At 45.7% G+C, this 144179-nt stretch overlaps 3 protein-coding genes and 1 pseudogene across 4 annotated transcripts in view; 1 reads left to right on the top strand and 3 right to left on the bottom strand.

The window, feature by feature from the left end:
• Window positions 1–19766: 19766 nt before the first annotated feature.
• Window positions 19767–20214, bottom strand: LOC120919176 (annotated as a pseudogene). The gene has a single exon (XR_005744525.1). The product of XR_005744525.1 is annotated as a 60S ribosomal protein L21-like (transcript).
• Window positions 20215–43457: 23243 nt separating this feature from the next.
• Window positions 43458–80266, bottom strand: P3H4 (prolyl 3-hydroxylase family member 4 (inactive)). The gene is made up of 7 exons (XM_040331797.1): window positions 79401–80266; window positions 67240–67389; window positions 63436–63607; window positions 59798–59926; window positions 57119–57264; window positions 55733–55819; window positions 43458–44245 (listed from the first exon to the last, which is right to left on the bottom strand). The coding sequence occupies exons 1-7, from the start codon at window positions 79875–79877 to the stop codon at window positions 44096–44098; spliced, it is 1311 nt and encodes a 436-aa protein (XP_040187731.1). The 5' UTR covers window positions 79878–80266; the 3' UTR covers window positions 43458–44095.
• A 14043-nt stretch (window positions 80267–94309) lies between these two features.
• Window positions 94310–128262, top strand: FKBP10 (FKBP prolyl isomerase 10). The gene is made up of 10 exons (XM_040331251.1): window positions 94310–94645; window positions 101640–101785; window positions 104909–105098; window positions 107503–107648; window positions 108350–108539; window positions 116037–116182; window positions 117631–117820; window positions 117918–118060; window positions 123242–123405; window positions 127539–128262. Exons 1-10 carry the CDS (start codon window positions 94452–94454, stop codon window positions 127716–127718), a joined length of 1689 nt encoding a protein of 562 aa, XP_040187185.1. The 5' UTR covers window positions 94310–94451; the 3' UTR covers window positions 127719–128262.
• An 8147-nt stretch (window positions 128263–136409) lies between these two features.
• Window positions 136410–144179, bottom strand: part of NT5C3B (5'-nucleotidase, cytosolic IIIB) — a 25219-nt gene continuing 17449 nt past the window's right edge. Inside the window, exons 6-9 of the mRNA XM_040329769.1 lie at window positions 143836–143925; window positions 143374–143536; window positions 140891–141091; window positions 136410–136890 (exon numbers count right to left, since the gene is read on the bottom strand). Coding sequence (XP_040185703.1) covers window positions 136780–136890; window positions 140891–141091; window positions 143374–143536; window positions 143836–143925 — 565 coding nt within the window. The 3' untranslated portion in view covers window positions 136410–136779. The remainder of the gene's footprint in view (window positions 136891–140890; window positions 141092–143373; window positions 143537–143835; window positions 143926–144179) is intronic.

The following is a 144179-nucleotide window of genomic DNA, read 5'->3' as shown; positions in this document are numbered from 1 at the left end:
ACGTGAAATGTATTTTTTCGGCAGAAGGGACACATGTGAATAAGTGTACTTATACTTAGTTAGCCAAGGATTGTAATTTCCGACACACAGAAGTGAAATGTCTCTGCAGTCCCTATCTAAAGACATGCATACAATGCAGAAGGTGCAGCCCCTGGTCTCCAGTGCTGTCCCCCCCACAGAAGAATACCAAAGACAGATAAAACCACAAAGTCTTCCAATACAGCTGTGATTATTGTGGCGCGCTCAGCAAATTTCAGGCCAGCAGAGCCTTGACGCTTTGCATGCGTTAGCTTTGCGCGTCAGAGCTCTACCAGGATGAAATTGGATGAGAGTGTCACAATAAACACAGCTGCAGTAGAAGATTGTATAGCTTTACATTTCTATTGTATTTGATTGTGGAGTTTTTTCTAGACCTCTTCCGATACCGGGGTTGGGGCTATCTTTTCAAACCAACAGATAATCGCTTGGATATCAAATAACCACACAACTGCTACACAATACCGATGTACAAACCTGTGTGAATTTGTTAACGATCAGGAAAACAGAAGAGTGTCCTGATCCAGATATATATGATCATCTTAAAGCAGAACTTCAGTCAAAAATAACCAGATAAAATGAACAGCCCAATAAAAGAGAAAATAACAAAAACTGATTTCAGCTTTGATATAGAAATTTCACTGCAATTTCTTCTGAGCTCAGGTTATCCTAGACCAGGCATGTCCAAAGTCCGGCCCGGGGGCCAAATGCGGCCCCCCTGTTGATTTAATATGGCCCCCCTGGGGATTTGGAAATATATATTGTTTGTGGCCCCCAGGGCCACAAAAGATATATACTGTATTTATTGGCGCAGCTTTGGAGGGGACAGGACAAGCGCCATCAGATTACATGAAGAGAATCTCCTGTTTACTCAGCAGCATCTCTATTGGAAGTCCCGTCTCCTGGGATGCCATTGGACAACTGTTCTGTCTATCATAGGAGGCCACAGGGTAAACAAGAGATTCTCCTGTTTGTAATCTGTCGGCACTCGTCCTGCCCCCCTCCCTCTGCTCTCCGAGGCTGCAGATGGGCATCGTTCAGGCTGCACTGATGGCAATGGTAAGGCTGCATTCATGGCACACATGTGAGGCTGCATTCATGGCACACATGTGAGGCTGCATTCATGGCACACATGTGAGGCTGCATTCATGGCACACATGTGAGGCTGCATTTATGGCACATGTGAGGCTGCATTTATGGCACATGTGAGGCTGCATTGGTTGCAATGGTGAGGTTGCAATGGTAAGGCTGCATTCGTTGCAATGGTAAGGCTGCATTTATGGCAATGGTAAGGCTGCATTTATGGCAATGGTAAGGCTGCATTTATGGCAATGGTAAGGCTGCATTCATGGCAATGGTAAGGCTGCATTCATGTCAATGGTGAGGATGCATTCATGGCAATGGTAAGCCTGTGCGTGTTATATGCCAATAAATATGGTATATCCAAATAACACGCCCAAGCTCATCCTTAGTCCTAAGCAGCGCTCTGGGATTCGTTGGGGCCACAAAAGAAATATATACAGTATATCCAAATAACACGCCCAAGCTCATCTCTTCACCACACACAGCCACAAAGGCAAGAGAATTCTTGTTGGGTAGTGTATTAGTGCTCAGACGAACACACTTGGACCGATTTTAATGGTTCAAAGAATGTCAGACAAAATAGTCGGCCCCTTATGCATGTTCACTTAATCAAATCTGGCCCTCTTTGAAAAAAGTTTGGACACCCCTGTCCTAGACCCACCCCAGACTGTGATTGGACAGTGAAAATAAAAGCAGCACAGTGATAAGCTCTTCTCTCTGTCACCTCCCTTTAGCATGATCCAAATCTCTCCAGTAGGAGAAAAAAATCCTTCCTGATTGACCAGGAGGCAATGGGATATTCCCTGGATCAGCTACCCCATGGATTTATCACCCTCTAAAAATTATATCCAGACCTATTTTGTGCATTTAGGAATGCATCCAGATCCTTTTTCTTGTGCAGTAATTTTTATTTAATTAAAAAGTAACATTAAACACATTAAATCTGCCCACGCAGGGGCTATAACTGACAGCATGGGTATAGTAAAGCTTATGCAGTGCAAATAAAGAGGGGGGAAAATAATTCAAACATAATGAACACCAAGAAAGGGAGTTCAAGCAAAGCTCCATGTAACCAGGGCTCAAGTCCTGCGGGAACACGTGGGAACGGAGTTCCTGCACTTTTTTCACAGCAGGAACTCAGTTCCCTTTGCAGGACTAGAGCAGCCAAGCCGCCCGAGGCAATCCTTCACTAAGCGGCGATGCCCAGCTCGAGGTCTGCCGCGAGTTATCGTGGGATTTAGAAAGAACATGCTTCTTTCTAAATCCTGCGATAACTCGTGGCAGACCTCCGCAATGTCTCCTGTGAACAATGACAAAAGCTCCAAGGAGACCTTGCGGCATCAAGGAAGTGACGGAATACCCGCACACTACCCGATGAATCCATATAAAGGACGTGGCCAGTAACATAAAGGATTACTAAGGTACAGTAGATCCGAAAAACAAAAATGCGGTTTAGTAATTATGCATATGAGCGTATAATTATTTTTTTTTTTGGTGGGGGAGTGGATCTTGGGTGGGAGTTCCCACACTTTTTTCCCCAGGACTTGACCCCTGCACGTAACTAGTAATCATAAACCAGGACATACTAAGTAGCAGACAACTATGCAATGAGCAATAGACCCATGTAAAAACAAAGAGACGGGAGCGCAGTTCCCTTGAGAAAAAAATTAGAGCAAAGACAGAAGGAAGCAAAAGAAATAATAAGAGGCAAGACCAAGAGGGGAAAGGAGAGACATGGGCTTGAGATCTTTAGGGGTGTCAATAATAGACATCCCACGCGAACGGGAGGGAGAGTAGAAAAGGCGTACGCCAACCATGGTTCCCAAATCTTTAAAAACTTGGTGTGGGATTCTTTAAGGATACCAGACATTTGTTCATTGTGCATTGAGGCCATCATACGGTCTCTCACTCCCTCAAAAAGGAACTGTAGGGTTGTTGCAGGCCAGAGTAATCGTTCTTTTGGATAATAAAAATGAATACAATGCCAGTTTTGCTGGTGGGCAAGCAAGCCCAGGATAGGACAATGCAACAGAGCGAGTTTGGCATCCTTTCGAATGTTTAGGTGGAATAAAGTGTGCAATATAGGCCAAAGACTCAAGACCAGAAGCCTACTAGTCACGGACACATCCGCCAAGTGTGCACAACATCTCCACGATCACCACAACCCCGAAAACAGCAGTGAATGGAGGTTGGGTTTTCATTGGTGATTTGGAACCCACATTACCAAAAAAAAAAAAAACTTAAGTTTCCTGCATCCAGCTCTTTTTTTAAAACAATTTATTGAGCTGGCCAGAACCAGTTATTGAGGCAGTCTAATCCAAATTTTGACAGCATTTGGAGTGAAGAAGCCCCCTAGTGTCAGGTTGTTTATCCATTCTCTCCTCTTGAGCCCTGGTTCACATTGATGCTACTTGGAAATCATGCTACTTCACTTGAAGTAGTACAATTTCTAAGTAGCAAGGTCAGCGCGATTTCAGCTGCTACTTGAAAGTCATCTGAGTGGCTTCATGCACAGATGTCTATTGAAGTGGCACCTGAAACCAGCAAAAGTAGTGCAGGAGCTACTTTTGCAAAACGGTGCGGTGCCGCAAAATCGGTACCGCACCGATTGGAACAATGCCATTGCCGCCAATAGGCTGCAACTTGTCATGCCAGAGATCAAATTGCATGACAAGTGGCAGCCTATTGGAGGATGTCTATCAAGTTGAAATCCCGCTGACCTTGCTACTTTGAAAATTTCAAAGTAGCACCAAGGCTCGAGGTCTATTTGAAATAGTTACATTGAAGGAGGTTAGAAACCTTGTCATGGGGCTAATGCTATTGCTTTACAACTGTAGGGGACTTCTGATCTTGTGGTGGCTGGTTAGGTCCATCAGGGACTGAACACTGACAAATGCTTACCACCTTCTTGCACCTTCAGCTCAATGACCGATAGTCCATATTACCATATAGAGAAGGTACACATACCAAAATAGGTCCCTATCTATATATATATATATATATATATATATATATATATATATATATATATATATATATATAATATTGTGACAGGAAGTCAGGTAAATCTGTGGGTGTTGAAAAACTTCAGCTGTGCAGAATGAGGCAATTAAGGCCTCTATAAGTAGTCCAGAGGATTACCACTGATTTGCTGCATCATCCTGAGGCTTTGTGAGTAAGGAGAGCAGCGTACTGAAAGTCTTCTGAGAAGGTGAGGAGAGGATTGATCTTTCTTTTTGTTTTTTCTGCTGTATGACCAGCAGTGTCTGCCCAGCACTAGGCTGGGCCAGACCCCATAGATAGGTTCCTGTGTGGTGAAGATAGACGCCCCAAGTGGCCAGGGTTTATTTTATGTTTGATTTTGTTTATGCTGTTTGGATGCTTGCACTTGTTTCCAGCAAGATGGAAGAATAAACCAAAATCTTTGTTTTCAACCGTCTTCGACTGCCTGTCTGTATAAATTCAGTGTGTAGTGAACCCATCCAAGGGGTTACACACCCCGCTACCGAGCTAACCCCTTACAATATATATATATATATATATATATATATACACCATGACCATTCCGACCTTGAGGAGCCAGAGATCCCTGCCACCAGTACCTGAAACAGCAAAAACACAACAGAAACAAAAAACAAAAACACACCCCCTTCCAAACAGCTGTCTATAGGGAGGGAGAGAAAAACCTGCAGCTTGCGTGTTACCTCTTCCACGTTCTTGCCTGAATGGTAAGCTCCGCCCCCGGCCTTGCCTAATAGACTAAAAGACTCCTGGCACCGCCCAGAGTTTCCCAGTATATACCTCACCACTTCCTGCCCCCACTACTTCCTGGTGCATCTAAACAGCTACCCCCCAGTCATGCGGCCCCTCCACCAAAGTTCCTTCTGCTCCGGGGCTGATCTAGAACTCCCGCAAGGGCCTAGATTCCTTCCCTCTACAATGCTCTGCTTCTCTGTCTCCCAACTGGCTTTCTGACTTCCAGGGCTCTACCCATTCCTCTTAGGCCACGTACACACGGTCGAACATGTCCGCTGAAACTGGTCCGCGGACCAGTTTCCGCGGACATGTCCGACCGTGTGTACGGCCTAGCGGACAGGTTTCCAGCGGACAAAAGTTTCTTAGCAAGCTAAGAAACTTGTCCGCTGGAAACATGTCCGTTCGGACATGTCCGATGATTAGTACACCTAAGGCCGGGTACACACGGACAAACATGTATGGTGAAAGCGGTCCGTCGGACCGTTTTCACCATACATGTCTGCCAGAGGGCTTCTGTACGATGGTTGTACACACCATCGTACACAAGTCCGCGCGTAAACAATACGCGGGGCGTGTCCGCGGTGTCGCCGCGTCGATGACGCGGTGTCGCCGCGACAATGACGCGGCGACGTGGGCGGCCCGCCTTTAAAATGCTTCCACGCATGCGTCGAAGTCATTCGACGCATGCGAGGGACGGCGGGCGCCTGGACATGTACGGTAGGTCTGTACTGACGACCGTACATGTCCGAGCGGGCTGAATTCCAGCGGGCTGTTTTAAAACAAGTCCAGGAATATTTGTCTGCTGGGAAAAGGCCCGGCGGGCAAATGTTTGCTGGAATTCGGCCCGCTCGCGCCCACACACGACCAAACATGTCTGCTGAAACTGGCCTGCGGGCCAGTTTCAGCAGACATGTTTGGTCGTGAGTATGGGGCCTAATCGGACATGTCCGCTGGTTATGACGTGTAACCAGCGTCACGAAATCCCACGCATGCGTCGAATTGATTTGACGCATGCGTGGAAGCATTGCACTTCCGTGTTTGAGAACGTCGGTGTCTTCTACGTCACCGTGTTCTCTGTCCGCAGGGATTTTGGTCTGATGGTGTGTACACACATCAGACCAAAAGCTCCCAGGAGACATGTCCGAAGAAAATGGTCCGCAGACCGTTTTCATCGGACATGTCTCCTCGTGTGTACGGGGCCTTACTAATACCTACACTATGATGACGATGGGAACCCCTAGAAAGAACAAATACACAACCCTGACCCATCATGGCTAGCAAAAGACTGCGTTCATTTATGTTATTACAGACACTCATAGGCGTGCGCACAGGGTGTGCCCATGTGCATTAGCATTATCCAGGCGCAGCACCAGCTTAGTGGTCGGGGGTGCCAGTGGCCAGAGTAAATGCCCCCATTATAATAAAGGCTAGGTTCAACCTTAAGGAACACGTTACACCCGTTTGACCTATGGGCTGCACACCCTAATGCAATAGGTTGTGCACACCTATGCAGACACTAGACATGGAAGCATAATTTCCATGTTCAACTTTCTGCTGTCAGCCTCATTTAAAATGTAATAGGAGGAATGTTAAAAAAATATTTTTAAACATTTATTGTTTTGTATGGTATAAGTTAACTATACTGCTAATGAGGGAAAAAAAAGGAAGGATTAGCAATGTCGTACATAATTGAATACAGAGCCATGTGCCCATTACAGGACAGCACTGTAATTACATTTCGATGTAAACAGATAAATCAAGTAAGATGGAAATGATTCCCCTGAGGGTAGCGCCAAGCCAGCTATAGATAAAACAACTGAAGAATGTTTGAATAAGCATGGCTTCCGGACTGGGTACCAATGTGCAAAGGATTCTGGGAGAATCGTATGACCTTTACATTAAGCTCGCAGCAATTTATTTTTGAAAGGCCAGAATGCCTCTGCGGTGAATTATACGGCAAACATCTGCTTCTAAATGACAGTGCTAGGCAGATATAATGTGATGGAAGCCGTGAAATATTAGACGTCCTCACATTATGTGCAGTTGTGTTTATAATAAATATCAAATTGATCTTTCTAAGCATTTAGAAATGCATTTCAGCCAAAACAATACATTAGTCCTTGAAACGCGTAGAGAGCAGAAAGTAGCAGGACTGTCCTGTGCAGCTCTTGCGTCATCCCGGCAAAGGTCTTCTGGCACCCAAGGCGAAGATTCGGATGTGGACTCGCTTAGAGAAAAGTTGAGCTTGCGCATTTTCACATAGAGTGGTTGGACCAGCTCTGGTTGCAGATTTGACAACTGCTGTCCATCGAGAGTTACCAAAATTGAGCGGAATGAAGGGAGGTATCAGGACCCGATGACACAGTTGGGATTTAAACATAACGAATATGGATCCAGGTTTTCATTAAACCCCAAATGAACCTTCAGGTTAAATCAGCTACTAGTATATTCTAGACCAGGGGTAGGCTACCTTGGCCCTCCAGCTGTTTTAAAACTACAATTCCATGAGACATTGCAAGACTATGACAATTGCAGGCATGACTCCTAGAGGCATGATGGGATTTGTAGTTTTGCCACAGCTGGAGTGCCGAGGTTTCCTACCCTTGTTCTAGGTGCATCAAAATGTTTTCTTTTGTTTACAAAAGTTTATTGAGTAGTAAATTGTATCACAAGCACAGGTAAAAATATAAAAGGTACAAAATCTCTTCAAAGGTATACAAATATTAAAGCAGTATGTGAACAATCTTGCATTGAGTATTGAGTATTCTTTGAGTGAGTTCAAAAAAAATTATCAAGATAATAAAGTATAATGCAATATTGGGAGCAACCTCAGGGTTTCACCAGTATGACCACTTGTCTTCAAAAATGTGGATGTTATCGTTTATTGTGTGATATATTCTCTCTGAGAGTTTCAATAGCTCCATTCTTTCAAGAACCTGTGACCATATCAGGTTTCGAGATCTCCAGTTGAGTGCTATCATCCATTGCACCGAGCTACAGAGAGAGTGAAGGAGTTTGGTGCAAGGGGGTGGGATGTTTGGTGCATTACCGTATAGGAGGCAGATTTGTGGTGTGAGGGCAATCTTGTGTTTGGATGAGGTTTCAAGTCTATGGGCTACTTCTTGCCAGATTCCTGAAAGATGTGGGCAGCTCCAGAATATGTGGAGTAAAGTACCATCTGTCTGGCAGCCCCTGAAACAATCAGGGGGGACTGATGGGTAGAAGGAGTGGATTTTGGATGGTGATAAATACCACCTTGTGAATAGTTTTGTAGGTGTTTCTCTAAAGGATACCGCTTTATTGCTTTTACGGAGGTTTTCCGACATGGAGTACCATGTATCAGGAGAGAGGGTGATATTTAATTCTGTTTCCCATTGAATCATGGGGTGTGATTTTTCTGGGGTAGAGAAGTCGTTAAGAAGGTTATAGAGTTTAGAGACCATGCCCTTATCTCTGGATGTGGATTTGCATATTCTTTCGAATATTGTGATATTCAAATTTGTGGAAAGCGAGAAGTGCGTGCTAAAAAAAGATTTGATCAGGAGATATCTTTCAAGTTCTGTAGAGGGGAAGTTATAAGTCTTTTGGAGGGAGTCAAAAGATCTGAAGGTCCACTTGGATTGCAGTGAACCAAGAGATGTTAGTCCCCGATCAATCCAGGTGGAGAACATATGACTGTCAGTATATGCCAGGGGTAATCTAGGGTCACCTAGAAATGATGTGAGTGGGGAGATTTCCGAAGCCAGAGAAAAATTGTCTCTGGAGGTTTGCCAGAGCCTAAAGGCATGAGCAACTATAATGTTTCGTTTAATGAGGTCTCGGTATAGAACATATTTGGACCAAAGAATCCCTTGTAGGTGCAACGGTTGTATGGATGAGGTCTCAAAGATCAACCAAGGGATATTTTTATTTGGGGAGAACCATTGGGATATTTGGGATAGACGTGCAGCTAGGAAATATTTCCATAGATTGGGAAGACCCAGACCTCCCATGGATTGAGATCTATATTGCAATGCGTAGCTGTATCTTGGTTTCTTGTCTGCCCATATAAATTTGTTGATGGTCCTTTGTAATGTCTCAAGTTTAGATTTAGGGATATTAATTGGTATGGTACGAAAGTAATATAATAACTTGGGGAGAATGTTCATCTTAATTCAACAAACTCTGCCCAAAAATGAAATATGATATTTGGACCAGGCGTTCAAGAGGGTGGTAATGTGTGCAAATAGGGGGATGTAGTTGGCTTTAAAAAGACCATTATGAAGTGGGGTGATGTTGACTCCTAAATATTTAATTGAGGATGATATCCATGTGAAAGGGAAGTTAGTTTGAAGAAGAGAGAGTGTGTCTGGGGGGATGTTTATAGGAAGTGCGGAGCATTTGCTTAGATTAATTTTGAGTCCGGAGACCTTGTGGAAGAGTTCTAGGACTTTAAGAAGCACGGGTAAGGAGGTATGGGGATTTGTAATGTATAGCAGTGCATCGTCAGCATATAGACTGATTTTATATTCATGATGTTCTTTAGCATAGCCCTTTATGTCTGGGTTGGCTCTAATGGCTTGTGCAAGGGGCTCCATAGCTAGGGCGAATAGGAGTGGGGATAATGGGCAACCCTGTCTGGTTCCTCTGCCCAGGGGGAAGAAGTCAGAGTTGATACCAGGTAAACGGATGCGTGTTTGTGGGGAGTTATACAAAGCGTTAAACCCCTGTAAAAATGCTCCAGAAATTCCGAATCTGGGTAGTAAATAATTTAGATATGTCCAACTGACGCTGTCAAACGCCTTGTGGATATCAAGGCTAAGAAGACATGTTTGACGTGTATGGGTATTTGCATCCTGGATGATGTTGGTAACAAGCCTGATGTTGTCTGTGATCTGCCTATTGGGGATGAATCCCGACTGGTCTATGTGCACCAATGGGGAAATTACTCTAGCAAGTCTGTCCGCCAGGATCCTGCCGAAAATCTTTAGGTCATTGTTTAGGACCGAGATCGGTCGGAAATTTTGGGGGAGTGAGTGGTCTTTATTGGGTTTGGGGATAAGGGAAAGATTGGCTAAAAGCATCTCCCTTGGGAGAGAGTTGCCTTCTAGTATGTGGTTAAATAGGTTTTTTAAATGAGGTGCGAGAAGGGGGGCGTATTTTTTGTAGTATAGGGAGGTGTAACCATCAGGACCTGGTGCTGTAGAGGATTTAAGTGATTTGATGACGGATGTGACCTCCTCAACGGTGCAGGGGGAGTTAAGAGAGTCTAGGCTTTCTTGTTTTAGGGAAGGGAGATTAATACTGTCTAGCCAGGTCCTGGCGGCCAAACCCGGGGGGGTGTTGGGATCAGACATAAGGTCCTTATAGAAGGAGGTAAATATTTCCATAACTTTTTGTGGGTGGGAGATTAAATTACCATTACTGTTTCTGAGTTTATATGTATGGGTGGGGTTACTGTCTTGTTTGAGTTTCCTTGCGAACATTGCTGAGTGAGAGTTACAATGTAGCATGTATTTAGCCTTGGAAAACCTAAGTGATTTTTCAACGTTGGCAGAAAGGAGTAGGTCTAGAGATTTCCGTTTATCTTGTATTTGTTGGGTGAGAGTAGGGTTAACATTGTGATGTAGTTTAATATATAGATGGTGAAGTTCATTAGTAAGGCGTTTAATGTCTGTCTGTCTTTCTTTGTTTCTTGATGCTGCCAAACTAATAATATGGCCTCTCATGACCGCTTTATGAGCGACCCATATTGAGGTGGGCAGGGTTTCTTCATTGATATTGTCTGTAAAATAGTTTTCTATGTGTGTGGAGATAGTAGACTTGCAAGAGGGGTTTGTTAGAAGGGAGTCATTAAGGCGCCAGTTGAATGGGGAGGGGGCTAGACCAATATATGAGGTGGTGAAGGTACAGATGTTATGATCTGACCATGGGCAGGGGTGGATTTGAGCCTGTGTAGAATTAGCTAGTAGAATGGGAGTAGAGAATAGATAGTCAAGCCTGGCATAACAGTCGTGTGGGTGTGAGTAGTGTGTATAGGCCCTGATACCCGTGTTATGGGCTCTCCAGGTGTCTAGTAATTGTGTTTTATTGATCAGACGGTTAATGGTTTTGGAAAAAGATTTTGTGTGGGGGGATACAATACTTCTGTCAAGGATTGGGTGAGCAGCCAGATTAAAGTCTCCACCTATCAATATATGGGGTGAATGGTATTTATCTAGAATCTCAAAAAATTTGAGAAAGAAGGAAGTGTGTGTATCATTTGGAGCGTAGACAGATGCTATGGTGATCTCCCTGTTGTTTATGATTCCTTTTAGGATGATAAATCTACTCTCAGGATCCCTAAACACGTGCTGTACATCAAAAATTATTGAGTTGCGAATAAGAATGGCGACGCCCCTAGTTTTGTTGTTGTATGTGGTAAAATACGTTTGGTTGAAGGATTTATGAAAATATTTGGGGTGATTAGAGGATGCGAAATGAGTCTCCTGGAGAAGAATAATGTCAGCCCCTAGTTTTTTATATTGTTGGAAAGCTTTTTTGCGTTTATTGGGAGAATTGAACCCATTCGTGTTGTGCGACAAAAAACTAAGACCCATGACTATGTTTATAGTATGCTATCAGCAGAATATCAGATATGAAAAAAAAAAAAAAAACTGTCTATATAGAGGTGTTTCGGAATGAGTTGAGTGGGCATATATTGAATCCGTCTTACTATTGTCGTGTTGTAGGTGAGATAAGCCCAGGAGGTATCTATATATAGTAAGTGCAGTTGTCACATACATTGATTTGAAAAAGGTCCTAGTATATAAAACATGTTGGTTGCGTATACCTGTAGAAGAGGAGGAATAAAAGAACTTATACTCTATGCATGTAAGAATCAAAGCACTCTTTTTAGATAGAGAATAAAAGAAAATAGCACACGTGGTGCCATCCAGGAATATTATGACAGGTGGGGACCCATCTAACCTGGAAGTATGGTATATCAATGAAAAAAAAGTAATAAACAAGCAAAACAAAATAAAGGACAACGAGAAAAAAAGGTCCTTATCCCGCGTCAGGCCTAGCCAGACCATCAGTGAAGGTAGCCTAGACTAGGACAGAGGCAGGGGTGGGGTCAATCCAGCGGCGGTGGACGCACCCGGTCGAAGAAGACAATTTAAACTATAAAAAATCAACATATTAGTGCATGGCATTAGTGCATGGCATTTAGTACAGTAGAATAACTTCATATAACATTTTTGAGGTTAACAAACAGGGCCTGTATGGCTAGCTGTATCATCATGTTAATTGGATGAGAGCAAATGGTATGTATGAGCCTGTGGGCAGTATCACAGACTGACCAGCAGAGGGGGAGAATCACATATGAGATGTATGGGAATTCAATACAGAGACTGGGCGTCATTATAGAAAAGTCCAGGAAGTCCATCTTTGTTCAGTGAAATCTGAAAGTGGCTCACAAATCTGATCAGCTTGTGTGCTGGAGTATAGTACATAGACTTTCTGAATGAGTAAGCCCCTGAAGTGCTGTGAAGATTATTGTACTAACAATATAGTGACTTGAAGTGACCACACATCGCACATAGGGGCTGGTAGTGTATTTCAGTAGGTTGTGTGAGTGATCTCACGGTCTAGATGTTAAGAGGTTTCTGGTATATAAAATAAGTATAATACAGATAGTATATTATTATGAGGTGGATCTTTACCACATCCAGGGGCTGGTAGTGTGCATCAATGAACTTCAGTAATCTCTGTGAGAGGCTTTTAAGACTGTAAGTTGAGATATAATTGGGTAATGCCCCAATCCAGCATTATCACGTGGGGTTAACATAAGAAAGTTAATGATGTCTCTCCCATCTTCTCATAGAGCATACAGATCTATTATATTAAAGGTGACTGCACCTTGGGCTGTGCATGGTCTATTTCCAGGGGTAAACATATAGAAACAAAAAGTCATACCTTCAAAACAGATGGTATAATAACTTGAAGCAACCGTTATACGTTAACATAGGTTAGTTCTGATGAGGATTAAATAGTCTCCTTTGATCTCTCTGGCTGCGTCTGTTGGAAGGGGTAGACCAAATAGGTGAGGGCCTTGGTGTAGTAGGGAGCCGTGGGTGAGGTTCAGGAGGCAAGAGACCCAGTTTAATCAGGAGTTCCTTTCCTTCTATCACATTATAAACTGTGTACGTGGATCCGTTGTGGGGGACAGTTAGTTTGAAGGGGAATCCCCATCTGTACTTTATCCTGGCAGATTGCAGGACTGAGGTGACTTCTTTCATCCTGCGTCTTCTGTCTAAAGTAGCGGGGGAGATGTCTGGGTATATTTGTATGCGTTTTCCTTCATAGGAGATGTTGGGGGTGTTCCTGGAAGCACGCATGATGTCTTCTTTTACAAGGAAATCCTTCATGCACATAATAATGTCCCTAGGGGGACTTTCAGGAGGGGGTTTGGGACGGAGGGCCCTGTGAATCCTATCGCAAGCAAATGCTGAAAGCTGCTTTTCTGGTAGGAGATCATGAAATACCTTGGATACCGCTGGCAACAGGTCTGTAGTGGATTCTGGAATACCGCGTATTCTAATGTTTTGGCGGCGATTGCGATTGTCCAAATCTTCAACCTGAGCCTGCATGAATGCAAAGTTGTCAGCTAGGTTTTCATAGTCCTTTCTCAGGTCATTATGGGCCAGGGAGAGTTCGTCATGTTTAGTCTCTAAGAGATCCGTGCGGCCTCCTATGCTGGCTATCTCATGAGACAGTGCAGCGGTGGATTTGTGTACCTCTCTCTCTATTTTTTCAACCAGTTTGTTAAAAATATGTGAGAGACTCTCATCTAGGTCAGCCTTAGAGAGAGGGGAGTTGTACTCACGATTTTCCAAGGTTTTGGGAGGTTGTGAGACCAGTTCATCTTCTCCCCACACGCTGCTGCCGGCGCCATTTTGGGATTTCTTCCCTGCTCTCTGCTCCATGTCCAGGAGGAAGTTTGTCAGCGAATGCTGTTGGTTACGATTTTTTTTCTTTTGGTTGCCAGGCATGCACCCCGTTTTCCCGCAGGGGTGCTGATGTTTTTTTTTCCAAAAACGAGGGTTATAGCCCTGGGGAAACGGCTTCTGAACGACCGGGTGTGGCGGAGCTGTGACTAGGCACGTCCCATCAGCGTCGCGCCGCGCATGCGCCCCCTCGCATCAAAATGTTTTCAATATCTTACAGTTGGTTCACCTTCCATAGCAGCCACAGCATGCTTCAGAGAAGGGCAGGAAGCTTTTTCAAAGACTAAAGTTGAACAATTCCATTGCTGGCAATGAGGTGCAACTTGTCGTGCTATTTGGAACTGTCAAATCGAATGACAAATCACGCCGGTGTGAACCAGGGCCTATGCCAAGTACCAACTGTCCACAAAACGCATATAAAAAAATGACAGTTGGTAAAGACTATGGCCCGGATTCACAAAGCACTTACGCCGACGTATCTCGAGATACGCCGCGTAAGTGTAACTATGCACCGTCGTATCTATGCTCCGTGCCCACAATCTGAGATACGCCTAAAAATAGGCTTCCTGCGACCGACGTAACTTGCCTATGCCGTCGTATCGTGGGCGCATATTTACGCTGGGCGCATTTGCCGCTCCTATTGATTTTCTATGCACATATGCAAATGAGGGAGATACGCCGATTTACGAACGTACTTGCGCCCGGCGCATAATATACGCGGTTTGCGTAAGTCGTACGTCCGGCGTAAAGTTATTCCCCATATATGAGGCGCAACCCATGCAAAGGTATGGACCAGGGATCTCAAGCCGTCGTATTTTACGTTGTACGTGAATATGGCTGGGCGTAGGTTAGTTCACGCCGTAGGCAGTGATCCGTCGTATCTTAGGCATTCGTTCCAACGTGATTCTGAGCATGCGCACTGGGATGCGTCCACGGGACGGCGCATGCGCCGTTCATTATTCGTATCTGTCTGGCGCTCGGCCCATCAAATTTCTGATACTGAATAGCGTTAAGTCGCTAAAATTGTTTTAAACATTTTTTAAACCAACACAAATAAAAGCAAATTTAAAAAATGTGCGATCAAATTTTTTTTTTAAAAAGTAAAGAAGGGAATGAAGGAATTATTAAAACAATTTAGGGTGAACTAAGAGTTCATAACCTTTCTTTAACCACTTGCTGTCCATAGGCCATTTATAAATGACATAGGCTTAAAGGGGTTAATATAAGCTTCTGAATAAAGCTGACACATTGCAGTACTGTTATTTTTATTTATTTTTTCAGCCAGTGACCAGCTTTTCAGTATATGTGATCCAGGCGACTGTAAAACCTGTAAAAGTCAAGGGTCGCCTCTCCCCGATGTCGCCAGACCCTTGGGGTCAGATTCAGAGAGAATTGCCCTGGCGCAGCGTATCAGAGATACGCTACGCCGCCGTATCTTACCTGGCGGAATTACGAATCTGGGAAGATTTTGCGCCGTAAGTTACCGCGGCGTAGTGTATTTCTCGGCGCGTCCCCGCACCGATTGAAATGCGCATGCTCCGTTTTGAAATTTCCAGCCGTGCTTTGCGCAAAATGACGTCGCACCGTCGCACCCAAAAATGTGTCAAACTTGTTGTGATGTGTCCGCCATAATGTCGCAGTAACAAAAAAAAATCGCTGATCGCCGCCATTAGTAGTAAAAAAAAAATAATGAATACAAATGCAATAAAACTATCTCCTATTTTGTAAACGCTATAAATTTTGCGCAAACCAATCGATAAATGCTTATTGCGATTTTTTTTTTTTACCAAAAACAGGTAGAAGAATACGTATCGGCCTAAACTGAGGAAAAAAAAGTTTTTTTATATCTTTTTGGGGGATATTTATTATAGCAAAAAGTAAAAAATATTGAATTATTTTCAAAATTGTCGCTCTATTTTTGTTTATAGTGCAAAAAATAAAAACCATAGAGGTGATCAAATACCACCAAAAGAAAGCCCTATTTGTGGGGAAAAAAGGACGCCAATTTTGTTTGTTTGCACGACCGCGCAATTGTCAGTTAAAGCGACGCAGTGCCGAATCGCAAAAACTAGCCAGGTCCTTTACCTGCATAAAGGTCCGGGTCTTAAGTGGTTAAAGGACAGTTGTGGGTATCATAGTTTTGTACAATTTCAACATGTGAAAGCTTGACGTGTTCGATATCTAATTATTTGATGCAACCACTTTTTATTTCACCAAAAATTGTGTATTATATTGTGTTTTTTTTGTGTGAGCTTAAATTCATTTTAGTATATTGTTTCCTAAACATTTGCCCAAATATTGTGCAACATAAAAAATTGAAATTGCCACCAATCTATTCTATAGGGTTTCTGCTTTCAGAAAATAATGATAATGAAAATTATAATATTCTTGCAAGAAATGCAGATTTTGTGTTTGTCTTTTTTTTTTTTTTGCTTTTTGCATCCTGTTGGGGAGATTTCATAGAAACATAAAAACAGGATGGCAGAAAAAGTAAATTTGCCTGTTTTGTTTTTTAATTATACATGAATTTGTGTGGTTTTTTTTTCCGTTTTTTTTTACAGATCTATGTTTGTCCTAAGCATGTTTGATGCCACTTACTGTTGACTACCTTTGCAGGGACTCTATTCCAAGCATCAACTACTCTTTTAGTAAAATAATACTTTCTAAAATTAGCTTTAAAATTTCATCCAGTTAGTTTATGTTCATGTCCTCATGTTCTTGATCTTGGTTTCATATTGGAAATACTGCCCTCGTGAACTGGATTTGTTTCACAAAGTAATTTATTAGGTTTTGAAGTTTTATACAGCAAACTGTTGCACAGTAATACATGAGGTATAACAGAGGCGGAGATGTGTAAAAATGAATCCACCAATTACATAGTAACAGCAGAACAAATTACATAAGAAACAGTAATAAAGCATGGATGATTATACATGCTCATCGAGGACCGGCAGTGGTGTTCTGTGCCGGCAGAGGCACATGTAGGGCTGCCACCTCATCCCTTTAAACCCGAATACATTTTAATTACACAGGTTCTGTGGCTGATTAAGGTGGTAATTAAACTCACTTAGTGCCTTATCTGCCTTTTATTAGCCCCAGAACCTGTGTAATTCAAAGGTGTTCGGGTTTAACCACTTCCTTACTGGGCACTTAAACCCCCTTCCTGCCCAGAGGACTTTTTGCAATTCGGCACTGCGTCGCTTTAACTGACAATTGCGCGCTCGTGCGACGTGGCTCCCAAACAAAATTGACGTCCTTTTTTTCCCACAAATAGAGCTTTCTTTTGGTGGTATTTGATCACCTCTGCGGTTTTTATTTTTTGCGCTATAAACAAAAATAGAGCGACAATTTTGGAAAAAAAAATAATTTTTTTTACTTGCTGCTATAATAAATAGCTCACTTTTTTTTTGACATTTTTTTTTTATCCTCAGTCCAGGCCGATACGTATTCTACATATTTTTAGTAAAAAAAAAAAAATCGCAATAAGCGACTGGTTTGCGCAAAAGTTATAGCGCCTACAAAAAAAGGGACAGAATTATTATTATTATTTTTTTTTTTTACTAGTAATGGCGGCGATCTGCGATTTTTATTGCGACTGCGACATTATGGCAGACACATCGGACACTTTTGACACATTTTGGGCACCATTCACATTTATACTGCAATCAGTGCTATAAACAGGGCGCCCCTTTAAGACCCTTCTACTGTTTGTGAAATCTGAACGGGGTCGTGGTTGAGTTCCTGCACCTATTTTCTGAGAAAAAAAGCTCTGGCTATAAATATGCACTGATTACTGTATAAATGTGACTGGCAGAGAAGGGGTTAACACTAGGGGGTGAGGAAGGGGTTAAATGTATTCCCTATATAGTGTTCTAACTGTGGGGGAAGGGGGGTGACTGGGGAAGGTGACCGATCTGTGTCTCTATGTACAAGAGACACAGATCGGTCTCCTCTCTCCCTGACAGCACCGCTGTCTGCGAGAGCCGGCAATGAGAAATTATCTCATATGTAAACATATGAGATCATCTCTCATTGGCCGCACAGATCGCCTACGAAACGGCCACTCCGATTGGCCGTTCACGGCGATCTGTGATTGGCTGTGTTCAAGGGACACGGCCAGCACAGAATTTCCCCGCTGCGCGCTCGGGAGCGTGCGCGGGGAACGCGGAAAGGGGCGGACGTCAAATGACGGCGCCCCAGAGAAGTAGAACCACCCTGCGGCCGTATATAGTCGTACGGCCGTCGGGAAGTGGTTAAAGGGATGAGGTGGCAACCCTAGGCACACGTCTCCGTGAAAGCGGTGGGAGAGAAAGGTTTCAAACTCAGAATCTACGGAAGGGAGATAGAAGGTTGGGTTCCCGTGGGGTCCAGTAGCAGTAGTGATCTGTGCAAGTAACCATATGAAGAGTAGAGTGCAGTCCAAACTTTTTTTTCTTAATTTTATTACATTTTCACAGAAATAGTACAAAACCAAAAAGAAAAAAAAAAGCCCATCCAATACAACCACAGTGCACGTAGGGGAGGACATAGCCCACTGAGGGAGCACCAGTCAGTATACAATAATTATTTTGGCAAGTAAAATGATGGTGCGGTCCCAGGAGGACTTAGCTCCAGTTACAAATTAAAAGCCCAATAACAAAACCCAACCACAAAAAAAGAAACAGTCAGTCGATTCCTTAAAAGGCGTGTTGTGTGCACAGATCACAATCAATCAGGAGGATTTTTTAACGTAAATGAGACCTGCATATCTCGGTGGTCAGCCAGTGCCGAGTGTGACCCAAGTTTAGGTGATCGTCACAGGTTAACCATGGGCCCCAAGTCTTCAGAAATTTTGGTGTAGGTTTCAGTGAGTATAGAGGTGAGTTTTTCATGAACTATAGTACCCATGAGCCTCTGCTTGACCTCAGAAAACTTAAAAGGGTTGTAAAGGTTCATGTTTTTTCACCTTAATGCATTCTATGCATGTAGTCCCGCGTCGTGAACGAGCAGGCTTCTCGACCGGGCTTTATGGCTCTGCTCGGTTCATTCATTGGATGCTTGATAGGAGTGCAGTCATTGGCTCCCGCTGCTGTCAATCAAACCAATGATGCGGCGCGCCGGAGGGCGGGGCCGAGTGATACAGTCGGCGACTACAGCGGCCGGCTGTATCACGGGAGCGCGCCCGCAAGCTAACCCCCTTGGGAGAGAGCTTCCCATGAAGGGGGTTAGATGATGCGGGGAGGAGCCAAGACAGTTGCCAAGGGACCCCAGAAGACCAGGATCGGGGCCACTCTGTGCAAAACGAGCTGCACAGTGGAGGTAAGTAAAACATGTTTGTTATTTAAAAAAAAAAATATTGATCCTTTACAATCCCTTTAAGAAACAGTTGTCATCAGGCTCTGCCAATGTCTGTCAGAACACCAGGAAAACAAATCCCACCAGCTTCTTTTGGGCTTTAGAAAGGGACAGGATTGGCTTATGTAGTAAGGCTTTCCAGGGATTATGTGTAAGGGAGATGTTTAGGGCAGATCTGATCAATGTATAGAATTATGACCAAAATCGCATTATAATCAGGCAGGACCACCAGATGTGAAAAAGAGTGCCGTGCTCTCTGCAGCCCCCGGAAGTACAAAGGGGATGCAGAGAGGACAAATTTGGCCACACAAACTGGGCTCATGTACCAATGTGAAAGCAATTTGAATGCATTCTCTTGAGCCGTGAGCATTTAGAGGAGTCTAGCCAAAATTGGTTCCAGGTAGCTTGGTTCAGAGTTTTGCTTAGGTCAGTTTCCCATTTTGTGATATGGGGGATATTGTAAGGGCCCATCAAATCAGTGATTGAGGCTAACAGGTCCGGGACAAGACCCATTAGGTAGGGATCTTTCCCCTTGATGGATTTATTTATTTATTTATTTTGAGAAAAGGATGTTTTAATAGCAGTACTTTATGCCAGGAACTCATATGGAATTGGCTCATTGGTTCCTTTCCAAATGTTCGGACAAAGTGAGCTTCACTCTCCTTGGCTTCCTTCACACGTTGCAGGAAACTGTCTATGCTCTTTGAGTGGCAGATGTGCTCTACATTGATTCTCTTGGCAAGAATCTTACCTTTGACTTGTTTGTTGACAATTATTCCAACAGCATGCTGTGTGACATTATAGGTTCGGCCAGTCTTGCCATGGTAGCACTTGTGTGGCATACCTTTCTGGATTGTGCCTGTACCCTTGATGTCCACAATATCACCCTTCTTGTAGATGCGCATATAGGTTGACATTGGAACCGGACCATGCTTGCGGAAGGGTCTAGAGAACATATAACGGGTTTCTCGCCTTTTGCCTCTTGTGTTCGTCATTTTTCAGTTACAATTGCCCCTACTGCAAGATGGCGGATCCAGTGGAAAAAGCCCCTTGATGTATTTTAAAGTTTCAGTCATGTCTCCCCTCTCCCTTTTTTTTCCTTCCATACTGTACGTATTAAGTTCCTATGTTTTATCAGATTTTTCACAATTTTTGTTACCCGTCTCTGGACTTGGTACCCTTCACTTCCTCTCCTGGAAGCACAACAGGAAATCTCTCACATTTTTCCCCATTGAAAGATTTTCTGCAGAACTAAGCTGACGGACCCATAGGCAGGCCCGTCGCTACAAGGCAAGCAAACCAAGCAATTGCTTGGGGCCCTGAGCTGGCCTGGGGCCCCAAGCAGGGCCCTTGCCGTGCTAAGCTTCCTATATGCTGCAGTCGCCTGAGCGCTCTATAGAGAGCCTGCAGCACTGCTGCCTCGAGTTGTCACTTCCCCTTCTCCGTAGCGTGGCCGGGCTCCTCTTCCTTCCTCCTGTCAGTCCAGACTCTGGCGGGTACCGCGCGGTACAGGAGATTCAGTTTCCTGTTCCTGGCCGGACTGACAGGAGGTGCACACAGGGAGGGGGGGGGAGTAAAGAGAACATGGGGGGAGTAAAAAAAACATGGGGAGGGGGGAATAAAAAGAACATAGGGAGAGGGGAGTAAGTTCCTGGTTCCTGTAGGCTTTGCGTGGGGGGGGCCCCCAAATTCCTTCAAACGGCCCTGCCCATAGGCAGAAGACACATGGGCAGGAGAGGCACCCCATTACCACAGCGCCCCAGGCAGGAGCCTCCCCTGCATCTGCCTTGGCCCTGGTCTAGCCTTATGCAATACAAGAGCATGTGAACCTCTTTCCTAAACTTTTGGCAGGTAAGAATTCCTAAATACGTGTTTCAACTTCCCTAATCTCAGCACCTATATGAGAATCTGTAGTGGAATTACATGTTCTGACTCATCCAGTTATTTAACTGAAAACAACTCCTCATAATTCCAGACAATAACTCTCACATAACTTTTCTACTCACCAACCTGCTCATTCAGGAATATGCCCTCATCATCATTTCCAACAGCTTTTCCATAACCCTGTAAGACAGGGGAGGTTCACCTCAGCTCATGGTATGTCACCAGCACCTCAGCCCAATCCCCACCCTGAACAGACTCATGTTATAATACTATAAAAACTCATTGGCTTGTTAAATATTTCAGAAGTGAATAATTTAGTAGCGTTTGACATGACAACACCATGTGAGATGCTTCTACTGGGTACCACAAGGCTAGCCTTAAAGGTACACTCCAGTCAAAACTAGTCCTTAGTTGACCATATGTAAATGATTCCTCAGCTGACCATATGTAAATGATTCACCAGAATGGGGCCATATGACGTAAAATTCTTGTGTATTTCCTGGAGCTGCAGCCACATTAATGTTGCATATAGAAAGTGAAGGCATACGTACAGATTTATGACCTTAGATGCATACCTGTCTTGCACGGACCTACGAGCACAGTGCGCATGCATACAAGCACAATGCCCGCGCATACAAGCACAATGCCCGCGCATACGAGCACAAGGCGCATGCGCGCGCATATGGGCAACAACAACATAGATACATTGTTCTTTACTGCGCACGCAATGCGGGCGGGACTCCTGGCGTCAGTGCCTTATTTAAAGCTTGCTGCAGCAGTCACCAACTGCTGCATGATCTTCAGCCCTTGGTGTGATCCTGAATCCTTGTTCCTGTTCTCCTTGTATTCCTGTTGACAACCCGGCTTGCCTGACCAGACTTCTCCGTGTATGACCCCTGGCTTGTCTCTCGGCTTATCCTTGTCCTGTTCCTATCTGCTGGATCCAGTGTATGACCTCGGCTTGCCTTCTGACCTGTTCCAGTCACTTCCTGCTTCCTGTGTATGACTACCGCTCGGCTCCTGACTCCGCCCCTGGGTTTCCTGCCAGTCCACCTCATCTACTACTTCCGTGGTACCCCTGCCTGACTGCGTATCCTGGTCTACAGCTGATCTCCAACATCTACTCAGCAAGTCACAGCTGGCAACTCCTGCATCTCTGGGCATAGCTCCCCCTGTGTCACCTCCAGGGGGCGTTCTGCACTTAGTCGCAAGGGAAGCCCTCTCAGCACTTCGGCCTCTGGTAAGGTACATGATAGTGTGTTTACGCATGTACTGCCATATAGCCATGTACGGACATTGATTTCTAAGGGCAACTGCACTCAGCACTTGTAGCCCCCAGACCGGGAAATACTCCCCAAGTGTCCATGTGCACAAGGCCTATGGTTGATCCCCACCTATATAACCAGCATTAGCACAATTTTGGCTGTTTTCTAATATTTTTATTTTGTGCCTGGTGCTAGTCTTTAAATCTTAAAATGTACACAAGGAACATTGCCTGCCTGCCCCGGTTCTTCGGTTTTCAGGAGCTACTCAAAGTTGTGATAAAACGTTTCTGATGCAACACAGCTGGTGAAATCAAGAGTTTTTGGAACGCAGTAAAGGCACCACAGTAGTAGTAGTAGAATCCAAAGATATAATTTGGATGATTAGTTGTAGAAAAAACAACACGTTTCAGGGCTTATACACACTCCCTTCCTCAAGGCTGTCAACTCTGGCTCCTTACCTCTGTTCATGCTTCTCTTTATTTTTTTGATGGTATTATCTGGTAATGCAGCAAAACTAGAGAGATACCATGGTTAATGGTCAGTTTTTAATTTGTCAAACACTGCATTTAAGAGACTATGGGGCTCACAGGCTGATATTCACATACAGCCACCCATTCAGTGGCTCTAACTAATAATAGATCCACCCCTTTATTTGAGAGCATGTGGTCAATGCCACAGAATACTGGTGCAGGTAGTTGAAATTCAAACCTTGAGATGCTTACTCCTCAATGGCCCTCAGCAGTCATGTGCTTGATTGGACTCCTGATATAACACCATTTCCTCCCCTGTTATTTCTAAAATGCCCCCCCTCCCCGGTTACTGACCTCCAGGCACTTTCCCCTACCCTGTTCTAACCCTACTTGTTTCCTGCTGCTTTATCCTTCCCACTCTTTTAGAAACGTCCACACTTTCACAGTTACATAGTCTGGTTGAAAATAGACACAAATCCATCTAGTTCAACCAATCAATAACAAACTTTCCTACTAATCCTTCTGCCTATACGGCCCACGCTAGCCAACTATCAGGTGTCCTTACCTCGCCTATATGAATGCTGTAGGTACAAACAACTGTATGTAGATAAACTGTGCTATAAAAACAACTAAAAAAAATTAAAATGCTTGAGTGAAGTGTCGCCCGCATGCTCCACCATTTATCTTTTCAACCAGTCATTGCTGCAATGCAACAGTCCATCCCAGTCCATGCTTTGTCCATGTGGGGTAGAGCATTACTTTGCTTTATCCTTCATACTCTCCTTTGCTGCCTTGCTGGAAAAGAGGAAAGCATCCTATATATGCTCTGAGTCATTTTAATTGACGCTTATAAAGGGCTGCGGACTCTCTTACTCCCATGACCCACATGGCACTGGGACAATGACCAAGCAGCAGTAATATGGTGTGGAAGGAAGGGAGTCATAAGTCACGTGTTTCTTCATACCGAGAAGTACCGGGTACTTTCTTCACACCTGGTAGCTGAAAAGAGTAGTTGGGGACAAAGGTGAGCATGTACTGCTGGGGAGGTGGTGGTGGTGGTAGATGGGGGTTAAAAGTGAATGATGCTTTGATGAAGGCCTAAGGCCGAAACACGTCAGATTTTTGGATGATGTTACTGCTGTAATGCTTTATTAAATATTTTGTATGGAAAAGCTGTTGAGTTGCGGTCTGTACTTTCTATGGATCACTTGTGAGCTTAATTAGCCAGAGCACCGACTACTCTACAAACCAAGTATACTATATAGCGGTAGAGCTTGGGTGAGTTTTCCTCTTAAAAGTGAACCTGTTGCTTCTGTCGTTCTAAAAAAGTAAAGTTTGTGTTATGTTCTTCACATCAACTTCCCAGCTCCTCAAAAGCCCTCAAGCTTTCAATACAATCACCAACTTATTGATGATGGAAATCCATTGCCACGTGCCTGAGTGGCTTATTTAGAGACCCAATCATTGCAGTACGGGATGTGGAGTTGCATCTTCTCCAACTTGCAAAAAGTTAGTATTTGCTTTCAAAGTTTTAGTGGTTTCCGAGGTTATCTGGAGACCTTAAAATATATAACTAGATTCAATTAAAATATTGAGTAAGTTACTTACTCAAATATTTAAATTGAATCTAGTTATATATTTTTCTACTGTGCCCAGCGCTTCTCCTTAAGGGGGGGTCTCTAAGGATTGACTATTAATGTGATCCTAACAAACATTTGTATGTATTTTTTATATACGTATCTATACATACACACTAATAAACAATTTTCCAAAATAATTTGCCGCAGGTGTCTAAGCCTCCCCTTGGTCCACCATCTCGTTGGGTGCCGCCCTTACCTGTTGACCTCCTGTATAGTTACATAGGATCACTCTGCTTTCCTTTGGGGTACCTGCATCGGAGCGCAGAGTGGTCGGGACGTCATTCGGGGAGATCTCTTGGGCCGCCTCTATTTTGACGAAGGAGTTTGGTTTAGACTGTTCCATACCTATACTTATCAATTTGGTAACTTTGTTAATCTCTTGTGTAACTCTTGTGTGTGTTTTTTCCCTTTTCCCCTTCCCTTCTTTTCTCTGTCCCCGCTATACAAATGCGGGGCGAGAGAAGGGGATAGTTGACAAAACATATAATAATTTTTTGTAAATCTCTTTTCAGCTACAACAAATCCTCTGAAGAAGACCCTTAGGGTCGAAACGCGTTGGTTATGCTATATGCTTGTACCTACTTATGCCAAGCTGTATACCAATTTGTCGTGTCTTGTTACATGTATCACCGCAACTCATATCTTAACCATCCTCTCATCCTTTTTTTTTGTATGTGTCATATAATAAAAACCTTCCTTTTTTTACATTGTTTCCTAACTCATTAATTGAGCTGCCCAAAAACCCCACTGGGTAAAATACCCTTGATATCATTTTTGGGGTGAGCAGCATCATCTCTCTACAGATGTGTTTTGTTCTTTTTCTAAACTATATACTTCATCCCTTTGGCCGTGTACCTCTGCCTGCAACTTTTTTTGCAGGTGTTTACTCCAATGACTATGGCTATTCAGCCAGCTGGGCAACATTTTGCTAGTTAAAGATAAAGAAGAAATGTGATGTTCCAGAAACGAGAGAGGCTGATAAGTGTCTGTCACTTGTAATTCCATAGTGGACCGTCACACAAGGTGAATTCACCAGCAATGTCTCCTTTCATTATGTAATCGGAAATTAAATACATTCTTCATATAATAAATGACCTTCACTGAGTTTATAACTAGTTCAATCCTGTCTTTCATAATTGTTGGATTTGGCCAGTGCTGATTTGTCTTAATGTGTATGTAAAGGTATTCACCCCTTTGTTTGTCTTGGTGACCATTTTCACTGAGACAGAAAGTGAATTGAAATCCAACATGTTTGAGTTTTCCCCAGAGCAGAAGTGAAGGTGAACATCCAATGAGGACAAGTGTTTTAGTGTCTTAGGCTGGCCATAGACGTTGAATTTTTTTTCCCTGCAACCCGTGGCCATAGACAGTGCTGACTGGGGAGTCCCTCCTGCCGAGACATTTTTCCGGGCAGGGACGGCTTCCCCACCAAGAGAAGACATTGATTATTGCTAGCAGCTATAGAAACCGCTAGCGATAATCAGAAGTAGCAATAATCACAATTTGGTACACTCAAGTACCTGCCCATACATGGTTCAAGATTCGAGTCTGTAGCGGGCCTTAGATGAGTTTCCCTAACTAGATGGAGATTTCTTTATTTCCATTTGCATCTCTATCTGGAACATCCTCTGCAGTGCTTTAAGTGGGCCAAAAGAGGTGCCGGTACTCTATTAGGCGCCGGTGCTCCCCCCCCCCCCCAATACTGAACATATATATATAATGAGCTCTCATGGAGGTAACATGGAGGGAGGGAGCTAACAGAAATGAAAATTGTCCATCACCACCAATAAAATGGTATTTCAAATTGCCATCAAATTACGTTTTTTCCTGACCTACCTTGTGGCAGCAGAGCGAGGCAGGCACTGAAGTTGGCGGGCAAATGGGAGGTCTGGTCTAGCACGTGGCCTGGCTCCGCTGCTCTCACAGTAACTGACTGACTCGTCTCCACCCCCTGGGAGCAGGCTGAGCTTGACTCAAGCACGTAGCCGACGCCGCCCGCACGGCCGCGGAGACTACAACTCCCATGATAATTAGCGGCACTGTGGCGACGTCACATGACAATAACAGTCATGATTCCGTCATTCATCGCCGCAGACGGATCGCGGACAGCCGCGGCGGCTATTGTTTCGCGGTCTGTCTGCAATACAAACAGACAACATTACATGGGGGGGCACACAGTAAAATTGGGGGGGACGTGGCCCGCTCAGGCCCCACCCTGGAGACGCCCCTGACTACAATGCTGTAGCTAGCTCTCCGCTGCATTCCGGTACCGGAAACCCACGTACTGGGCGCACGGAGAGGTGCTGGTACTCTCCAGGGCCATTTTTGGAAGTGGCGGTACTGAGTACCGCCGCGTTCCGGCCCACTTAAAGCACTGATCCTCTGTGCTTCTTTCCTCCTTTTCTTTCCTTCTTTCCTCCTTTCCTCCTCGGTTGTCCTTTTTTTGTATGCGCCCTGCTACTTTCATAGCTGGTGCTGCCTTAAATTTAGAGGGTGGTCAGAGATTTAGTTGCCTCTGACTGTGTTAGTTTTGACAAATTTGGGCCTCTGTTCCAGCCATGACTGTACTGTGAGTGACCACTATTGTTGCCTGGGGTGCCTGTACCACCCCAGGCCAAGGGTGACAGCAGTCAAGTCAAGGTGCATTGGGTGTTTTTCCTCAAGCAGCCAATCAGCTGTGCATGCTGGGGGAGAGTACTTAAGGGACAGATGTCATTGGTTCGTGGTCATCGATCGCTGGTCTGTCTTCCCACCACCCCCGGTGGTGTGGCCCTCATGGCCGGTGGTGCGTGTTCAAGTGTTACAGGCTTTGGGACCACGTTGGTCTGGGGTTCTGATCTACCAAGTAGGCCTGGTAGTCAGACTGGGTCTACAGTTGCAGAGTGGTCCTGTGCTGTCCATCCTGAGGGAGGAAGCCGCCCAATGAAGAACCTGTCTGGGGGAATACCGGGCACGAGGCTGGTATCTCAGGAGAGGCCTTGAACTTCAAAGAAGGACACACTATTAATTTAAAGGCTGAATGATGGTCCCCTGTCAGTTTTGAATTACCAAAGTCTATTCAAGAGAGATCCGGGTGCTTAATCCTGTGTTGAGAAGGATTCTGGACCGAATACATCCATCTTTGGGAAGGTCTGTGGCAGAGACTTTGCTAAAGTCCCGTATGACACTTTGGCTGCTAAGCTGGTGAGAGAGGCCTATCCAGGTGCACAATACCCGCTCTGGCTAGAGTGACATCGAAAGTTTATTCCTGGAAGCAGATTGTTTCCGATTAAAGTTATACACCTGAACCTACTTCTTACTAGTGGCAGAGACTGTTGAGCGAGCTTCGCATCGGCTGCTAGGCCAGTGAGAGAGGCCTATGCGGTGGTCGCCGAATCCAGTGTGAGACAGTTGCCCTCTGGATCCAAGATTATACCCGCAATCCGCAAAGCAAGGTACCTGAATTTTCCCTAACCCTCTGTCCCTCTAAAGGAACGTGTTAATAAAATGTTTGAAGCAAAGGAAACCTGGGGCCAGATTCACAAAAGAGATACGACGGCGTATCTCCTGATACGCCGTCGTATCTCTGAGGTACGATTGTCGTATCTATGCGACTGATTCATAGAATCAGTTACGCATAGATAGCCCTAAGATCCGACAGGTGTAAGTGTGTTACACCGTCGGATCTTAGGCTGCAATTCTAGGCCGGCCGCTAAGTGGCGATTCCATTGCGGTCGGCGTAGAATATGCAAATGACTAGTTACGGCGATTCACGAACGTCCGCTTTGCCCGTCGATCTAAATTTACTTTGTGTCCGTAGCGATACGCGTCGTAAAGTTAAGGCTGCCCTCTAGGTGGTCTAGCCAATGTTAAGCATGGCCGTCGTTCCCGCGTCGAAATTTGAAATTTCACGTCGTTTGCGTAAGTCGTCCGTGAATGGCGCTGGACGCCATTTACGTTAACGTCGAAACCAATGACGTCCTTGCGACGTCATTTAGCGCAATGCACGTCGGGTAATTTGACGGACGGATCATGCGCAGTACGCTCGGCGCGGGAACGCGCCTAATTTAAATGGTGCCCGCCCCATTTGAATTAGGCAGGCTTGCGCCGAGCGGATTTACGTTACACCGCCGCAAGTTTACAGGTAAGAGCTTTGTGAATCAGGCACTTACGCTGTAAACCTGCGGCGATGTAACGTAAATGGGATACGTTACGCCGCCGCAGCGTAACGTATTTGTACCTGAATCTGGCCCTAAGTGTTGGTGTGGACATTTGTAATTCTTCAAGAAGGACCCCTAGGACAAACATGGTGAACAGTAAGGTAACAGCAGGCCCAAATCTAAACCAGCAGCTCCTTCGGGGGTAGTGCTACATCTTTACTTGTATTTAGGGAAACAAATATCACAAGAGGTAAAGTACACCTGATAAAACCCAGCTATGTCCCCCTATTGTCCAAATCTATATTGTGTCTTTTTTGTCTCACTGTGAGGATTTTGAAAAGGATCAGAAATGCTTGTTGCTTCAGCAAATGTTGAATTGATTAAAAATTGAGGTCAGACAATTTGCATTTTCCCCCCTCTTCTCATAATGTGGAAATAATTGTGATCATAGCCACAAAAATGTAAAGAAAAAAATCTAGCAATGAGAGCAAAGATCTGAAAGCAATTTTTACATTCCCTAAAAAGCTTCTCCTGAAAATTTCTTCCAGGCTGTAAGATTGGGCCGTCTTAATAGCATCATGGGCCCCTGGGCAAAGTAATGCTCTGGGGCCCCTACAATGACGACAGTGCAGGTAAACGGACATTAAGTAGGTAGGAGGTAGACCTGTATAACTCTCAGTGCCATCATGGGGCCCCCAATTTCAGGACAGTGTGGGCTCAAGGACCAGCTGCTTTGGGGAAAGTGCAGGGGCCCCCCCATGCAGCTGGGGCCCCTGGGCAGTGCCCAGGTGTGCCCTCTCATTAAGACAGCCCTGCCTGCAGCCTCTTCCTCACTATGCTCTGACGGTTGTATGCCGTTTCATCATCAATTGTAAGCAGAGCCTATAGGCCAGCATTGGACATAAGGACGCTGAGGGTCAGTCCTCCAGGGGGAGCGAAGGATCGGGTAAGTAAAACTTAGCTTTTCTGCCCCGTAGGCCTAAATTACATAAAACCCTTGCAATGCAGAAGCAACCCAACTGAAGAGGATATTTTTTCCTTCCCTGGAGATAGGCTTTAACCTTTCATCCATCCTTTAACCGCTTGCTGACCGCCGCATGACTATGTACGTCGGCAGAATGGCATGGCTGCGCAAAGGGACGTACCTGTACATGCCTTTAAACCGCGGCATAGTGGACGCGCGCCCGCAGTGTGCTCCGTGAGCGTGCTCGTGGGTCTCGCAGACTCGATGTCTGCCGAGTGCCTGCGATCGTGTCACGGAGCGGTGGAACAGGGGAGATGCCTATGTAAACAAGGCATTTCCCTGTTCTGCCTAGTGACAGGACACTGATCTTCTGCTGCCTGTCATCGGGAGCAGTGATCACTGTCATGTCACTTGTAGCCCATCCCCCCCCACAGTTAGAATCACTCCTTAGGACACACTCCCCTTCATCGCCCCCTGGTGTTTAACCCCTTCCCTGCCAGTGTCATTTATACGGTAATCTGTGCATTTTTATAGCATTGATCGCTGTATAAATGACACTGGTTCTAAAATAGTGTCAAAACTGTCAGTTGTGTCCGCCATAATGTTGCAGTCACGATAAAAATCTCAGATTGCTGCCATTACTAATGAAAAAATATTATAAAAAAAAATGCCATAAATCTATCCCCTATTTTGTAGACGTTATATTTTTTTTGCGCAAACCAATCAATAAACGCTTATTCCTTTTTTTTGTTTGTTTTTACCAAAAATATCGTTTATTCCTTTTTTTTTTTTTTTACCAAAAATATGTAGAATACATATCGGCCTCTTTTTTGGGGATATTTATTATAGCAAAAAGTAAAAAATATTGCTTTTTTTTCAAAATTGTGGCCCTTTTTTTGTTTATAGCGCAAAAAATCAAAAACGAAGAGGTGATCAAATACCATAAAAAAAAAAGCTCTATTTGTGGGAAAAAAAGGACGAATTTTGTTTGGGTGCCACGTCACATGACCACGCAATTGTCAGTTAAATCGACGCAGTGCCGAATCACAAAAAGTGCTCTGGTCAGGAAGGAGGTAAATTCTTCCAGGGCTGAAGTGGTTAAATGATTATGTTTGTTATTTTGAAAAGCCAGCATAAAGGAAAAGTCGTTAAAAGCATATATGGGTTAAACCAATCATTTTTAGCATATTAGTCTTTCCTGATCTACGTAACTGGGGGTGCGGCCTTTGACTACATATTTCAAACTAAAAAGTGACCCTCTTTTTTTTATTTTCTGAAAGTTGGGCGCTATGGCCGCAGATAAGCAGATAACTTCTCAAGCATGGGAGGCGAGATATCCCGTCGTCTTTATACAACGTGCATGAAAGTTGGACTTGCACAGAAGTGACAGTAGTGCACATGCGATACTTTGAAAAGGGATTTTCAAGTAATGTCTCGTACACATGACCAGTTTTCCCGGCCAAAACTGCCATGACAGCTTTTGGCCGGGAAAACTGGTCGTGTGTATGCTCCATGGCAGTTTTCCCGACAGGAAAACCGCTAGGAATTGTGGCAGGAAAAATGAGAACATGGGGCCAGATCCACAAAAGGGATACGACGGCGTATCTACTGATACGCCGTCGTATCCCTGTTTCTATCTTGGGAACTGATCCACAGAATCAGTTTTCCATAGTTAGGCAGAAGATCAGGCAGTGTAAGGGACTTACACTGCTGGATCTTAGGATGCAGTACCGCAGCCGCCGCTGGGGGCATTTCTCGTCGAAATGCTGCTTCGGGTATGCAAATTAGCACTTACGGAGATCCACAAAGCTTTTACGCTTCGTTTTTTCTCCGTAAGTATTAAGTTGCATGTGTAAAATTAGGGCTGCTTTTACAAAGTGTAAACTGTTTACACCTTGTAAAAGTAGACCCTTCTTACTCGCGACGCTGTTTTTTTTTTTTTGCCCGCCGTATCTTTTTTTCGACGCAACTTTTTTTACCCGGCGCGATTCACAAAACTCGGCGTAACGTAAAACCGCGCAAAGCACGTCGGGAAAATGATGTCGGGAGCATGCGCAGTACGTCTGGCCAGGGAGCGCGCCTAATTTAAATGGGACTCGCCCCATGAAATTAGGAACGCCTTGCGCCGGACGATTTTAAGTTACACCTCCCAAAATTTCTAGGTAAGTGCTTTGTGGATCGGGCACTTAGGTAGAGATTTTGCGGCGGTGTAACTTAAATGGAAAAAAATACGTTGCGCCGGGTTTTTGTGGATCTGGCCCATGATTCCCGGCGGTCTTTTTCCCGGCAGTTTCCCTATGGGAAACACTGCAGTGGAGCATACACACGGATGTTTTTTCACCCTAATGCATAGATTGCATTAAGGTGAAAAAAAAATTCCTTTACAACCCCTTTAATAGCAATGTAAAGTATTTTCATAGTCCTGTAAAACATTTACAACGACTGATACATAAAAGAGGAACATGGACCCACAGAAAGGACTGTCACCCCAAGTGAGGGGTTGCTGGGAGGTAGGTATATGGTGTTTGGACACATTGATCACTGGCTTTTTGAGAAGTCACGCCTGTTTGGGCCCAGCTACGATGAGGGAATTATTAGACGTTTTGTGTTCCATTGAGTCCCAACGTTGCCTCGTCAGCACACGCACGGGCCCGGAAGGCAGGGAGCTGTCTCTACTCACCCAGGTGTGTCTCACATGCTAAGAGTCAGTTAGTAAAAGGGAGGAGGCCTAAATTCAAATGTAGCTGTGAAACTTCTCTAATAACACACAAGAGTCTGTCAATGTGTAACCAGACAGAGGTATGACTGACAAGGAGGAATACTCGGCAACTTAAATATTTCTCATACTTACACCGTGGGCGGGTTTCACTTACATTGCCTCTCTGTGAAGAAAGGGAATACTGAGGAATGCATGGTTTGAAACTAACGTCTGCCTAGAGCAAACACCAGAAGATCCACCAGCTATTACCTTGATTTATACCAGTGTTTATCAACTGGGCTGCTGCGGTACCCTGGGGTGCTGTCTGTGTTCCCCCATAGTGCCATGAGCACAAGACCCAGTTCATCCTCAATCAATGCCATGAGTTGCCATAGTGTGGGTGAGGCAGCTGCTAGCACCATAACAGCCAATGATGCTCTATGGCAGGATGCACAGCATCCATCATTGCTGTGGCATTAGTGGCCCGCCCGGCCAGGGAAGGCGACATGCAGGGACACTCCCAGCATTCAGGAGACTACAGAAGTCCACACCTACCTCACTTCTTACCCTCATACTTGCTTGCTGCTGGAGCCAAAAGCTAGGGCTCTGATATGAAGAGGGGACTGTGTGATTGGGGGGCTCTGCAATGGGGGACCGTGTAATTAGGGGGGGCTCTGTGATGGGATGGAGGGACTTTAATGCAAGGAGGGTATTCTTTAATGGTGGTACTCTGATGAGATGGAAGGCTGTCATGCGTAGTGGGCCTCTGATGTATAGGGGGCTCTGATGTGATGGGGGAAACTCTGATGTGAAGGGGGCTTTAATTCATTAAGCTGGATCCTCTTAAAGCGAAGCTCCGCCGATTTCAAGGGGCATGAATACTTTTTCAAGGCACTGTAATTGGGAGCTCCCAATTGTATACTATGAATATGAGCTGTCCTTGACAGCTCAGTCACGGTCATGGGAGCACACAGTGAGCATACTCTAAGTACAGAATGGCAGTTTCCCGTGGATGTATATGTTTAGCAGCTGCCCATTACAGCCATTACATTACTCCGCCATGGGCACCTTGCTGCATAGGCTAGTTATAGGTTGGGGTGGTTGCAGTGCCGATCCTGACCTTCCTGGGGTCCTAAGCAAAATGACATGTCACATTAAAGTTGAGAAGGGGGGGGGGGGGCTGCCGACAGTGACATGTCACATTAAAGATTAAAGTTGAGAAGCGGGGGGAGGGGGTGTTCTGCTGTCGGAAATGACATCTTACATTAAATTGAGAAGCGGGGGATGCTGACTTCTTACCTCTTCTCCCATGCAGCCAACAAGTTGAGAAGCGGAGTGAGGGGTCGAAAATGACTTCTCACCAGGCGGGGCCTCTAGTAATTTGGGGGGCCCTCTGCAACTTTGCGGGGCCCTAAGCGGCTTGCATAGTGAGCCTATAGGGCGGATCGGCCCTGGGTGGTTGCCATTTTTTTGTACATTACGTCCCATAGATCTGGCGTCTGACCAATAGGAACAGGTTGAAAAAAAAAATGAAAAGTCAGCAGCTACAAATACTGCAGCTGCTGACTTTTAAAACAAGGACACTTACCTCTCCAGGGCGCCCGCGATGTCGGCAACCGAAGCTGATCTATCCCTCGACTCTCAAATTCCTGCCGCCTCCATCTTTGGTAAGGGAATCAGCAAGTGAAGCCTTGAGTCTTCACTTTCTGGTTCCCTACTGCACATGCGCGACTCACACTGCGCGTTCCCACTGGTCCCTGCTGTCTTCTGGGTCCTGTGGGCCAGATCCTCAAAAGGGATACGCCGGCGTAACTGCTGTTACGCCGTCGTATCCCTGTTTCTAACTATGGAACTGATCCACAGAATCAGTTTCCATAGTTAGGCAGAAGATCCGACATGTGTAAGGGACTTACACTGCCGGATCTTAGGATGCAGTACCGCATCCGCCGCTGGGGGCATTTCGTGTCGAAATGCCGCCTCGGGTATGCAAATTAGCACTTACGGAGATCCACAAAGCTTTTCAGCTTCGTTTTTTCTCCGTAAGTTTTAGTTTGCAAACGCAAAATTAGGGCTGCTTTTACAAAGTGTAAAGTTAGTACACCATGTAAAAGCAGACCCTTCTGTCCAGCGACGCGATTTTTTTTTTGTTTTGAATTTTTTTTTTTCCGCCGTATCTTTTTTTTTCCCGACGCAACTTTATTGACCCGTCGCGATCCACAAAGCTCGGCGTAACGTAATTTCGCGCTATGCACGTCAGGAAAATTACGTCACGAGCATGCCAAGTAAGGCCGGCGCGGGAGCGCGCCTAATTTAAATGGGAATCGCCCCATGAAAATAGGAACGCCTTGCGCCGGACGGATTTAAGTTACACAGCCGAAAATTTCTAGGTAAGTGCTTTGTGGATCGGGCACTTAGGTAGAAATTTTAAGGCAGTGTAACTTAAATGGGAAAATTTACGTTACGCCGGATCTTTGTGGATTACCCCCTGTGTGTCTCCCAGAAAACAGCAGGGTGATCGAGAATGCACCAGAAGCGGCGTAGATACCCACGGGTGGGTTGGGTATCTATGCCCGGAAGTGGGAGCAGAATACCTGTATTAGACAGGTATCTGCTCCCCCCTGAAAGGTGCCAAATGTGACACCGGAGGGGGGAGGAACTGGAAAAGCGGAAGTTCAATTTTTGGGTGGAACTCCGCTTTAAGTCTGCAAATACTGATGACCAAACACAGGACCCCGCCGGGAACCTTCTGTGCAAAGCACTGGAAAGCCCTTTTCTTCAAGGTCGGTTAACTCTGAGGAAGAGGACTTGCAGCCGAAACATGTCAGTACTTTGTACAGTTTTCGATAGAGGCAGGAAGCCCGGCTAGTGAAGTGATGTTGTGGTCCGCTTGTTGGTGCCAAACTCCCCCCTGATCTTCTGATTTCACCAACAGAGAGGAGCTGATGAAAGTACTGCATTGCCAGGATCTGGAACACTTTAGAGGCCGAATTCTAACAAGTACTTACTTGTAGTTATATTATAGCTATTTGCTTAATTGCATGTCTGAAGTGTAGGGTTGCCACTCAACAGCTTCAGCAGTGCCACTCCTCCCAAGGTAGAAAAGGTGCCATGGTTGGTGCTCAGAACATTCTGTGGGAAAGTGGGTTTGGTTTAAAGTGAGCATTAGTTGTGTAGAAATCGTTAAAATTGTGTAATTTAGTCTTAAAGGACATCTTAACATAGGAGATACATGCTTATGTATTGGAATGAACCTGGGGCAGAAATTCAGCTCATAAGAGCTTTTACACATTTATCATGACACTCCCAATAAGCTCTACAGTGAGCCACACATGTTACTATATCATTGTGCTTAACCACAAAGTGAGAAATATAAATGTAAGACCCCTTTCACACTGGGGCGTTTTTCAGGCGCTTTGGCGCAAAAAAAACCACCCGTAAAGCGCCTGAAAGAAGCCTCATCTGCAATCCCAATGTGAAATCCTGAGTGCTTTCAGAGCCCTTTCACACTGCCAGTGCCCGAAAAACGCTGGTGAAGCTCCGCTAAGACCCCTTTCACACTGGGCCTTTTTCAGGCGCTTTGGCGTTAAAAAAAGCTCCTCAATGGGAATGGGGCTTTAGGAGCGGTGTATTCAACGCTCCTAAAGCTCTGCAAAGAAGCTGCTTGCAGGACTTTTTTTGACGCCCTGCCAGCGCAGTGCCTCAGTGTGAAAGCACTCAGGTTTTCACATTGGGATTGCAGATGAGGCTTCTTTCAGGCGCTTTACAGGCGCTGTTTTTTAACGCTAAGACCCCTTTCACACTGGGGCATTTTTCAGGCGCCTTAGTGTGAAAGCACTCGGGTTTTCACATTGGGATTGCAGATGCAGCTTCTTTCAGGTGCTTTACAGGCCCTTTTTTTTAGCGCCAAAGTGCCTGAAAAACGCCCCAGTGTAAAGGGGTCTAAGTTAAAAGAAAATTTATTTGTGTAGTGCCACCTCCATGTCACCTGTGCTCATCAATCGCAGCCACTGTGCTCATCAATCGCAGCCACTGTGCCCATCAATCGCAGCCACTGTGCCCATCAATCGCAGCCACTGTGCCATAAAATTGTCACCACTGTGCTATAAAATTGTCACCACTGTGCCATGCCATCAAACGCAGCCACTGTTCCATGCCATCAAACGCAGCCACTGTGCCCATCAATTGTCGCCACTGTGCCATGCCATCAAACGCAACCACCGTGCCATCAATTGTCGCCACTGTGCCCATAAATTGTTGCCACTGTGCCATGCCATCAATTGTCGCCACTGTGCCATGCCATTGTCACCACTGTGCCCATCAATTGTCGCCACTGTACCATGCCAAACGCAGCCACTGTGCCATCAATTGTCAACACTGTGCCATGCCAAACGCAGCCACTGTGCCATGCCATTGTCGCCACTGTGCCCATCAATTGTCGCCACTGTGCCATGCCAAACGCAGCCACTGTGCCATCAATTGTCAACACTGTGCCATGCCAAACGCAGCCACTGTGCCATGCCATTGTCGCCACTGTGCCCATCAATTGTCGCCACTGTGCCATGCCAAACACAGCCACTGTGCCATGCCATTGTCGGCCACGGTGCCCATCAATCAGGCCCGGACTGGGACAAAAAATAGGCCTGGGTATTTTAGACTGAGCAGCGCGGTGTGGGGAGGTGGCCGCGACAGCAGTGATGCAGGAGCGAGAGGGGGCGGCGCTCCTGCGCCCTCTACGGACACACCGCCACTGGGTTACATCATATATGCCTTTTTTTTAACAGTTGTATATAAGCCTTTTTAAAATGTTGCCCATAGCTCCACTTCATTGAAGAAGGTTGAAAAAAAAAAATTTTGCACTAGGGTCAGAGGTGGCCACCCGGGGCTGTGGGCTGGGTTCTCGTGTTGCTATTGCACTGGTTGTTTTTCCCGTGAACCTGTTTTTTTTTGTATTATTTTTATTTTTTATCACTTATTTCCTCTTCTCTCCAAAGTCAAACCAAACGATTGAAACCCCGTCATTACAAACATCAGCATTTTGTGTCGGGGATCCCGGCTTGTGTTATGACTACAAGGTGACGACTTCCAGTGAAACTCCAATGCTGGTGTCTACTTGTATTTCAGTGCTAGGCGTAGGAAGCCAGTGAATACTATGACAAGTGATAAGCAGTAAACATGACTCACCTGTTCCACCAACACAACCAGCGTCACCTGCTTTATGGCTTCTCACAGCGGCCATGTTACAGAACTCTGGGGCCCTACAGATTCCAAGGAGGTGAAAACAAGTCCTATTTTAGTTTTTCCGTCCGCTGCAAGTTACACTCTCTATACATACATGATACAATTATACTGTATAAGCTCTCTACAACAGGGCTCAACATTTCAAGTCCTGAGCTGCTAGCCAGGCCTCAAGGGTTACTCGCCACCAGTTGTCCCACCCCGCCCCTAAACACACCCTCATAAATTATCTCATGAAATGACACTTAAATGTTTTATGCAGAATTAAGTTATAAAAATAAATATGAACAACAACTGTATCTGTGCCCACCCACGCAGCCTTGTGTCCACCAAATGCAGCCCGTGTCCACCACATGCAGCCCGTGTCCACCACATGCAGCCCGTGTCCACCACATGCAGCCCGTGTCCACCACATGCAGCCCGTGTCCACCACATGCAGCCCGTGTCCACCACATGCAGCCCGTGTTCACCATGCTGCCCATGTCCACCACATGCAGCCCGTGTCCACCACATGCAGCCCGTGTTCATCACATGCAGCCCGTGTTTACCATGCAGCCCGTGTCCACCACATGCAGCCCGAGTCCACCAAATGCAGCTCATGTTTACTATTCAGCCCGTGTTTACTATGCAGCCCGCGTCCACCACATGCAGCCCGTGTCCACCACATGCAGCCCATGTTTACCGTGCAGCCTGTGTCCACCACATGCAGCCCGTATTCACCATGCTGCCTGTGTCCACCACATGCAGCCCATGTTTACCGTGCAGCCTGTGTCCACCACATGCAGCCCGTATTCACCATGCTGCCTGTGTCCACCACATGCAGCCCGTGTCCACCACATGCAGCTAGGGCGACCTCGTGTCCCGGATTGCCCGGGACAGTCCCGCATTTTGCAGGTCTGTCCCGGGCACATTCATTCCAGGACAATACAGTGTCCTGGAATGAAACTGACACAGCCACCCCCGGGCCAATCTGATGCCCCAAAAAAGGCCACCACATCACCTCTTTACTCACTGACAGTGGCTGGGAATGCCTGGAGGACCACAATCCCGCCCCCTGCTTGTGATTGGAGAAAACATAAATCCCGCCTCTTGTGTCCAACCACTGTGCTCCGATTCATTACAGCACAAGCTGATTTTTGGGAATGGAGGGTGTCCCTGAAGGATAGTTTGGAAATGTGGTCACCCTACATGCAGCCCGTGTCCACCACATGCAGCCCGTGTCCACCACATGCAGCCCATGTCCACCACATGCCGCCCCGTGTCCACCACATGCAGCCCATGTCCACCACATGCAGCCCGTGTCCACCACATGCAGCCCGTGTCCACCACATGCATCCCATGTCCACCACATGCAGCCCGTGTCCACCACATGCAACCCGTGTCCACCACATGCAGCCTGTGTCCACCATTCAGCCTGTGTTTACCAAATGCAGCCTGTGTCCACCATTCAGCCGTGTTTACCAAATGTAGCCTGTGTTCACTATGCAGCCTACCTGTGCAGGGGAGGAGAGGAACAGGAGAGCCGCCCAGGTGATCAGAGCGCAGCGGGGGGAACACAGGATAACAGTTTTCATTTTAATTGCCGTGTTCCCGCCGCTCAATGTCATATTCAGCCCCGCCCCCTGGCAGGGGAACTTTGATTGACACCCGTCCAGAATTGGACGGGTGATCTGTCTATCAAAGTCCCAGGACCAGGGGGCGGGGCTGGATCTGACAGCGAGCGACGGGGAACACGGCAATTAAAATGAAAACTGTTATCCTGCGTTCCTTGCGCTGCGCTCGAAACACCCGGGCAGCTCTCTCTCTCTTTCCCCTCTGCGGTCACTGGGAGAAGGACTCCCATTACACACAGGCTGCCGGCGGTGCTCGCCCCCCCTGGCTCCCAGGCAGCCCTTCCTCATCAGCCCTTAAAATCCACTCGCAAAATGCTGATTTCCAATTAACACTGTTCATATTTGTGAGACTTCAAAGTAGTCTCTGCACTACACTGGTCCGACTTTGATGCCACTTGAGGTCCATAGATCTCAAGAATACACAGGCATGGCTTCAAATTGCATCACAATCGTGCGACTTTCAGTTCACAATAGTGGAAACCTAGGCTAAGATCTACTAAAACCATGTAAAAATGTGAGCCTACTTAAAGCATTTGATATACAACTATATAGATCAGACCAAAAATGAGGCACACATGAGGAGGAAAGAGGGACAGAGGGACTTTGTTCCAAATCAGGGACAGTTGGGCGCTATGCCATATATAATACCCTATTGTTGCTTTCAGTGAGAGTAATTGCCCCCTGTTATTGGTGTAAGTGGGAGGAATAGTGCCCCATCATTGATGTCATTGGGCCCCATTGTTGGTGTTTTTAGGTGGAGTTTTGTTCATTGTTGGTGTCATTGGATGGAATTGTGCTTATTGTTGGTGTCATTGGGTGAAATTGTGCTTATTGTTGGTGTCATTGGATGGAATTGTGCTTATTGTTGGTGTCATTGGATGGAATTGTGCTTATTGTTGGTGTCATTGGATGGAATTGTGCTTATTGTTGGTGTCATTGGATGGAATTGTGCTTATTGTTGGGGTCATTGGATGGAATTGTGCTTATTGTTGGTGTCATTGGATGGAATTGTGCTTATTGTTGGTGTCATTGGATGGAATTGTGCTTATTGTTGGTGTCATTGGGTGGAATTGTGCTTATTGTTGGTGTCATTGGGTGGAATTGTGCTTATTGTTGGTGTCATTGGGTGGAATTGTGCTTATTGTTGGTGTCATTGGGTGGAATTGTGCTTATTGTTGGTGTCATTGGGTGGAATTGTGCCCCATTGTTGGTGTCAGTTGCTCCATCGTTGGTGTCATTGGGAGAAAATGTGCCCCCTTTATTGGTGTCAGTGGATTTATTTATGCTCCATTGTTGGTATCGGTGGATGAAATATTGCCGCAAGGGCCAGATAAAAGCAATCAAAGGGCCGCAGTTTGGAGACCACTGCCCTACAGGGATGCCCAGTCATGTCTAGAGCCTTCCAGCAGTTCCATACGTATTTTTCATTCCTACACTTTTATTGCATGACTGTAAACTTTTTTTTATTGTAAGGGCTTGGAAGAATTTACCGGGCCCTGGTCTCACTAAGGCTGGGAACCTCTGGCATAGATTGTATGATCTCTAAACACCCTATTTGCTGCTTCATTTTCAGGAGTTCCTGTGCTATATTGCCATCTAGTGGCCATTATAAGGAACTGCTACTTTAAAAATTGAAAAGAACGTTAACAAAGGTAACAAATCAGAACTCCTAATCTGCTTATATGTCCTAAGCAAATGAATTGGAAAATGCTGCAACCATTTGGCTCAGCATGCAATTTAGGGAACTGATCTTTTTAGCAGGAGAGGTCAGCAATAACAGCCTCCACTGTTCCTGTTCCTATCTGAGCCAGGAGACAACCCTGTGTAACTTCCCTAGGAGGAGACATACCGCTGCAGTTCAAACCACCTACCACTGACCCACTATTTAATACTTAGTTCAGAAAAAGGGTGTTCATATACAACATTATGCCTGGGTGCGGTTTAATTTTCTGGATCTCCCTCTTGGCTTTCTGAAGATGTATGGCATAGTCATTTTTGGTACCCTTGGCATCGATTTTGATGGGTTTTTAATCAATTACTGATTAACTTATCATTTATTGATGTTTATTATCATTCATTAAATTATTGCTTAATAAATCAGCATCTATTTGCATCTGGGCCCTTTTACTCTTGGAAAGGTCTTCCAAGATCCTTGATGGTAGTAGCTAGGGTTGTCCCGATACCATTTTTTTAAGACCGAGTACAAGTACCGATACTTTTTTTCAAGTACTCGCCGATACAGAATACTGATACTTTTTTTTAATCTCATGTGACAGCGGCACATGTGTCAGTATGTTTTTTTTTGTATCTTTAACAATTTGTTTTTAATTTTTTAAATTTTTTTTTTCTTTTTTACATTTTTTTTCTTTATAATGCTTTCTTTTTTTTTAAGGGGGGGGGGGGGGTTTGGACCGTGTCAGTGTGTTTTTTCTTAATTTTTTTTATTTTCTACAATCTTTTTATTCTTTTGTTTTTTTATTCTTTATTTTTTCAGCCCTGTTGGGGGGGCTTTGGTGAGAGATCAGGGGTCTTAACAGACCTCTGACATCTTCCCTTTTAGACAGGGAAAGGGACTAGGGACACATGTTCCCCTGTCTCTTTCTCAGCAGCATCAGCTACACTGAAAATGAATGGAGTGAAGACAGCATCTTCTCTTCATTCATAAACTGAAACATTTGTAAACACAGGTTACAATGTTTCAGTTATGTGAATGGACAGAATCAGTGATCACTGACTCTATCCATTCGGAGCAGTAAGGAGCCGGATTTACCGGCTACTACCCCGCTCTCCATCCTGACATTTCCAGGGGGTGGAGGAGGAGCACCGAAGGGGAGAGAAACACGGCGCATACACGGGATACACGCGGCAGCATACACGGCATACACACGGCAGCATACACGGGATACACACGGCGGCATACACAGGATACACACGGTGGCTTTCAGCTGCTTTAAAAGCAGCGGTGATCGGTGCTTGTAACTTCCCCACGCACTGATCACCGCCGACAGTGCAAGTATCGGGTGAAGCATCTGGAGCATTTGCCCGAGTACAAGTACTCGGGCAAATGCTTGGTATCGGTCCCGATACTAGTATCGGTATCGGGACAACCCTAGTAGTAGCCTATGACCACTGACCACCATGGTAAGCATTATTTTATTTGATATTCTATACAGATCTATGTGTTCCATCCATCTATTATTTTCAAAAAATATGTTTCATACAGTACAGCAAAAAGGAATGGTCAATACAAAAATGATATTTAAAGCGAGGTTCCGGGCATAATTTTGTATTTATTTTTTGCAAGCTAAAATGAATCACATTAAATAGTCCCTAAAACATATTAATAGCTCCCCAATCATTCCAGAAAGCAAACACTTGCCTTATATCCTCCAGCTCATGTTGTGGCCGTATCCATCATATGTGTGGGCATGTGAAGCCCAGTATCTTTTTCTTCCTGGTTTTCAGGGAGAGGTGCATGCTGGGTGATTTTTAGGCACAGTAATGCCCAGAGACTCCTGAGAAATGAGTGTCATCATTTCCCAGGAGGCAATGGGGTCTTAGGACAGGAAGTTGAACCACCTAGGACCAGGAACTAGGCAGATTATGAAACCTGTCTAGTAACAGCCAGATAGAAGTGAGTGATGAAGATGAAAGTTAAATGAGTGAGGGTACAGTGAGGCTGCAGATGGACACAATGAGGCTGCAAATGGGCACAGTAAAGCTGCAAATGGGCACAGCGAGGCTGCAGATGGACACAGTGAGGCTGCAGATGGGCAAAGTGAGGCTGCAGATGGGCAAAGTGAGGCTGCAGATGGGCATAGTGAGGATACAAATGGGCACAGTGAGGCTGCAGATGGGCAAAGTGAGGCTGCAGATGGGCAAAGTGAGGCTACAGATGGGCATAGTGAGGCTGCAAATGGGAATTGTTGACCCGCTTTTCCACTTACAGTAGCTGCTGCATTTGCCACCCTAGGCTTATATTCGAGTCAATACGTTTTCCCAGATTTGTGTGGTAAAATTAGGTGCCTCGGCTTATACTCGAGTATACAGGGTGGGCCATTTATATGGATCCACCCGGGTGTGCCATTTATTTGGATACACCTTAATAAAATGGGAATGGTTGGTGATATTAACTTCCTGTTTGTGGCACATTAGTATATGTAAGGGGGGAAACTTTTCAAGATGGGTGGTGACCATGGCGGCCATTTTGAAGTCGGCCATTTTGAATCCAACTTTTGTTTTTGGTGTATCCATATAAATGGCCCTTACTGTATATGGTAATAAATATGCAACAACAATTAAAGGAATACTGAAGACGTATATCCTCAAAGAACAAGATATTTTGGAGGACAGAAAACAAAAAACAAAGTGTTGATTTCATTTTGCAATTCCTTTTATTACTTCTGAAACATCTGGAAATGGAGAAGCCTCTGTTCACTCCATTTAAAGGGGTATAGTAGGATGTCTCATAACAGGATACCACTGGAGCTGATACAGAAACGTCCAGCATGGATGAGGTCCAAGGTAGGAACACAAAGAATGAGATTCTATCTTTTAGTTAGTCTGTGAATCACTCGGGAATAGGCTTGTTAAAGGGAAGCAATTTTCAGACAATTCCAACCAAGTCTGACCAGTAGCTGATCCCAAAATCCACTGAATGCAACTAAGTGCCAGTAGTTTCCTCTTCTCCATTGAAATATCCTGTTGTAAGCCAATAAAGATGGAAGCATGTGCCTGCGAGAAGTGAGAGTTGACCAATAAGGAACTCTTCTGATGGAACTTGAAGGATAAGAACACTGAAAAATGTAGAAACACTCCATGGTATTTTCTATAGAGTCAATATGTTTACACTGTTCTCATGTTGGTATCGTGATGAATATTGTTTTGTACAAATTGTGGAATGGTTGGGCTTTTCTAGCATTGGAACGTTCATTGAATTATGTACACTGATGGGCACCTTGTGTTGTCCTTGGTGTGGATCATACAAGTCCATGGGTAGACCAGAAGCTTTAGGTTAAGCTTGGCTTGTCAGCCATGTCTCCTTTTGACTTTGGTTCTGCCCACCACTCAGCAAAAATCCCTTCCTCATAATCCCCTTCCCCTTCAAACTCTGTATCAGATGGGGGTGGTTCTGTGTCCTGGACTGCTCCGACTTCAACCTGGAATATAAAAATGTACACTGTTAGAATATCGCTATATGCATTAAGATTCCAGGGGAACTATTACTGGGAAAAATGGGAGGTAAGACATCTGCCTAAGGGCTCATGTACAAAGCCTTTTAAGAAGCTGCAAAGCATCTTAATGTTCCCTGGCAAACCACCAAGTTTACAAAAGGATCACTGCTCATGCAGTTTAAAGCGGGAGTTCACCCAACACTTTTTCCCCTTAGATTCCTGCTTATTTTGTCTAGGGGAATCGGCTAGTTGTTTTAAAATATGAGCTGTACTTACCGTTTTCGAGATGCATCTTCTCCGTCGCTTCCGGGTATGGTCTTCGGGAGCGGGCGTTCCTTCTTGATTGACAGTCTTCCGAGAGGCTTCCGACGGTCGCATCCATCGCGTCACTAGTAGCCGAAAGAAGCCGAACGTCGGTGCGGCTCTATACTGCGCACCGACGTTCGGCTTCTTTCGGAAAATCGTGACGCGATGGATGCGACCGTCGGAAGCCTCTCGGAAGACTGTCAATCAAAATAGGAACGCCCAGTCCCGCAGCCCATACCCAGGAGCGGCGGAGAAGATGCATCTCGTAAACGGTAAGTACAGATCATATTTTAAAACAACTAGCCGATTCCCCTAGACAAAACGAGCATCCATCTAAGGGTAAAAAGTTGTATGTCCGGGTGAACCCCCGCTTTAATTATACTACAGTGCCTTGAAAAAGTATTCAAACCCCTCAAAAAATTTCCACATTTTATCAGCTGCAAGTTTTGGAGACGTCTCTACCAGATTTGCACATCTAGAGAGTGAATTTTTTGCCCATTCTTCTTTGCAAAATAGCTCAAGCTAGAACAGCAATTTTCAAGTCTTGCCACAGATTCTCAATTGGATTTAGGTCTGGACTTTGACTGAGCCATTCTAACACATGAATATGCTTTGATCTAAACCAGGGGTCTCCAAACTTTTGAAACAAAGGGCCAGTTTACTGTCCTTCAGACTTTAGGAGGGCCGGATTGTGGCCAGTGGGGGGTAGAAAATGTCCCAGGTCCAGCATCAATGAGAATAAAATGGCCTCAGGGTTGGTGGTCAGTAGGAGGAGTTAGTATCCCATCATTGGTATTAATAAAAGAAATAGTGACCCATTGTTAGTGTAAGTGTGAGGATTTGTGCTTCATATTGTTGGGAGTAATAGTGTCCCAAGGGCCGGATAAAGCCTCGCAAAGGGCCACATCTGGTCCTCGGGCCGCAGTTTGGAGACCCCTGATCTAAACCAGTGGTTCTCAACTCCTGTCCTCAGGACCCACTAACAGGCCAGGTTTGCAAGATAACTGAAATACATGACAGGTGATATCATTTTCTGCTCAGTGATTGCAGTATTCTAGTCTGCATATTCCCAAGGTAATACTTAAACTCTGACCTGTTATTGAGTCCTCAGGACAGGAGTTGAGAACCACAGATCTAAACCATTCCATTATAGCTCTGGCTGTATGTTTAGGGTTGTTGACCTGCTGGAAGGTGAACCTCCACCCCAATCTCAAGTCTTTTGCAGACTCGAATGCCGCGTACACACGATCGGAATTTCCGACAAATGTTCGATGTGAGCTTTTGGTAGGATATTCCGACCACGTATAGGCTCCATCGGACATTTGCTGTTGGAATTTCCAATAACAAATGTTTGAGAGCTGGTTCTCAATTTTTCTGACAACAAATGTTCTTGTCGGAAATTCTGATCATCTGTATGCAATTACGACGCACACCGTGTGTATGAGAGAAGATATTCCAGGACCCCACAGCTCTGATTATATGATGTCAGTATCTGGTCATGCGATCCCAACAGAAGAGGACTATAGGATGTTAGCAGAGATCACAAGGCCAATTGTCAATGAGCATTGTTTGCTTCCAGACAAAGACATATTTGAGGAACCCTATTGGGGATGTTTAGATTTAAAGTATTATATGGTAGCACAAGCATTATTGAGTCTGAAAAGAGAAAATGGAGCACTGATTTAAACCAAAGCAGAGGGGCTGGAGAACCAATGGGTTTTGGTCTAATGTAACAACCAGACTATTGAACAACATATTAGTCACTATACTGCCATCCTTAGTGATAAGAAAACATATAGTATTATCTGAGATGGATAAGGCCAGGTTCATGGTCTCCGATAAGACTCTATACTTGGCTCCTGATTGTAAAAAACAGCAGCCGTAACTATGTCAACAACACACGATTACTTAGACTGAAATGCAAAAAACAAGCACTTACAAATCCAATATATGGCCAAAACTTTGGGGACCCCATCCTATTACTGCCAAAAAGCACATAAATACCTTGCTTGAGGAGTTTGGTGTGGAGGAACTCAAGTGGCCAACACTAAGCCAAGACCTAAACCCTCATAGATAAGATTAAACTGGAAATTCTATTGCAAGACAGGATTTCTCCTCAAATATCAGAACTTGGGCACAAAGCTCCACAAACACACTCCAAAATCTTGATGAAAGCCTTCCATAATGAGTTGAGGGGGGTCAACTCCAGTGTTTTGCTGAGGGGCACATGCTTGCCTTGAGATTCCATGCATGGGCAGATATTGCGCCACTCTCCCCAGGTATTTGGAAACAGTCAGAGATTTGCAGCATGTCTGCATACGCACACATAACATGGGTATTTACAAAGCCCTAAATATCAGAACCCAATAGCATGTGCACAGATGTAACAGGTCTCTGCTAGATGCCTATTTATCTTCCTGCAAATAGTATGCAACCCAGAAGTTATATGTAGCGCTCACCCCCGAAGGAGCCGCTGATAATAGATGGGATGGCAGATTTACCTCATGGCTCTTCTCGAATGTCTAGGGATGAATGGTGCATGCAGCAGCAGTAAAGGAATGTCCACGAATAAATGTCTTTTTATGTGCTCTTTATTACCCAACAGTAAACAGGTGATGAAAGGGATAGAGATGGAAAGGAGAACAGCAGATTCAGGCGTAGTATCTGAAACAGTCCTCTTCCTATGTGTAACACTTTTGCACCACTCCTGCTTGAGTGGGCCTAGCGTGCCCGGATAGGCCTCTCTTTACTGACCTAGCAGCCGGAACACCACTCAAATCTGTTTAGGACAAAGCCTCTGCCACAGACCCTCTTGAATGAATGTCAGAAAGGAAACCTCTGCCACAGGCCCTCTTGAATGAATTTTAGAAAGGAAACCTCTGCCACAGGCCCTCTTGAATTGCAGATACGGAGGTAACCCTCTTAGGTAAAGTTACGCCTGAATCCTCTTTTTAACGTAGCCACAGGTACCGACTAAAAGGGGAGTCAATCCTTCAGTGTCCGGTCACCTTGATCCCCGGTGGTTCGTCAGAATCCTATTGGACCGCCAGCCTCTCATTGGCGCTCCTCAGATGGACTCCCCACCGAACAGCTACACGTGCCCGGGATCTTTAAAAGTGGGAACCCAGTCGACTACTGAGTCCCCGTCCTGCTTGAATGCTCCGGACCAACTTAGGCCCGAAACCAGGAACACTGCATAGCACGCCCGCTCCGGCCAGGTAGGCCATAACACCGGAGCGCTGTGTCGTGGCCACCCTGAAGGTGGGTGCCACACCGGAAGAAAAGACCCGGCCATAAATGGCGTCTGTTCCATAAGTACCCTCTCCCAGCATGCCCAGCGAGGCCCAAGCCTCCCGATTGGCCGCTGGGAGAGAACACCCAAACCTCAACTCCACTGCTGCCACCTACTGCACCGGGGTGGGAAAAACACCCCAGCACAACAGAATGAGCCCACAGCACAAGCTGAGCTCAAGCTGAAACAGACCCAAATTTGAACCAATTAACAATGGTCAGAGTTACTTAACTCTCTGACCCCCTCTAAATTTCAATAGCACCGGTTCTGAAAAGTAACCAGGCGCTACATTTAAAATGGAAGTTTCTATCGTAAAACGTAAAAAAAAAAAATATGCAAATGCCCCACAAGAGAGCAATATTACTTATGCTTTTTTTTCTGATTAAGGAGATGAGCTGGAAGGTCCCATAGACTCTTCAACATTTGACACTTTCAGGTGTGTTAGATACTTGTGCCCCCAGCTGAAGGCTGTGGCTCCACCCACCGGGTGCTACATCACTACAATGTGAAATGTTTACGAACCTCCGAAAGTTGCAAAATTCATCCGAATTTAGATTCGTTACGAAACGAATTGCACGAGCCTAATATCTGACACATCTGGTACGTAAATATACATGGCTAGCTTTAAACTACCTGAAAGTGTCATGTCTCGAGGACTTTGTTAAGCTGACTTTACACCGGTTGATTTCCAAGCGAAAATGACATAAACCATTCAAATTTTATTTATACAAAATTTTCATCCTTCTTCCAATTTTCTCGCCACTAAAGTCAAAAACGACTTGACCCCATTAACCATTAGAATATAGAATGAACATTCTGAAAATGTTAATTTTTCTAATTAAAGTCTACTAGTGTATGGCCAGCTTTAGTGACATTTCTCCGCTTGAGCGTCTGAGGCCCCGTACACACGACCGGTTTTCTCGGCAGAATTCAGCAAGAAACACGATGGGAGACGTATTCTGCCGAGAAAACCGGTCGTGTGTACACTTTTCGCCGAGAAACCCGTCGGGAAACTTGTTGAGCCAAAAAGAGAGCATGTTCTCTATTTCCTCGTTGGGCAATGGGAACATTTGGCTCGACGAGTTTTCTGACAGCCGAACAAGGAACTCGACTAGCAAAACGATGTGATTTGCCCATCGAGTTTCTCGGCTGTGTGTACGCGGCCTGAGTCCTAACACCTCAACAGCAACATTGGCAGCCATTTTGAGAGGTTTCCGCTTTATTTTATGGATAATAAAAGAGGAGGAACTGGAGTACACAAATACATCCTAAACACCCAGGTCAGAGTCATTATGGCTGGAAAATCTCACTGCTGAGATATCTAAGAAAAATAAGAAGCCAGACACTGACTTGGCACACCAGGCTCTACCTGAGACTAAAATATTGCTTTTGGATGAACTGACCCTTCAAAGTGATTGCAAAGTCTTGGGGATTTTTATTTGTTAGAATAAAAAAACATGTTATACTCACTAGCTCTGTGCAATGGTTTTCCAGAGAGCAGCCCCAATCCTCAGCTGGGGCTCCTGGCCCCTCCCTCCTGCCCCCATTGCAAGCTGCTGATTACCAAGCTGCTCTACATGTCCATTCACACACACAACCGTGGCTTGGCTCTGCCCCCATCTCTCCTCATTGGCTCACTAGCTGTGATTGCTCCTGCTGCTGTCTCAGCAAATTGCGGAGGGAGAGACCCAGCAGAGCTGAGGCTCCCATGCACAGCGCTGGAGAAACATCAGGCTCAGTTAAGTATGAAGGGGGGGGGGGGCAGTTGCATAGAGAAGGCTTTTTACCTTCATGCATAGAACCCAACATTTCATATTCCTGATATGTGCCTGCTGTACCATGTACTTGTTTGAAAAGGTATCCTGTTCTCTTTGTATAGCTTTCTTTGCGTGAAATTCCACCAGTCCCCCTGCATTCCTTATAAAAACTGACCACACTAAACAGGAGAACACACCGTGGTCAGTTCTCTAGTTATGCCGCTCAGACTGCTCTCTTCCAAGGATCAGACTTGTGCTGACACTCCCCCCTTCACCTACACAGCCTTTCACTGGGAAGATCAGTGTGCTGCTGTTTCTCTTCCCCCAGCTCTTATGCAGTGGAAAATAAAGGGAAAGAGATCACTTAAAAAAGGGAAAAAAAGGTATTTCAATTTTTTTTTTTATATATCTATACACAAATGTTTTGCCTTTCATTTCTATTTTTAACTGAATGGCTTGTTTTACAAGGTGTGGGTTTCCAATCACTTTAAACACTCATATGAACACAACCTCATAGTCAAAGTTGGGTAGGCAAGAGAGAGTGGGTCGTGGGACATACACCTGATTGCCAATCTTCTTCTGTGATCAACACTGTCTCCCCTTTTTCCACCAGGCTTGCTTTACTGAAGCTGAGCAATATCCTCCCTACATTTACACTGGACACTCCGTTATGTTAATTGCTCATAATTAAACCATGGCTTGCTCAGTGAGTCCATCAACTCTAGCATGGTCTTTATGAGCCATCAAAATATACAGTGTAATTATGAGTAATGAGGATTACTTCTCTCACAGTGCTAATCTGTTTGTGGTCTTGCAAATGAAAAGAAGAATTACAGAAAGAACCACAAGAGCATCAAACATTCCAACACAATGATGTCACTGATGCCCTGTCCAGTGACGAAAGTTTGTTCAGTTAGAAACCTTTTTGTGGGTTGTCATGAGACTAAGCCATTTTATGTTTTACTAGTCTAACTAGCTGTCGTGCGGTTGTGTATCTGGGCTGTGGCCGCTGTCGTGCGGTTGTGTATCTGGGCTGTGGCCGCTGTCGTGCGGTTGTGTATCTGGGCTGTGGCCGCTGTCCTGCGGTTGTGTATCTTGGCTGTGGCTGCTGTCCTGCGGTTGTGTGTCTGGGCTGTGGCCGCTGTTGTGCGGTTGTGTGTCTGGGCTGTGGCCGCTGTCGTGCGGTTGTGTGTCTGGGCTGTGGCCGCTGTCCTGCGGTTGTGTATCTGGGCTGTGGCCGCTGTCGCGCGGTTGTGTATCTGGGCTGTGGCCGCTGTCGCGCGGTTGTGTGTCTGGGCTGTGGCCGCTGTCGCGCGGTTGTGTGTCTGGGCTGTGGCCGCTGTTGTGCGGTTGTGTGTCTGGGCTGTGGCCGCTGTCGTGCAGTTGTGTGTCTGGGCTGTGGCCGCTGTCGTGCGGTTGTGTATCTGGGCTGTGGCCGCTGTCGTGTGGTTGTGTGTCTGGGCTGTGGCCGCTGTCGCGCGGTTGTGTATCTGGGCTGTGGCCCTTGAAGCAGAGCCTGTGCATCTAGGTCCATGTACTTGTACCTGTCATACTTGGCCCACCTACAGTAAATGCTTACATTGCAGCTGGACAGTATAGTACAAATGCTGCTGCAAATTTAACTTGGCTTACAGAATTTGACAAGTGGAAGCACCTGAGATGTCCAATAGCAGGCAACACAGCAACAACTACTAACCGACCTAACATGAAATACCTGCAGTTCAAGAACAACAAATAAAGCAGCGCTCTCAGCCCTGTAGAAGTCAATAGAGCCACAAGCTCAGGAATAGATGAAATCAAAATTCATTTTAATGTAAAGTTAAAAAGCATGACATACAAAAGTGCCCAGACTGATACATCACCAAGCCAGTGGAAAGGAGAAACACAAAACCCCAAAAGCCGAGGGATGACACATGATCCCGGCCCCAACAGTAGGTTACATGGCACAGGAGTCTCAGGACAGTTGGAGAAGTGTCAGGAATATGGCCATTGTGGTCACTGAGATGGCACGTCTTCTGGACGCCACATGTCCAGGAACCGGATGTGATGTCATACACCTGCTAATAAGAGCACCCGAACATCGGCTGGTGAGGGCAAACAAAGTCATGGAGAGCACTCAAACCAAAGGAGAGAGGCTGGTCACCATGATAACATCTTTTGGGGGCTTGCCCCTACCTCACCAGCCAACATTCAGGTGCTCTTCTGCCTGGGGTATGACATCACATCCGGTTCCCAGACATGTGACTTCCGATGGACGCGTTATTTCAGTGACCCTGGCACCCGTAATCCACACACTTCTGCCACTGCACTGAGGCTCCTGGGTGGTATAATCCAATGTTGGGTCCAGGATCATGTGTCATCCTTCGGATTTTGGGATCAAGAGGCAGTTACATGGTTCAGCAAGATTACTCAAGTTTAGACTGTACACAGTTATTTAATTAACTAATCACCTACCACCCCCCCCTTTTTTTACTTGTCACTGTTATCACATAAGAGTTGGCAAAGGTGAGGCCAACGCTGTATCCTGGCCTAGGCCGACAAAGCCCAGGACTAGGGCAGTACTTTGCAGAGGGGGCAGCATGGAAAGCGTCCCCGCCGGCTTGCGCTACACTGTTAGTGTAGCGCCAGTCTTATGGGGCAGACTGGGCTGAGAGGCAAATTAGTCTAGCGTGGCTGCACCGCTTCTGGTATGCGGGTGGCCGTCATTCCACAACTGTGGGCGGGGTGCGGGATTGCGCTGCTTTTAATTTTGACTGTCCAATCATCCTGGACCACGACCCTTCCTCACTGTGCTATATGTTTTCTTATGCACCATTGGCATTGTTATATCTTCTTAGTCCTCTCCATAAAATTATCAGTAATTTGTTCTTAAAGTATAGGCAACACTTATTTTTTTTCATTTTGGATAGAGTAAGGGAGGGTTATAGCCCCTGTCAGTTTATTTTTTACCATCCCTGTCCCATTGCAGAGATTTGATTTTCCTTCACTTTCTTGCCCCCTAGCCAAACAGGAAGTGAGAAGAAATCTATGCAAATTAAGGGCCAGATTCACGTAGGAGCGCGTATCTTTGTTCCGGCGTAGCGTATCCTATTTACGCTACGCCTCCACAACTTAGACGGGCAAGTGCAGTATTCACAAAGCACTTGCTCTGTAAGTTGCGGCGGCGTAGTGTAAATTGCCCGGCGTAAGCCCGCCTAATTCAAATGTGGAAGAGGTGGGCGTGTTATATTTAAATCAATCGTGACCCCACGTAAATGACGCGCTTAAAGAACTGCGCATGCGCGCGCATGCTCAGTATCACGTCAAATTTTTTCCCTAAGTGCCTGTGATGTGAACGTAGCCTACGCACAGCCCCATTCGCGTACGGCTTACGTAAACGACGTAAAAAGATACGCTTGCCGACGTCCATACTTTGCATTACCTACGCCTCATATAGCAGGGGTGACTTTACGCCGGACGTAAGCCTTACGTAAACAGCGTAGCGGCCGCAAGTACATTCGTGAATCGGCGTATCTACCTAATTTACATATTCGACGCGGAAATCTACAGAAGCGCCCCTTGCGGCCAGCGTAAATGTTGCACCCAAGATACGACGGCGTAGGAGACTTACGCCGCTCGTATCTTGGCCAAATCTATGCGTAACTGATTCTAAGAATCAGGCGCATAGATACGATGGCTCGGATTCGGACTTACGACGGCGTACGTGGAGATATGCCGTCGTAAGTCAATCGTGAATCTGGCCCTAAGGGAATCCATTGCCCCCCCCCCAGGCCTTCACAACTAGTGTCCCCATTTGAAAATTTCAGGGCAGGTCTTAAACAGCAAGGGGTGTGGCCTTGACAGGAAGGGGTGTGTCATATTTCAATTAGAGGGTGCACGACTTTAGTCAGGCCTAGGGCAGCACAAAACCTAAATACACTACTGAGTGAGGCAGCATCCAGTTAAAGCAATGAGACAATGCTTTCTCTAGCCAGAGAGCGTGGAGCACTTGTGGGTCAATCTTCCCAGTGGATGACATCAGCACTCAAATCCAACAACGTCAACCCTTTCCACACTAAAACTGATGGAATCATGACATCGGAAATGCATCCAAAAGGTGCAAATACCAAGGGTTCTGTACTGGGACCAATCCTATTTAATTTGTTCATAAATGACCTGGAGGATGGGGTAAACAGTTCAATCTCTGTATTTTCAAACGATACTAAGCTAAGCAGGGCAATAACTTCTCTGCAGGTTGTGGAAACCTTGCAAGAAGATCTGAACAAATTAATGGGGTGGGCAACTACATGGTATATGCATGTAATGGTATGGCCCGTGGGACCCAGTGGCTCTTGAAGGATGTGGGGTACTCCTGTTTCAGCTTCACCAATGACTCTTGTGTCTAGGGTCATCCTATGTCCACTAGGGGCATAGGATGACTGAGAAATGATATCTTGAATTACATGAGATGGGACAGTAATGATAATTCATAATGTATTGCAGGATATCTTGAAATATTACAAGTTGTTCATTCTGAACACAACAAGTCAATAGAGTGTCTCCTTCAATGTGGAACATAGACTGTTGAGATGTTAATTGATGTTAATCACCTCCAGCTACATGGCTGTAGTGATGAAAGCTTGCTGTGATTGCATTCTATTGTCTATTGTGGTAATTAAGCCTGACTCCTAAGATATTTCATGGTGCTATGCTAACTAACCCTGTATTGTGTGAAAGTTCTATTGATGCTAATATGTGTTGTGAGTTAACACACTCTAAAGGTCAGACGTCTGACTTATGTTCACTAAAGGAATGTGGATTGTGTAGCAGGTAGGAATAGCTTATCGCAGAGTCAGAAAGTCTGTCTAAGATGTGGGTAAGGGGGACTCGTTGGCACCCATTGTGTGATATTGTGGGTGGAGTGTGTCATTGTCCCTTTTCTTACTGCAGCATGCTTTGTAACTGTATATAAAAAACCTGAGTTTGACATTAAAGTCATCTGTTTGAAACCAGAGAACAGAGTTGTGTCTCGTTATTCTGGGGAATTCTTATGGATCGTGTCTGCTAGATTGTGGAGTGTCGATAAGCTGTCGTGGGTTGGTGGAATGAAATATCGTAAACGGCGTTAACCCCTGACCGTTACAATGCATTTGGGTGGCAAAAATATGAATGCAATCTACTGCTGGGAGAACCTCTGGGGGAATCTAGGATGGTAAAGGACCTGGGGGTCCTAGTAGATGATAGGCTCAGCAATGGCATTCAATTCCAAGCTGCTGATAACAAAGCAAACAGAATATTGGCGTGCGTGAAAAAGGGATTAACTCCAGAGATAAAACGATAATTCTTCCGCTCTACAAGACTCTGGTCCGGCCGCACTTAGAGTATGCTGTCCAGTTTTGGGCACCAGTGCTCAGAAAGGATGTACTGGAAATGGAGTGAGTACAAAGAAATGCAACAAAGCTAATAAAGGGACTGGAGGATATTAGTTATGAGGAAAGGTTATGAGCACTGAACTTATTCTCCCTGGAGAAGAGACGCTTGAGAGGGGATATGATTTCAATTAACAAATGGTAACCCCACAATGGGGATAAAACTTTTTCGTGGAAGGGAGTTTAACAAGACACATGACCACTCATTAAAATTGGAAGAAAAGAGGTTTAACCTTAAAATACGTAGAGGGTTCTTTACTGTAAGAGCGGCAAGGATGTGGAATCCACTGCGGTGGTCTCAGCGGTTAGATAAGCACCTGAACGACCACAACATACAGGCATATACAATGTAATACTGACATATAATCACACACATAGGTTGCACTTAATGGACTCGTGTCTTTTTTTAACCTCACCTACTATGTAACTATGAGTAGAAAGCACTGTGTAAGCTCAATGCTGGTCTATGTCATAGCTTACACAGGACTAATGACCTTCCCTTTCCTTGGCAACTGGCAGCTCGACAATCCAGCACATCATAGTGGAAGGATGAAGGTAAATGATCCCCACAGCCAGGCGTACCAAGTGTTTCCAAAAGCGTAAAGTGGCAAAGTGCGGCTGACGATCAAGTGAACCTATTACTCTGCACCGATTGGATATTACAACAGATTCACTTTAATATTTTTCATTTTCATTTTCCAGATTTTACCTCATCGCTATCCCGACGGAGAAAATCGTGAGCAAACTGCAACAGCTCCTTGTGGCGCACAGTCTGGTTGTGATAAATCAGGGCTTCCTGTAGAGAAGAAAAACAGCGGCATGAAAAAAAAAAAACTGATATGCAAGCTAGCTCCAAGTCAGTGACTCAGAAATGATTCAAATCAATGAATAGTCAGGACTGGCAGGTATCTAGCATTTCAGACAGAGAGATGAGCGACAGGAGCTTACAGATTTTCCTTAGTCTAGTTTGCTATTAAAGCAGAACTCCTAGAATCTGCCTATCAATTGAATTACATACACTATAACTTACTACTGAAAGGACTTGTCATTCTGTTCAGCCAGTTTTGTGATTCACACTTAGCTTCTGTGTTTCATAGCGAGGAATCCCTAACATCAATTTCAGTTTACCAGTTTTCTGTGTCACCTGCTTACTGGATAATGAATGAGCCCCATCCAACTCATTTTTATTTGTTCAGTAAATAGACATTTAACACAGGAAACGGTAAGGCTGAAACAGGAAATAGTAGCGTTAACTGCCTGGCCATGTGGAGTGGCAGAAGTGAATAAATCGCAAGACTGGCCAAACAAATTTAGAAATCCTTTTGAAGAGAAATGGTTTATATATGTATCTCCATATTGTAAAGCGCTGTGTAAACTGTTGGCGCTATATAAAGCCTGTATATTAATAATAATGCTGAGTATTTGCAGCTTCTTCTTTGTTCTTGTCATGGATATGCAGCAATGTTTGTCTGTCAGCTTACCTCCATGTGCTCACCTTATAGGCCAGCCACTCTCACCTGGCTGCTTAAGTACTCTCTCCTCTAGCATGACTCCACCCCAGGCCCTATCAGGGAACCCTATGTTAACCTGTGCACTGCAAGCCAGCCGTGCTGATCAACAGTGTTTGTTAAGCTATTGTGTCTTTGGTTTCCTGTTTCCTGCTTGCCGTGTGCTCTACGTTTGATTCTGTTGTCGATCTTGGCGTGTCCCCGACTATCCCTGCCTGCTTGTGACTCTGACCTTGGCATGTTCTTGACTATCCCTGTCTGCTTGTGACCCTGACCCTTAGCTTGTTCTCTGTATATCCTTGTCTGATAGTTACCCCGACCTTAGCTTATCCTCCTATAGCCTACCGTGACCTGGAAGACCCTGGGGGCCGTGACCTGGAGTCAGCTGCAGCGTAGTCCATCCTCACCACTAGAGGCTCTGGAGATACGCCGCCGCAAAAGGTATGTGAATCTACCCCAGTAATAATAATGTGCTTCATTTAAAGTCCCTAACCTTCCTCATATTTTCATCCACATTATAATCACTAGAAAAAAATAATAAATAAGAAAACATACTGTACTGTAAATATACTGTAATTGAGGGTTACCTCTCTAGGGTTGAAATCGGAGTCCTCAAGGTCCCACTTCTCCTTATAGAACTTGTAGTACGCCAGGTTTTGTTGCATAACTGTATCTGAAGGGTCAAACAGCATGTAGCTGGACACACACTGGACCGCGTTCTTCACGTCATTAACTGTGAGAAAACAAAATCGTGGGGTCTTAACATGAAATGAGCATTAAAAGGAATATTCTCTAAATTCAAGGTACTGTTAATCTAGCCGTACGCTAGTAGAATTTTGTTGAAAAGAACGTCGGATCGATTTTCTACTCAATAGTGGGATCAAATCGACATCTGTTTTTGAAGGTAGTGACAAGAAATTTGATCTAGATTGGAAGGAGCAGTTTGAAAATCTGGCTTGACAAATTTACACACTCCTGGTGGCTGCAACCGCTCGGAATGTGTGTAAACCCCCACACTGCCTCTGATGTAGTTTATATGTCGGTGGCAGCAAAAGGGTTAAAACACAATTCTGATCTCAGGGCCTCTACTCCTTCCGGCCCCCACCCCCTTGTGAAGCACCCCTAGCACCCTTTGGCGGTGGGGGTAAATGTGGCTTAACCGCCCATTTTTTTTGCACCCCACCCAAGCTGCAATAGACAGTGGGTAGGGATGTTTACATTGTGTGCCTGCGATGCTTCGGGGCCGCAGCAAAATTGACCCGACCTGTGGAGATTGGTGGAACGCTACACAATTAACTCAATGGGGAAACGCCGCAAGCGCCCCGCAACCGCACGCAATGCATGCTGTTGTGGCATGTTTGTCGACAAAAAGGTCGAGGGTTAAAAGAGGTGGTGATGAGGCATTGCATTGTTTCCTCATCGCCTGTTAGTAGCCTCTGGTGCACGATCCAAACGCGGATTGGGCCTCAGAGGCAAGTGAGATTTAGACTCATCTCTAAATCTACCCTTTACAAAAAAAATATATATCTATACCTTTCTTCCTGAGGTCTTTGGTCCAGTGACATCACAGGATCGCTTTTTCCTGGGCAGATCACAAATTCTGCAGATATCAGTGTCATTTAATAATGGGGGGCTGCTCTCTGCATCATGCGATTCAGCCCTATGAGCTCATGCAAGCCCTACATCTGTATCTGAGGAGCTGACGTGACTCTTTCAGATTGATTTACTAAAACTGGAGAGTGCAAAATCTCCCAATATCCACTAAAAAAAATTCAAAAAAGTTTTCCTCGGTTTAGGCCGATATGTATTCTTCTACATATTTTTGGTAAAAAAATCCCAATAAGATTGGTTTGCGCAAAAGGTATAGCGCCTACAAAATAGGGGATAGTTTTATGGCATTTTTTTTTTTTTTTTTTTTAATAGTAATGGCGGTGATCTGGTATCAGGACTGCGACATTATGGCGGACACATCGGACACTCTTTTGGGACCATTGTCATTTATACAGCGATCACTGCTATAAAAATGCACTGATTACTGTGTAAATTACACTGGCAGGAAAGGGGTTAAACACTAGTGGATGATCAAGGGGTTAAGTGTGTCCTAGGGAGTAATTCTAACTGTAGGGGGATGGGTTACCATTGACATGACAGAGATCCCTTCTCCCGATGACAGGGAGCAGTAGATCAGTGTCACGTCACTAGGCAGAACAGGCAAATGGCTTGTTTACATAGGCATCTCCCCTTTCTGCAGCCGTGTCACGATCGCGGGACACTGGTGTCCATGAGTCTGAAGGACGCACACGTAGGAAAATTCAAAGTGAAGTACAGGTACGCCCAATTGCCTGTATGAGCCCTTCTGCAGACGTACATCGTCCAAACGTGCTTGGCTCAGTGCCAAAAAATTGTACTTTGTTGTGTTTGTCACATGACAGTCAGCCCATTCAAGTCAATGGGTTGTCGCGCAATGCAAAATTTGCTGATCAGGCGCACCCTAAAGGTGTAAATGTAGAGTATCTAAATGTTAGGCCGACTGCTTCTACGCACCATAGCGCTTCCATAATCACCTTGGGTTGTGGTAGTGATGAGTAATTAGGAATTGAAGTGCCACAACGTAATATTCAAGTCCAAACACAAGTAGTTTGCAATGGTAAAATACAAAAACATACTTGGGGGGCACACCCTAAAAATGCTATACATCTAAGATGTATAGCATTTTTAGGGTGTGCCCCCCAAGTATGTTTTTGTATAGACTCTGACCAGGTCTCTTGGGCTGGAGCACCCCTCCCCCTCTTCATTACCTCACATTAGTGGCCACCAGTGTATAGGAAGAATCCCTTCAGTTTTCCCACATAGAGGACTTTATCTCCCAAGGTTGAGACATTAGGTTCTTTCATTCTATTAACAGGTTAGGACCCACTAATTGGGGGTACTTTGTCGCATTAAGTGGGCTTAGCAATATGACCATATAGTGTGACCGAACCCCCATATTTTTTATATGTTCAGGTGTTTTTAACTAGCCTTGCAGGATAAATGTCATTTTTGCATGTGTGCGCTATAATCTGTTATGTTCTGAAAGCCAACGCATTTCAGGGGTTGTATCTCCCCCTCTGAAACATGGGTTGGCTTTGGGAACATTTTACCATTGGAAATAACTTGTGTTTGGACTTGAATATGACGGTGTTCTTCCTAAATACCGAATTACTCATCATCCATCCATGGCCAGCTTTAGCCTTTCTCACAGCGAGCGGTCGGTCGTCATTACTTACGTTTGTAATATGCAAACTGCAGATAGTGGTACATGGTGGCCACAAACTTCTGAACCAAATATCCTCCAACATTTGGAGTCAGGTTAAGCTCACACTGCACTTTACATTCTAGGACGTCAGTTAGATGATCTGAAAGAAAGAGGAGAACAAAGACACACATTTCATAGATCAATAATGGACCACCATCGACCATCGGCCTTACCCACTGCACCAGTTTTAAGTAGTAGCTTGGATGTTATCTTCTAATCTTTAGAAATTGCTTTTCGCTGTGTTATCGTATATACTCGAGTATAAGCCGAATTTTTCAGCACTGTTTTGTGTGCTGAAAATTCCCCCCCTCGGCTTATACTTTTTAGTTTGGTCTCATCTGACCAGAGCACCTTTTTAGGCCTAAAAGAAAAACACAATGGGCTAGATTCACAGAACACTTACGCTGGCGTATCTACAGATACGCAGCGTAAGTGAACAAATGTGCCGTCGTATCTATGCGCCCTATTCTTTTAACTAGATACGCCTGAATTTGGCCTCCATTCGACCGATGCAAGTCTCCTACACCGTCGGATCTTGGGCGCATATTTACGCTGGCCGCAAGGGGCGCTTCCATTGTATATGTAAATTACCTACATACGCCTATTCACGAACGTACTTGCGCCCGTCGCTGTAATCTACGCCGTTTACGTAAGGCGTACATCCGTCGTAAAGTTATCCCTGGTATAGGTGGCGCTACCCATGCAAAGGTATGGACGTCGGAACAGCCGTCAAATTTTACGTAGTTTACGTAAGTTGTACATGAATGGGGCTGTGCGTAGGCTATGTTCATGTCGAAAGCATTGAGCCGACGTATCTTAGGGAGTATATGCGATGTGATTCTGAGCATGCCCGCCCATGCGCCGCTCGTACGTCGCTTAATTTACATGGGGTCACGATTCATTACAATACAACACGCCCACTACCAGCCTACTTTGAATTAGGCGGGCTTACGCCAACCATATTACGCTACGCCGCTACAACGTACGGGGCGAGGGCTTTGTGAATACTGCTCTGGGCTCTCTTTGCGCCGTCGACGTAGTGTATATTCGATACGCTACACCGGCAAAACTATGCGCCGAGGTACGTGAATCTAGCTCTATGTGTGGTGGAAAACTAACACTGCACAACACTCTGAACACACCATCCCCACCGTGAAACATGGTGGTGGCAGCATCATGTTGTGGGGATACTTTTCTTCAGCATGGACAGGGAAGCTGGTCAGAGTTGATGGGAAGGTGGATGGAGTCAAATACAGGGCAATCTTAGAAGAAAACCTGTTAGAGTGTGCAAAAGAGACTGGGGCAGAGTTTCACCTTCCAGCAAGAAAAAGACCCTAAACATACAGCCAGAGCTACAATGGAATAGTTTAGATCAAAGCATATTCATGTGTTAGAATGGCCCAGTCAAAGTCCAGACCTAAATCCAATTGAGAATCTGTGGCAAGACTTGAACATTTCTGTTCACAGGACGCTCTCCATCCAATCTGACAGAGTTTGGGCTATTTTGCAAAGAAGAATGGGCAAAAATGTCCCTCTCTAGACGTGCAAAGTTGGTAGAGACATCCCCAAAAAGACTTGCAGCTGTAATTGCAGTGAAAGGTGATTCTACAAAGTATTGACTCAGGCGGGCTCAATTAACATTTTCCTTCCACTTCACAATTATGTGCCACTTTGTGTTGGTCTAAAGCAGGGGTCGCAAAACTTTTCAATCGAAGGGTCAGTTTATTGTCTTTCAGACTTTAGAAGGGCCAGACTGTGGCCAGTGGGGGCAGAAAATGTCCTGGGCTTGGCATGAGTGAGAATAAATATGGCCTCAGGGTTGGTGGTCAGTAAGAGGAGGAGTAGTACCCCTATTAGTAGGAGGAATAGTATCCCATCATTGGTATCAGTGGAAGAAATGCCTCCTTGTTGGTGTCAGTGGAAGGAATAGTACCTCATATAAGTGAGAGGGATAGTACCAGAGGGCCGGATAAAGGCTAGCAAAGGGCCGAATATGGCCCTCGGGCCGCAGTTTGGAGACCCCTGGTCTAAAGCATTTACATAGCTATAACAAAGACCAATTTATTATTGCTATTATGTACACAATAGTACATGCCTATTAGTACTCTACTATTGGTATACACCAGGGATCTCCAAACTTTTTACTTTGAGGGCCACATTGTGTATTTTTCACATTCGCGGGCCAAAAAAATAAATGGTTATTTATAAATGAATCTGCAGCAGAACAGAAAATAATTGGACAGGCTGCTGGCAGTAGAGCTTGATGGCGCACCTGCATCTGTAAACTTCTAGAGTGCACAGGGCCTTACATCTGTGTTACCGTCACACACACACACACCTCCATACATTTCGTCCCCATCAGACCCCCCCTGCGGCACAAGTGTCCTCATCAGAGCCCCCCTGCATATTTGTGTCCTCATCAGAACCCCCCCTACTACATATTTGTGTCCCTATCAGAGCCTTCCCTGCATATTTGTGTCCTCATCAGAACCCCCTGCATATCTTTGTCCCCATTAGAGCCCCTTGCATATTTGTGTCCCCATAAGAACCCCCTGCATATTTATGTCCCAATCAGAGCCCCCCTGAACACATTTGTGTCACCATAAGAGTCATCAGACCCCTGCCACAAATTTGTGTCCCCATCAAACCCCCACCAAAATGTGTGTCCTCATCAGATCCCACTCACATATTGGTGTCCCCTTCAGAGCCCCCTGCATATTTGTTTCCCCATAAGAAACTCCCTGCATATTTGTGTCCCCATCAGAGCCCCCCCGAACGCATTTGTGTCACCATTAGAGCCCCCCCACACACTGTGTCCCCATCAGACCCCAACCGCACATTTGTGTCTCCATCAAACCCCCCGCCGCAATTTGTGTCCCCATCAGAGCCTGCCTGCATATTTGTGTCCCCTTCAGAGCCCCCTGCATATTTGTGTTCCCATAAGAATCCCCTGCATATTTGTTTCCCCATCAGACCCCCGCTGCACATTTATGTCCCCATCAGAGACTCCTGCACAATTGTGTCCCCCATAGAGCGCTCCCTTTCCCATTTGTGTCCCTCATCAGAGCCACCTCTCCACATTTGTCCCCCCCCCCAACAGCACCAGCAGTCACGTTTGTGTCCCACTTCCATCTGTGTCTGGCTTCGGTGCTGTGCTACTGCACCTCCCGGGTCCCACCTGGCAGTTACAGAGGCACATTGTAGGCAAAATGACATCGGTAAAGGACTGATGCCAACAGTGAGGCGAAAGCTGGGAGGTGAAGCAGGTCCTAGCAATCAATGACTTAGTGAGGCACTGGGTTGGGCAGGCATCGTTGGGCTGCAGAACCTGCACTGTATACTGTCAGGGGTAAGTATGCAGCACAGTTCCTTGCGCAGAAACTGATTCAAGCTACGGGCCGGAAAAAAACATCTCAGTGGGCTGGATGTGGCCTGCGGGCCGTAATTTAGGGACCCATGGTCTATCACATATAATCCCAATAAAACACATTTACGTTTTTGGTTGTAATATGACAAAATGTGGAAGAAGATTTCAAGGGGTATGAATACTTTTTCAAGGCACTGTACATTGAGCAGCAGTGATGTAAAAAAACAAAAATGACACATTACCTGCAACGGCTGGATAGAAGTCTTTAAATTCCTTCATTTCATAAACCCCCTCGCAGCCTGTCAGGCAGTTGTTGTACGCTTTGTAATACAGAGGCAAAGCCTGCTCCATCTCCTCTGTGCTGCGCCTGAAGTCTCCAGCGTTGTACGACTTTACCGCCTTCACAAATATGCTCTGCGAACAGGTACAGTATTTTATATTTATTTTATGTATTTTTTATTTTTTTATATTTTATATTTTGTCTTCCCTGGCCCCCCCTCATTGACCTGCAGATGACATTTTTAAATAAAATCTTTTAGGTAGATTCAGGTAGAGTTAAACCGGCTTATCAGTAGATAAGTCGACCTAACTCAGAATCTACGCCGACGTATGTTTAAGCGTATTCTCAAACAGAGATACGCTTAAACATATCTAAGATACGACGGCTTGCGCCGTCCTATCTTAGATTGCAATATTTTGGATGGCCGCTAGGTAGCGCTTCCATTGAGGTCGGCGTAGAATATGTAAATGATTTTTTACGCCGATTCACGAACGTACGCCCGGTCGCCGCAGTCGATTTACGCCGTTTTCGTAAGGCATTAGCAGGCCTAAAGTTATTCCATCTATTAGGTGGAATAACAATGTTAAAGTATGGCCGCCGTTGACGTCGCGAGATTCAACTTTTTTACGTCGTTTGCGTAAGTCATCCGCGAATCGGGATTTACGTCGTTTACGTCCACGTCGAAATCAATAGGCCCGTACGGCGTACTTAGCCGCAATGCACACTGGGAAATGTAAGCGCCCGGCGCATGCGCAGTAACAACAAAACGTCAAAAACGTGAGGTCAAGCCTCATTTCCATACAACACGCCCCCCTCCAAGACATTTGAATCCGCCGCCCTTACGCCCGCCTGCTTTAGTCTAGGCCGCCGTATATTAGCAGGCAAGTACATTGAGAATCATGTACTTGCCTCGCTAACTTACGGCGGCGTAGCTTAAATTCCTTAAGCTTTGCCGCCGCAAAGTTAGGTCAATGTTACTGAATCTACCTATTTGTGTTGTCATTACATGCTTTATTTTAGTCTCAGCCATGAAATTATCTGTGCCTACAGCGAGGGGAAAAAGTATTTGATCCTCTGCTGATTTTGTTTGCCCACTGACAAAGAAATGACCGGTTTATCATTTTGGTAGGTTTATTTTACAGTGAGAGACAGAATAACAACAAAAATATCCAAAAAAAAACACATTTCCAAACAGTTATAAATGGATTCGCATTTTAACCACTTCTGGACCGCCCGCCGTCGTTATACGTCGGCATTATGAAGAGGGTTATCGTTGTTATGCCAGCAGCTAGCTACCATAACCCCGTTATCATCTTCTTCAGCGGGCAATCACCTTTCAGATAAAAGTGGTCTCTGCGGCGGATTCGCCCTTTTTAACCACTTCCATACCAGGCACTTACGCACCTTCCCGCCCAAGCCAATTTTCAGCTTTCAGCGCTGTCGCACTTTGAATGGCAATTGCAAAGTCATGCTACACTGTACCCAAACAAAATTGGCGTCCTTTTTTCCCCACAAATAGAGCTTTCTTTTGCGCAACAACTAAAAAAAAGACTGAAAATTTTGAAAAAAAATTAAGTTTTTATTTTTTTCTGTTAATTTTTTTGTAAATAAGTAAGGGCCAGATCCACAGCCAGCCAGCGCTACGTAACTTTTTCCATTTAAGTTACACTGCCGCAAAGTTGCCAAGTTAGGTGCCGATCCACAAAGCACTTACCTGGAAATTTGCGGCGGTGTAACTTAAATCTGTCCGGCGCAAGGCGGGCCAATTCAAATGGGCGAGTCCCATTTAAATTAGGCGCGCTCCCGCGCCGGACGTACTGCGCATGCTCCGTCGGGTAACTTACCCGACGTGCATTGCGCTAACAGACGTCGCTCCGACGTCATTTGCTTAGATGGCGTCCAGCGCCATTCACGGACGTCTTACGCAAACGACGTAGAGTTTGAATTTTCGACGCGGGAACGACGGCCATACTTAATAGGGCTTAGTCAAATAGGACTCAGCCCTATTTTTACACGGCGTAACTCGACGTAAACGTAGAATTAGCGCGATGGGCCCGTCGGAACGTTCGTGGATCGCCGTAAGTGTTCATTTGCATATTCTAGGCTGGTCGCAATGGCCTCGCCACCTAGCGGCCGCCCTAGAATTGCATCCTTAAGATCCGACAGTGTAATTCAATTACACATGTCGGATCTTCTGTCTATCTCTTGGAAACTGATTCTGTGGATCAGTTCCAAAGATAGAAACTTGGATACGATGGCGTATCATTAGATACGCCAGCGTATCCCTTTTGTGGATTACCCCCTAAGTTTTCTCTTTCAATTACGGGCACTGATATGGCGGCACTGAAGGACATCGATGAGGTAGTACTGATGGGCACCGATGAGGTGGCACTGATGGGTGGCGCTGGTATGCGGCACTGATGGACACTCAAAGGCGGCACTGATGGGCACTCATAGGCGGCACAGATTGGCACTCATAGGCAGCACTTATGGGTGGCACTGATGGGTACTTATGGGTGGCACAGATGGGCACTGATAGGTGGGCACTGGGCATGGATAGGCACTGTGGGGTGGCACTGATGGACACTGTGGGGTGGCACTGATGGATCCATGTTGCCAGTCAGTGCCCATTTGTGGGCACTGATTGGCATCTTTTTTTTTTTTTTTACTGCCCTTTTTTATTTTGCCCTTCCCTGGTGGTCTAGTGTGGGCTTCCCTGGTGGTCCAGTGTGGCGGTCCGAGGAGGGGCTGCGCCGATAAACAATCAGCGCGAACCCCCCCCTGTCAGGAGAGCCGCCGATCGGCTCCACGCCCAGGCATGAAATCCTGTAGAACGTCAATAGACGTCCAGTCAGGATTTCAAAACCACTTCCCGGACGTCAATCTGTTATTGACCGGGCAGGAAGTGGTTAAATATTGGTGCTACATTGGTTTTTCTCCAATTGTTATTCTGTCTCTCACTGTTAAAACCTACCATTAAAATTATAGACTAATAATTTCTTTGTCGGTGGGCAAACGTACAAAATCAGCAGGGGATCAAATTATTTTTCCTTTCACTGGCCCGGATTCAGATAGGAGATACGACGGCGTATCTCCTGATACGCCGTCGTATCTCTAAGGCCGGCCGGTCGTATCTATGCGACTGATTCATATAATCAGTTACGCATAGATATGCCTAAGATCCGCCAGGTGTTACACCGTCGGATCTTAGGCTGCAATTCCAGGCCGGCCGCTAGGTGGCGCTTTCGTGTCTTTTACGCATCGAATATGCTAATGAGCATTTACGCTGATTCAGAAACGAACGCCCGCCCCTCACTTTTTTTTTACGTTGCTTGCGTTCGGCTTTTCCCGGCGTATACTTACCCCTGCTATGTGAGGCGTATCCTATGTTAAGTATGGCCGTCATTCCCGCACCGAGTTTTGAATTTGTACATCGTTTGCGGATACGGATGGACGTAATTTCCGCTCACGCCAAAACCAATGACGTCCTAGCGACGTCATTAGGAGCAATGCACGCCGGGAAAATTCGCGGACGGCGCATGCGCATTTAAAACGGCGTGGGGACGCGCCTGATTTAAATACTACACTCCCCCTAGCCGCGGAATTTGAATTCCGCCGGGGGATTTACGATACGCCGCCGCAAGTTTTGAGGTAAGTGCTTTCTGAATACAGCACTTGCCTCACAAAATTGCGGCGGCGTAACGTAAATCAGATTACGCGGCTCTAAAGAATTCTGCCGTATCTAAAAGACGTATAGCAGACTCACCTCGAAGGGCTGAGCCTCTAAATCGATGAGGAATTCCTCTACTTCCAGCAGGGTCTTGTAGTAATTCATGTACCGCAGCGTCATCTCATGGGTGGGGTTCTTCTGCAGAAAGGTATGCGCAGCCGACACCGCTTTCTCCAGCTCATTGATCTAGAAGACATGGCATGATGTTATTTCCTCCATAAAGAGACCCTGTCACCAACCTAAACAATGCAGGTATAAGCCCAGGAAAATCAAGTGTGTGGTTCATAGTGAGTCAGCTGACATAGACAGGGAGGGGCAAAATGTAGGCCTCATTCACACTGGCTACTGATCCCTACACAACAGTCATTTTCAGCCACCCGGTGTGCACATGGGTTCCATGTAGGGGTGTGAGGGCATTTCCCTCAAGTACAATACAGGAGGAATCAGAGGGCCCTGCTCGTTAGAGCTTACAATCTAATCAGTTTACACAGTAGGGGCTAGATTCAGAAAGCCTGCCGTAAGTTTGTGCGGGCGTAGCGTATCTGAGATACGCTACGCCGCCGTAACTTAGTGAGGCTGGGGCTGGATTCACAAAGAACCAGCGCCCTAAGTTACAGCGGCGTAGCGTAAATCTGTCGGCGTAAGCGCGCCAAATTCAAATTGAGAAGAGGTGGGCGTGTTTTATGTAAATAAAACCTGACCCCACAAAAATGACGTCTCTAACGAACGGCGCATGCGCCGTCCGTGAACGTATCCCAGTGCGCATGCTCCTAATCACGTCGCAAATAGTCAATGCTTTCGACGTGAACGTAATTTACGCAAAGCCCTATTCGCAAACGACTTACGCAAACGAAGTAAAATTTTAAAAATTTGACGCAGGAACGCCGTCCATACTTAACATTGGCTATGCCTCATATAGCAGGAGTAACGTTACGCAGGAAAAATCCTCACGCAAACGACGTAAAAAAATCCGCCGGGCGCACGTACGTTTCTGAATCGGCGTATCCAGCTCATTTACATATTCTACGCTGAAATCGACAGAAGCGCCACCTAGCGGCCAGCGTAAATATGCACCCTAAGATACGACGACGTAGGAGACTTACGCCAGTCAGATCTTAGCCTAATTTCGGCGTATCGTGCTTTCTGAATACAGAAAGAAGATACGCCGGCGCAGCTTTGAATTTACGCGGCGTATCTATAGATACGCCGGCGTAAATTCTTTCTGAATCTAGCCCTAGGTTTTTTTTTTCCTTTTTGGGAATTGTGATTGGGAATCCCAGTATCTGATCCGGGGTACCATAGAGCTGTTGGAGGACCAGAAGGCCATCTCTATGGTCTAGGACAGTGGTCTCCAAACTGTGGCCCGGGGGCCTGATGTGGTCCTTTGCTTGCCTTTATTAGGCCCTTGAGACACTATTCTTCTCACTGATACCAGGCATTATTCCTTCTACACCAACAATGGGGCATAATTCCTGCCACTGATACCAATAATAGTGCAATATTCCTACCACTAACACAACAATGGTCCACTATTCTTCCCACTGACACACATGATAGGGCACTATTCACTGGCACCAACTGCAGGGTGCTATTCTTCCCACAGACACCAATGATGGCACACTAGTCCTTGCCCTAATATCAGCAATGCGGCACTATTCTTCCCACAGACACCAATGATGGCACACTAGTCTTGCCCTAATATCAGCAATGCGGCACTATTCTTCCCACTGACACCAATGATGGGGCATTATTTCTTGCCCTGGTATTAACAAAGGGGCACTATGCTTACCACTGAAACGAATGATGGGGCACTATTTCTGCCCTGATATTCAACAATGCGGCACCATTCCTCCCACTGACACCAATTATGGGGCACCATTCCTTCCCCTGATACCAACAATGGGGCTCTATTCTTTCCACTGACATCAACGATGGGGTACAATTTCTTCCACTGACACCAATGATGGGGCATGATTTCTTCCCCTAATACCAACAATGGGGCAATATTCCTCCCACTAATACCAATAACGGGGGAATTCTTTACTCCCATTGATGCCAGGGCATTTTCTACTCCCAATGGCCACAGTCTGGCCCCCTCAAAGTCTGAAGGTCAGTAAACTGGCCCCTTGTTCAGAAAGTTTGGAGACCTCTGATTTAGGAGGCCAGAAGCGATGGCATTACGTTACCACCGGTTAGGGCAGATGTAAACACTGGGCTAGATTCATAAAGCCCGCCGTAAGTTTGTGCGGGCGTAGCGTATCTGAGATACGCTATGCCGCTGTAACTTAGTGAGGCTGGGACTGGATTCACAAAGAATCTGCGCCCTAAGTTATGGCGGCGTAGCATACATCTGCTGGCGTAAGCGCGCCAAATTCAAATTCTGAAGAGGTGGGCGTGTTTTATGTTAATAAAACATGGCCCCACGTAAATGACGTCTCTAACGAACGGCGCATGCGCCATTCATGAAAGAATCCCAGTTCGCATGTTCGAAATTACGCCGCAAATCGTCAATGCTTTCGACGTGGACGTAATTTACGCAAAGCCCTATTCGCGAACGACTTACGCAAATGACGTAAACGACGCAAAATTCGACGCTGGCCTGACGTCCATACTTAACATTGGTTGCTCCTCATATAGCAGGAGCAACGATACGCCGGAAAAATCCTTACGCAAACTACGTAAAAAATTCCGCCGGGCGCACGTACGTTTCTGAATCGGCGTATCCAGCTCATTTGCATATTCTACGCTGAAATCAACGGAAGCGCCACCTAGCGGCCAGCGTGAATATGCAACTAAGATACAACGGCGTAAGAGACTTACGCCAGTCGGATCTTAGGCAAATTTCGGCGTATCTTGCTTTCTGAATACAGAAAGAAGATACGCCAGCGCAGATTTGAATTTATGTGGCGTATCAATAGATACGCCGGCGTAAATTCTTTCTGAATCTAGCCCATTGCCTTTTTGTGGGGGAGCATAAGATTTTTATTTATTTTTTATCTCATGCTTTCTAGGGTAGAAGAGGGATCTGGGATCTAATAGACCCCAGATATCTAAATAAAGAGGACCTGTCATGCCCTATTTCTATTTGCTGTGGCATTACGTTACCTCCTGTTAGGGCAGATGTAAACACTGCCCTTTTCTTTTTTCTTTTTTTTTTATCTCATGCTTTCTAGGGTAGAGGAGGGATGTTTACATTTCTTGTGATAGGAATAAAAGTGATAAAAAAATAAAAATGAAAGGGACAGTGTAATTTTTTTTAAAAAATGTACAGAATAAATAATTACAAAAACAAATAAAAAATGTAAAGCGCCTCTGTCCCTCTGTGCTTGCGCGCTTAAGCAAAAGCATACGTAGGTCACGCACGCAAATGTAAGGGGGTTCACACCACACATGTGAGGTACCGCCGTGAACATTATCACCCTGGGGCCAAAACTTATGGTCAACTCTAAAATGATAAAAAATTAAGAAAAAAAAAAAAATCGCCTAGAATTTTGGGTAACGCAGTTTTTTTCAATTTCACCATCTTGTGCTGTTTTAAGCCTTGCCATGTTGGGTATCTATTTACTTGATGCAACCCCATCTTTTATATTTAATATTATTCCACATTAGAAAATAAATATGGGCCACATTCACATACAAATACGTTACGCTGTGGCGGCGTAACGTATCCCATTTACGTTACACCGCCGCAAGTTTACAGCGTAAGTGCTTGATTCACAAAGCACTTACCTGTAAACTTGCGGCGGCGTAGCGTAAATCCGCTCGGCGCAAGCCCGCTTAATTCAAATGGGGCGGGCACCATTTAAATTAGGCGCGTTCCCGCGCCGAACGTACTGCGCATGCTCCGTCCGTCAAATTACCCGACGTGCATTGCGCTAAATGACGTCGCAAGGACGTCATTGGTTTCGACGTTTACGTAAATGGCGTCCAGCGCCATTCACGGACGATTTACGCAAACGACGTGAATTTTCAAATTTTGACGCGGGAACGACGGCCATACTTAACATTGGTTAATCCACCTAGAGGGCATCCTTAGTTTTACGCGGCGTATCTCGACGGAAACGACGTAAAGTTAGAGCGACGGGTAAAGCGTACGTTCGTGAATCGGCGTAACTAGTCATTTGCATATTCTACGCCGACCGCAATGGAATCGCCACCTAGCGTCCGGCCTAGAATTGCAGCCTAAGATCCGACGGTGTAAGTCAATTACACCTGTCGGATCTTAGGGCTATCTATGCGTAACCTGATTCTATGAATCAGGCGCATAGATACGACAAATGTATCTCAGAGATACGATGGCGTATCAGGAGATACAACGTCGTATCTCTTTTGTGAATCTGGCCCTATATTTCCAATATAATTAGAACAAATTTATGAAATAAGTGACAAATATTTACAATATATTGTAAATATACTGGTAGGTCATATATATATTTTCTAAATATATTTCTCTTCCCTGTGGGTAATAGCACAAAAAATGTGTATAATATTGCATTTGTTTTAAAATTCGATTTAGGGTATTTTTCCTAAAAATATATCTGTTTGATAAAGAGCTGTGCATATATCATACAACATAAAAAGAATGCATCTGCCACCAATTTATTTTACTATCAATAAAAAAAAATCACACATATATATATATATATATATATATATATATATATATATATATATTATTTAAAAAAAATCATATATATATATATATATATATATATATATATTTAAAAAAAATCATATATATATATATATATATATATAAAATATATTTTTATTTAAAAAAATCATATATATATATATATATATATATATATATATATATATATATAAAAGCGATCCATTCTTCTCTCAAATGTGTCCTCTGGAATGCGAAGCTCTAATGTGCAGTCCAGATGTATGGGGGGGAGGGGGGGTTGGGATTGCTCAGGTCTGTGTCTGGATATTACACAGGAGAACTACTAGTGGGGGATGAAGTTGCTTGCAGGCAGTCATTGCAGGTCTGGGGACGTGGCAGCCCCCCCCCCCCCCCCCCTGATCTCCGCTGTGAAATCTGAACTCTACAGCCACAAGACAATGAGTGATTGAGAGCGAGGAGGCGGGGTTTAGGCACACAGCGACCATTATAGACACTTTCCCTGAAGGGGCCACTGAAAATCACTGAGTTAAAACTCAGAAAAACTTTAAATAAAAATACTGCAAGGACTTTCCTGATCTTTAATGACATACAAGAAAACAGACTTTCCTCTATAAAAACGGATGGTTTGCTGTGACTTATAAAAAAAAAAAAAATGAAAGGGACAGTGTGTTTTTTTTTTATTTTTTTATAGAATAAGTAAAAAAACAAATAAAAAATTAATAAAAAAAAATAAAAAATAAAATTAAAAGCACCTCTGTCCCTCAGGGAAAGTGTCTATAATGGTCGCTGTGTGCCTAAACCCCGCCTCCTCGCTCTCAAATATAACATCCTCATTTAAAATTACATTTTTTTGGGTCTAAACCTCCGCGCCTCTGAAAAGCGATCTACCGTTTTGGATCTCTTTCCAGAAGCGTAAAACAGGAGGTGAAGTGCCACAACCGCGTGCATTGCAGAACAGATTTCTATCGATAAAAACGGCTGGTTTGCTGTGACTGTTATAATGATTATTATATTTTTTTTCTGACTTTTAGGCAAAGTTTTTACTTGCGTCTAAACATCTGAAAAGCGAACCACATTCAGAACACTTTTCAGAGGTGTTCGACAGGCAGTGAGAAGGGGATGGGATACCTCCTTATTGCCTGTTTTAATTCCGCAATTGCACACCAAGGTGCCGCAAGTCTGTGCACTGACAGGAGTCATCGTTTTTTGCGCAGGCCTGCAGCATGTAAGCGCCCGTCTACGCTGCCTTTGCAGCTTGATGGGGGGGGGGGCTAAACACCAAGGGCCAGATTCAGGTAGAATCGGCGCATCTCTGTGGCGGCGTAACGTTTTACATTTACGTTACACTGCCACAAGTTTTATGGGCAAGTGCTTGATTCACAAAGCACTTGCCTGTAAAGTTGCGGCGGCGTAGCGTATATCCACCCGGCGCAAGCCCGCCTAATTCAAATGATCCGGGTAGGGGGCGTGGATCATTTAAATTAGGTGCGTTCCCGCGCCGATCGTACTGCGCATGCGCCGTCCCTAAAATTTCCCGACGTGCATTGCTCCAAAGTACGCCGCAAGGACGTATTGGTTTCGACGTTAACGTAAATGGCGTCCAGCGCCATTCACGGACGACTTACGCAAACGACGTAAAATTTAAAATTTTGACGCGGGAACGGCGGCCATACTTAACATTGGCTAGGCCACCTAGGGGGCAGCTTTATCTTTACGCCGCACATCTCTTACGGAAACGGCGTAAATTTACTGCGACGGGCAAGCGTACGTTCGTGAATCGGCGTAACGACTCATTTGCATATTCTACGCCGACCGCAATGGAATCGCCACCTAGCGGCCGGCCTAGAATTGCAGCCTAAGATCCGACGGTGTAAGGGCCAGATTCACATAGAGATACGCCGTCGTATCTCTGACTTAGGCCCGTCGTATCTATGCGCCTGATTCATAGAATCAGTTACGCATAGATATGCCTAAGATCCGACAGGTGTAACTGTGTTACACCATCGAATCTTAACTGCAATTTAAAAATGGCCGCTGGGCGCGTTCTCGCTGATTTACGCTGAGAAATATGTAAATCAGCGAGATACGCCAATTCACGAACGTACGCGGGCCCGACGCAGTGTTGTTACGACGTTTACGTAAGCGATTTCCTGGCGTATAATTACCCCTGCTTCTATGAGGCGCAGCCAATGTTAAGTATAGCCGTCGTTCCCGCGTCAAATTTTTTTTTTTTTACGTCGTTTGCGTACGCCCATTCACAAACACGCTCGTCGCAAGTTACGCTCACGCCAAAACCACTAACGTCCTAGCGACGTCATTGGGAGCAATGCACGCCGGGAAAATTCGCGGACGGCGCATGCGCATTTAAATCGGTGCGGGGACGCGCCTGATTTAAATAGTACACTCCCCCTAGCCGCGGAATTTGAATTCCGCCAGGGGATTTACGATCCGCCGCCGCAAGTTTGGAGGTAAGTGTTTTGTGAATTACCCACTTGCCTCTCAAACTTGCGGCGGCGGATCTTAAATCACATAGGTCACGCGGATCTAAAAAGGGCTTTTTCTCACTGGCAGCCGGGAGGTGGTAAAAAAAACATGCGGCTGAGCCGCATTTTTTCTGCCTCCTGCGGCCCACGCGGATTCTAACATTGCAGCCTGACAGGGTCGCACACATGCCACTGGCATGGCATAGCTACAGGCATCAGGAGGTGGCAGTAGCACCTCCTGAACATCTGTCAGAGGCTGCTATGTTGCCCTCTGAAAAGCAAACCACTGTGGATCACTTTTCAGAGGGCAGTAAGCATTACCGCCAGTAATGTGACTACAGCCACCATATGGGAACCTATTCAGATTCCTGTCCTCCAGGACTATAGGAGGGGAGATAGTCACCCTCCTCTGATGACCTACAGATTCCTGTCCTCCAGGACTATAGGAGGGGAGATATTCACCCTCCTCTGATGACCTACAGATTCCTGTCCTCCAGGACTATAGGAGGGGAGATATTCACCCTCCTCTGATGACCTACAGATTCCTGCCCTCCAGGACTATAGGAGGGGAGATATTCACCCTCCTCTGATGACCTACAGATTCCTGTCCTCCAGGACTATAGGAGGGGAGATATTCACCCTCCTCTGATGACCTACAGATTCCTGCCCTCCAGGACTATAGGAGGGGAGATATTCACCCTCCTCTGATGACCTACAGATTCCTGTCCTCCAGGACTATAGGAGGGGAGATATTCACCCTCCTTCGATGACCTGCAGATTCCTGTCCTCCAGGACTATAGGAGGGGAGATAGTCACCCTCCTCTGATGACCTGCAGATTCATGTCCTCCAGGACTATAGGAGGGGAGATATTCACCCTCCTCCGATGACCTACAGATTCCTGTCCTCCAGGACTATAGGAGGGGAGATATTCACCCTCCTCTGATGACCTGCAGATTCATGTCCTCCAGGACTATAGGAGGGGAGATATTCACCCTCCTCTGATGACCTACAGATTCATGTCCATCAGGACTATAGGAGGGGAGATATTCACCCTCCTCTGATGACCTACAGATTCCTGTCCTCCAGGACTATAGGAGGGGAGATATTCACCCTCCTCTGATGACCTACAGATTCCTGTCCTCCAGGACTATAGGAGGGGAGATATTCACCCTCCTCTGATGACCTACAGATTCCTGTCCTCCAGGACTATAGGAGGGGAGATATTCACCCTCCTCTGATGACCTACAGATTCCTGTCCTCCAGGACTATAGGAGGGGAGATATTCACCCTCCTCTGATGACCTACAGATTCCTGCCCTCCAGGACTATAGGAGGGGAGATATTCACCCTCCTCTGATGACCTGCAGATTCCTGCCCTCCAGGACTATAGGAGGGGAGATATTCACCCTCCTCTGATGACCTACAGATTCCTGCCCTCCAGGACTATAGGAGGGGAGATATTCACCCTCCTCTGATGACCTACAGATTCCTGTCCTCCAGGACTATAGGAGGGGAGATATTCACCCTCCTCTGATGACCTCATGGTCCTGCGTGTTATAAAGCGCGCTCCAGGTTGTATCTGAAGCTGATGACACGTGCGGTTTGGCACGTTCTGACATGTGAAGGTGGCCTTAGGAGTCTCGTGTTTTCTCTATAGGATTTTGCCATACACCAACATAGGGCCAGATCCACAAAAGAATTACGCCGGCGTATCTATTGATACGCCGCGTAATTTCAAATTTCCCGCGTCGTATCTTTGTTTTGTATCCACAAAACAAGATACGACGGCATCTGGGATCGATCCGACAGGCGTACGTCTTAGTACGCCGTCGGATCTCAGGTGCATTTTTTTGGCGGCCGCTAGGTGGCGTTTCCGTCGATTTCCGCGTTGAGTATGCAAATTAGCTAGTTACGGCAATCCACGAACGTACGTGCGGCCAGCGCATTTTTTTACGTCGTTTGCTTTCGGCTTTTTCCGGCGTATAGTTACCCCTGCTATATGGTGGCGTACTCAATGTTAAGTATGGCTGTCGTTCCCGCCGCGCATTTTGAATTTTTTACGTCGTTTGCGTAAGTCGTTCGCGAATAGGGATTTGCGTAGAATGACGTCACCGTCGTAAGCATTGGCTTGTTCCGGTTTTATTTCGAGCATGCGCACTGGGACACCCCCACGGACGGCGCATGCGCCGTTAAAAAAAAACGTTGTTTACGTCGGGTCACAACGGATTTACATAAAACACGCCCCCATCACATCCATTTGAATTCCGCGCCCTTACGCCGCCAAAGATACACTACGCCGCCGTAACTTACGGCACAAATTCTTTGAGGATTCGAAAAAAAAGGAAGTTACGGCGGCGTAGTGTATCTTAGATATGCTACGCCCGGCGGATTAATGCGCCGCTGTACGTGAATCTGCCCCTTAAGCTCTTTGGGGGGGGGGGGGGGGGCAGCCTTGGTCAGGAACGGCCCAATAATCACAAATGGTTCTTGAGGTTAGGAGCCGCTCTTGTGTTGTTTGTGCCATCTATTGGCAATGCCAGGTAAAAGCGGGGTTTGCAGGTCCAACGCTATGTAGACATGGCATGGAAAGTGGGCACTGGATCTTCCCAGGATCCGAATCTTCCTGCTGGAGGCCCTTAGATGGGATCAAATTGGGTTACAGAAATGAGCAAGTTGGCATTCATTAAAATTCTGAATGCCATTACGCTTGCCTACGCGGTAAATGCCAATGTCATCCAGAAGATCCAACATTTCTGGTGTGACCTGGGGATTACTGAAGAGAGTTTTTTATTTATCAATTTAATACATTATATATATATTTGCTTTTTTTTCTTCATGGGGGGTCTGGATGGGGTTAGTGGAGACCTGATCCAGCCCTTCCCCCATGCAGCTCTACATCACATCTAACAGGGACATTTCTACATGCAATAATAATCCCTGGCAGCGGGAAAAGCTTTAGTTCTGTCCGAGCCTCCGAACCCCCGAGCCTCCGAGCCTCCGAACATCCGAGCCTCCGAACCCCCGAGCCTCCGAACCCCCGAGCCTCCGAACTCCCGAGCCTCCGAACATCCGAGCTTCCGAACCCCCGAGCCTCCGAACCCCCGAGCCTCCGAACATCCGAGCCTCCGAACCCCCGAGCCTCCGAACCCCCGAGCCTCCGAACCCCCGAGCCTCCGAACCCCCGAGCCTCCGAACCCCCAAGCCTCCGAACCCCCGAGCCACGTGGCCTGTAGGGCCGCCTATTCATTTCTACCTGGAAGAGAACGCAGAGGAAGACGTCCCTGACTTAAACGCACCAGTTTTACATTCCGTTCCTAAAAGGTGCCAAGAACGTTTGATTCCGCGCCCTACACTACAAGAGATTGTGCGTCTGATTGTATCGTCCGCTTTATGGACACTTAGTGCAGTGATCACCAAAGTGCGGCCCGGGGGCCGGATGTGGCCCTTTGCTTGCCTATATCTGGCCCTTGGGTGACTATTCCTCCTACTCACACCAATGGGGCACTAATTCCTCCCACTGACACCAATGATGGGGCAACTATTCCTGCCACTGACACCAATGATGGGGCACTATTCCTCCCACTGACACCAATGATGGGGCAACTATTCCTGCCACTGACACCAATGATGGGGCACTATTCCTCCCACTGACACCAATGATGGGGCAACTATTCCTGCCACTGACACCAATGATGGGGCACTATTCCTCCCACTGACCCCAATGATGGGGCACTATTCCTCCCACTGAAACCAATATTGGGGCACTATTTCTTCTACTGACACTAATGATGGGGCACAACCATCCACCGACACCAATGATGGAGCTCTATTTCTTCCACAGATACCAATGATGTGGCACTATTCCTGCCACTGGCACCAATGATGGGGCACTACTTCTCCCACTGACACCAATTATAGGGCACTATTTCTTCTTCTGACACTAATGGTGGGGCACTATTGCTTCCACTGACACCAATGGTGGGGCACTTTTTCTTCCACTGACACCAATGATGGGGCCCCAATTCATCCCACTGACACCAATGATGGAGCACTATTTCTTCTACTGACACTAATGATGGGGCAATATTCCTCCCACTTATACCAATGATGGGGCACTATTCCTCCCACTGACACCAATAATGGGGCACTACTCTTTCAACTGACACCAATGATGGGGCACTGATCCTTCCACTGACACAAATGATGGGACTATTCCTTCCACTGACACCTATGATGGGGCACTATTCCTCCCACTGACACCTATGATGGGGTACTATTCCTCCCACCAACACAAATAATGGGGCACTAATCCTCCAACTGACACCAATGATGGGGCACTATTCCTGCCAATGACACCAATGATGGGGTACTACTCTTTCAACTGACACCAATGATGGGGCACTGATCCTTTCACTGACTCCAATGATGGGGCACTATTCCTCAGATTGACACCAATGATGGGGCACTATTCCTCAGATTGACACCAATGATGGGGCACTATTCCTCCCACTGACACCAATGATGGGGCACAATTTCTTCCACTGACACCAATGATGGGGCACAATTTCTTCCACTGACACCAATGATGGGGCACTATTCCTCCCACTGACACCAATGATGGGGCACAATTTCTTCCACTGACACCTATGATGGGGCACTATTCCTCCCACTGACACCAATCATGGGGCACTGTTCCATTGACACCAATGATGGGCCACTATTTCTTCCACTGACACCTATGATGGGGCTCTATTCCTCCCACTGACACAAATCATGGGGCACTATTCCTCCCACTGACAACAATAATGGGGCACTAATCCTCCAACTGACATCTATGATGGGGCACTATTCCTCCCACTGACACCTATGATGGGGTACTATTCCTCCCACTGACACCTATGATGGGGTACTATTCCTCCCACTGACACCTATGATGGGGTACTATTCCTCCCACTGACACATATGATGGGGCACTATTCCTTCCCCTGATAACAACAGTGGGTCACTCTTCCTGCCACTAAAGTTTTGATCCCCCGGGGTTAGTGCATTGCATTGGTACCCCCAGCCCTGGGTGTCCTCACCTTGAAGTAGGTGTAATGGAGGTACTGGTAGGGGTCTCTTCTCTGGAAGGCTTGGAGGGTCTCCTTGTCTGGGTAGGGTTGCTGGAAGACTGGAAGGGTGGCCTTACACTTCCTTAGGCACACAGCCTTGGACAGGACCCTTCCGAACAGCCTGAGCTCCATCCTCCAGTCCTGCTTGGCCTCCTCCTCCAGCCCCTCGTCCTCCAGGCCAGGGATGGAGGTCTCCTTGGAGCAGCTGTGCCCGCAGAACTCCTCGCTCTCCTGCAGGAGTCGGTGGAGCCTCAGGCTGGCCTCCAGCGATTTGGTCGCCTCCTTCCAGGACTGAGCCTCGTAGAGCTGCATGGCTTGGCCATAGGTGGGCTGTAGAGGTCGGAGCTCGGATCGGGGGAAGCCTCGGAAGCTGTATTGTTCATACTGAGCCCGGCACAGGGGAAGGGAGCTCCAGAGGAGGAGCAGGAGAAGCATGGGGGAGACCATCAGAGAACTTCTCCAAACTTCTATGAGGATCGCTGGAGGACTGAGACTAATGAGACTCAGAGGGAGGGCTGGGGGCTCTGCTCACTGCCAGCCTGGCTGCTGCTGGGACACATCACAAGCTCCTCCTGGGGCACATCAACCTGGGTGAGGATCCAGCTTCATGGTCTTCAGAACCTCATCTTCTGCCCAGAACTGGGGTGAGCGGTACCTGGGTGCTGGCTGAGCTGTATGTGGACTTGTGCCCACCCTCTCCAGAAATCCCTGCTGGATCTCACTGGGTCCTAAAATCCCCGCAATCAGTCGCAATCACAGCATATAGGTTTATTCTACTTATTAGACGTTATCTTCTGCCCAGAAATGGGGTGACCTCTACCTGGGTGCTGGGTGAGATGTATGTGGAGTTATGCCCACCCTCTCCAGAATACCCTGCTAGATCTCACTGGGTCCCAAAATTCCAAAACTTCACAATTTGGGGAGGCAGGGCTGGCACAAGGATTTTTGACACCCCTAGGCGAAACCTCATTTTGCTGCCCCCCCTTGGCTCCACCCCTGACTCCACCCCCTTTCCCCTGCCCATGTATACCCTAATGAAGTGCCCATCAAATGCAGCCTCACCAGCGCCCATCAAATGCAACCTCACCAGCGCCCATCAAATGCAGCCTCACCAGTGCCCATCAAATGCAGCCTCACCAGCGCCCATCAATGCAGCTCACCAGCACCCATCAAATGCAGCTTCACAAGCGCCCATCAATGCAGCTCACCAGCACCCATCAAATGCAGCCTCAATAGCCCCCCATCAAATGCAGCCTCACTAGCCCCCCATCAAATGCAGCCCACCAGCGCCCATCAAATGCAGCCTTACCAGCGCCAATCAAATGCAGCCTCACTAGCGCCCATCAAATGCAGCCTCACTAGCGCCCTTCAAATGCAGCTTCACAAGCAGACCATCAAATGCAGCCTCACCAGCGCCCATCAAATGCAGCCTTACCAGTGCCTATCAATGCAGCCCACCAGCGCCCATCACATGCAACCTCACCAGTGCCCATCAATAAAGCCACACCAGCGCCCATCACATGCAACCTCACCAGTGCCCATCAATAAAGCCACACCAGCTCTCCATCAAATGCAGCCTCACCAGCGCTCATCAAATGCAGCCTCACCAGCGCCCATTACATGCAACCTCACCAGTGCCCATCAATAAAGCCACACCAGCGCCCATCAAATGCAGCCTTACCAGTGCTTATCAATGCAGCCCACCAGCGCCCATCACATGCAACCTCACCAGTGCCGTCAATAAAGCCTCACCAGCACCCATCAAATGCAGCCTCACCAGCGCCCATCAAATGCTGCCTCACCAGCGCCCATCAAATGCTGCCTCACCAGCGCCCATCAAATACAGCCTTACCAGCGCCCATCACATGCAACCTCACAAGTGCCCATCAATAAAGCCACACCAGCGCCCATCAAATGCAGCCTCACCAGCGCCCATCAATGCAACATACCAGTGGCCAGCAATGAATGTTTACTTGCTTCTATTCATTCGGAAGTCGGGACACAGACATGGTCCTCCGCCAGGCGCTGTGCCTCTGACACTATGTGTGAATGAAGCGGTGGCTGATGCTGAGACTTATTTGCTTGCTGCAGAGAGAAGAGAGTAGGAACACCAGTGGCCGGGCGCCCTAGGCCGCAGGGTGCCCTAGGCAGCTGCCTAGTTTGCCTAGTGGTAGCATCGGCCCTGTGTGGAGCTTTTAGGACTTCATCTTCTGCCCAGAAATGGGGTGATCAGTGCCCGGGTGCTATCTGGGCTGTATGTGGACCCTCTCCTGAATATACCCTGCTAGATACCACTGGGTCCTAAAATCTCACAGCACAGAGGTTTACTGTCATTGGTGCTCATCCCTTAAGATTGCATCTTCTTCCCATAAATGGGGTGACTAGTTCCTGGGTGCTGGGTGAGCTGTATGTGAACTTGTGCCCACCCCCTCCAGAGCTGCTTCTCACTGGGTCCTAAAATCCCCAAACTTCACAATCACATCATAGAGGTTTAGTCTATGCCAGTGGTGGTGAACTTGTTTATTCTACACTGTCGGTAATTTCAAGTCTTCTTTTTCTGCCCAGAAATGGGGTGAGCAGTACCTGGGTGCTGGGTGAGCTGTATGTGGACTTGTGCCCACCCTCTCCTGAACCCCCTGCTAGATTTCATTTGGTCCTAAAATCTCACAATCACAGCACAGAGGTTCCCTCTATGTAATTGGTGCTTATCCTATAAGACTTCACCCTCTGCCCAGAAATGGGGTGAGCAGTACCTGGGTGCTGGGTGAGCTGTATGTGGACTTGTGCCCACCCTCTCCTGATCTCCTTGCTAGATTTCATTTGGTCTTAAAATCTCACAATCACAGCACAGAGGTTCCCTCTATGTCATTGGTGCTCATCCTATAAGACTTCACCCTCTGCCAGGAATGGGGTGACTAGTACCTGGGTGCTGGGTGAGCTGTATGAGGACTTGTGCCCACCCTCTCCAGAACTCCCTGCTAGGTCTCACTGGGTCTTAAAATCCCAAAAGTTCACAATTACAGCATAGAGGTTAAGGGCCAGATCCACAGTCAGCGGCGTAAATGTAGGTGGGCGTAGCGTATCGTAGTTACGCTACGCCACTGCAACTTATAGAGGCAAGTGCTGTATTCACAAAGCACTTGCGTCTAAAGTTACGGCGGTGTAGCGTAAATGTGCTGGCGTAAGCGCGCCTAAATCAAATGAGGAACAGGGGGGCGTGTTTTATGTAAACTAAGCATGACCCCACGTAAATGACGCTTTTTTCGAACGGCGCATGCACGCGCATGCTCAGTATCATGTCGAATTTTCAAATTAAATTACGCCCGCTCAATGCCTAGACGACGTGAACGTAACTTACGCAAAGCCCTAACGTTTTACACAAACAACGTAAACGACTGAAAATTCAACGCTGTCCCGACGTCCATACTTAACATTGCGTACGCCACACTATAGCAGGGGTAACTTTACGCCGGTCCGACGCCTTACGCAAACGACGCATATAGATACGCCGGGTGCACGTACGTTCGTGAATCGGCGTATCTACCTAATTTGCATATTCTACGCGTAAATCTACGGAAGCGCCACCTAGCGGCCAGCGTAAATATGCAACTAAGATACGACGGCGTAAGAGACTTACGTCAGTCGTATCTAAGCAAAAATCCGGCGTATCTTGCTTTCTGGATACAGAAAAAAGATACGCCGGCGCATCCTAGAAGTTACGCGGCGTATCTATAGATACGCCGACGTAACTTCTTTGTGGATCTGGCCCTAAGTCTATGTCAGTGGTGGTGAACTCTTTATTCTATGTAAGTGATGGTCAACTTTCAGGTTTTCTTCTTCTGCCCAGAAATGGGGTGACCAGTACCTGGGTGCTGGGTGAGCAGTATGTGGACTTGTGCCCACCCTCTCCTGAACCCCCTGCTAGATTTCACTTGGTCCTAAAATCTCACAATCACAGCACAGAGGTTCCCTCTGTCATTGGTTCTCATCCTTTACGACTTCATCTTCTGCCCAGCAATTGGGTGACTAGTACCTGGGTGCCCCACAGTATGTGTACTTGTGCCCACCCTCTTCTGAACCCCCTGCTAGATTTCACTTGGTCCTAAAATCTAACAATCACAGCACAGAGGTTCCCTCTATGTCATTGGTTCTCATCCTTTACGACTTCATCTTCTGCCCAGAAATTGAGTGACTAGTACCTGGGTGCTGAGCTGTATGTGGACTTGTGCCCACCCTCTCCAGAACACCCAGTTAGATCTCACTGGGTCCTGAAATCACAGGGGGGGGGAGCATTCATCAGGGATGTGAAGGAAAAGAAATGATGGAATAATCTATAGAATGCATTGTGAATGCATGGTTGGTGAATACATGATAGGAGAAGTCATGATTGGGCCCCCAGGGGCCCAGAGGCATATGACGTGTCGTTACCCCCTGGAGCGTCTTGGTAAACCAGTGAAAGGAATCATGCCTGCTTTGGCTTCCTCCCATGTAGATGTCACTTCACGCTTAGCAGTGGGTGGGATGCCTGTGTCTATAGACTCTCTCCTGAGAAAAGCTGAATATTGACTGTCATTATTGGCTCAGACCACCCATGGATTGGGGGTGAATCCACATCCTGGGGTCAATTTACATCCAGGTGACCAAACATGATTGAAGGGTTTTGTATGGTACCAGAAGATATACAGCCATCTAAGGCTCTCCATACACAATACAATATGACCATACAATCAACTTTAGAGCTACCAAAACCATGTAATATGAGGACCTACCTAAATTATCCAATCAGTTTGTATCCAATCAGACAGGCCCTTGCAGATCTAAAGAAGCTTGTACAATCAGATTGTAATGTGTGTTGGGAGACAGTATATGGGACATCACAAGGCAAACTAGGAAGCTGCCTAGGGCGCCTGGCCGCTGGTGTTCCTACTCTCTTCTCTCTGCAGCAAGCAACTAAGTCTCAGCAACCGCAGGCAGCGGCCACTCCATTCATACATAGCGTCAGAGGTGCAGCGGAGGACTGTGTCCGTGTCCTGACTCCCGAATGAATGGAAGCAAGCAAACATTCATTGATGGGCGCTGGTGAGGCTACATTTGATGGGCGCTGGTGAGGCTACATTTGGTGGGCGCGAGTTAGGCTGCACTGATGGGCGCTGGTGAGGGTACATTTGATGGGCGCTGGTGAGGCTACATTTGGGTGCTTCATTAAAAAGGTGGGGTATACATTGGCAGGGAAAAGGGTCTAAGGCCCCTTTCACACTGAGGAGTTTTTCAGGCATTTTAGCGCTAAAAATAGCTCATAAATACAGATGAAAAACTCCAGCCCTGCAGTCTCAAGGGCTTTCACACTGGAGCGGTGCGTTGCGGTCCTGCTAGCATAGGGTGACCAGACATCCCCAGTTTTAGGGGACAGTCCCCTGATTGAGGACACTGTCCCCGGACCAAGTCTGTCCCTGGTTTTGTCCCCAGATTGGATTTAATAGGGGACAGGGGCAATTTCAAAGACAGTCAGTGCAGAATTAAAATAAAAAAAATAGAATTACACCCCCCCGCTCCGCCGTGCCTACTAGCATAGGGGGGTTGTATTTTTCCCATTATCTGTGCCCCCTTCTGATGATCATGTGCTGGTCGGAGCGGAGGGAATATTTCTTCAGTTTCGGGCACATGCCCATTCAGCTCCACTCACATGTTATTCTGCCTTGGCTTAAATCCTGGCCAGCCACCTGCCTATCTCCTTGCCTTCCCTGGCTGAGTGATCTTCCTCTGCTCCTCATCCAGTAGTAGCCGGGGCCCGAAGAGTAATGCCGCGTACACACCATCACTTTATGTGTTGAAATTTTTTTTCGTTTTTTTACTTCACAAAAAAATTTGTTTTTTTTCATCACATAAAGTGATGGTGTGTACGCGGCGTAAGACTTGAGAGGCTGTGAGGCGGGCGGCAACGGGCAGAGAGACGCTGATTGTTGCCATTCCTAGTAAAGAAAAAATATGTCCCCGGATTTCATTTAAAAAATCTGGTCACCTTATGCTAGCAGCATCTTTGGATTGGTGAAGGAGCGGTGTGTTTACCACTCCTCCACCGCTCCTTCCCGTTGAAAGCAATGGGAAATCGCGGTAATGCTGCCAACAATGCGCCTCTGCAGAGACGCATTGTCGGCGGTATTAACCATTTTTCAGCCGCTAGCGGGGGTTAAAACCTCACCACTAGAGGCCGAATATCGCCGCAATTACGACACAATTCCGACGGTAAAGGCGCTAAAAATAGCGCTGCTATACCGTCAGCGCACCTCCCGCCCCAGTGTGAAAGGGGTCTAAGTGAGGCCTAGTCGTTACTGAGAATGTGAGGAGGTTTGAATCAGAGAAAGAGCTCACTTCTGTGATGGTGGATGGGAGTAGTAACACTTGGCCTTACTTAGCAAGGTCCTGGGAGTATTCCAGTCAGGTTTCATATAGGGGGTCTCCCAACTATGGCCCCTCCAGCTGTTCAGGAACTACAATTCCCATCATGCCTAGACATGTCTGTGAATGTCAGAGTTTTACAAAGCCTCATGAGATGTGTAGTTCTGAAAACAGTTGGAGGGCTGTAGTTTGCAGATCCTATGTAAATAGCCTAGTCGTTACTAAGCATGTGAGGGGATTTGAATCAGAGAAAAAGCTTATTCTCGTGATAGTAAGGTGAGACGTAACAACTAGGCCTCAATTAGCAACATCCTGGGAGTATTCCAGTCAGGCTTCATGAGATATCTAAATGACCTGCATCTAGAGCCAGGCCATTATTCAACTTTAGTCAGAATGGAACAGTCTGTTTTCATCTACAGATGTCCCTTATCATTTTTCTGGTGAACTAACCCGTTAAAGTATTAATGACACTGCTGCACGCCTGGAAAAAAGATGTGCGTTTTTTTATGCACTCTGAGGACGCACAGTATTTTGTGTGTGTTCCTGCATTGCACAAAATGTAAACTCATGGTGAAGCAAGCAATCTTCTTTGTTATTTTTAGATACATTTAGATACATTTATTGGATTCAGGGGTATCGTTTTTTCCTTTTTTTTTTATTTTTTATTGTAGATACAACCACAGTTTTGGTTTTTGAGTGTTCAGGCCAACCCACCCTGTGTCCACGCATACAGGCCCGGATTTACTCCCTTTGCCGACCCAAGGCCGGGTCCTTCAATGCCGCCACCACCTGCGCAGTATGGGGGGGACATTATCCGCCGGGGGACTTTTTCGGCAGGACACTGAGAGGCGGGGGGGTGCCGCTGCCGAAAATGACAAAATTACATTGAGAACTGGGGAGGGGGTTGCTGCTGCCAAGAACTATCTCACCTCCTCTTCCCTCTGTTTTTTCTCCTCTCACCATCCGCATGACAGGGGGGAACTCCTGATATGAAAGTGACTGTCCTCTCCTCTCAGTCGCAGTGCCGCCCCTGCACCCACTGCCGCCCCGAGGCCTGGCCTTGTTGGCCTTGTCTGGAATCCGGCCCTGCACGCATATACATCATATGGCTGGTACGAGGGTAACCAACATAAACTGAAACCATGGTTACTAAGGCTGGGTTCACACTACGGTTTTCCCGTCCGTCAGCCGCATACGATTTATATGAAAAACCGTATGCGGCTGAAACGGACGGGAACGTATGGAACCGCACATATGTGCGTTTTCCATTGACATTAATGTTAAAGGAAAACGTATGCGTTTGCCATACTGTTTTAAAAACGACCGCAAAACCGTGGTTGAACACGGTTTTGCGTATGTTTAAAAAACGTTTTGCCAGCAAATCGTACGCACCCGGATGCATCTGAGTGCATACGATTTGCAATGCATTGTCTATCTATACGTTTTCCCGTCCGGGCCCGTACGTTTTCAATACTGAAATCGTATGCGGCTGACGGACGGGAAAACCGTAGTGTGAACCCAGCCTAATCTGAACATGCACACAATAGGTAAATGGGTGGAAAAAATTCATATAAATGTAAATCCAAAAATACCTTTTTTTTTCTACATTCTCTGAAGCACTCCAGTAAGTTGGGTGTATAGCGGCATGCAGAGGGTTAATTTTTTAATTGTTAATACGCGGTCACACCCCTGTAGCACCTGAATCTGATGTATTATCAATATGGAACCTATAGAGATCCAAGAACAGCCCTTTCCCTTTCATTTCCTACTAAATTGTGGAGGTCAGCGACTGGGCTGCATTCACGCTTGAGCTGGGTGGCGTTCGCCATTTAAGGCCTCATTTACACTTTTTTGGTTGGGGGAGTGGTAAAAACAAAATACAGTTGAGTTGCAAAAGCAGCGGAGCGAAGGTATAAAATGATCCCCGTTGTCGCGTATAGTACATAGTACTGCCCACTGAATGCAAACTATTCAACTGAATGGGGTGCCCCACAACTGCATACGATGAGCAGGTTTATGGGGTTAAAACGGGCATTGCGGAGGTGATGTGAAGCCCCCTCGCTGCCTGTCAAAAGCCCTTTGAAAAGTGATCCAACATGGGCTGCTCTTCAGTAGGCAACGCAAGTGTAAATGAGGCCTTTACAGGCCCCTTTTTCTTTATTTATTTTTTGTGCATGTTTGTACAAGCATTTTTAAGCGTTTTTGCAGTCAACTAAACTTGAGTGTGTTTTGAGCTTTTTTTTTTTCCAAAGATTATTTTTAGCCAACGGAAAGCCAGTGTTGCAATTCTTGAAGTTTTAAGCTACGTTGCACTTCGGTGTGAATGGGCACAACTGAAAAACGTTGGATTTTATGCGTTTTGGAGCTTCATGGCCAGTTCACATTGACGTGGTGCAAATCTGATGCGATTTGTGTTGTGTCAGGTGCGACTTTAGTGCGATTTCTGAGGGGACTGCCGTTTATATTCATACCACGCCTGTTTTTAACCGGGTCAAAATTGCACCGCATTGATGTGAGCGACCTTCATTAAAAATTATGCTTTTTTTTTTTTGGATGACCTGCGTATCCATGCTTTATGGATTGTATCTGATCCACATAGAATTCGCATAAGTGTGAACCGGCACTCGAGCTCCTGAGTCTGTAGCCAGGGCCGGCCTTTGGGGTGTGCGAGCTGTGCGGCCGCACAGGGCGCCATGGGCAACAGGGGCGCCGTGCGGCCATCACAGTTCGCAGAATGTGAGTCGCAGTCAGTTACTCACATAATCATCACAGGAGTCCGACTCCTACAAGTCACAGCAGCAGGCGCTGCCAGGTCCCCCAGCCCTGGGACTGGGTGAAGAGCAACGCATCGGCTGCGGCACCTGAAAAAAAATGGCAGCTGCCTGCCCCGACGGGCACACTGCACATGCGCCGCCGCTGCTCAGGAAAGCCCGAAAACGTTTGGCTATTCTCGGGCAGACGGCGCATGCGCAGTGGCGTCTAAGCGCTGGGCGGCGCCATTTTTAAATGCAAAGCCGCACCGTCCACCGAAAGGTAAGTCACACTGGCCCTGCATGCATCTACTTTTTCAGATACAAATAAAAAAGAAAAAGTATTTACTTTTTATAGCCAGCCTATATACAGAACGGGGGAGGAGGATATTTTTGTATGTTTGGGTGACCAGGGGGCGAGGGGTGAAGATGGGGGGGGGGGGGCGCCATAGGATTAGCTCGCACAGGGCGCCTGGACACCTAAGGCCAGCCCTGTCTGTAGCTCTCCCCAAAACGATTCCTGCCCCTTCTTTTCCTTATGTGTCTATCAAAGTACACTATATGAAAGTGTTTGTTTTGCGCACTAAAGTAGGATTGGCTGGGGAGCAATCACTTTGCTGCGGTTGGCCGGCTTGAATATGTACTACAATATATACAAAATCCCTAGTTTTGTGCACATGTTTACCAAAAATGTGAAGGTGTGCAAAGGGTTAATTCAGAGACTCTAGTGGGTAGGGCGCCAACGCTTTTTTTTTTATTCCTACACCTATCAGATTTTAAGGAAGAACGGTATTGGAACAAGGATTGGTGGCCCCCAATTGGTAGCAGGGATCTGCATTTTCGCTCATTAAAGTAGATGGAATCCTGGTCACTAAGGGCTCGTTTACTCGTGCAGCAATATTGACAGGCCTCTGAAGAGTGATCCATGGTGGATTGCTTTTCAGAGGGCATTTTCCAGGCCGGTAATGGGGTACTGATACTAAAAAAGACTAACATTCTCTGCTCTAAGCCGCGCACGTCAAGCGCGGTAGTATGGGCAAACTTTCCCTCAACAAAAATGGCGGGGTCTGTTCCCATGGATCGCCGTTTACATTGAGTGGCTGCTATATGAAGGTGTCTCACTGCTGCTAGCCCTACCCCCATTGAAAACGTCCATTAGTGACGAAACGCGTCTGGGAGGCTGCGTCAGTGACGTCACCACGCCAAAGAGGAGGGCTCCTCAAGCCGGCTGGCTTTACTTTTACTGTTACACGCTGTTTTTACTCGTACTGATGTAAGTACATTACTTTTAATAAATATTTTTATCCTGCGGTATTACGCTATTGTGCCCCTTCTTTATCTTTCGGTATATGTGTCTGGACCGCTTGATTGCTATTGTCCTGTGAGGGGGGTAACGAGAGTGAACCGCAACTCCTTTCCAACCCATTGCTGAGGCTTGGATCTCGCTGCTTAACACAAGTGTTTCCACCCTGAGTATCCAGAGGATTGAAAGGCCGTGGCTGGGCTATAGCCAATTGCAATAAAGGCTTGCCGTTTGGTAAGCAGCTTATTCTTACGGTGGAGGATTTGCACTAAATGCATGCATGTCACCTGGGTGTTCGTGGTTTGACCAAATTCTAAGAACCTAGTGTCACTCATCAAGCAAACCAAAGGCTCCATCCGATGTTATTGTCTTCATGGAGATTTTACCAATTTTCATTCATTGACTGACATTTATTTGAATGTATTTAGATTGGCGCGGCTATTTATACTATATATTTTCCAGGCCTTGAGGCAGCAATAATGAAGACTCTACTATTTGAGACGAGGCACAGCCGCTGCACCTGTCCAGCCCTGAGCGGCTGCATTGACATGTTCAGGTGGGCGTTCGGTAATCTGAATCAACCACCTGCCGCCCATGAGAATGAGCCCCTAAAGTCATTTTTAAAGCTGAACTTCAGGCATGATCTTTATGGCATACATCAATCCAGTCTGTGATCTTTCGGGTTCCATGAGAACAACTTCACCTTCTGAACACAGAGGGTCACTTGCTCGGCACTTCCACCATTCACAGAACGCCATTTTTATTTTTTTTACTGTATTTTTTTACTTTGCGTGTCTTTATATAATATCTCTCTCTCTCTCTCTCTCTCTCCTTGTCTCTCTCTCTCTCTCTCCTTGTCTCTCTCTCTCTCTCTCTCCTTGTCTCTCTCTCTCCTTGTCTCTCTCTCTCTCTCTCCTTGTCTCTCTCTCTCTCTCCTTGTCTCTCTCTCTCTCTCTCCTTGTCTCTCTCTCTCTCTCCTTGTCTCTCTCTCTCTCTCTCCTTGTCTCTCTCTCTCTCTCCTTGTCTCGCGCTCTCTCTCTCCTTGTCTCGCGCTCTCTCTCTCCTTGTCTCGCGCTCTCTCTCTCTCTCTCTCTCCTTGTCTCTCTCTCTCTCTCCTTGTCTCTCTCTCTCTCTCTCTCTCCTTGTCTCTCTCTCTCCTTGTCTCTCTCTCTCTCTCTCTCCTTGTCTCTCTCTCTCTCTCTCCTTGTCTCTCTCTCTCTCTCCTTGTCTCTCTCTCTCTCCTTGTCTCTCTCTCTCTCTCCTTGTCTCTCTCTCTCTCTCTCCTTGTCTCTCTCTCTCTCTCCTTGTCTCTCTCTCTCTCTCTCTCCTTGTCTCGCGCTCTCTCTCTCTCCTTGTCTCGCGCTCTCTCTCTCTCTCCTTGTCTCGCGCTCTCTCCTTGTCTCGCTCTCTCTCTCTCTCTCTCTCTCGTCTCTCGCGCGCTCTCTCTCTCTCTCCTTGTCTCGCGCTCTCTCTCTCTACTTGTCTGTGTCTCTCTCTCTCAATTCAATTCACTTCAAAAAGCTTTATTGGCAGGACCAAATACATGTTAGCATTGCCAAAGCAAGGAAAAGGGGGTAATATAAAGGGAAGGGGGGGGGGGTAATATAATGGGGAATGGACATAAGTCTGTGAAAGTCCTCAGGTGTCTGTGAAAGTCCTCTCTCTCTCTCCTTGTCTCGCGCTCTCTCTCCTTGTCTCGCGCTCTCTCTCTCTCCTTGTCTCGCACTCTCTCTCTCTCCTTGTCTCTCGCTCTCTGTCTCGCGCTCTCTCTCTCCTTGTCTCGCGCTCTCTCTCTCTCTCCTTGTCTCTCTCTCTCTCTCTCCTTGTCTCGCACTCTCTCTCTCTCCTTGTCTCTCTCTCCTTGTCTCTCTCTCTCTCTCTCTCTCTCTCTCTCCTTGTCTCTCTCTCTCTCTCTCTCTCTCTCCTTGTCTCTCTCTCTCTCTCTCCTTGTCTCTCTCTCTCTCTCTCCTTGTCTCTCTCTCTCTCTCTCCTTGTCTCTCTCTCTCTCTCTCCTTGTCTCGCGCTCTCTCTCTCCTTGTCTCGCGCTCTCTCTCTCTCTCTCTCCTTGTCTCTCTCTCTCTCTCCTTGTCTCTCTCTCTCTCTCTCCTTGTCTCTCTCTCTCTCCTTGTCTCTCTCTCTCTCTCCTTGTCTCTCTCTCTCTCTCTCTCTCCTTGTCTCTCTCTCTCTCTCTCTCTCTCTCTCCTTGTGTCTCTCTCTCTCTCTCTCTCTCTCCTTGTGTGTCTCTCTCTCTCTCTCTCTCTCTCCTTGTCTCTCTCTCTCTCTCTCCTTGTCTCTCTCTCTCTCTCTCCTTGTCTCTCTCTCTCTCTCTCTCCTTGTCTCTCTCTCTCTCTCTCTCTCTCTCCTTGTCTCGCGCTCTCTCCTTGTCTCGCTCTCTCTCTCGCTCTCTCTCTCTCTCGTCTCTCGCGCGCTCTCTCTCTCTCTCCTTGTCTCGCGCTCTCTCTCTCTACTTGTCTGTGTCTCTCTCTCTCAATTCAATTCAATTCACTTCAAAAAGCTTTATTGGCAGGACCAAATACATGTTAGCATTGCCAAAGCAAGGAAAAGGGGGTAATATAAAGGGAAGGGGGGGGGGGTAATATAATGGGGAATGGACATAAGTCTGTGAAAGTCCTCAGGTGTCTGTGAAAGTCCTCTCTCTCTCTCCTTGTCTCGCGCTCTCTCTCCTTGTCTCGCGCTCTCTCTCTCTCCTTGTCTCGCACTCTCTCTCTCTCCTTGTCTCTCGCTCTCTGTCTCGCGCTCTCTCTCTCCTTGTCTCGCGCTCTCTCTCCTTGTCTCGCGCTCTCTCTCCTTGTCTCGCGCTCTCTCTCCTTCTCTCGCGCTCTCTCTCCTTCTCTCGCGCTCTCTCTCCTTCTCTCGCGCTCTCTCTCCTTCTCTCGCGCTCTCTCTCCTTGTCTCTCGCGCTCTCTCTCCTTGTCTCTCGCGCTCTCTCTGTCTCTCTCTCCTTGTCTCGCGCTCTCTCTCTCCTTGTCTCGCGCTCTCTCTCTCCTTGTCTCGCGCTCTCTCTCCTTGTCTCTCTCTCTCTCCTTGTCTCGCTCTCTCTCTCTCTCCTTGTCTCTCGCTCTCTCTCTCCTTGTCTCGCGCGCTCTCTCTCTCTCCTTGTCTCGCGCTTTCTCTCCTTGTCTCTCTCTCTCTCTCTTCTTGTCTCGCGCTCTCTCTCTCTCTCCTTGTCTCTCGCGCTCTCTCTCTCTCCTTGTCTCTCGCGCTCTCCCTCTCTCTCCTTGTCTCTCGCGCTCTCTCTCTCTCTCCTTGTCTCTCTCTCTCCTTGTCTCTCTCTCTCTCTGTCTGTCTCCTGATTGGATGAGGTGGAGATGGTAACATCCCCACCCCTCCTCTCCCTTATCCAAGCAGAGAATTTCTTGTATTCATAAAAAATAAAAATACAAGGTGTACTTTTATTTAAATTTATTGTATTCATAAATAAAAATACAAGGTGTACTGTAAATGATGTAGCTCAGAACGAGTGACCCCCCACTGTGTTCAGTGGTTACTTGGCACAGGATGTGGAAGATCATGGCTATCTCTGTATGCAGCGCCGACTACTAAAGTGATTGTCAGTGGCCAGCTATGGATGCCTACATTGTGCCAGCTTGATTAATGCAAAGAGATCATAGGAAAAAAAAAATCCTGGTTGGTCCTGCCATCAACATCCTTGTTCAGGCACTTCCTGTTTTATGGTGACCATGCTCTGTCCCTGTTTCTCAAGTGTGCTTGTGTGTTGTCACCCTGCCACATGGACCTCAGATGGAGACAACAAATGGCCATTTCAATGCACATTACATGGGCATGATCCCCTGTTGTCACCGTTGGCAAACCCACCCTGGGAAATGCTATGCAGCCATTGCTGGGGGAGGCATGTCGATGGAAAGCGGCTGCAAAGGGGCACCGGGAGATCAGCAGCACAGGGATGTAACAAAGGGTGAACTGTTTTTTTTTTATTTACTAAAAATGTCAGTTTTTATAATAGAGATTTGGTTTTAAATGTAATTTAGTATTTGTGTGTGTGTTTTTTTTTCTTTTTTCTTATTGATAGATATATATATCTCTATCTCTATCTATCTATCTCTATTTTTTTTTTTTTTATTCTTATTTAATTTTTTACATAAATTTTTTATTTTAATTAGTATATTAATTTTCATATCGTTAAAATCCCCTTTCTACATGTGTCGTTCACGTTTTATTAATTTGTTTCCAAGCTGCGCTAGGACCCTGAGCGTGTCCCGTACTCCGCCGAGTCCCACCTTCCCCCCCCCCCCCTCGCCCTTTCTCTTTTCCTCTAAATCTAACCTTTTATTTTTCCTGCACAGAGGAATACTAGAAAATACATGACTTTTTCCTCCAAGGTTTGATTGTCCAGGTTGTAGACCCTAAATGTGCTTTTCTGTGTCTCTCACTTTTAGGAAAACTCCCAGTCCCCTCCCCCCTCCGCCTGAAGCCCCGCTTTCCACGTTAACAAAAATTCCTTTCTAACCAGAGGCTTGGCAGTCAATGAAGGAAGAGCAGAAGGGAAGTAGAACATCTCACTGAGGACTGCAGTCATCTCCCTCTCCAGCCATGATCTTCAGCAGCCTCCTAGTCTGTATCCAAGTCCTAATTTTGTGCGTTTCTTGCGATTCCGGACCCCTGGAAGACGTCGTCATAGACCGTTATGATGTCCCAAAGATTTGTCCCAGAGAAGTGCAGATGGGTGACTTTGTCCGCTACCATTACAATGGCACCCTGAAGGACGGGCTGAAGTTTGATGCCAGGTAAGACACTCTTTGTATTGGGTGGATTGCACCTTTTGGGGCTTATTCTCATCACTCATGTTGGCATGTGGGGTTTCTCAGTATAGTTTTAAAGCAATAAGCCTCCTCTCCCTGGTCCGTTGGTACCACTGCAAAAAAATCCTGCATGATGTCCTTTTTTTCCTTTTTTTTTTTTTTTTTTTTTCTTGTGGCGCAAAACACCATATCCCTGCGGGGAATAGAACCTTTGTGACATTTCTAACTATTAAACAAAAGTGCGAATATAATGGAATCTATGGGCTTCCCAGCGCACATCAGCAGCCATGTGATTGGCTCTTAGAATATTAGTTCACCTTCTCATTTTAGTCATCTAGAACTTTTCCCAGACGCCATCGTACATAACGGTACAATGCCGAGTATGTTCAGAGTTGGTTGCCCCAGGGGACCAGAATTTGGCTTGGTAGTTCCCAACCTGGAAAAAAAAATTGCAGAAAAGTCAGTGGCGTGGCCCCCTGTTTTTAAAATCTGGTTGGGGGGGGGGGTTGACAGGCAACTAGGACATGGTGTTCTAGGGGATGGCAGGGAATGGGAGGTCCTGCATGATGTCAGTCCAATAGGAGCATGAGAGTAGGACACGTGTACAAGACCACGCAGGTGCCATTAACCAAAGCCTAATTGGGAGTTCTGGTCCCAACACTGCCACTCCAGGCTTGGCCTGATACACTTTTACTCAGGGTCTCGCTGGCCACGAGTCTACTCCTGCATCCTCTGTAACCCAGACACCCATCATAGAGGGATGCCTAGCTCGCAACCCTGAAACCCTAGAGATGCCCCAAATCCAGGGTCACAGGCCACACTCCAAAAAGGCTCCAAGATAATATTGGACACGCCACTGCAATATGGCACACCCCGATGAGCACTTTCAGCTACCTGGGAGTCCTCAATCTAGCACCCCCACACCAGACTTGGCTAGATCCACTTCTACTCAAGGTCTCATTAGGATTTATTGTTCTTGGGACAATGTAATGTGAGGCCTGTGTTTGGGTTTGGTATAAACAATGACTTCTGCAGATGGTGATACAAGGGGCAGATGTGGGAAAACTTGTGTTTTTACTTTGGCAACCAAGGACCCTCCAGCTGCTATTGCACTACAAGGCCCAGCATACTATATAATAGGCAGCATCCTTTTAAAATGGCTGTCTATTGGCTTGGATTGACAATATGGCATTGACCAGAAGCTATAGGAGGTCTGTGGGATGACAGGCTAAGTCCTCTGTCCGAGTTGGGTAGGTTGGCCAGAATTTCTAGGAGGTCTATGGACTAGTGGCATATGTCTTCTGGTCCCCATAGAAATTGGGTAGGTTTGCCAGGAGGTCTGTGGGATGGTGGCCTATATCCTATGGCCTAGTTGGGTAGGTTTTCCAGAAGCTCTACAAGGTTTGTGGGCTGGTTGCCTATGTCCTCTGGCCCCCATAGAAGTTTGGTAGGTTTGCTAGAAGCTGTAGGTCTGTGGGATTGGTGGCCTATGTCCTCTGGCCCCCCCATAGAAGTTGGGTAGGTTTGCCAGGAGGTCTGTGGGATGGTGGCCTATATCCTATGGTTGGTTAGGTTTTCCAGAAGCTCTACAAGGTTTGTGGGCTGGTGGCCTATGTCTTGTTCATCCATAGAATCGCTTCCTAAACTGGCCATATGTGGCTTTAAGCTGTCCACACACTATACAATTTTCTTTAGACCTACCAAATGTGTAGTGTGAGGGCGGGGCCTTCCTCATTGGGAATAAATTGTATGGATTGTTTGGGTAGGTCCTTACATTTTTATATAGTTTTAATCTATGGCCACCTTTTTAAGCTGACCACACAATGTACAATCTGATCCTCTTTAGACCTTCCAACAACCATATAATAAAAGGACCTGGGTTGGATGTAAACTGGAAAATGTAGGTTTGTCATTATTCAAATGGAACAGAGATTGTCTAATAAGATTGTCGTGTGCGTGAGTACCCTTAGATTTACCAGAACTATGTAGCATGAGGACCTACTTCCATTGGATACAAGTTAAATGCTACATACGTGTTGGCAGATCCATTCATGTTACAATCTGAATCTACCATCTCTTGAACCCTTTTCCGGGCGAGTAAGCCGACCCTTTAAGTTTGTAACGCCAGTCGTTGCATGGGGTTCCCGGTCATGTGATCACTGCGATTGGCTGTTGGTGACCATGTGATTGGGAGCCCACCCCACCGGCTCTTATAAATGGTGACCATCCTGTCGAGCAGGCCCTTGTACTACATAGTTGCTGGTAAATCTAAGGGAGATTGTACAACCAGATTGAAATGATTCTGATCGACCCAAGTGGAGAATTAAATCGTAGGAAAGTAGATGGTTTAATAAGATCATCATCGAACATTCCCTTCCATCGTATTTTCTCCTAGACAGTTCCATATATGGCCACCAGAAATCTGATCAAGATTGTACCATCCAGTTGTACTGTGTGTGTGTCCTGCTTTACCCTGGCCACACACACACACAATCTTGATTGTGTAGTGTGCCTAAAGGACATTGTACAATCTGATCATACAATCAACTTTAACTCTACCAAAACTATATAGTAGGAGTACCTACCTCTTCCATCCAATCAAGCCGTATTCAATCAGGCAGGCCCTTGCACTATATACTTGTTGGTATATTTCATGGAGATTGTACATGTGTAAGGAGCAGGGGCCTGCATGATGGCATACAAATTGAATGGATTGTGTAGGTTTGGCCTTATGACCGTTTTTTTAGTCAACCTTTAGGAACATTGTACAATCTGATTGTGTAGTGTATGGTCCACTTTTAGAATGTGAGAGCCTATTGAAAAAATGAATTTGACTTCCAATAGGGTGCACCCACTACTTGATTGTTGTTAGATTTACAATCAGATTGTACCATGTATGGCCATCTTTAGTGTTGCATTGCAGAATGCAGTGGCCTGGTTATCAGTAGAATATATCCTGCGCAGTATTGCATCTGAGATGTTAAGCGTATTCCATGGCGTAGTTTTCTTGCTGCCCCTCCCCCATCTGAACATGGAGGCCATGGGTAGTAGTACTGGTAGTGTACACAGCTGGAGGGGAGCGCAGTGTGTGGGGGGAGTTGGGGGGGAGTCGGCCAGCTTCTGTCTATTTGTAGACGTGGCTGAGCCAAGCTGTGCCTGCAGCACAGAGAAGACCACATAAGCTTGTACAGCCCCATCCCTCTTCACCCCACTAGGGGGCTCTAATGCACAATCACAGGGAAACCTAAAGGAGAGTCGAAAAACACACAAATAAAGAATATAAAAAAAAAAAAAAGAAAAACACACAAAGTGGATTTTGATCCATAGTTGGAAGATATAATAAGTTATTGATTGCATCTCTTTATCCAGCATGCAACCTCAAACTCCGATCAATCAAATTATGATCAATCGACTTAGTTTGATCTGATCCAGTGGTCTCCAGACTTTTCTAAACAAAGGGCCAGTTTGCTGTCCTTCAGACTTTAGAGGGGCCGGAATGTGGCCGGTGGGAGTAGAAAATGTTCTGGCGTCCGCAACAATGCACCATTATTGGTGTCGGTGGGAGGACTAGTGCCCCAGTCGTTGGTGGGAGGACTAGTGCCCCAGTCGTCGGTGGGAGGACTAGTGCCCCAGTCGTTGGTGGGAGGACTAGTGCCCCAGTCGTTGGTGGGAGGACTAGTGCCCCCGTCGTTGGTGGGAGGACTAGTGCCCCCGTCGTCGGTGGGAGGACTAGTGCCCCCTGTCGTCGGTGGGAGGACTAGTGCCCCCTGTCGTCGGTGGGAGGACTAGTGCCCCCTGTCGTCGGTGGGAGGACTAGTGCCCCCTGTCGTCGGTGGGAGGACTAGTGCCCCCTGTCGTCGGTGGGAGGACTAGTGCCCCCTGTCGTCGGTGGGAGGACTAGTGCCCCCTGTCGTCGGTGGGAGGACTAGTGCCCCCTGTCGTCGGTGGGAGGACTAGTGCCCCCTGTCGTCGGTGGGAGGACTAGTGCCCCCTGTCGTCGGTGGGAGGACTAGTGCCCCCTGTCGTCGGTGGGAGGACTAGTGCCCCCTGTCGTCGGTGGGAGGACTAGTGCCCCCTGTCGTCGGTGGGAGGACTAGTGCCCCCTGTCGTCGGTGGGAGGACTAGTGCCCCCTGTCGTCGGTGGGAGGACTAGTGCCCCCTGTCGTCGGTGGGAGGACTAGTGCCCCCTGTCGTCGGTGGGAGGACTAGTGCCCCCGTCGTCGGTGGGAGGACTAGTGACCCGTCGTTGAGCATCACGCAGGTTGACGAAAGTCATTTTAAAATATCTACTGAGCTGGAAAATTATCAAATTATCCTATGCTAGCAAATTCAGCCACAGTTTAGCAGCACTATTATATTGTAGCAGGTGACAACCATTCCAACAGATTCCCAGAGTTAAACCTTCCAATACTTCCCTACCCTCCGGCAATTTGAGGTCCATGAGCCCCCTCATCGGAACTGGCATCTTCTTCCAGGTTCGGATTCCTCATCCATCTTAGCATCCAAGCCAGGAGGACGTACAACTCCTGCACATTTGCACAGCAGCTCATTCATCTCGTCAATGAGGTGTGCCAAGAAAATACACAAAGCCCCACATTTTCTCCCCAGGTCGATTGTTCTTCATTTGTATAGAACAGCGAACCAGGAAAATACCACCTTATGGCTGCTAGATGGCGCTAACACTTGAAAGAATTATAGACTTATTTGCTATGATCATCAGCTCCATCTATTGGCCATAATGCTGTATTTTCCCAATTGTACTCTATAAGGAACATTCAACCTGATATATTGGCCCAATAATTGCCTTTGCCCCATTTTCAAAGAACAAATGTACATTTTTCAGGGCAAATGGCTCTGCTATATTTTTTGTATTTTGTTTTACAAATACACCCCTTAATCAAATGTTCCTATTTTTTAAAATAAATTAAATGGATATAGCTCTATCTCTGGAAAACAGGTGAAACACAAATATCACCATTGTTTTAGCTGCCAAAAATGTGATCTTCTGCCCAGTGATCTAAGTAGCCCACCAGGACCTCCACTGAAGCAGGAACAGCACCCCTTGGTTAAGAACACACCCCACTACTTGGCATTGGACAAAGGAGCAGCACCAAGAGAAGGTCCGCCCTCTGCTCACTCTGCTCTCTCCTGCTTTTAACATGTTGTTTGCTGTTAACACATGATCATGCAGCAAAGGACTCCTCTAATCACAGCTATAGGTGAACACCATGGGCACATTGAATTGTCTATATTGGTCCCCTCCCCTAGGATGGTGCCTTGTTGTATAGCCCCTGGCATGCTCTCCTAGGTAAATGAACCCGTGCTATGGAATCTGATCTCCATTGCCCATAATAGTAAGAGAGTACGCTGGTCTGGTGAAATACCAGAGTTAGGAGTGGTAAGCATGTATTAACCTGAATGAATAAGAAAATCTTTATCTCCAGGACATGTTCAGATCTGTACTAGTCACAGTGACTGACTGATCATTGACTATAAAGCTTCCAGCCCGAGGGCCTCCTACGAAGGCAACATCTTCAGTGACCTCGGGATTCCTGTGGATGGACAAACCTCTCACTTTTGCATTGTATCATATTCAAGGTATTCCTCAACGATTAAGCCTGCTAGGGGGTGAAATGTGTCAGAGACCTCTCCCATGGGTGGAGAGCAGAGCTGAAGTCCTCTTGCATTACCTGGTGTAGTTTTGGTGACAGCGAGTCAGAATCCTGTGTGAGATCGGTTCTTGGTACTGATGGGGGGGGGGGGGGGGGGGGGGGTTGAAGCCAGCCAGTGGCGGCTGGTGCTCAAAATTTTTTGGGGGCGGCTCAAACAAACTGAACTAAAAACCCGTCTAATGCAGCCACTTGTGCCCCATCAAATGCCGCCGCCACTGTGACCCCTGCCATCTGCCCGGCACTTACCCCATCTTGGTGGTGGTCAGGCAGCTGGTGAATGCCGAAAGCTGTGAGACTGCTCATGTGTCTTTCATGCTTCCCCCTCCTCTGTTGTTCCATTTTGCTAGGCTTCCAATCGGAGCGCCTCTGGGCCTTGAATACAATGTCACATCAAAGTGCTATGAAAAAATGGCAACCAAGGACGCCGACTGGCTGAGCCAGGTAGGGTAAGATGGCTTCAGCTCTGCTCTCCACGCTTAGACGTGTTTCGCCCCATAGAGGGCTTAATCGGTGAGGCCACAAAGGGGCTAAAAGTGACATAAAGGATGTATGACATAGCTAAGCCACATCTGCTGCACTGTGTACACAGACCAACGGGAGTCGCTCACTCGGCACTACCGCCATTCATAGAACGCCCTGTACATAAGGCGTTCTTTATGGGATAAGGTGGAGGGTGTGACGCTGTCCTCCTCTACCTCATTCAATTAAAGAATCTCCTACCTGTCCAGGCCCAGGCTTTTGAGACGCAATACTCCTCACTACTTGGTGGAAACAGGGGTTTTAGCTTGGTACTAATGATTGAACAAATATATAAGTGTGAACATTAGGTTGAAAATCTACTAGTGTATGGCCAGCTTTAGGACCGCACAAAGCCCTGCCTTTCTATGCTAATTTTAAATTACAGCTGGTGCGTTTCAGCTCAAGGATGCAACCGAAATGCGCCTGGAAAAATATCCGATGCAAAAGATTTCATTCTTTTTTTTTTTTTTTACTAACCTAAATTCTGTATTCATATTTATAGATGCCATTGACATACTCCTGATGAGAGGATAGAGCCTCGAAATGCGTAGCTTTTTTTTTTTTTTTTACCTAGATCTACTTATGTACCGGCTTAATTATGCCATTATGTATTTATTCAACAATACCCTGAGAACAATATTTTTGTTTCATTTCGTCTTCATAATAAAAACATTTTATATACCGTTTTTTTTTTCTTTTCTTTTTTTTCCTCTGTGACTGGCCTCGCAGTCCTATGACCACTATTTTTTTGTATATGTATGATTTCTCTAATTCTTCTGTCTCCACAGCTATGACAGAGGGATTGCAGTCGCTGCATATGTTGGCATTGGGCGTCTCATCACCGGTCTGGATAGAGGGATTCTGGGTATGTGCGTGAACGAGAGGAGAAAATTAATTGTACCGCCACATCTGGGTTATGGCAGCATCGGAGTGCGTAAGTACAATACTTCATGGGTGTTTTTTGATTTTTTTTTTTATTGCATTCAGACCAAACAAATGTTTTTACTTTGGTTACACGGGGCAGGTCAGTAATGATCCGCCTCCGTATGCTCCGTGGGGATTGCTCCGTTGATCCCCGCTGAGCCGGCGGCTGACAGGGCGGTCCCCGCACACTGTGCAGGGACCGCTCTCCCCTATGGGGGGGATCGGATGAACACGGACTGTATGTCCATGTTCATCCGAATTGCAGATGGAAGGAAAATCTGCAAAATCAGATCTTTGTGGAGGCGGACGAGATCTTGTGTCAGCGGATGTTCATCCGCTGACATCCGCGATCTCATAGGGACCAATGTATGTCCCTTTTCCATCCGCAAACGGATGGATGAAAAAGCGGACATATGGTCCGCACGTGTGAAAGGGGCCTTAGGCAGGTAGATATGAAACATTTTGTAAATTTCACTTTCAGAAGCAAGTGCAGCCCTAGACTCCATGTTCAGATAAGGTGCTTTGGAGGCTCAACTAGAGTCTTCGACCCCTTTCACACTGAGGAGTTTTTTTCAGGCGGTACATCGCTAAAAATAGCGCTGCTATACCGCCTGAAAAACTCCTCGGCAACCACAATGTGAAAGCCAGAGGGCTTTCACACTGAGGCGATGCGCTGGCAGGAGAGAAAAAAATCTCCTGCAAGCAGCATCTTTGGAGCGGTATGTATACCGCTCCTTCACCGATCCTTCCCATTTAAAACAATGGGAAACCGCGGCAATACACCTCTGCAGAGGCGCATTGCGGGCGGTATTAACCCTTTATCGGCCACTAGCGGGGGTTAATACCGCACCGCTAGCGGGCGAATCCCGCGGCAAATCTGACAGTATAGCGCCGCTATTTTTAGCGGCGCTATACCACCACCGCGGCTCCCGCCCCAGTGTGAAAGGGGCTTTAAGGCAAACCTCTACTGTAATTAATTATCCATGACACCCTAGTACACACACTTTTGTATAGATTTAAAAAATATATAGGCAGATAAATTTAGATGTTAAAGGGGTTGTAAAGGTTTTTTTTGGGGGGGAAAGTCAAGCTTGGCACTGCCTCCACCTTCCTCCCTAGAGATGCTGTTGGTCTTTTAATGTGATGGAGTACCTGACTGACCAATAGATGGGAGGGCTATTGGAGGAAAATTTACATATAAAGTTGACTTCCTTTATCACTTGATCTATCAATTTGTATTTGCCATTCTTTTCCAATATGGGGGGATTCCCCCTCATTTCCTGTCCAGACTGCCATTGCTTGGGCAAAAAACTCAGACTGGGGACATTTAACTGCTAATTGACCAAGCATTTTTGTAGTCTGACAAGACTTTTTTTCCCCCCAGGACATGGACCAAGGCCATGGCAAGGTTTTTAAGCATTGTGCAAGGGACACCAAGAGCATTCGTATCACTGAGTGTATAGCTGACACAATATAAAAGCAGGTTGGACATATCAAGGAGGAGTGGCAAGATGGAGATCTACACCAAGAAAGAGCTTGGCCTTAGCTGGCTTTAAGTAGGGGGTATAAACCGACCAACTAGTGTTTAAGAGGGATGGGCATTGAGAAGAGCCCAGGTGGTTCTTCTGCTTGGGGACCCCTGTAGTTGGTCTCTCCCCATTGGATTGTGTCTCCTCTCAAAGAGCAGCTTCAGATGTTAAGTCCTGACATGATCATAGACATATTGAGGAAAGTGGAAAGATAGGGCTGGGCCCGTAGGTTTATTTTATCGGTACTATCTTAAGGTATTACTGTTGGGGTAAATTATCTGGTTCCTGGGCAGGCGGCTTCTACACCCCAGAGGATCCCCAGTCTCCTTGGCTGGTAGTGTAAAGTAACAATAATTAAAATTGAAGCACCATACCACTGCTAAGAGGTCCACATATATAACTTTATTCCATTAAAGGTCCGGGGTAGGATTCAAAAAGTAGCCAAACAAGTTTCGAGTGCCCCTTTCATCAGGGCTTATCTGGCAACAAAGTGAACAAACCAGAAGTGAACTGAACCTACAATTGTAATGTACTACCATTGTAGGTCCAGTTCCCTTCTGGTTTGTTCACTATGGGCCATATTCTGAGAGAAGTTACGATGGAGTATCTCAGGATACTCCATCGTATCTCTTTTTTGGCCCGTGTATCTATGCGACTGATTCTTAGAATCATTTTCGCATAGATACACTTAAGATCCGCCATGTGTAAGTCACTTACACTGTCGGATCTTAAATGTAATTATGCCGCCCGCCGCTAGATGGCATTTACGTGAAGGTCTCATTTGTTTATGCAAATGAGCCTGCTACGCCGATTCCCGAACGATTTCGCGTCGCGTACCCGTCGCTAACGTCGTTTGCGTAAGCGGAAACTTACTCCTGCTATATTAGGAGTACGTTTCTGCAAGTCCCACGTAGGCCATGTTACGGATAGCGTCGGGTCCGCGTCGTGTTTTTCCGTCGGCTACGTCGTTTCCCTAAGTCGTTCTTGAATACGACTTTACGTCAATGACGCACACGTCGGCGTCATTGACGTTTTCCGCCGAGAACTGGAGCATGCGCAATGGGCTTTTTTAAGCCCGGCGCATGCGCAGTTACTTAGAATCGGGGGCGCGCTTAATTTGAATAGAAGCCGCCCCCTTGAAGATACGCGTGGCTACGCCGGGCCATTTACACTCCACCGCCCCAAACTACGGAGCAAGTGTTTGGGGAATACAGCACTTGCTCCTGTAGTTTGGGGCGGCGGAGTGTAAATGCCTTACGCGCCGCCCGCAGACATTTAGAGAGAATATGGGCCTTTGTGGCCAGACAAGCCCTGATGAAGGGGGCACTTGGACCCCCCGAAACTTTGAGTTGTACCCCTGACCTTTAATGGAATAACGTTATACGTGGACTTCTTTTTTTTTTTTTTTCACAAGAAAATACGTGGACTTCTTCGCAGTGGTGCTTGAATTTCAACTTTTTTTACAATCATAGACAATGGCATTCATCTGTTTCTTACAGTGCAATTACCATACCAAGTTTTAATATGGAGCCAGATATGTTCTGACTTATGGAATGGCCCCAAATGTTTAATTCTGAGAAATCTGATGTGCTTCTCTTTTCTAGCCGGGATGATCCCTGCGGATGCCACCCTCTACTTTGACCTCACCCTGGTGGATGTCTGGAATAAGAAAGACGAAGTTCATATCACAACTCTGGAAAAACCCAGCAACTGTAACAGGACTGTACAGGACTCTGATTTTGTCAGATATCATTATAATGGAACCCTGCTGGATGGAACCTACTTTGATTCAAGGTAATGGGGCAGAATGATGCAAGCACTTTGGATTATGATATGTATGCCTTTTTATTGGGCCTATATGTTTAAAGAACTATATATAATAGATTTGTTTATGGTACTGAGAAGCTGGGGTTAGGTGGTGCTTGACATTGCGTTTTTGGGTGCAGATAACAAACAAAAGAAAATAGTGAGATCTTTAGCTGGACAGCTGCGGATTCTTGCTGAATTGGTGAACACTCAAGCTGTGGGTGGTCCTATTGGCACCACCTTGCTCACCAAAGGTCTGGCTAATAATTTTCCTTCAGTTTTAAAACAAACAGTGACTGCATCCTAACAGATGCAGTCACTGTTCAGGTAGTCAGACAGCTATGAGTGCTGTGGCTGTCTTAATACAGTAGCTGGCAGTACAGACTCACACTGTTAAGCACAGATGTAGGATTCTATTTACGTTGTATTTGCGGTGCTGAATGAGAGAAATTGAAATGTGTGTGGCTAGCCTTAATCCCCCTAGACCCCTGACATTACCCTAAAGCTCACCCCAACACTTCAACCCATCAACCTTCCTACACCCAAGGTCCAAGTCTCTTAACCCTGAATTAACTTGAGTTTATTACCTTTTAAAGTATATGTAAACCCAATCACAAAAATCTCATGTAAGCATTGGCACATTTTGATTTAAAACTTTTTTAACCCCCGCCCCCTATAAACAGAGTAAAAGCTGTTATGGGCCTTTCATACAGGCTGTGTGATCAGGTCCACCTTTCAGTTTTTCAGGCGAATGTGACCGAAAGCTCCTTGTAATTCTTTGAGCAGGCGGATACAGGGCCAGGACAAAGGGTGGGTAAAAGGGACAGCTACCCTGGGCACTGTGGTATCATGTGAGGTGCGGCACCTCAAGGAGATTTTTTTTGGGGGGGGGGGGGATTTTTGCAATGCTAATACATCCTGCGGGGGCGCAGTTTGGTATGTTTGGCTCTAGACCTGGGCTCTAGATAACCTTGTCCTGGGCAGATTTAAACAGACACGTTGCCATTATGTCCGATTTACCCCTGTCCAGGTCCAGAAAAAAAATAGAGATGGTCCACATCATCCTTTTTGATCTGTCACGTTTATGTCTGAAAAAACAGAGGTAGATTGATGTAAACAGGCCTCTTTAATGAATGGCTGCTTACAAATCAGATATAAATGTCCCCTTCTTCATGCATGGCTTGGGAAGAGCTGTTACACTAGAGTGCATGTGACCGTTTAGAGCCAATCAAATGTTTTTAGTTTCCTCAGTGGTGATTCCCAATGTTCATGCTAGTTGCCAAACATAATTGGAGCAGTGGCGTCACTAGGGTTGGTGTCACCCGGTGCGGTAAAACATGGTGTCATCCCCCCTCTGTCTAGGCTGCCCAGCACCAAGCAGGCAGGGCACGGGGCGCACCCCAAACCAGCCCCTGTAAATGATAGTATAGGGCAGTATAGTGGCAGGTTAGGGTAGTATAGAGTGGTATAGTGGCAGGTTGGTGTAGTGGGGTGGTAAAGGACAGGTTAAGGTTGTAAAGGGCATGTTGGGGTGGCATAGGGCAAGTTAGGGTTGCATAGGGCAGGTTGGGGTGGTATAGGGCAAGTTAGGGTGGTACAGGGCAGATTGGGGTGGTATAGTGCAAGTTAGGGTGGCATAGGGCAGGCTGGGCTGGTACAGGGCAGGCTGGGCTGGTACAGGGCAGGCTGGGGTGGGGTGCAGGCTGGGGTACAGGGCAGGCTGGGGTGGTACAGGGCAGGCTAGGATTGCACAGGGCAGGCTGGGCATGTCAGCAAAAAAAAACAAAAAACGGGATGGTGTCACGCCTCTAGCGGGTGTCACCCGGTGCGGACCGCACCCCCCCTGCACCCCCCTAGCAACGCCTCTGAATTGGAGACCTTAATCTGCTTTACTGGCAGTAACTTACTCCACTTACTATTGAAAGTTGCAATCAAGGGTCACCACTTGGCTGCTTAGGGCTCCTGTTTTTTAAGCCAAAGGAAGTGAATACCAGGTAGGTTCCCCACTGTCTGGCAAAGTCGGATCCCTGTGGATAATACGCCAGCCGCTGAATGTGTTCATAGGGTAAAGTTGACCTAAGGTACCTGTCCTCAGGATGCCACTGTGGCCAGTCCATGTGACCATATGTACAGAAATTGGCAAAAATCATGTCATGTGACTGGCTGCCATGACATCCTAAAGTGGCAGATTGCACAACATTCTATGATTTTTTCAGTGGTATGGTGGGTAAGTGAGCCCGAGGTGAACATCTGACTGTATCACCATGTTATTTGATTGTATTCCAGGGAGTGATATTTTTTTTATTTTCTTCCAGTTGCCTAGATTTACTTTTTTTTTATGCAATAATAAAATTCACATGAATAATATCATGTTTTTCTCTCCCTTTTGTAGTTACAGTCGTTCTAGCACATATGACACGTACGTTGGATCTGGTTGGCTGATTAAAGGCATGGATCAAGGTCTAGTGGGCATGTGTGCTGGAGAGTTGAGAAAAGTCATCGTCCCACCATTTTTGGCTTACGCAGAAAAAGGATATGGTAATTGCAAAGTTCCAAGACAGAAATACTTAGTGATTTGTAAACCCTCACATATACCCAGTAAAGTGACTGGTCTCAGGTGATACACAGAGATTAAACAAATCCTCCTACATAAGTTGTACCTGAGTTAAAGTGCTCATAACACTGATGGAGAATTCCGTACTTAAAGTGCTCAGACAGGGTGCCCCCCACATAGACGTAAACTCACCCCTCAGAGTGGACCAACTATCACTAGTATCGTCAAGCGCATTTGTGGGGCAACACCTGTAGATTTCCTCTAGACTGGCGTTTCCTGGAATAAATATTAAATTTAGGGGTGCCTGTAGCCTGGCACCTGGTGTAAACAGCAGGTAAATTATCCGTGAAATCTGCCCATGAATTGTGATAAACCGCGGTTGTGGCTCGATTTCCGGGATAGATGTCTGGGCGGAGGTATCGCGATGACGCGAATCAACCTTGACGCGTTTCAGCCTATCAAATTTGCCGTCATCACAATTTCCTGAAGACGCCCAATTTGATAGGCTGAAACGCATCGAGATTGATTACTAAATCTTTAAAAGGCTAAACTGTTCCCATGAATGTTTTCCAACTGTATATTTAGCTGTTGGGCTAGAGATCAATATGAATAGGGTTACTAGCTAAAACGATTGTTCTAAGGTAAGTTAGAAATCTTTATAACCAGTTTTATTTTCTGTTTCCAGGAACAGTCATACCTCCACAGGCCTCTCTGGTCTTTCACGTCCTTCTGATTGACCTTCACAATCCAAAAGATGGGATCACCGTACTGAACCAAGTCATCCCTCAGCCGTGTACACGCAAGGCGGTTACGGGAGACTTTGTCCGCTACCATTATAATGGAACCCTTATGGATGGAACGTTGTTTGATTCCAGGTAAATCTGTCATATATGGAAGGACTACGTGAAGACCAAAAAATTGGATCGCACCGATACCAATGTGCAAATTACTTTATAGGTGTTCCTGTAAGCAGCAGAGGAATGGGGGCTCAAAGACCATAGGTCTGAAATATTCCTATTTGCAACTTGTCCTTAAATGAACCATATAGTACAGGGGTAGGCAACCTTTTAAACACAGTGTAACGAAAAACAGTTTCAAAGAAATTGAGCGTGCCAGTTTTATAACAAAAAAAAGTCAACTTCACGCTCTCAATCACAATTTTTTTTTCTTTTTAAATAGTAAATGCTGTAAACTACTTGAGTAATAGTGACCAACATCCTGCACTCACACCTCAGATCAGTCCCAATTCCCACACCTCGGGTCAATGTAGCTTCTCTCATCTGCCCCACCACTGTATCTCTCTGCACATCTGCTCCACCGCCGTACCCCCATGCTCTTCTGTCTGAATCACCTTCTCACCTGTCCTAACACAGAACCCATCCGCTCATCTTCCCCACTGTTCCCCCTGCTCTCCTGTCTCGCCACTGTATCTCATTTCTCCTCTTCTGCCCCATAAGAGTAACCCCTTTGCTCATCTGCCCCACTGCTTTACCCTCCTACTCATCTGATGTGTGCATAGGTGTGCGCAGCCTACTGCATAAGGGTGTGCCACCCAAAGCTCAAGCACACCTCATGCCTTTCTCTGCAGCCTCAGCTGCACTGGACAGTGAATGAATGGGAAGTTCTGTGCTGAGTGGCTTCCTGTTCATTCACAAACTGAACAATAGTGAACAGTCTACTATGCTTCAGTTATGATTGGAGACACTGAGCGAGTGTGTGCTCTGTGTTCATTAAGAAAAGGAAGGGGCCGGTAAATTACATATTTACTGGCCCCTTCCCCCCCCCCACTCCATCCTGAAAAGAGGGAAGCCAGCAGCACTGCAGGGCGGGGGCGGGGGGGGGGGGGCAACAAGGGAGTTGTTGATAAGGGTGTACCCAGGCACACCCCCTGCACACGCCTGTGGATGCGTGATATGCAGAGTGGTGCAAGGAAGCAGAAAGACACATCTACCTGTCCTGGCACACTCACCCCCACTGATCCACCACTCGAATCCAGCCCATGTGCTTGTATGGGATGTATTGGGTGTATGTGATGTCACATACAAGCATCTGGAATGGATGTGCAATGATCAGCTCAGGTTAGGGGCATTTTCTGAAAGCAGTGGGCCTGTATGCAATATCGAGCCTCTGCAGGTGAGAAAAAGTGAGCGCCGCAGCAAAATTGGGTGTGATTTATCACTATCACTTGTACCCAAGGAGTTCAGTGATGGGCTTGCTTCTGCTTCCTGTATTTAATAAAACGGACGTTACTTACCGGTAACGGTGTTTCTATGAACCTTCCAGGACGGCACCCGAGAGATGATGGCTCCTCCCCACAGGAAACACAATCACTTAACAATTTAAAAGTCCCCACCCTTCCCCTTGATCCTCAGTATGAATTAGAGTAGTCCTGAACTGGTTCACAAGGGACATTGTTCCGTATAGGTACTTACCACCTAGCGTTTAGCTTATCTTTTCCCTCCACATAGGGCGGGAAGTAGGCCTGCCGTCCTGGAAGGTTCATAGAAACACCGTTACCGGTAAGTAACGTCCGTTTTCTCTCATCACCTTCCAGGACGGCACCCGAGAGGATAGACGAGTAACCAACAGGCCTACTTTAGGGTGGGACCCTTGCCTGCAAGGTCTTTTGCTAGATGTCAGAATCTGATTTTATTTCACCACTTCCACTTCCTAGTGTGTGATGAGGGTATCCTAGCTGGATCATGAAAATGACCTGCAGGTCTGCTCCACCTATGCTCCTGTCTCCTCTTTGGATGCAGAGTCTAGGTGGCACGTGCTCTTAAAGAAAAAAATTCTGAGAGCTTGAGTATTAGGATAGAAAGGTTGGCTGCGCCAATATTCTAGCCATCGTGGTTGATAGTGTCTGCAAAGCTGCATAAGACCATCCAAAGTTTAGTCAGAGATTTGTTCTGTGAAACAAAGACCTACTTTGATCAACCCAGAAAAAAAGAAAAAAACAACATGTGGTTTTAAGCCACTAGTCTGTACAGGAGAATGGTTTAGAAAGAAACAGGGTCTCCCGACGTACAATCCTTGTGGGTCCCCCTTTTTTGTTTGCCAAAGTCCTGGTGAAACAAGGAAATAAACCCACTCAAGGATACTAGATTAAGGGAAGTCTATTCCCTTCACTCAAATGACTGGACAGGTATGTGACCAAGCAGGGCGTTTGGTGTGCTCCTGCACTCCCTTCAGTCCACCTGTCCACCTCCATTCATTGGAATGCATGTGACTTTATAGCGAGGACACTTATTGGTCAGTGTCTGGACCACAGGATACCTTGGCGTGGCTCGTTCGTGCGTCCGCTAATACGCGTGGACAGACTCCTGTCTCCAACGTACACTGCTAGACCGGACAAAAACAGCTGCTCTGCAAGCCGGTTGACAAGCAGGTCCCATCCTGGTCATTCCCCATTTCTGGGTTCCTTCCCATCTGAATACCGACATGTCAGATGTGAGATTGTTCTATATACCCTAGGCTCCTTATAACCCTGCGAGTCGATCATTAAACTACGCAGAAAGGAGCCTGTTACGAAATTGCGAGTAACCACTGCATTCATTGGTATATAACAGAAAAGAACAAAGGTGTCGGGGAAAGAAAACTTTTCACCGCCCCCCGCGTATAATATGCAGATACATTTTACCCTATAATCTCAGGGTAAACCCATGAGTGCCACACGCCAACAGAATACAGTATTCTGTAAAAATCCAGTGTTTGAGGTCATGATCCACTCCACGCACCAAGGAGTGTTAAGTTAAGCAGATCCCTACCACAAGGGACCAATGCCATAGTAGGAGTAAAAGATGAATATTGGTTATTCATATCCAGTTCGTCCGAGGGGGTGACATGAAGGACATACACTGAGCTATAAAGCTCGGATCGGATCGGGAGAACCAGTCAGAAAGAATCCTGATGCTGAATTTTTTAGGCAAACAGCCCCTAACAGCGTAACCCCTTTCCTACTAAAAAGAACCTACTAGGTGATTTTATGACCTCCTTCCAGTGTCCTATAACCCTACTGGGTTCAGGTCTAGGGAATGTCCCTGGCATGCCTAGAAGTAAAGGCCCGCAATCAGAAATCCTGTTCCTTCCATGTGAATGGAAAATAAGGTCTGAAATAAAGTGACCGAAATGAAGTGACCAAAATGTCCCAGATATACAGGTCCTAGATCTTGTATTTCCGAAGGACAGCAAGCTCAGACTTAATATGGAAAGACAGATAGACACCCCCAGCCTCCACTGCTGTGTTTTCTGATATACAGACACCTGTAGAATAGAGAAGACACAACCAACCTTAGGTGTGTATTTCTCATATGTAGTAAGATACCATATAACCTAAGCCCAGAGAAAGGACAGAAGCTCCAAGTGTGAGCTTCTGATGCTTAATAGGTTTATAGGTCCTGTATCCAACAGAGAGGCCACTAGCCAATCTGGAGTTTTTTTTTTTTTTTTTTTTTTTTTTTTTTCTGAGTAATAAACAACGCAGAGGACACAGACACCTTCTACTGCTGCGTTTTATTTATGTGCAGCGACCCAAGGTAATGGATTCAGGACAGGAGGACAAGAACCACTATAGTGTTGTCTATTCCTGACTGACCGCAGTACGGTCTTCCAATCAACAGAAAATAATACTAGCACCTATAGTATATCTCTGATGATCATAGAAAAAAACAAACAGTCGCATGGCCAGTATGACCAAAAGGACATATGCGGCCTCAACCGTGTATTGCTGGTGTTATACTCCCTGCAGTCATAACTAGCAGAGAGTGGTATTAGCATACTTCAGATAAACAATAGGGTATAGGACAAGGGACCGAAATGTTACAGACAGTAACATTGTGTATTCCAACACCCACAGTCATATACCTGATAGAAACGTCACTAGCAAGAACACTCAATGCTGTGCGTTTCTGGATAGTAACAGTATACCGTCATGAACCCACAATACCAGTTGTGCATTATTTTGATTAGAAAAAAACTTGGAAAGTTTATATGACCAACAGCATGTTGTCGGCAACCCAATGTGTTACTTAATGCAACCTTGTCGGGTCATCTAATCAACAGAAATGTCACTAGCAAAAAAGGACCCTTAAAGCAGTGCATATCTGAATTTATAAATATCCTTAACAATAATACAATGCTATGCGTTTCTAATCAGCAAAATTGCATAGTCATATAACCAGCAGAAGTGTCGCTATCAGTAACTCAGCATCATGCGTTTCTGATAAGTAATAGTGTACCAACATGTAACCTCCAGAAATTTTTACCAACAGTAACTCAGTGTGGTATGTTTCTGAATAACCATAGTGTGCGGTTTATATAATAGAGGTGTCACCGACAAATCAATGTCATGCTTCTCTGATAAGCAATAATATACATTCCTGTATCCGACAGAAATTACACCGACAGTAACTCAATGTGGTATATTTCTGAATAACCATAGTGTGCGGTTTATATAATAGAGGTGTCACCGACAAATCAATGTCATGCTTTTTTGATAAGCAATAATATACATGCATGTATCCGACAGAAATTACACCGACCGTAACTCAATGTGGTATGTTTCTGAATAACAATAGTGTGCGAATATAGCATAGAGGCGTCACCACCATTCAGTGTTATGCGTTTGATAAGGAACAGAGTACCGTTATCTAATCAATTTTAGGCATTTCTGGTGAGTCATAAGATATCCCTTGATCATCAGTCTACATATATACACACACAAATATATATATATATATATATATATATATATATATACATACACACACACACACATATCTCAGAAATGACCCAAGATAAACCCATGTTGTGCATTTCTGATGTGCGGACAGACCAACGCTCTATCCTAGCATAACCTGAGTTTCAGATATTGATCCTTCATCCCAGTGAAGGAACATGGTAGTTCCAAATACTGGAAATCCGAGGTGTGTGACTATACCACAATAGTGGTAGCTGCTATTCTGCTATTGCAAAGGTCTGAGTAGGTGTAGCTGGTCCACACACAGGTGGGAGCTAGTCCAAGCCTTTAAGGTCTTAACGAGCACAGACTCAGAAATCAATTAGGTCTCTCATGAAGAGGTGACCATAGTCTCAGGCTGGAGGCAATCAGACACCTGTGTGGCTGATTTTCATAGTTTTAACACAGGGGTTTGTACCAGAGAAACTCCCAATTAAGGGTTGCAGGCTAGCATTTTATGCTTCTCACACCACCTAAATGGTTTGTTGCCTGAGCCACCTTTAGGGTGGGACCCTTGCCATAGTGTGCGGTTTAGATTAACTCTAACACACTGACAGATACACCAGCAGTGTAAGGAGGAAGTGATCGGTTGGAACTTGGGAGATATTGTAACCAATAAACAACCCCCACAAGGGTAATAAACCCACTAGTATGCCCCCTGTTGGGCCTATCCTAAGAGTTTAGGAGGTCAGTTTTTTGGCTAAAAAACCTAACTGCACCCTTGTGATCTGCCTGTCAGATTCATGGCAGGCTGGCCCTAACTGGATTGAGCCTTGCTCAGCCCCCTTTTATGAGATTATTCTAGGGATTTTATAATCTCCTCAGAGGCCTGTAATTGCCTGCAGGAGTCCAACCAGACCCTCTAGGGTGAATGGCTCCTGTTTAGCTTGGCTTACCATATCCTCCCTGTCCTCCTTAAGCTTCCTCTACCTGGACTAGAGGGAATGACTGTGAGGGCGGGGGAAGGGCACTAGGTTCCGTTCGGACGAGGCCTTCTTGGGAGGATATGTCTTCTCTAGGGATAAGCTCCTCTATGTCAGACCTTAAGTTACGGACTGCCTGGCGGCTTCATGGAAAGTTTTTCCTTTCTCTGCCAAGTTATGAGGAGCTATGCCCTGTAGCGGTAGGAGACTGTTTATTTGGGGTCTCCTGGGATCCGCTGGGGGGTTTTTGCAAGACAAGAGATATACATATATGCATAATATTACTTTGTCCTCCCCCAGGACTGCAGGTTTGTACTGGGGAGGTGAAAGGGTGAGAAGTAAAAACCAGTCCTGTGCTGGCTGGCTGGCCCCAGAGACTCAGACCCTGAAGACCAGGACTCTCACTCCCTTTCCTCCTCCCTTTCCAAGGGGGAATGTACTCACTGCGCCCCGACCTGGATCTGCCTGCAGTCACATTTGCCTTCATCTCCTCCTGTCCATGAGGAGGTTTGGCTGGGTCCCCGGCTGTCGGTACCTCTTGTAAGGGCTATCCGCAAGCCGACCCTTCCACCGCCATGCTTCTCTCCGGCGTCCCTTCCGGGTTGCGCTGTGAGGCAAAAGCCCACCTTCACTCAGAGAGGCTTGGAGCGCCATGTTTCCAAAAGTAGGAAGCAGTACCCGGGAAGAGAGAGCTCTTCAAATGGCGGCGTTTCTTCTGCACCCTAGCGATGGCAAGCCTCCCCGCAGCTCAGAGCGCTGGTGCACGCCTGGGGCGACCTGTGAGTTAGACCCAAAGGCCTACAGGTTAGTTCAGCCCTCCCCGGCCTCCCTAAGACCTGTCTCAACAGGGGTACCTTCGACCCTCCCCGGTCTCTAGGTTTTCAAACAAAACAAACGTGACGATGTGTTCGGAGAAACACAATCAATACTGAGGATCAAGGGGAAGGGTGGGGACTTTTAAATTGTTAAGTGATTGTGTTTCCTGTGGGGAGGAGCCATCATCTCTCGGGTGCCGTCCTGGAAGGTGATGAGAGAAATATAAATATATATATATATATATATATATATATATATATATATATATATATATATATATATATATATATATATATATATATATATATATATATATATATATATATATATATATATATATATATATATATATATATATATATTCACACTGGCTTTGTGAATATAATTTGTTTATTTTATGCCACAATAAAGTTCTGGATGTCACTTTTTGGTGACCATGGCAGAGCTGTGGGAGGGACCCAGCAGGACTCGCCCACAACCGGCTGTCTGTGGAGACAAGACCAGTCACCATAGGTGTGCGCAACCTATTGCATTAGGGTGTGCATCCTAAACCTCAAACGTGTGTGTATATAATGTAGCAATATGGTTACATTTAATGAAGGTACAACATTTAGCAACTTATTGCTACACTTAAAGGTGCCTCTCTTCTCTTTTATACACTGTAAAAAAAAAAAAATGCTTCGATACACAAGTGCTTTGGATTACAAGCATGTTTCTGGAATGAATTACGCTTGCAATCCAAGGTTTTACTGTGTGTGTAAAATCTATATATATCTCAGTAGGGCAATGGACAGTGTCGGTAGAGCAGCAGACAATGTCAGTAGGGCAGAGATTGGTGTCAGTAATTTATTTTTTATATTATTATTTTTACAATTGTATTTTTTTTTTACGCACAGCTACTCAAGAAACACAACCTACAACACATACATCGGAATGGGCTACATTATTGCTGGCATGGACTCTGGCCTGCAGGGCGTTTGTGTGGGAGAATGGAGGAGAATAATCATCCCACCACATCTGGGCTATGGAGAGAATGGAGCAGGTAAGTGACTTTTTATATAAATTGTCCTGTCTGAAGGGTCACCAAATGATCAGACCTTTCTAATGGCATTTATAGTTCAAGCGGTGGTACATTCTCTAGTTTAAATTTTGTACCTACAGGTAAGCCTATAAGTCTTTCTATAAATATCGGCCAAAAATTAGCAGTTTAGGAGATATTTACATTGGCTTTAGCCAGGGATGTCATTGCGTATGCATAGGGCACATTGAGGAGAAAAAAAACAGCACAGCCATAAAACAACAAAATCTTACCCTTCCCTACCCATGACGAAGAAAAACGTTTTAACTCCTTGAAGGAGACTACCTTGTCCTCCCTTTCCTCTTCCCAGTTGAAGATGGGCATCTTGAGGTTGGGAAGACTTTGCTTTGATTAATGATCGATTCATTTTCTGATCACTCTGACAGTTTCAATAATCGATCTCTAGTCAACAACCCATTCAATCAACAGGTAGCCACATGGGGAAGTTCATTTGCTTGCTATTTACCCCCTTGGCATCGGCCATACACCTACTGTGTATGCGGCCTTTCGGCAGGTGGGCCTTGATGCTGTGTGGCCGCATGTATTTGGCCCTGTGTTTACAACTTGCCTTGCTGAGTAGCCGGTGGGGAACGGTAAGCTCCCGATGTATACTTGTGATCAGCAGCTTTCCAATCTTGATCGCTGTGAAAGCCACAGTGGTCACATCACCCGAAATGCCTGCTTCTGCCTCCTGGCTTTTAGAACTCTTTAAGGAGGCGGTTGGCGTTAAGGGGGTTAAGATACGATTGTAACTTATGACTGTAAATTATCAATCACATCTTTGCTTCCACCATGTAGTCTTAAGCCTCGTATACACGATCAGATTATCCATGGACAAAGAGTAGGACTTTTGTCCGAAGGGCTTTGGCTGTGAACTTGTCTTGCATACAAACGGCACACAATTGTTGGCCAACAAACGCAAAACTACATGTTTTTTCAGCTCTTGAGCGCCACCCTTTGGGCACCTTCTGCTAATGTTTTGTGAGCATTGATTCCAAGCATGCGTGTGTGTACTTGTGTACACACGCTTGGAAAATCCGACAACAGACAATTGTTTGTGGACATTTTTTAAAGCATGCCATCCAACATTTGTCAGCGGAAAATCCGACAACAATTGTCCGATGGAGCATACAGCCAGTCATCGCACAATTCCGTCAGAAAATCTGATCGTGTGTACGAGGCTTAAGTTTGCTGATCAAAGCAAAACAATCAATATTCTGCCCTGGCTGATCGTCCCGAATCCAATCGCAATTGAGTCCAAATTGGAAGACGTTATGGTTGCTTGTGGATTTGATTGCTTTGCACATTGATCAGATAAAATAAAATAAAAAATGGAAGCATGTATGGCCACCATAAAAAGGCTTGTTTTGTTTAAAAGTGGTGTAAACTCATTATTTTTATTAACTTTACAGGAAAAAGCATTCCTGGATCTGCTGTGTTGGTATTCGACGTCCATGTGATAGACTTTCACAATCCCAAAGACACTGTGGAAATAGAGGTGACCTATAAACCAGAGGTGTGCAACGTTACTTCCCAAAAGGGAGATTTTATTCAGTATCACTACAACTGCTCTCTGATGGATGGAACTCAGATCTTCTCCTCGTAAGTACAGCATACCTCCTGCTAACCCCCCCCCCCGCATGTAGGTGAACTTGGTTTAGAAGATCTGAGACACTAATAAATTGCTTTTGTGTGGCAGGTATGACTTTGAAGCCCCCCAACAGATCAACCTTGGCGCAAACAAAGTAATAGATGGTCTGGAGTTGGGTCTAACCGGCATGTGTGTTGGAGAGAAAAGATCCCTCACCGTTCCCCCACATCTGGGTCATGGAGAAAGTGGAGGTGAGTGTGATATCCAGGTATAGGGCAAGGGATTAAAACAGGTTGTATGTGGATCCTAAAAGAGATATTATATATATATATATATATATATATATATAATAGGTAATCAAGGGAGGGAACTATATTAAGTGTGTGTATATGTATGTCAAGGGCATACCTGTAGAGGTCGCAAATTTCAACCCACCCCAATGCTTCAGAGGGCCCATGCGGCTCTCCTGTCACTTGGTTCTACACCTGGATGAGAGGGGTAGCATATAGAAGAACCAGTGCCCTCTTTTTTTTTTTTTTTTTTTTTTTTTTTTTCTGCATCTGCTAAAAGCCTGCTTCTCCTTCTCTTCTGCTACCCCCAGGCCCCTGAGTGCAACTCCCTACCCCAGCATTGCTGCTGTTTTCACCCCACCCCGCTGCTGCCGTCATGTTTTTTTTTTTGCACCTTGGCTGAATGTCCAACTGAAACGCTAGTGCGAGACATCCAGTATGGGATGAGTCTATGCCTTCAGTCACTTCTGTCTTTAAGTGTGAATTTCAGGTTGAGATATTATAAAGAAGCAAAGGAGATAGAAGGGCCCCTCCATTATGGCCACACCTATGCATGCCTCCAGTCCCCTGCCCTACATACCCGGAACATGGACTCTGGGGCGGTCTTCTAAGCATGTGATTAGTGCCAGAGGCTCTGGGCTTCAAAAAAATGGTGGGCTCACCCAGTTGTGTGACAATAGTGAATATTCGCTATCACCACACTGAGCCTCCTCCCGACCAATCAGGAAGCGGGTCTTGAGACCCGTCGCCCGATTGGCTTAAAGGACAGGCGATGCTATTGGAAGCAAAAAAGATAAACGGAGCAGCGCCAATCTGAGTGTAGTATTAAAAGTAACAGACTTTAATCACAAGATGTATACACTCACTAGAAAGGGGTTGTAAATGGGCACATCATGTATAAACATCATGAATGAGCAGCGCTTCTGATTGTATTGGAGTCCAGGCTTGCTCAGTTGCAACGCAATGCGGTCAGGTTTGGCAGCGCTGGTCGGTTCTGGTGTCCCAAGCTTGATGTGGAGGGCGCAGGAGAGACTCGTCGTCTGGACGTGACTGAATCGGGTGGTAGCTGCTGTTGGGCAGTTGGTGATGACGCACGCGTTCGGAGCATTCGTGCGTGCTTCATCAGGAGCACGCATGCCCTCCTCCTAGGCTCCTGATGAAGCCTAGGAGGAGGGAGTAGATGCACGGCAAAAGCTGCCGTGATGTAGAAGAGGAGAGGACACCGGAAAAAAGGAACTGCTGCCCACTGCCCGTAGGAGCCCTCAATCCACCCGCAACCTAGATGGGGTAAGTGCCAGGCTTGATGACCGACTTTGGGGGGAGGGGGGGGTTGCGGGTGACCCGACTGACCTACCTAAAGTTGGCATTGCTGCTGACCTGGGGGGGGAGGGTGTATTTGCTGGTTGCCTTCTCTGAAAATGTTAATTGGCTGTTTTTGCTAACCCTCTGGATTAATAGGGGGAGCTTTACTAAAACGAAATCTGGTGCAGCTCTGCATGAAAACCAATCCGGTTCTAGGTTTCATTGTCAAAGCTTAACTGCATAAGCTGAAGTAAGATGCTGATTGGCACAGCTCCAACAGATTCTAAGTGCCCCAGTTTTAGTAAATCTCACCCCACTATGCCAAAGTCAGAGGTCCTGAAAAAGTCTGCTGACCATGAAAGTCAAAAGTCTTTATTTACATTTTTCCTGGTCACTTTCTCCAGCCACTGTTCAGCATGACAATGGGAAGGGGCATTGAAAAGGAGATATCCGTAATGACAGCCAAGCGTCTTTTAAATGAGTAATTGCACTAAGAACTCCCTCAGTTCCTCAATTAAAACTACTCCATACTTTACTTTGAAGTGTCAGTTTTTCAGGCGGACCTGATCAGACCCTCCAGTCTCTTCTATGGAGCAGGGGATGTCAGCAGACACGTATCCCTTGACACCTGCCGCTATTCGATCCTGTCCGTCAAAAATAGGCGGTCCCGTTCCCCATCTGTCTCGCGCATTGGATGGCAGCAGACAGGCAGTCCGTTGCCATCCAATTGCCCCATAGTGTCTGTGTCCACTTTTGCATCGTGAAGCAGACACAGACCTGTCATCCGCCTGCTCAGCAGGGATCATTGGAGCGAACCCCACCGAAAGTGGATTCCGCTTGGCGGAGGAGCCTGTGGGAAAGGGGCCTTATAGGATTGCTTCTTGCTGTGCTGATTACATTTTTGTAGCTCTGAAAAGCCAGCAGCTACAAATACTGCAGCTGCTGACTATTAATATTAGGACACTTGCCTGTCCGGGAGTATCTTTTGACGGGTATCTGCACCCCCTCCCCCCTGAAAGGTGTCAAATGTGACACTGGAGGGGGGGGAGGGTTCTGATGAGCGGAAGTTCCACTTTAGGGTGGAGCTCTTAAATCAAACTGTCAAAACACGAGTGGTCGGGGGCATTTCTCCTGTTTTTTACCCCTTGATCTTTTACAGCCTTTGTATTTTGTTGGCTCCTCTTCAATGAGAAGACTTTGTAGACTTCATCATAACCCTTTTAAATGTACATAAAAAGTAATATGAAGACCTGTTTGTCGGTCAGCATAATCTCATTGGCCCAAATTACTCCCACGTCACTTCCGGTTGACGCTGCTCTCCACGCTGAGGCACACTTCCGGTTCCGGCTCTCCGGAGGTTGCTGCAACTACACGACGCGACTGTATTAGCCAATAGCCATCCATCCTATGGACCACACAGTGACTCGGGACCTCTATATGTTTACATACCCACTTATGCTTTTGCTCTGTGAGTAGCCATTTGGCTCTTTGCTTTATTAAATTATACTTATCATACTGCACTTAGTCTGGCGCACCTTGCTTTTTTTTTCCATTGTCGGTCAGCATTGTTTGCCGACATGAGCTCATACCGTTTCCTGGACTATGCAGTTATAATCTGAGTAGCAGATGTTCTATTAATAAATGCACTGGATGAAAGCACCAGCCACAGTTGTTTGACTTTGGACCTGAATGGGCATGGAAGATGGAGATGTATTTCTCACTTCAGAACTTTTTCCACCTTTTTTAATGTTGCCTATAAACTGTAGAACTCGGTTGAACAACAAACTGAAATCTTTTAGGTGGTGGGAAGTAGAAATTAAAACCTAAAATAATATGGTTGCATAAGTGTGCACACCCTTAAACTAATACTTTTGTTGAAGCACCTTTTTGATTTTATCACAGCACTCAGTCTTTCTGGGTATGAGTATCAGCACGGCACAACTTGACTTGGAAATATTTGCCCACTCTTTGCAAAAACACTCCAAATATGTCCTATTGCGAGGGCATCTCCTGTGCACAGCCCTGTTCAGATCACCCCACAGATTTTCAATGGGATTCAGGTCTGGGCCATTCCAAAATTTTAAAGGGGTTGTACACCTTTTGTGTTTTCCACCTTAATGCATCCTATGTTGAGCCCCCGGTTTACTTACCTGAGCCCTGAATTTCCGAGCGTGCGATCCCGCGTCGTTCTCCCCATGGCTGATCAGCTCTTCATTGGATAGATTGACAGCAGCGCAGCCAATGGCTCCGGCTGCTGTCAATCAAATCCAATGACACGGCCGCCAGGGGCGGGGCCGAGTCATGCACTCGGCGGCTATGGACGGTCGATTGTATGACACGGGAGCACGCCCACAAGGTAACCCTCTTGAGAGCTTCACAGGGGGGAAGAGCCGCCGTGGGACCCCAGAAGAGGACGATCGCATCCTTTGGGTCGTTGTCATGCTGAAAGCTGAAGTTCCTCTTCATGTTCAGCTTTCTAGCAGAAGCCTGAAGGTTTTGTGCCAATATGGACTGGTATTTGGAACTGTTCGTAATTTCTTCTACCTTGATTAAAACCCCTGTGCCAGCCGAAGAAAAGCCCCAAAGCATGCTTCTGCCACCACTGGGTATGGTGTTCTTTTGGTGATGTTCAGTGTTGTTTTTTGCACCAAACATATCTTTTGGAATTATAGCCAAAAAGTTGAACCTTGGTTTCATCCAACCATAACACATTTTCCCACATGCTTTTGGAAGACTTCAGATGTGTTTTTGCAAAATTTAGCCAGGCTTGGATGTTTTTCATTGTAAGAAATGTCTTCCGTCTTGCCACTCTTCCTCATAGCCCAGACTTGTGAAGAATATGGGAGATTGTTGTCACATGTACCACACAGCCAGTACTTTCCAGATATTCCTGCAGCTCATTTAATGTTGCTGTAGACCTCTTGGCAGCCTCCCTGGCCAGTTTTCATAAATTTTGGAGGAACGTCCAGTTCTTGGTAATGTCACTGTGGTGCCATATCATCTCCACTTGATGACTGATCACTGTGTTCCATGGTATATCTAATGACTTTGAAATTGTTTTGTACTTTTCTCCTCACTGATACCTTTTAACAATGAGAGCTCTCTGCGAACCATGGCTTTTGCTACAGGATGCAACTAAAAATGTCAGGAAAGACCTACTAGAACAGCTGAACTTTAGTTGTGGTTAATCAGAGGCACTTTAAATGATGGCAGTTGTGTACTGACTCCCTATTTAACATGAGTTTGAATGTGATTGCTTGATTGTGAACACAGCTGCATCCCCAGTTATAAGAGGGTGTGCACAATTATGCTACCACATTATTTTAGTTTATTTTTTACTACTTCTTTTCTCTCATCTGGATTTGGAAGAGCTTGTACAATAAGGTTCCCGATGAAAGCTAGACTTCAAACTAGTACTCTCTTTTGTAAAGTATATTGATAGCCAGGAGGTGGCCCTCTAGGCTAATTTTCGCACATTTTCAAGGCTATCTTTATCTGCCATGTTGGAAAATTCGTTTTTTTTTTTTTACAAAGCTGTTTCCTGAGCCAAAATATATACACAAATGTGATTCAGAACGAGTGGCTCAACCCCCTTCCTTTGCCAGAAGTTTCAATCAGAGAAAGAGGAAAAATGTGTGAAAACAAACCACTACTCCTGTGCCCTCTCAGGGGACCCAGAGTGCTCTGTAAATCCTTTGTCATAGGTGAACCCTGTATTAAATGTATTTCTGAAACCATGATTGGAGTTTCCCTTAATATGCACTTCTTTTTGTCTGTTTACATTAACTTTTCTTTGGAAACCTGTAAGATTTTGAGTATGCCTCTTTCACCTCTTTATAGCTCGTGGAATTCCCCCCAGTGCTGTAATGAAGTTTGATGTAGAGTTGTTCCACAGAGAAGAAGGGGTCCCAGAGGGTTATCTGTTTATCTGGCTTGGAGACACTCCAGACAACCTCTTTGAAGTAATGGACTTGGACAAGAATGGCGAGGTTCCCCTGGAAGAGGTGAGTGGCCAAAGATGCATCTTTTATCTATATAGTATATATTCATATTTTCAGAATACACAGACCATTTACATCTATTTAAGACCCTGACAGAGCTTCCAATCCAACACCCCTAACATAGCTACTATATACAGACACAATAGCCAGTTTTGCATGGAATCTTGATTGTGAGAGGAAACCTAGAGAAGTGAGCAGAGAACTAACAAATTCAATGCAGATGGGGTCCCTGGTGGGAATTGAAGCCCGTTTTGTACGATTTCGGTGTGCTGCAATTTAGTTTTGTGTAGGGAATATAAGAACAAGCCTATAACATAACATCCGTGCTCGTTCCACAAATTGGTCTAGTACTGGAGAAAGCATTAATGTTGTATTAAAAATGAAAATTCCTATTGATATTATGTCCACAGAATAGCATGGCGCATATAATGTATATGACCTTTACAAGCAGGATGGTGTGGAATATATAGCACAGCACTGTCTATAGAGTGGACTAGTGTTCTGGATAGGTGTGCACAGCCTATTACATTAGGGTGTGCACCCCAAAGCTTATACATGCATGCCTTTCTCTGCAGACTCGGCTGCACGGGACAATGAATGGGAAGTGCTCTGTGCTGAGTGGATTCCTGTTCATTCACAAACAGAAGCATAGTAGACACCATGAGCGAGTGTTAATTTAGAAAAAGGGGCCGGTAAATTGGATCTTTACTAGCCCCTTTCACTGCTCTCCATCCTAAACATCCCCTGCAGCAGCTGGGAAGAGAGGAGGGAAGCCAGCATCACAGAGGGGGGGCGCACAAAGCCTGGGCAGTAGGGGGAATCGACACTGCACATAGTAATTAGGTAGCACACACCCTGCGCATGCCTATGGTGTTCAGTGTAAAATACAGCACAGAATAGTGTGGAGCTTATAATGTACATGGAGTGTATAAAGTAAGACACTGTGTACAGAGCAAGGTGGCATTCAGTATATTACATACAGCTCTGAATATTGTGCAACATATAATGTGCAGTATATCCGTGTTCAGAGCAGGGTAGCGTTTAAGTATCTTATTTACAGCATAGTGTGCAACATGTAATGTACAGTATATTGCTGGTGGAGTATATAACGTACAACACAGAGTGTGCAGGGTAGCAAGAGTATTTTATGTACAGCACAGAATACGGTGTGTATATACTACATTGTACAGGGAACAGATTCCTAGCTTAAAGTGGTTGTAAACCCACTATTTGGACTTTTACCTACAGGTAAGCCTATAATAAGGCTTACCTGTAGGTAAGGAGAATATCTCCTAAACCTGCACGGTTTAGGAGATATTACCCCCGCAATGCGGGCGGCGCATGCGCAGGGGGGACTCCACGGCTGAAGGACCGGCATCGCCGGACCCTGCCGATTTTAAATCTCCCGCGCGCACGCGCGGGAGTGACGTCATCGCCGCTCCAGCCAATCACAGCGCTGGAGCGGCGATACCCGGAAGACACGCCGGAGCAAGATGACATCCTGCTCGGCGTGGACCAGGTAAGTGGTACACACCTCGTTCCGAGGTAAGTATTTCATAATAGGTAAGTATTTCATAATAGGCTAGTATGCGGTGCATACTAGCCTATTATGCCTTTTGCATTGCAGGTTTGGGGGGAAAAAAAAAAAGTTTATGCGGTTTACAACCGCTTTAACTTACCTGCCAACCTTCAACAAACCGGAATTGTCATGTCTAACAATTCACGTTAAAAGCAGGATTAGCTTGCACACATTTTCAAATATGCGTAAGCTGCAGCGGCCGTGTCGGAGCACATATTATAATAATGGATATTTTGAGAACAGGTATGCCTGGGGGGAGCCCACTCCTCCTTTTTAAAGGCATGAGGGCTCACTGGACACCCAGCATATGGCATAGTGGCAGCAAAGTTGTCTAGTGCACCCCCTCACCAAATAACAAACGGTACTAACAAATGGCAACTGCCCCAACCTATAACTGGCCTTAACATCAAGGTACACATGTCAACCAACAACAGAGAAATTCCTACTTTCCAGTCCGAAATGTCCTGTCTAACAGTTTATCTTAAAAACAGGGATTTTGTTTGCACACATTTGCAAATGCATGTGTAAGCTGCAGCGGCCGGGACAAGGCACCCCAATATTATCTACAGTCGTAACTTTTTAGAGCCTCCATAGTAGCGCCTTGAGGCGATTTCAGTTTGCATGTGTAGCGCTATACAAGTTTCTCACTCACTCAGTAGGAGCACATATATAAAAATAGCTTGAGGGCAGGTTTGCCTGGAGGGAGTCCACCCCTCAAAGGTATAGGGACACCCAGCTGGTAAGTTATAGACCATCTAGTTCAACCATAAAAATAAATAAAAATTATCAAACGATCCCATATACCCAATCCTTAACCCACAGTTGATCCAGAGGATCTGGCAATGTTTTTGTTGCTGTGACATTGTACAGGGAGGCTGTTGTTGCATATATAAAATACCGCACTTTCTACACAGTGGTGTTTGGTATATAACGTATAGTGCAGGATCATGTGCAGCATACAATGTGCAGTAATGTAAAAAGAGGAATGGTGTATACCAGTGGTTCTCAACCTCGGTCCTCGAGTACCCCCAACAGTCCATGTTTTCCTTTTTACTTTGCACAGCTGCTTTAAATCAATACCAATGACATGGTATTGATGAGGGCCATTTTATCTAGGGGAAGTTCCCAAAACCTGGCCCTTTGTGGGTACTTGAGGACAAAGGTTAAGAACCACTGGTGTAGAATATAGCAAGTATCGTATAAAGGGTGAAGTGAGTGGAGTATATAAAGTACAGCATATTGTATGGGACAGACTGATGTGGAATAGCTAAAGTAAAGCAAAATTATTATTATTATTATACAGGATTTATATAGCGCCAACAGTTTGCGCAGCGCTTTACATCAGGGAAGACAGTACAGTCACAATACAAATCAATACAGGAGGGATCAGAGGGCCCTGCTCGTTAGAGCTTACAATCTAGAAGGGAATGGACTTGTGTTTCTAAAGCACAGTGTACAGATGCAGTATAATGTAGAACGTTTTTATATAAAGTACAACATAATATACACAGTGCAGCATATACAGCTTGGGGTATAGTGTAACAATGTAGTGTATTTTAAAGACGGCATGTGTAAAAGATCAATTTGTATGGCGTAAATATTGTATGGTGTACAGCAGGGGTCTCCAAACTGTGGCTCGGGGGGCGGATTTTGCTTGCTTTTATCTGGCCCTTGGGGCACTAATCCTCCCACTGATAAAAGGTACTAATCTGCCATTGAACACCAACAATGGAGCACAATTTCTCACACTGGCACTAATAGGGCACTATTCCTCCTTATGATGCCAATGATTGGGCATTATTCCCCTAACCGAATACCAAATGTTGTGATGTTTACTCCTACTGATGCCGCTGGCCACGATCTGGCCCTCCTGAAGTCTGAAGGACCGTAAACCGGCCCTTTGTTTAGAAAGTTTGGAGACCTCTGGTGTACAGAATGGAGCATTGTGGCGTATATAAGGTATATCACAGTATACACAGTGCTGTAGGGAAGGGTCTTTTGCTTGGAAGATCCATCATGAACAATTGTAAAACCACTGTCATAGAACTTGTAGTACTTGAAGGTATAATGCCTGTTCCCAGCTGATTTAATGTGCTTTTAACTTGTCTTCATACCTTAAAGCCGCCTTTCTCAACCTTTTTACACCAGGGGATCCCTTGAAATAATTTTCATGTCTCAGAAATTAGGGGTCAGTGGGAAGAATGCCCCTTACGTTGGTGGTCAGTAGGAATAAATTCTTACAGTGGTGGTCAGAATGCCACTGGCAGCTAAATGTTCATTGGTGTCATCTCACATGAAGGCAAAATAAGATGGGAGGGTTAATCGGCCACAGCTCAAGAACCCCTGCCTTAAAGTGACCCTGTTTGGGGGTCAACCGAGGCACTAACCTGATTAAAAGTTTGCTTGTACATCCCTATCCATCAGCCGATTTGCTAAAACTTTGCACTGTAGTAGGTGCCTAGTCGGCACCATTCCAAACCCTTAGGTGTGTCCAATCCGATCCCAGGAATCGGCTGGAGAAGATAACATTTCTAACTTTTTTTTTTTTCTTTTGCAGTTTTCCGCCTTCTTGAATGCTCAGGTAAAAGAAGGGAAGGGCCGCTTCCTACCAGGAGTAGACCGGGAAAAGTCAACTTCCGACATGTTCGAACATCAAGACCGAAACAACGATGCGAAGATCACAGCTGATGAGCTGAAACTGAAGACCGAAGAAGAGCGAGTTCATGAAGAACTGTAAAGGACATAGAGCTGAGCAAATTCGAGAGGCAGCTGGGAGACTTGAGGCCTCATCTCCTGTCTTTCAATTTTGCTGGTGTGAAAAGCGCAATGTCTGCGGCTACTTTATCCCCTTTACAGAAAAGGCTTTAATATGTTGCTGGAATATCTGGCTGTAAGGGGACAATTTGGCAGCTATGCAGAGTACAATCCAAAAAATATTTAATGAGCAAAATCATGGTAAAGTGACTCAGATGGACTCCGCATCCCGGCAAGAGGAAAAGTCAAGCGGTTTTAAGTTTAAGTGCCAAAAGACATTTGTGATTTTTTTTTTTTTTCCAAAGTAGCTAGTGAATACAGCACTTTCATATTTTGTTAAACGATTAGACTCAATTTCTCCCTTCACATTTGATTTTTCCACAGCGACGTTGCACATAGCAAGCATCCAAAGAACATCTCCTTGACTGTTTCCAAACTCTGATATTGTTTTCGAGAGGATGTAAATGTTATTTCTGCAATGGGAATTCAAGATTATTAAAGGGTCTTCAAGCCCATTTTTATTTTCAGTTGGTGGTGTGTTTGTTTATTTAAAGCTGAACTCAAGCCATGCAATGAATATAGTAATGTAATCCATGGTCCGGTGATCTTCTACCCAAGTTCTGGTTGTGACGGCTTATCTGCCGAAATCACTCTGCTTGCCTGTCTGATCAGTCGTGCTGCCATCTACGTCGGCACTAGAATTGGTGGGCACTTGTAAATGCACCCATCAACATTCCAGCACTAAAGAGACAATCAGGGACTCCGGCTGTCATGGGGCTGATGATGGTGTGTTGTGTGTGTGTGTGGTTTTACATTTTTTTATTGCCTTATGAACATTGGCCATAAAACATGTACTTTGATTATAAAAACTCACACAAGAGGGTGTAACTCCTCATGGATTACCACCATGCAATTTATTGAGTCCCAAAAGACAAATGGATACTCACAAGTGATTAAACAAGCAGGCATATAACAAACAACTTCAGCCTCCTTCTTTAGAACCATTTGGTAGGAAAGCTAGTGTGTCTTGGGAGTCGAGCCCCCTTCCTCCGAGGCATTGTATTTGTCTTTTCGCCACCCAATAAATCGTATGGTAGTAATAATAGACGAGGAGTTGTGCCCTGTTTGTGTGTGGTTTTTTTTTTTTTTTTTTAACTACCTGTAACAGAACGTCCCACACTCGGCTTCCGTCATATATACCGCTTCCTATAGTTCTGGATATAGATATCAGATATTCCAGCTGCTCTCAAGCATACAACGAGATGAGACTTGTTTGTCTGCTGAACATGGAGCCTTTAATAGAACCAAGAATACAACCTTATATACAGTTAGAGGAGGTAACCAAAACATAATATAACATGAGCTAATTAATCATTTACCCAGACTAGGCGACTCATAGATATGACCTTTCAGAGTAGACGTCACGTCTCCTGCTATACAATACACATTATCATAAGTGTAAACGCAGGACATCTTCACACAATAGCAGGGTCAATTTAGCACAGAGAACAGACAGATGGCTGGAGGTGATGGCATTGGCATCTAACAGTATGTGTGAGTCACTCTTACAATTAACCTGTTGAGTTCAGAATCAACAAACGGTAAATAGTGCTTTACAGATATCCTGGAATATATTGTGGATAATAATCCCATCTCAGGTAGTCCAAAACATCATTTCTCAGTCATCCTATGCCCCTAGTGGACATAGGATGATTTTAGACATAAAAGGGTCCAGGGATGTCCCGGGTGAGTCTGTCACACTACCGTTGACTGGAGATTTCCTGATCTGTGGAGGACTTCACCTGAAGAAGCATTGTGCACCCAAGTACACTTTTTTTTTTTTTTTTTTGAAGCATCTTGGATTGAGTGCTGGAATGTTTTTGATGGTTTAGGCACATGTACTGATAAATGCATAGCACTCCAACCATACAAGGAAAAAATGCACACTGATTGCCCACAATCTGTACTTTTATTTATGTTTTCCTTTTAATAAGGGTTCTATTGCACTGGAATACCTGAAGGTGGAAATCCATCCTAGAATCACTCTATGAACATTAAAAAGCGATGCAACACGTGTAACTTGATAAATGCATAATCGCATGTTTGCCTTCTGTCCGGGTCTTGGTCTTCCAGCAATCAGTTTGGAAACTGCCAGCCATTTACCAGTGACACAATGCAACTTATGGTGTCACTTGGCCTCCCCTTGTGCCATCTACATCTTTGACAGCATCCGTACCTTTTTTACCAGTTAGGCTTTGTAGTCACAAGATGTAGGGGGCTTGGCGACACCATGAGTTCGCTGGTAAATGCCCAGCCGTTATCAATTTGGATTGCTGGACAACCAGAATGTGGACAGAAGTCCAACATAAAATAGTTCCTTCAACATTGGATTGCCTGGGCTAGCCAAAGCCCTTAACTAAGGAAAGTAGCCACCTACTTTTTCTCGCCAGTGCTGCCCATAAGTGTCACCTACCAGTGTCCATCAGGGCCACCTGCTCAGTGCCATGTTGGTGCATATCGATGAAGAAAAACAAAATTTTTTTCTCAATTTTAGGTCCTTTTTGCTTAAAAATAAATAAATAAAAATAAAATAAAACCCAGCAGTCATTTAAATACCATCAAAAGACCGCTGTATTTGTGTGAAAAAATTATAATTTTTGCCTCACTATAAATTACTTCTGGTACTATAGACCGTTTTTCCTTCAGATCATGGCTGTTGCCATAGTGGGCCAATTTATTCATGGCATTGTGGGAGGAAGAAACTCTTTGGGGACCGCCCTAGTCAATTGGTGTGTTCTAAAAAGATATATCGACGATCTTATGATATGCTGAGTCTTGAGGCATTCATGCTAAGGCTAAAGAGTTACAACAGAAATATCTCCCTCTCTTGTAACATCGATAGTACAGTGTTTCTCGACTTGGAGGTACTTAAGGAAGGAGTTTGTTACAGGACTCGTAACTATTTCAAGCTCACAGATAAGAATGAGTACAATACCATTGATAGTTGCCATCACAAAAACTGGCGGTCTAGTAATCCGAGGGGGCAATTTATTTGCCTAAAGCCTCGTACACATGCACGGTTTTCTCGGCAAGAAAACTGCTGGCAGAGCTTTCTTGCTGAGGAAACTGTGCGTGTGTACGAGGCTTTGAGGTTTCTCGTCGAGAAAACTGCCCAGAATCTCGAAGAGAAAACTGGAGAACCTGCTCTCTATTTTCTCGTTGTGATTCTCGGCAGTGTTTTCCTGCCGAGAAACCCGAGCGTCTGTAGACTTGCCTGTCTCCATGGAAACCCACTCATGCTCGAAATTACTTTGACGCATGCGCGGTAGCTTCCAAGGCATAGGTAGGGTAAAGCAAGATGACTACATCGAATGTGACGAGCGCATGCTCGTCGTAGTCGATGACGTCACCGCATTCATGCCATTCAAAAGAACTGCGGTTCTTTTGAACCGTACACTCGGCCGGCAAGAAAATCTTGCTAGGAAATTTGTCTAGGAAATTTGTCAGGAAAAACTACGTTTTTTTTTTTTTTTTTTTTCGACGAGAATCCCGGCCGTGTGTACAGGGCTTTAGACTAAACTGTTCTTTAGTGTCTAAATATCAAGCCCATTCTCAGGTTTTGGCAGAGAGATTTCTGCAGAAGGGTTATCAAAAAGATCAACTTGTCAACAATATCCATTCTATTGGCAATTATGACAGGAGACAATTGGTATCCAACTTCAATAACCGTAAACAAACTAAGCACGAATACAAGATGGTTTTGGACTAAAATATTCAGTATAAACAATTAAAAAAAATTGTGACTAAATATTGGGATGTTCTTAGTAAGGATAGGGTGCTAGGTTCCGTTCTACCCTCCCGCCCCAAATTCATCTGTAGGCGATCGCCTACATTAAGGCATGTCTTTGCTCCCAGGGTTATGGATCTGCCCATTTTTAATGAGAATATGATTTATTTATTTTTCTTTCCTTTTGGGTTTTTACACATGTGGGAATTGCCCGGCTTGTAAACAATGCAAGTGCAATGTCAAAAAAATTAAAGGCTTGATATACGATTGTCACAAAGACCAATGTGGGTGTGCCAACTACACAAGTAGTAGTGTTTTAGAGCAAGTTTTTCTCTACATATGGAACTATCCAGTGGTGAGTGCAGGATGTGTGGGTGCTAAGATTCAATGCAGCATTTCATTTTCGCTTGAGACCGCAACGTCTCTGAAGATCCACCAGCAGGATTCCCCATTTGCTATCTGATGAGCCTTGTTTAACCTTTTGGTCATTGTTGGAGGTGAGCGGCCAATCTATAAATTTTACGCTCGAAGTTGGACTGATGCTTTGTTTTTCCTTCTATGTCTATGAGACATCTATTTACATATAAACTAATTCCTACAATTTGTTATTACTTTTCTTACATTTTATGCTTGGGTTCTATGCCAACAGCACAATATATTGAATAAGCGCACCCCCCCTTTTTTTTTTTTTAAGAATTTTCATCCTCTTTCACAAATATATCAAATCAAGGATTTGATGACATGCAGTACAGTGGGGGGATTGTCTATATGTGGGAGTGTAATTGTGGGCTCCAATATAAAGGCAGGCCCCGAAAGTGTCCATATTGGGGAACATGTCAACAACATTAAAAAGGGACTCTGGTCCCGCAATGTCTATAAAAACTTCAGGTTGTGTCATGACAGGGACCCTAGAGGACTTGGGGTTCTGGGATATTTAAAGCAATAATAGACATTGGAGGGGGGGGGGGGGGGGGGATTATATTCGTCGTCTCAGCCAAAAGCAAGTCCTTTTGGATTTTTGAAGCAAAAGTTTTAACACCCAAAGGGTTAAACATAATTTACGATTTAAATTGTTTTATTTCAATTGTTTCTGTTTTTCACATTGTATTGAATTTGTAACAGGGCGGCAGCGGGTGCAGATAAATATTTAAGGATTTACAATATTATTCAGATATATATATAATGTGGTTTTTGTATATTGGGATGAGCAGCAGGGGCCGCTATTGGTCCTATTTCTCTTGTTTTTTTTTTAATCTACATCTTTTAGAGCCATTTCCCTATCTGGGCATGTTGGCATTTGAGCAAGATGTAAACATTATATTAAAAATTGCTTTTAAAGTGTTCGATTTTCTTTTTTTAAATAACAAACATATCATACTTACCTCCACTGTGCAGCTCGTTTTGCACAGAGTGGCCTGATCCTGCTGTTCTGGGGTCCCTCGGCGGCTGTCTTGGCTCCTCCCTGCCTCAGATAACCCCCTCTGGGAAGCGCTCTTCCGAGTCCTGCATTGGTGTCCATAGTTGTCATTTGCAGGACTTGGCCCCCGTCCCTGGGTCATTGGATTTGATTGACAGCAGTACGAGCCAATGGCTGTGCTGCCATCAATCTATCCAATGAAGAGCTGAGAAGCCAGTGTAACGATCGAGCGCATTCGATCTTTCAAGGGCTCAGGTAAGTAAAACGGGGGCGGGGGAGGCCGGTAATCGTCAGATGTTTTTTCACCTTAATACATAGGAGGCATAAGGTGAAATAAACATGAACTTTTACAACCCCTTTAAGTAAGCTTGTCCGACGCTAGCAGTGCTGACAAAGCTTTTTTTTTTTTTTTAATCAATTCTCGTGCTTCATGCATATTTTTATCAGCTCTATGTGAGTAGGATTTTATCTTAAATTAAGCGCTGGATTGGTTTTAACAGAGAGCACTGATAAGCACTTGTTCTTTTAATTACATTGCCTTGGGCAAATCCATGGATTTCCATTTTTGCTGTATTCTGTCCATTGATGGGTTATGCGTTAATGACCACCTGTTAGGCCAGGGGTCCAACAAAACAATGGAGGTGATCAAGGTGAGTGATTGGGAGGTGGAGGGATTGTCACTTAAAGCTGAGGCTCTTGGACTTTTTTTCTTCATCGCATAGAAAGGCTCTTATTGCTTTCTGAGCCTTGTAGTTCACCTATTGATTCATGGATTTTCTATTTACCTTCTATCTTTAAATAACTTTTTTTATTGCTGTTATATATAGATTTTTTGGAGATCTTTTAGTGTTTGGCTGCATGCCATTTTAATTATTTTATTTTGCGCCGATTGCATTTTAATACTTTGGCATCAACTACTCATCGTGTTTGGAGGAGGAATGCTACTTATGATCCCAAGAACACCATCCCCCATTGTCAAACGATTGACAGGGTCATGTACCATCAAATCTTGGGCCAGGGCATTGAAAATGGGTCTTGGATGGGTATTCCAGCATGACAATGACCTAAAACACATGGCCAAAGCACCAAAAGAGTGTCTCAAGAAGCACATTAAGGTCCTGGAGTGGCCTAGCCAATTACCAGACCTTAAAGCGGGAGTTCACCCAATGATGTTTTTTTTTTCTCTTTTTCCCTTTTGTCTAGGGGAATCGGCTAGTGGTTTTAAAATATGATCCGTACTTACCGTTTTCGAGATGCATCGTCTCCGTCGCTTCCGGGTATGGGTCTTCGGGAGCGGGCGTTCCTTCTTGATTGACAGTCTTCCGAGAGGCTTCCGACGGTCGCATCCATCGCGTCACTAGTAGCCGAAAGAAGCCGAACGTCGGTGCGGCTCTATACTGCGCCTGCGCACCGACGTTCGGCTTCTTTCGGAAAATCGTGACGCGATGGATGCGACCGTCGGAAGCCTCTCGGAAGACTGTCAATCAAAATAGGAACGCCCAGTCCCGCAGCCCAAACCCGGAAGCGGCGGAGAAGATGCATCTCGTAAACGGTAAGTACGGATCATATTTTAAAACAACTAGCCGATTCCCCTAGACAAAACGAGCATCCATCTAAGGGGAAAAAGTGTCATGTACGGGTGAACCCCCGCTTTAATCACACAGAAATTAATCGTTGCGACATTTGCAGTGCCGCACTGGATTCCCAAAAGTTGTTTCTGTTCTACTTTTGGCGATTTCAGGGGTGCCATTTCCATTGCCATCTGTGCAGAAACCTTCACAGATGTCTCTGAAATCGCCTCCCAAGTCGGGACTGACATGTGGGAATGAAATCCTGCGAGTTCAGCTGAAACACACATTCAATCGTCACAAAGACACGGTTTAAAAAGTAAACTGCAATTTATTAAAGTGAACCTGTCTAACCACATAAAATAGGGCCTCTGTCTTCCATTAAAAAAAAAAAAAAGAAAGGTACTCAAAAAACACTGTAGATTTACCAAAACTGGTGCAGCTGTGCCATGGTAGCCAATCAGCTTCTAAGTTCAGCTTGTTCAATCAACTGCTACAGGGTGGCACCTGTAAACAAGTTTTCTTTTAAAATAACAAACATGTTTACTTACCTCCACTGTGAGCTCCCTCGCATTGTGTGGAGTCCTTGCGGGCGCGCTCCCGTGATACAGCAAGCGCTTATAGCCGCTCACTGTATCGCTCCGCGCCGCATCATTGGATGTGATCGACAGCAGCGCCAGTCAATGGCTGCGCTGCTTTCAATCCATCTGCTCTAGCCAATCAACGGCCAGGCTGAGCGCGGCACTTTCTAGGGGTCAGGCAAGTATAACGGGGGGCCGGTATAGTCAGAAGTTTTTTCACCTAAATGCATTAAGCTGAAAAAAAAACTACCTTTACAACTCCTTTAACGTGTGTGTATGTATGTATGTATGTATGTATGTATGTATGTATGTATGTATGTATGTATGTATGTATGTATGTATGTATGTATGTATATATATATATATATATATATATATATATATATATATATATATATATATATATATATATATACACACATACACACACACACACACACACACACACACACACACAGTTGAGCTAAAAAGTTTGCATACCCTGGCAGAAATTGAGAAATGTGGGCATTAATATTGAAAATATGACTTTAATTTAAGGATACTGATCACATGATGCCATTTATTATCACATAGTTTTTTGGATCCTTTTAACATCATAATAACAGAAATCACTCACATGGCCCTGATAAAAAGTTTACATACCCTGAAATGTTTGGCCTTGGTACAGACACAGAAGGTGGCATACACACAGGTTAAAATGGTAATTAAATGTCAATTTCCCACATTTGTGTCTTTTTAAATCACAAATAGTGTGTGTATAAATAGACAGACAATGGGGTTATTTATGAAAGGCAAATCCACTTTGCCTTACAAGTGCAAAGTGCACTTGAAATTGCACTTGGAAGTGCAGTCGCTGTAAATCTGAGGGGAAGATCTGACATGAGGGGAAGCTCTGCTGATTTTATCATCTAATCATGTGCAAGCTAACATGCGTTTTTTTATTTTCCTTGCATGTCCCCCTCGGATGTACAGTGACTGAACTTCCAAGTGCACTATCAGTGCAATTTCAAGTGCAATATGCACTTGTAGCGCAACGTGGATTTGCCTTTAATAAATAACACCCAATGAGTTTGTTAGCTCTCATATGGATGCACTGAGCAGTCATGTCAAAATTGTCAGACTTTTTTGTTTATATCGCAAAAAGCAAAAACCGCAGAGGTGATCAAATACCGTCAAAAGAAAGCTACATTTGTGGAAAAAATTGTCATTTTTATTTGGGTACAATGTCTCACAAACCGCGCAATTGTCACTTAATTTAATGCAGTGCCGCATCGCAAAAAATGGCCTTGTCAAGAAGAGGGTAAACCTTCCGGAGGTCAAGTGGTTAAGCTTTGGCAATAAAGCCTGGAAGCCGATTGGTTACTATGGAGAGTTGCACCATATTTTGCACTTTTCAGTACATAACCCCCACTAGAAGTCATCTTCTTTTAGCTATCCTCGGCTTCATAAACAATAAAAAAGCTGAAAATTATTAAAATTAATGTTGCCCATAGAGGCCGAGTAAATGTTAATTTTCAAGGTGTTTCAAGGTGTTAAGGAAGTGTAATTAATCAACTAAAAACAGTTTGTGGGGAAGTTTTGTAATGATATTAGTTGTAGAAGACATGGGCCTATCCTGTCCGTAGAGTCGGGAGGTATCTTGGCAGGTTGCAGGAATTGGAGTGCAGTTTGGCGAGATTGTAGGAAGAGGATTAGTTCTTGGCGGTAATGCGATTAAGAATGCCGTTCGCCACATCCAGAGTTTCATCTCTGACCAGCACTATGTCATAAGACTGGAGAAACTGCTCCATCAGCTCCTCCACCTGCAAAAGAGACATAATTAAAGGGAAGTCCAAGGCAACACCAATAATGGGGCATTAGCCCAAATAATAATCTTACCCATAAGCTTGGTCCAAATGAACTATATAATATAAACTTCACTAAAACAGCTGGTGGCTTTAGGCTTGGTTCACACCTTCAGGTTGGACCAAGTGCAGACACGTTTCTGCATATCACATGTATGGCAGCCTATTCATTTCAACTAGGGTTGTCCCGATTTTTCCCCAAGTACTCGCCGATACCGAATACCGATACTTTTTTATGTCATGTGACAGTGGCACATGTGTCAGTATTTTTTTTACTATTTTTTGTTATGTTTTTTTACAATGCTTTCTTGGGGTTACTTGTCAGTGTGTTTTTTATAAAAAAAAATGATTTTTTACAATTAATTTAATGATTCATTGCAATTTTTTTTTTATAGCCCTGTTGGGGGCTTTGGCGAGATATCAGGGGTTTTAACAGACCTCTGACATCTCCCCTTTGAGACAGAGAAAGGGACTAAGGACTAAGGATTCCCCAGTCCCTTTTTCAGCTGCAATGAAAATGAATGGACGGGAGACATCGGCTCCTCTCCATTCATAAACTGAAGCATCGTAAACACAGGTTGACTGTTCATTCAGAAAAGGTAGGAGCTGGGTTTAGCGGCTCCTACCGCTGCTCTCCATCCTGACAGAGGAGGATATGGAGCATGACAGCTCAAAAAGGGAGATGGAGGGTGACACCGAGTGCGGAGGGGGAGAGCAGCAGCACGGGGGGTGGGGGTTCACGGAGCGGGAGAGCAGAAAAATGCAGAGGACAGCAGTAGCACAGAGGGGGAAGGACAGCAGCAGCATGGAGGGGGAACACTGAACGTGGAGGGGGAGAGCAACACGGAGGGGGGAACTGGAGGAGGATACAGGGACAGTCAGGTATCGGGTGAAGCATCAAGTACTCTGGGAAATGCTTGATATCGGTATAACCCTAATTTGAACAGGCTGCCATACGTGTGAAAAACATGGAAAATAAGTCTCAGACTCCTTTCCAAAAATGCAATGCGTTGATCTGCATGGTACTATGGCACTATGCGGTGTGGCACGCACCTTTGCAGATGTGTGGGGTGCCATTAAAGCTGAACTTCCCCATTTAAAACTTTACAGCTTGGCCCAAACAAACTATATCCATCACTAACATGTGATGCCGCTGGATGTGCGGTATAAACTGTGTGTAGCTGCGGCCACATACAACATACCGCGCTTTGTTCCAGCCTAGAATTCCTGTCTCATACCTGGAACATCAGAATCTATCACAGCAGCCATTCAGAGAAAGTGATTGTATTATATCACGGAATACAAAGCTTCCTCTAATTGGGTCAGAGAGACAGGCCGATGATGTCAGAACCTCTGACTCAGCCAATCAGTGGAAGCTTTGTATTCAATGATGAATACAAAATCGCTTTCTCTGAGCGCCAATCAGATAAGCTCTATTGTGTTCCGGGTATCAGAAGTCTCAGCTGGAACCCGGAACACAGTGCAGTATGACTTTATGTGACCTCAGTGACATACAGTTCATACCACACATCCAGCGGCTGCACATGTTAGCGAAGGACATAGTACGTTTGGGCCAAGCTAAAACTATATAAAAGTATATCAAAAGATGCCCCAGGAAGATTTCACGTGTGACGAAACATGTTGGGCGGAGCTACGCGCTGACGGCATTGCGCCCCATGTGACCCGGAAGTACGGGCAATTTTCGAGTTTGCCGTTAGACTATTTTAATCTATGCAAGATTGTATTTTATGCAAGTAGCCAATAGGCTTTCTTTTTCCAATAAATGTTATATAAACGGTATCACACTATTGGTTTTCCTTTGTATGGTCTGTCTCTGGTCATATTTATCCTGCTGCAAGTGTGACTACCATAGAGGATCTGTTTCATCATCGGAGTGTCCTAGAGTTTTTCAGGTTCCATATACTCTGCAAAGGTTGTTCTGCCTGCCTGACCATCCTAGCAATAGGTGATCCATACCATATGGTAAGCGTCCCGCTCACTGGGTGTGGAGTGTCATAAGAGGCCCTGCATGACTACTTGGTGGTTGTAACGGTATGGCCCATGGGACCCAGAGGCTCTTGAAGGATGTGGGGTACTCCTGTGTCAGCTTCACCAATGACTCTTGCGTCTAGGGTCATCCTATGTCCACTAGGGGTATAGGATGACTGAGAAATTATATCTCGGATTACAAGAGATGAGACAGTAATGATAATTCATGTATTGCAGGATATCTTGAAATATTACAGGTGGTTTATACTGAACCCAACAGGTCAATAGGACAGTATTCATTCATGTGGGGACACATACTGTTGAGGTGTTAATTGAGTCTGGCTCCTAAGATATTTCATTGTGTGAAAGTCTATTGATGATAGATGTGTTGGGGGTTGGCAGTCTGAAAGGTCAGATGTCTGACTTTTCAGCTGTAGTGGATTAGCATGTCAATTACATCTACAAAGGAATGTGTATTGTGCAGCAGGTGAGAATAGCTTATCGTGGAGTCAGAACGTCTGTCTAAGATGTGGATGGAGGGGGACTCGTTAGGAACCATTGTTTGAAGTTGTGGGTGGAGTGTGTCATTGTCCATTTGATTAATGCAGCATTCTTTTTGTGTATATAAAAACCTGCCTTCTCAATAAAATGCTGTAATTCGTTGGAAGAACAGAGCTGTGTGTGTGTGTCTTGTTCTTCTGGGGGAAATCATATGGATCGTGTCTGCTGGATTGTGGAGTGTCGGAAGCTGTCTTGGGTTGGTGGAATGGAATATTGTAACGGCGTTAACCCCTGTCAGTTACAGTGGTGGAATACCTGTTTTGACGATCTATTGGACTTTTATATATTTCAATAATAAGGATTTATTCTCTGCACTACTTTGAATTTATGCAAGTTCACATTTATTTGCCATTCAGATGTCATTTATGCACTGCACATAATTTATAACTAGCGCAATTATTTTTTGCTTTACACATGTTTACCTTGTCTATATCACTTGAATTAATGGCTGCAGTCTTATAAGCACAATGTATTCAGTTTATTTTAGCATGGTATAAACTAAATTTTTCAGCTTTAACAATTAATTTCAATGCTGCACGTCTGTTAAATGGCAGTGCGTTTCTCTGCATGTCGAAAAAGCGTGCGATTTTGCAAATGTTCCCAACACTCAGACATGAGCCTACCCTTAGTCTAGGTTCAAGCCCAGAGTCTCATAAACACACATATTTGCACTACTCACGTAGGGCAGCTGATGCATTTCAATGGGCTGCCCTATGCACAACAAATGCGCCAAAGAAGCTTTTATACCTTTTTTGGGCATTGAGCTTCATGCATTTTTTAAACTGCACATTTATCAAACATCTGCTTGCTGCATTTGGGGTGCAATTAACAATGAATGGACGACGCGTTCTGTGAAAACATGAGCATTCGTGAGCACTCATGGAACACTTAGTTGTGAATGCAGCCTTTGGATGGGTAGGCAGCTACTCCTGTCTACAGGCTGTGACTGTGGAGCCACCTGTTGCACCCCAGCATGAGATTGGTGCCCACTCGCAACCCCAGGGTAAAATTAACGTTCGCCCCATCAGTAAGACACTGGAGCCTGCCCCCATCCCTAGAGTAATAATGGCGTCTACCCCGATTCCCAGGGTAACATTAGTACCTGTCCCGCATCCCCAGGGCAACATTGGCACCCACCCCTCCAGTGTGACATTGATGCCTGCGTCTAGCTCCCTGGTGGCCCTTACACACATCTCACAGGAGTCCTGCGAGTATGTTATCAAGAATACACTAGCAGCATTGGCAGTGCACCGGCTACCCAGAAAAGAAACAGCGTTGACAATGAAACAGTATGTTGTTTCATAAGGAATATCCTTCTCCATATGTGCACAGTACAGGGGACCCCACCACCCTCAGGGCCCCTATGCACAGCGCACATAAAGATTACGCCACAGAGTTGGAGCCTCACCTTGTCATTGAGGTAGCCAATCCTAATAATGTTGTCCAATTTTGTGACTCCTTCGGCCATTGTGAGGTCGCCCAGCGTATCTCCAAGAAGAAGGATGTTACTGCGATGGCTCATCTGCTGGAAGTATTCAGCGTCCACCAGGACGGAATTGTTCTTGTTGTAGGTGTGTATAAGCTTGCCCTTAAAACTTGTAAGAATACCCTAAGAAGAGAAAAGGACATATTACTTTCTTACTACCAAAATAAAGCTCTATTTGTGGGGGGGAAAAGATATACATTTTATATGGGTACAGCGTCACACGCCTACACAATTGTCAGTTAAAGCAACGCAGTACCGCATCGCAAAAAAATGGCCTGGTTAGGGAAGGGGGTAAACCTTCTGGAGCTGAAGTGGTTAAATCACTTTGTCACTTGTGGTGAATATTAGACGTGTTTTTGATTTTAGTATTATTATTGGAATTTACCCCCCCTTCATGACCAGGTCGTTTTTTGCAACTGCGTTAATTTAACCGTCAATCGCACGGCCATGCAACACAGTACACAATGAGAGCTTTCTGTGTGCCCAACGTTGTGTTTTCCCACTGTGTGTGTGCTGCTTTTACTATAGCAGTGTTTCTCAATTCCAGTCCTCAGGCCCCCCCAACAGGTCAGGTTTTCAGGATTTCCCTCAGATGAAAAGGCTGTGGTGATTACTAAGGCAGTGAAACTGATCAAATCACCTGTGCAAAATAATGGAAATCCTGAAAACCTGACCTGTTGGGGAGGACTGTAATTGAGAAACACTGTACTATAGGAAGGCATCCATGTACCTGCTTTGGAGGAACACGATCAACGACTTTCTTACTGACAGCAGTCTGCCTTGTTTACATAGGCAGATCACCGTTCTGGCTCTCTGCTCAACGATCAGCTGGTACCGGCAAACATCGAGTTCATGGTACCCACAGATCAGCTCCCACTTTGTCCAATCACAGCGGGAGCGGCCCGCACGCATGCCCAGACCCAGAAGAGCTGCCGTGTATCTACACACAACCCCATCCTGCTTTAGTCTCTACTTCAGTTACTATTAGTTTTAACTGTTGTTTACCAAATGGCAAGACTACCCTATGCTGTATAACTCATCACTGACAACCCTAGCACATTTTAAGCATTCAGCAAGCTCCCATTTTAAAGTGGTTGTAAACCCTTTACAACCACTTTAACCTACAGGCAAGCCTAAATTAAGGCTTACCTGTAGGTGCTTGAAATATCTCCTAAACCTCCACGGTCACCTCCTCCTAAAATCACGGGCGCCGCCGTCTATGGCGCATGCGCCGTAGACAGCAGCACAGGCGCACTGTAGTGTGCCGTTCCTCATTGAGGCGGGGCCGTCACTGCTGGCACCCGGGCACATGTGCAGGAGCGACGTCATCGTGGCTCCGGCCAATCAGAGCGCCGGAGCCGCGATTTGCGGAAGTAACCCCCGGGCAAGATGTCGGTTGCCCGGGTGTTGGAAGAGGGCGGCTGCGAGGGCTTCTATCGGAGGTGATTACATAATGAACTAGTATGCCATGCATACTAGCTTATTATGCCTTTATCTTGCAGGTGGTGTTTTTTTTTTTTTTTTTTATATACCTGGGTTTACTATCTCTTTAAAGAAACAGTGGTCAGCCCTCACAGGGAAATCATTGGAGTTCACAGGGGCTGCTGTTTGACCTCCTTTTGCCCATCTGGACACGCAATGTTCCAGTCACTGTATAGCAGAATCCTTTATGTCCCCCACATCAATGTGCTATATAGTCATAGTTTAAGGCTCCATTCACATCTAGCCGGACGAAATCGCGGCGTTTTGTCCCGCGAATTGCGGCGGCAAATAGCGGCGTTTTGTACCGCGATTTGCGGCGACATAACGCCGCGATTGTCCGCCTAGATGTGCCCCTCTATGGAGATGGTTCCCGAACGCCGAAAGCCGCCTAAAAAAAGGTCCGGGACCTTTTTTCAGGCGGCAGGCGAAGGGCGTGGAGATGTGAACCATCTCCATAGAGGGCAATGTGTTTCCAGCCCTCTGGCGGCAGCGGCGTCACACTACAGGCGACAAAACGCCTAGGTGTGAATGGGGACTAACCATTGTAGGTAGCCACGCTGCCCACACAGCCTCCTTCACAGACACTCTTAAAAGGTAATTGCTAGGGACCACTAGGAACTGGCCTGGCCTCAACTAACCCATCATTCCTTTTTCATTTCTGACCCATCTGCAGCAAAACTTCACCTTTTTCTCAATCTCCGTCTAGTATTATGAACCTTTCTATTCTCTTCTGGTGCAACAGGACTCTTCCACTGTCACTTGATAGTGCCCTTATAAGTGTTACTAGGACACCCTGGTGCGTTGTTAGATCTCACTTGGTCTCCCTTGTCAAGTAAACCCAACTTGGTCCCCTAAAACAGTGCAGACCACCAAGCTTTCAGCAGGGCTGCCCCACAGGTCGGTGGATTTGGCATTTCACTTACCTGATCATCAAAGTCCATGTAGTTCGAGACCACCTTAATATTGGGATGATAAACTCCAGCCTGGCGGATAATCTCTTCCAGAACATCTCCAATACCAGCTGAGAAAATAAACAGAGGGATCTCATTCTGGTATAGAGTGCCAAAAAAATTCTCAAAACCATCCCTGAAAAAAAAAAAAAAAAAAATAACAAAGACAAACCAACTTTGTATAGATGATGCAAGGATGAAAATCATATTTAATGGCGGATAAGAGAAAATTGTAATTAAAGTGATACTAAATTTACATTGTCCCTTCTATTTCTGTATGTGAATTAAGACACTAAGCATAGCTAGAGCCGCCCGATCACCAGATCATAAAGTGAGTATCCAGCTCCAATTATTACCACGATGGCGACTAACTCTGAAGGCCCCATTAAAAAAAAAAGCAATGGTGGGTGCGCCAACATTTGGTTGTTCTCTTACCGTAGCTTAGCCTGAGCCTCCTTCACAATCTGCGCTAGCTTTTGCTTCTCGATCCTCTGTTCACAGAGCAATGTGTGCGCTTTACTCCACCTGACACAAAGATTAGAAGAAGCTGGTCAAAAAAACGCAAAGCCTCTGCAATACAAAGATCTTCATCAGCAGTTTGTTAAATGAAAGCATAGGATTCAATTGGGTCATTTTTTTATTTGTTCAACCCACCGGTTTATCGGGAAAAAAAAGTACCGTATTTATCGCGGTATAACGCGCTCCCGCGTATACCGCGCACCCCTAAAGTGGCACCCAATCCTGTGGAAAAAAAGTTTTTTTGTACTTACAGTTTTGGT

This window comes from Rana temporaria, chromosome 12 (assembly GCF_905171775.1).
Source record: "Rana temporaria chromosome 12, aRanTem1.1, whole genome shotgun sequence".
NCBI classification, from domain to species: domain Eukaryota; kingdom Metazoa; phylum Chordata; class Amphibia; order Anura; family Ranidae; genus Rana; species Rana temporaria.
Note: the sequence above shows the minus strand (reverse complement) of the source record. Positions and strands in the feature narration are given on the sequence as shown.

Excerpts from the sequence above, each read along its gene's own strand:
- P3H4 (XM_040331797.1), bottom strand. The coding sequence starts at position 79,877 with ATGGTCTCCCCCATGCTTCTCCTGCTCCTCCTCTGGAGCTCCCTTCCC. Across the intron at positions 63,608-67,239 it reads TAGAGGCTCAGCCCTTCGAG|AGCATATTTGTGAAGGCGGT; the intron begins GTGAGTCTGCTA and ends ACCTGTTCGCAG. Across the intron at positions 57,265-59,797 it reads GCAGTTTGCATATTACAAAC|TTAATGACGTGAAGAACGCG; the intron begins GTAAGTAATGAC and ends GTTTTCTCACAG.
- FKBP10 (XM_040331251.1), top strand. The coding sequence starts at position 94,452 with ATGATCTTCAGCAGCCTCCTAGTCTGTATCCAAGTCCTAATTTTGTGC. Across the intron at positions 105,099-107,502 it reads GGAACCTACTTTGATTCAAG|TTACAGTCGTTCTAGCACAT; the intron begins GTAATGGGGCAG and ends TCCCTTTTGTAG. Across the intron at positions 107,649-108,349 it reads TTACGCAGAAAAAGGATATG|GAACAGTCATACCTCCACAG; the intron begins GTAATTGCAAAG and ends TTCTGTTTCCAG.